This window comes from Hyperolius riggenbachi, chromosome 11 (genome assembly GCF_040937935.1).
Source record: "Hyperolius riggenbachi isolate aHypRig1 chromosome 11, aHypRig1.pri, whole genome shotgun sequence".
NCBI classification, from domain to species: domain Eukaryota; kingdom Metazoa; phylum Chordata; class Amphibia; order Anura; family Hyperoliidae; genus Hyperolius; species Hyperolius riggenbachi.
In genome coordinates, this window is record NC_090656.1 from 182,716,102 (window position 1) to 182,829,081 (window position 112,980).

At 44.5% G+C, this 112,980-nt stretch overlaps 1 protein-coding gene across 3 annotated transcripts; it reads right to left on the reverse strand.

The window, feature by feature from the left end:
- Positions 1-2,988: 2,988 nt before the first annotated feature.
- Positions 2,989-104,396, reverse strand: CYLD (CYLD lysine 63 deubiquitinase). Of its 3 annotated transcripts, none has more exons than XM_068260752.1 (19): positions 104,146-104,396; positions 77,251-77,404; positions 69,836-70,462; positions 61,528-61,830; positions 58,195-58,300; positions 55,487-55,585; positions 50,529-50,648; positions 46,528-46,587; positions 43,675-44,054; positions 40,521-40,686; positions 38,047-38,188; positions 37,841-37,963; positions 33,463-33,554; positions 31,012-31,078; positions 21,344-21,476; positions 19,425-19,533; positions 15,336-15,454; positions 11,373-11,589; positions 2,989-9,307 (listed from the first exon to the last, which is right to left on the reverse strand). In XM_068260752.1, the coding sequence occupies exons 3-19, from the start codon at positions 70,340-70,342 to the stop codon at positions 9,123-9,125; spliced, it is 2,928 nt and encodes a 975-aa protein (XP_068116853.1). In that variant the 5' UTR covers positions 70,343-70,462; positions 77,251-77,404; positions 104,146-104,396; the 3' UTR covers positions 2,989-9,122. The 3 variants fall into 3 exon arrangements, with proteins under 3 accessions (XP_068116853.1, XP_068116854.1, XP_068116855.1); XM_068260753.1 differs by having other exon boundaries at positions 104,331-104,394; XM_068260754.1 differs by lacking the exon at positions 77,251-77,404.
- Between the last annotated feature and the right edge of the window lie 8,584 nt (positions 104,397-112,980).

The window sequence follows — 112,980 nt, forward strand, 5'->3', positions numbered from 1 at the left end:
AGACACAAACTTGCGGACAGGTGAGTGTAAGGGTGCATACACACATCAGACCATAGTCTTTGGAAAATGAAAGATCACAGACCAATCTTACCACCCTTCATGTAGTATGAGAGCCATATCTACACAGTCTTTTCTATGGAGCTGAACTCCCCATCAGAAAAAAAATCTTTGCAAGATGCTGCACAGAAAGATGCTGCACACACTCAAAAGATCTGTAGCTGCAAAAGATCTGTTCCTGCCAAAAATCCATTCCTGCAAATTGCAATGATAGTCTATGAGATCTGCAGATCATCATACACACATGATTTAACTGACATTCATCTGCAGATCAGACAATTATCAACAGATCTGAAAATCCATCCTGGTGGATCTGATCTGCAGATGAATGTCAGTTTTTGCAGGAATGGATTTTTGGCAGGAACAGATATTTTGCAGCTACAGATCTTTTGAGTGTGTGCAGCATCTTGCAAAGATTTTTTTTCTGATGGGGAGTTCAGCTCCATAGAATAGACTGTGTAGGTATGGCTCTCATACTACATGAAGGGTGGTAAGTATAGTCTGTGATCTTTCATTTTCAAAAGACTAATGTCTCATGTGTGTATGAGCCTTAAGGTTCTGAGAGAGGATATACACACCGATAGGAAGACCAGGGGGTCCCACAGATTTTCATGCTGAGATCTATTGAAAATCTATAGTGTGCGGAAGGATTTGATCAAGGGCATTGCTAGCCCCAAAGCACTTGCCACAGATCTATCCTGGGGTGCTCGGGATGTCTCCGCACAGTCAGGCCTGGGGCACACCAAAACCCGCTAGCAGATCTGCAAAATGCTAGCAGATTTTGAACCGTTTTTTATTTTTATGAGGCGTTTTGCTAGCGTTTTGTGGATTGCTGCTGCGGATTTAATGTACCATATTTCAGATATTGTTACAGTAAAGCTGTTACTGAACAGCTTCTGTAACAACAACGCCTGCAAAACTGCTCTGAATTGCCGTTTTTCAGAGTGGTTTGCGTTTTTCCTATACTTTACATTGGAGGCAGAAACGCCTCCGCAATCCAAAAAATTACTCACCCCGGGAGTATGCGTTTCTGCAAAACGCCTCCCGCTCTGGTGTGAACCACCGCATTGTGATACATTAACCAAGCCGCAAGCGGCTGTAAAAACGCCAAAAAACCCGCTCGGTATGCACCAGCCCTCACATCCGGCAGCTTCGTGTCCAATTTCTGCCAATATTTGTACCCGGTTTCTTCCCCTAGTGTCTGAAAAGAGTTCCTAGTGTCTGCTTCTCAGATGCTAGAGGGTAAATTGCCAGCTACAAAGGATGTCTCCAGACTTGGAGAGTGGATGGAAGTGATGAGTAGTTCCACCTGCTGTGCTGGGGAGAGGAACAGTGTGGACACACACAACAATGCATAACCATGAACATGAAGGTTCCAAGCACTACAGCTTCCAACATAACACCTTAAAGGGAATCTAAACTGAGAGGGATATGGATGTTTCCTTTTAAACAATACCAGTTGCCTGGCAGCCCGGCTGATCTCTTTAGCTACAGGGGAGGCTGAATCACACAACTAATCCAGTCTGACTTCAGTCAGAGCACCTGATCTGCATGCTTGTTCAGGGACTGTGGCTGAAAGTATTAGAGACACAGGATCAGGAGGAGAGTCAGGCAACTGGTATTATTTTAAAAGGAAAAATCCATATCCTTCTCAGTTTAGGTTCCCTTTAAAGGGGAACTGAAGAGAGAGGTATATGGAGGCTGTCATGTTTATTTCCTTTTAGACAAAACCAGTTTCCTGGCAGCCCTGCTGATCCTCTGCCTCTAATACTATTAGCCATAGCCCCTGAACAAGCATGCAGCAGATCAGGTGTTTCAGTGGTTCAGACTTATAAGTCTGATCTGACAAGACTAGCTGCATGCTTGTTTCTGGTTTTAATCAGATACTACTGCAGATAAATAGACCAGCAGGGCTGCCAGGCAACTGGTATTGATTAAAAGGAAATAAACATAACAGCCTCCATATACCTCTCTCTTCAGTTCCCCTTTAACATCCAGCATGTTCCATAGAGGCACCACAGCAGCATGGTACCCAGCATGTGTATATGGTTATATGTATGGACAGTATATGTCTATATATGCTCCATAGAGGCACCCTGCATGGCTCCATTGATAAACCACAGCTCTCAGAATATCCCTATTGAGGCACCCAGCTCTCATCATACCCTCCTGGAGTTGTGGTGTGTCATTGGGAGGCCTATGGGTGGAGGTCCACTACAAGGACAGGGAATGCTATGGGGGCAGCAGGCCAGCCCATCAAGCAAAAGCCAGAAAATTGCGTAGTTATGTTTATGTAGGCTGCCATATTTTTTTTCCTTAAACAATACCAGTTGCTTGGTAATCCTGTTAAAAACTTCTGGCAGTATTAGTAGTGTGTGAGTCATAACACAAACAATCATGTAGCTTATCCAGCCAGACTTGTGTCAGAGCACCTGATATGCATGCTTGTTCAGGGTCTATGGCTAAAAGCATTAGACAGATCAGGGTAAAACCAGGCAACTTACATTATTTAAAAGTAAATAAATATTGCAGTGTCTGTAACACTTTGATCTCAGGGTCCCTTTAAAGGAAATGTCGGGCAAAACACCCGCACAGAACTACTGCTCCTGCGCAGTACTCTGGACAACGTGGACTTGATTGACAACCTTGAGGTTGGCCTCAGCCGATGGCCCAGGACTCTAGCCAGTGCAGAGTTGCAGCGTGGGATATATCAGTTGCAAGGGGCTGGAGGAAGCCCCGGGTAAGTGTGGGTGGGTGTGTGGATTGGATGACATTTCCTGTAACAGCCAAATACATGTGAATACTCCATAATCCAATAATATCTCCAGCATTTAGCTGCCAATCCAGGCCTAGTGGTCAAACGGACAAATGCTCAAGAATAAAGATACTCTACTGCTAGATTTGAAATAACAACAAAAACACGCTAAAATGAAAACTTAAATTTCATTTGTGCAGTTTAATATATTTATTTCAAACAAGTAAAGAACACATTAAAATTCAGTTAAGAGTTAAAGCTTCAGCAATTGTTCCTTCCTGTTACATACATTCAATATAACTTAAAAGACAAAAAAAAAACCTAGGACTAAATGAAGTGCAAAATAGGCTGCAGATGAACTGTACGGTAATTTGTTTATTCAGAACAGATATGTTAAGGAACACAGGTGATGAGTTTTGTGTAAGAAAGTTGCGTTGTGAGTTGCTGTTGTAGGCATAAATCTGTAACAAGCAACCCCCGTGGCGCTCCGGTCATAGTCTCAGTAGCAAAAGAACAGTTCTGGTGCCACATCGCCTTCAGAATCATCATCGTCCACAAACACAAATAAAAAAATAATCTTAGCTCCTCCCCCCTTATAATAGGCCTACAGCCTGTGCTGAGCAGACTGCTGTAAAAACTCATCAGACAGTAGTTTTTAATAAACCAGTCACACACCAATCTCTCAGTATTTCTGTATCACCATGTTAATATGCTTTATAGAGTCCTAGAATTATCGGATTCTTGCAATCCAAACGATTTTCCCCAATCCATGGGCTGAGTCTGGTTTTCTTATTGCTTGACCTTTACTGGTAACTTCTAAGTTCCATTTTTGTGAGGTAATTTCTCTTGAACTAGCCACATGCTATGCTGTTTGTAAGATATTGTTCATTTATTGTATCCATCACAGATATTTAGCTTTACACCATTTTGTGTAATTGATATTAAAGGATATCCAAGGTGATTAAAAAAAAAAAGTTAAGCTTTATTTACCTGGGGCTGCCCCCAGAAGTCAATGTGGTCCAGTGCAGCAGTTTCGCTGCCCTCCAGGGTGCAGTTGTTCCCTCCATAAGATTGCAGACCACAACTGTAGTCGCAGGCTTCTGTGCATTAAAGCGCAAATGTGAAAGACTATCTGTGATCAGCGATCTTACGAATCTTACAGAGACACCCTGGAGGGCTGGGTAGACAAACTGCTGCGCTGGACTACATAGGCATAGACATTTTTTCTTTAATTACCATACTGGCTAGTTCTGGCCCCATAAGGAATAGAACCATCCTTTTCCTATTTTGCAGTAAGATTACTGTGATTGGCTCACAATAATCACGGATTCAGGAATCCATTAAATGGCTCCTGAACGAGATATGATGTAAATGTGACAGCAGAGCAAGCGTTTTACAGGACACAAAAGGTGATTTCAATTAGCAAGATCTAGGAAAGTTTTACATCTTAAATACTACGTAACCTCCGGAGTTTGACAGCTCCACTGTCATATGTGTGGGGTTTTTTTTCCCAGTTTTTAGAGCCAGTCACGCAATAATTCTCAAAACTAGATTCCAACAAAAACTTAAAGGGGTTCTATGGATCATAAACAAACAAACTGACACTTACCTGGGGCTTCTATCAGCCTCCTGCAGCTGTCATGTTCCCTGCCGCTGGCACAAGTCTATTATTCATCCAACTAGACAAATAATGCTCACTCCCGCTCACGTCTCAAAGAGCTTATTGCGCAATATGAGGTTTTCTCATACTGCACCTGCGCAGTAAGCTCCCAATGACGCAGCGGGAGTGAGCATGCGCACGGCTACGGCCGGCCAGCCGCAGTTGATTGTCTGGATCAATTGGACTGGGACTGGCGGTGGGGAACGGAGGAGGACGGTGTGGGATATGACGTCTACAGGGGGCTGACAGAAGCCCTAGGTAAGTGTCAGTTTTCTTTTTTTTTTACAATCCACAGAACACCTTTAAGTCTTCAAATAAGCAGAGAAAGGTTACAATTTTAGTGATAAACTTTTAATTTAATCTCCCTTCACTTTCTGTGATATCATTAATGCAAATAAGTGAATCTGTTACACAATAAAGGAAGGTTCACACCTAATGCGTGATACTGAATGTTTTTTTGCATTTTTTATTTTATTTTTTTGCGTTAAAATGTGCGTTTGTATGCATGCATTTTTTTTCAGGAATAACTAATGAAAGTTGGTGTGAAATTGCATGCCTTGTGCGAATTTATGCTGCAAGAAGTATTTTTTTTCATGCACGCAAAAATGTGGATGTGAAAAAGCAATTTACAGCAAAAATGCAATTTTACATTGACTTTCTTTCATTAAATGTGTGGCAAATGCATTTTCACACTCACTAACTGCACGTGATTTTTAGTGAACCTTACACATAGTAGAGCCTTACACAAAGTCCTGTACACATAGTAGTAGATGAAACTGGGCAAAAGCTATTTGCTAACTACTACCCTCTGCTGAGAATAAAGTGTGTACAGTGGCCTTCGGTGTCTAAATCTGTGAGGTGAATTGAGTTGGCTGATTGCTGGCTATTGTTCTCTCCGCTCACCTTGTCACAGCGTGACATCACTCGTGCACCGATCCGTCATCCCTCTGCCACCCCCCTTCCACAACTTAGCAACAGAATGAGCTGCTAGCCTGCAGGCTAATTATGCATTTATGCAGTGTGTGCCCTGTACTGTCTCCGGTGGGATTATGTGTACGGGGCTTAACAAACAGAAATATACACCTGGTAAAGATGTAATTTTTCTGTTGGTAATGCAAACCTACGGTGCTAATTTATAGTGAATTGTATGTATGTAGTAGATAAGAATTCAACTGCACCAATTTCCGGATAAAAGTCCAATTTTTATTGAAGCAATTGTGGACAAACCACAATGCTCATGCATATCAGAGCAAATTTATGGCGCCTTAGTGATAGCTATGAATAAGGAGCTATGAGTTTGCTCTGATATGCTTCAGCTGTATTGCTGTTTCTCCACAACTGCTTTAATAAAACATTTGACTTCTGTTCTGATAATGATGCAGTGGAATTTGTAATGACTACTGGCGCTTTGCTCCCGATCACAGTAGGTGCAGTGGCTGCAGCGACCTGTTTCTTGGATTGCAAGTGTATGTATGTCAGTTTGCTCTGGTTTTTAATAGTTGTCAGATGTTGAGTATAGCTGCTGTTATCTCCACCATGAAATTTGAATAACACAAACATTTCTACAACACAAGGTAATAACATATAAAACAACTACACAATGCCACTCTCAGTGAAGTGTTCCACAGTATAATCTCCAACACTCACCAGATAATGACCACTTCAGACTTCAGGTGGGTTATGAGTTTTAAACAGGGAATATACCATTCTTGACTCCCCCATGATCATTCTGCAAACAAAGAATTTCCACTCTCCTCGGCTGTGATCTGATCCTTCCGTGTGGGAGACACAGAACCACTGTATGATTGGTGCTATTGCTCACAGTGACTTCACTTCCCAATCCCCACACAGTGGCTGCTCACCAGATGTAGGCCACCATATTATATAGGTGGATTATGATTTTTGGAGCAGCCACCCCAGGTAGTGAAGCAGGCTTTTTCACATCAGCTGCTTTTCAAACTTTAATTTCACACAAAACAGATTCTCAAAGCCAAAATACATAAACTATATTACATAGCATAAGACCTTCAGCAAAGTGCCTCTGTGCATATTGGAATGTGCACTTATGTAACCAGGCAGATTTTAAGCGTAGAATATCTACGCTACTCATCCAATGGAGGCTGACTGGGGCTCAGGTGATGTCCCGCTGTATGTTCCCGGCTCCCGGCAGAATGGATTTTGCGCTTGTGCAGTAGCACAGGGCAAAGTGGGCTTGGCATTCTCTTCTGAGGCGAAGTAGCTCTTTGCGGAGGCAGTCTGAAGCCTGCACAGTAGTAGTGTGGTTATGCTCATTATCATGCAGGAGCACATCGGCCAGCTTTCAGATGGTCCCAGGGTGCAGAAGGATGTGGGAAGCCTCTGGAGCAGTGGTCTTTAAACTGAGGCCCACGGACCGAATGCAGCCCCCGAGGCCACACACACTATTTCTTCTAGATGCGGTCAGCTACATCTTTAAATATTAGTTGTCTGCATATAGAATAGCAGTGCTGGCACCACCCATCAACATGGAAGCCAAAAATCTACTGGTCTCCAATCAAATTCCACATCAGGTGACACTGCTGCCCAATTGGACTGCAGGTTGTCACCTGGGTATGCTTCACTGTTTGGCCCGCAAAGACTTCTACATCATTTTATGTATACTAAGCCCCCCAGCAGTCTGAAGTATGTTGACCTGGCCCTCAACTCAAAACATTTGGGGACCTCTGCTCTGGAGGATCCAAAGATTTCCCTGTACCGAGGTAAGCATTTAACATTTCACTCCCAAAAAAAGAAGGGAAAAAAGCTATGAGGAAGGGGGAAACCCCGAAACATGTCATGTTTGCTACTATTCTGATAAACGCAAGTTTATACGCCAGTTGAGTGCCTCCTTCATTTCTATTTGTATATACCGTGGTGGAGTGGTGATCCGCAGAGGGATTGTGCACTGGCAGACCAGGTGTCATACCTGGAGTTGAAACAAAGCTCAGCAACCCCCTTGTTTACTGAAAAGCTATGAATGCTAATATCACACATATTCAAGTGACACACCAAAACAACAATTAAAATAAATTCCAAACTGTAAGTAAACCCAGGGGGTTGGGGGGGGGGAGGGGTTGGCAGAAGTCATGATGGCCTCTTCAGAAGTGTACAAAGTCCAAGTAGCCAAACAGCTATCAAATCGCTCTATCTCACCAACTGTTTATTTGCCTATAGAAGTATGTAAGGCAGGACAGATCTCTCTCTCCCCCCCCCCCCTCCCCCCCAGGCACTGTAGGCTTGTGCCTACAGGTACCTGGTGTGGGAGAGTCAGATCATATATAAAATATCACCTCTCAATCCCCACCTCCTATGACTCTGCTGTTTAGTGGAGAGGAGTACAGGAATCACTCTGCTCCAGCCATGCATGCATAGTTATGTCACATTAGTGGTTATGCATGATTGGCTGTAGCAGAGCAGGTGAGAACCCTTGAGAAGGACTGGAGCCAGCATACCCTAACAAAACCTGTGGAGTCCCAAAAGCCAGAATACCCTCTTAAACCATGGTGACATTCTTGCCAAAAAAAACAAAAACAAGCAAGCAGTTCACTTTTATAATGCAGCTTCTCAGTGTACAATGCAGCTTCTTGGTGCTCAATGCAGCTTCTCGGGGCACAATGTAGCCTTTCAGCCCTGCAGCCTCTCCCCAATGCAGGTTCTCAGTTTGATCGTACTAGGGATTAGTATTCTGCATCTAAATGCCTCGGAACACGAACTTGAAGCACACAGGCCACGGCGTGGGGGGGTTAAGCCACCATTGACACAGCCTCTGTGTATGGTTTCTGAATCATTTCTGAAACACTAATCTACATTGCCTATATCTAAATCCCCTTCTAATCACTATCCTAGAAACTTTATCTGTTAGTATGCAGATATTACCAATAATACGCACATTTAAGCAGCCCATACACTCAGCCGATTTTCTGGCTGACCGATCGATCGCGATCGATCGCAAATCGGTTGGCCAATCGACCGATCGACGGCCGATTTCGATCGATTTCGATGGATTTCCATCGAACTTGCAGGGTGGAAAATTTAGGTCGATCTGATGAGATTGCTTATCAGTTTGCATTGGCCTTAATGGAAAGCTGATGGCAAAAAAATGCCATCAGATTGAATTTCAACAGATTTCAAACTGAAATCTATTGGAATTCTATCCTGGTAAAAAATGTTCTAAAAACACATCAGATAGATCATCAGATGCATTTCTTATCTATCTTCTGCCAATCTGACGAGTGTATGGGCACCTTTAACCAAATTTTACTACTTGTGTTTGCTTACACAAGGTAACACAGCTTTTACCAAACAGTGGCCAAGGAATGCAGATACTGGTTGGATTGCCAAGAGGATTTGCTAACCTATGTGAAAGCTTGTAGTAACAACAACAGCAACATTTCCAGCTGAAATTTTAACAGTGTTATGCAAGGCGGCTGCTAATGTGCTAGCGTGATATGGCCATAAGGTGAAACGTAAGAACAACCAACGGGATACAGAAATATTGAGAGACTGGTATGTCTCAGTCCACTGAACAACATCTTTCAACATGGCAGGTTAAAAAAAAAAGCTACTGAGTTAAGGCCCATTCTCCTCGGCTGTGAAATAACATACTGCTGTGGAAAAGACAGATAAGTGTATTTACTTGTATAAACTCATGGTGGGGCTCTGGTACATGCACATGTAGGCATCGCACAGGAGCCGCCTTGCACAGCCCTGAATGTTTCGAGAGTCTAAGGCGTGGAGTTCCTCCAAGGACATTTTCAGGTATTCCCCAACCTCTGGACAAGGAGTGACTTGTGGAATGTTAAACCCATTTTGCCCACCTGGAGGAAAAGAAAAAAGGAATTAATATTAGACATGCTTGAACCTTTATTTCTTAAGTTTATTCTAGAACAGCTGCCTTTATGCCCCATGACAAAAGGACTCCACAGTTTACTCTCCCACTCACCATTAACTATGGATTCTTTTATTGTATTGTGTTCTATTCTTCAATACAAAACATTTCATGTTAAAAATACACCTACAGGCAGGGCAACCTTTAAATCTTGTACACAGTTCTAATTTGTGCTTGTATTAATTTCTCTGCCCTAAAGCTATGAACCAAGCTCTTTAGAACTCAGCTGCGGCGGATGATAAGACTTCCTTGAACAAGAATCTTGAAAGCTACCAGTGTGTGTACAGTAGCCACGTGACACCCGCTAAAAATCACCCACTTCTCAATCGCATTGTTCACCTTGCTCCCCTTCCCATGGGAAACTCCTCCGTCATGTGCCACTCGTTGTACCGCCACTCCTCTCCACAGCAAAATACTAGTCTTGGGGCTAGTGCCACATCTTTGCAGCATTGGCACTGCACTGTCACCCAAAAATCGTGTACCAATCCCTGCCAGTCGACAGAAATGCCCCAGTATGTATGGGATTATATATGAGGATTTAGGTGTACATTTATGTGAATGTTTGGAAAAATGTAAAGATTTGAAACCGAGAGCCCAATATAGTGCAGTACATCCAGATAAAATGGAATAAGACAAAACAACTACAAGTAATATACTCACAAGTCTGGGTTACCACTAAGGCAACCACTGGAAGTGCAGATGGGGAGAATTATAATCTGAACCCACTCAGGTATTAGAAAGTCGCTCTCTGTAGACAGAAGAAATGGGGATACACCCCTCCACTAAGGGTGGACTAGATCAATGGATGATGAGTGATAATAGAGGCGCCAAATTAGAGTAAAATGTTTAAAACCGGTTTAAAAGGAGGGGGGTTGGTGGTTACCACCCTCAGGTATTTAATGACCAGCCAATGAGTCGTTATATATAAACAATATAATTTATTTTAAAATCTCCAGGCAAGCTGGAGATTTTAAATTATATTGTTTATATATAACGACTCATTGGCTGGTCATTAAATACCTGAGGGTGGTAACCACTAACCCCCCTCCTTTTAAACTGTTTTTAAACATTTTACTCTAATTTGGCCCCTCTGTTATCACTCATCATCCATTTATGTGAATGTATTTATTTACTAGCCACTGGCCTTGAGTCTCTAGGATGGCATGGTTTCAGTGGGGATCACAGATGACCTCACCCCCATGGAATCATATTTCTTACAGTTGGGAGAATGGGTTTTCTCTGGCAGTAAGCGGGAGAAAATCTGCAGATGTGCACATAGAGCATTTAAAAAGTAGACCCCCCCCCCCCTTTGCAACAAAAGCAATATTTGTCCAATGGGCCAGAGAAACATAGAAAGTGCACTAAAAGCAATCTCGTTTTTGATTCAGATGGTGGGCAAGTCAACCATGACCATGCAGGAATAACAATAGAAGCCCAATTAAATTCCCAGCATCCCTGCATTGAAGCACATATCAAGCATCCTCTATGTGAGAAGCTCACAGGAAGTAGGCAAAGAGCCACTTATTCCTCAGTGTGCCAACTGGAAACTACGAAGGCACTACATGTCTCCAGTCTGTATGGATAGGTACAGAGCTGCAGGCAAACACAGCTACACAATGCGGTTTTTAAATAAAAAAAAAAAAAAGTTTAGCCCCAAAAGACAATACTTTTAACTTAACAGGACTCTTTTTTTTTTTAATTGGCATCGGTATTATGTATTGGAGTCTTTGCTATCGGTCTGGTCATTGGCTCTAGTAACATTACTATGTATTACTAGGAGTGCTGACCAGGATGCTGTTACAGGGTCATCACCATTTAAAAGGTAATGTATTTATTTCAATTACATTATATTAATAACCTTTACCTTTAGTATAGTAATTACCTATATAATATAATATAATATAACTGCCACAAAGCACCTTTAAAAAAAAAGTTGAAGTAACAGAAATAGAAGTGAATGATAAAGGTAAGTTGGAAGCCATCACAAAACCTACCATCACGATCAGCCATGCTGTCAAAAAACACCCAAGCAGAGTCATCTCTGCCATATTTCACAAATGCCACATAATGACTTGTCTCGATGCACAAAACTGCAAACAAGTCCATCTTCTGGTACGGTATACAACCGTGTCTCCAGTCCCAGTCTGGCAGTTCTTTGGGAAGGGACACAGGATTGAACTTGTGGTGCTGCCTTTTCGGGTGTAGGTGAACCTACAGGGAAAAGAAACAGGTCGAGTTTCAAAAAAAAAAAAAAAAACATAGCTGGCCAAAAACCCAAGGACATGCTCACAACTGCCCAGGCAGTACAGTGCAACACCATGAACAAAATACAGTATGGCTACGTACACTATCTAGCACTGGAGATGTATACATTGAATGAAGCTGTACTGCTCCACACTCAACACACCATCATGCACCCTGCTGTCTGTGGAATGAGCTCAGTGACGGCATATTAGATTTAGACTTTTATAAAATTGTTCAAAAATTAAAAGCAAGATTACTGTCCGGTTGGAAAGGTCTGTGTGTGATTCATGTCTCTAGTGTTTCAGACACCACAGATGACATTTCTATAAAAGAGTGATAATATGTCACTTGCAGCTACCTTATTTTTTCTTTGGTTATACCATCACCTGGATAAATGTAAGCGTTCACAAAAGCTATTGGATCTTCTGGTCTTTGGCCTGGTCTTCGGTTTTGTAATCTGAAGCTGTAGAGGTGAATTCAGGGACAGTAGGGATGGCCCTGCCTACGTGAACTCATGGAAAAGCATATGATCAGTTTGATCAACTGATTGATTTGTAAGATTCTGATTTGCTGTCATGGTTTAACGCATGATCACGACTAGCCTTACAAATCTATCAGCTGATCAAAGATCACATGCTACTCTGGGAGTTCTCCTAGGCAGGGCCATCTCTAGTTAACAGCAGGGCCAGTTTTGGATGCTGAGTGCATGGGACACAGACTGAACTCTGAGAGGTTTCCTGCCTATAGCTACGGATTGTTTCTGTTATGGTGCTGCAATCTTGCTTTCTCCAAATTCCGATAATGGCAACCCCTTCATTATGACTAATAATCTGTTAAAGCAAAACTGTGAGTTCAATGGAGGGCTGGTGCTTCCACAGGGGCAAAGTAGGCAATAGCCCCAGGGCCCCAGAAACTGTAGGGGCCCCCTAAGGTCCCCCCCCCAAGCTATGGTGAAATGCCAGCAGGGCAGGGAATCAGGAAGAGAGGCGGTGTGGGGAGAAAGCCTAGAGCATGGTGCTGCTTCCTGTGTCCTGCCTGGATTAGGCAAGACCCCACTGTGTATACACTCTGAATTTTTAAAGGAAAAGAGGAGGGGAATAATGGAGTCCCTAACAATGCTTTTGGGGACAATGATGGAAACCTAATTGATTTTGTGTGGCTGGAAGTGCAGTGGGATGGGTCCTGGGAGTTGGCTTCGGGGCTATGTGGGGGTGATTGCTAGGGCCCCCCCAAGTTACTTTTGCCCCGGGGCCCCATTGTAGCTCGAACCGGCCCTTTACCCATGTCTTCGTACAGACCACCACTTCTCGCTGGGACCCTTGGAAAGCTTGAGGCCACACCCCCAAGCATGAACAGCCGCACTGCACAGAGAGCTTGCCCCTGCACAGTAGCAAGTGCAGAGCTACTGCTGCCAACTGGAGGAGGGAACTGTAGATTTCTGAGGAATGGGCTATCTCAGAATGAAACAAACAGTGTACATGTTACGGCCAGAACCCGAAGTTTGGCCACTTCTAGTTCTGGCCGGCCACTTCGGGTTCTGGCCGGCCAATGCGCGAAGTGGCCGCTGCGCTGCGGCCAATGTTAGAAATGGAATGATTCCTCTGACATTAATGTATCTTCTGGCCGCAGCGCAGCGGCCAAACGTAGAACAATTTAGTTCATTTAATGCAATTCAGCCGGCGGCAATGTAACAATTCAAGCCGCCGGCTTTTTCTCTGCCTCTCTCTCCTCCTTCTCCCCCCCCCCCCCCCCCCCGCCCGCCTCTCTCGCTCTCTCCTATGGGCAGCCGGGCGGGGACACGAGTGTCCCCCCCGGAGTCGTTCGTTGCGGCAGGGAATCCTGCCATGTCTGCAGCCTCCCCGTTCTGCTTTCCTGGTGCGACGAACGACTCCCGGGGAGACACGCGTGTCCCCGCCGGCTGGCCATAAGAGGAGAGAGAGAGGCAGAGAAAAAGCCGGCGGCTTGAATTGTTACATTGCCGCCGGCTGAATTGCATTAAATGAACTAAGTTGTTCTACAGTTGGCCGCTGCGCTACGGGCAGAAGATACATTAATGTCAGAGGAATCATTCCATTTCTAACATTGGCCGCAGCGCAGCGGCCACTTCGCGCATTGGCCGGCCAGAACCCGAAGTGGCCGGCCAGAACTAGAAGTGGCCAAACTTCGGGTTCTGGCCGTAACATATACATAATCCTGCCTCAGAGAACATAGAAATAGTTTAAACTCACAAGAAGCCAGACAGATTTCAAGTACACTTTAAAGAGACTCCGTAACAAAAATTGCATCCTGTTTTTTATCATCCTACAAGTTCCAAAAGCTATTGTAATGTGTTCTGGCTTACTGCAGCACTTTCTACTATAACAGTCTCTGTAATAAATCAATGTATCTTTCCCCTGTCAGACTTGTCAGCCTGTGTCTGGAAGGCTGCCAAGTTCTTCAGTGTTGTGGTTCTGCTATGAACTCCCCCTTCCAGGCCACTCTCTGCACACTGCCTGTGTGATATTTAGATTAGTGCAGCTTCTCTCTTCTCTCTTATCTTTTACAAGCTGGATAAATCATCCTCTGAGCTGGCTGGGCTTTCACATACTGAGGATTACAGACAAGGGCAAAGCTGTTTGCAGGAAGAAACGAGCAGCCTGAAACTTCAGTGCATGAGAGCAGAAGGGGGAAAGAAACACACAATGATCTCTTGAGATACAAAAGGAAGGGTGTATACAGCCTGCTTGTGTATGGATGTATTTTCTATGTGTGGACATGCTGTACATCAACCTACTTCCTGTTTTGGTGGCCATTTTGTTTGTTTATAAACAAACTTTTTAAAACTGTTTTTAACCACTTTTAATGCGGCGGGGAGCGGCAAAATTGTGACAGAGGGTAATAGGAGATGTCCCCTAACGCACTGGTATGTTTACTTTTGTGCGATTTTAACAATACAGATTCTCTTTAAAGAATGTGTACTTGTAAATTGAAGTCCACCCTACCTTTTGCTGAACTCAGTACTGCCTCTCTGCTCTAAAAGATCAGCAACAGCATAATAACCTTCACAAAAAAAACATTTCCTTGTTACAGCTTATAGAGCTCCTTCAGAGAAGCTGCAGTGTAGTTATTTCCTGGTTTTCTGGGAGCACATAAATGGTTAAACCCCTGTGTTTATATATAATTCCACAGACAGCTGGGAGCTCAAATTACACTAGCTCATTACTTGCTGAGAATTAGGCAGGCTGTTCTTTACAAGCACATGCAGAGACGCAATGTGGATTTCTTTGTGTTCTCTCCTGTGCTAGAGTTCAGGTCCGCTTTCATGGATCTCAGTGCAGCACCTTTCTGGTTCCACCCACTCCCAGCCAATCTGTTACATTTTTACACACTGGATGCCATAAAACTCAAATCAATCAGTTGTCTACATGCTGTAAAGAAGATCACTTGGTGGAATTTCTGACATCATGGCCATAGAAAGTAACGGCCATGAAATTCAATACCCCACCCCTTGGTCAACCTCACAGACAATAGACACAAAATGAACCCAGATCTACTTCCATATGCACCTTGTGGATAGACTGAGAAACTGAAAAACACTTTTAAGGTATTGCTCTGGAAATGCACGACATATAACGATTGCAGTCCATGTATATTTTCTGAAACAATGACATCTTAGCTCTTCCTGCCAGTGAAAGAGTGGCGCCTGATCTTTGTATTTTATACATCGGACTTACTTGGGTGTTGCACGTTTTACAGAACTGCTTTATTTTGCCTGCAGAAATTTCACTGTCATCATAACACTCCCGGCACTCATACATGGCGAGACCTCCACAGATTCGGCACTGCCGAGGAGCTGCAAGGCAAGAGAGAGAACAAATGAGGAGCCGGAGAAAGGATCACATTTATAGACTGGTACCACAGGGTAGGTAAAGTTTCAGGAAAGCCCCACTAACATACTGAAAAGAAAAGCAGCAAAGTGTGCAGTGAGAGGTCTATCACCAGAACCTTGCTTTGCCGTTCCCCATTAGGGAGTACATATCACAGCACCACCACTTCAGTTGGGCGCCTTATGGCAACGCCAATAGTAAAATATTGGTAATTTAAATTACCAATATTTTACTATGCATTTCCTGCGCCCCCCCCCCCCATACCCTCCATAAGTGCCTAAAAAGAAGACCCACCCATGTCTAACCCTAGCCATCCCTGTAAGCGCCTAACCTTATAGCAGACCTAAACTCTTGCACAGGAGACAAGGTAATCACAGCAAAATCCACCCTGTGTGTATTAGGAGAGAACTGACTCATTCTCCCTTAAGTAATCACAAGTGTAATTTGAGCTGTCAGCTCTGTGCCATGGGTGTGCTGAGTTGTGTGAAACTATGTAAATACAGGAGGTTAAATGTTTCTATGCTCCCAAGAAACCAAGAAGTAGACCTGCACATTTATTGCAGGAGTTCTGAAAGCTTTACCAAATAAATGAAATTCTTTTTAAGGTTAGGGGGGGGGGGGGGGGGGGGACGACCATCAATGATTGCTCAGACATCTTCCCCACGGCTACTGCCACCACCCAGGGAGCCATCCTCACCCTATCCCCCCTCACCACCCAAGAAGGAAGGTATAACTGAATTGTTGTATGGGAGGAACACAAGAGGTGTGTACTCAACCAGGCAGCACCTGTTATAGAATGGCTGCAGAAATGTCTCTCAACAAATCTGCATGTGCAAATTGCATCGGCTTACCAGAATATGCAGGGACTAGACCAACTATACTGCTATGCCCTGAAAGAGTTCTCCCAGTAAATTATTCAGGATATCCAATTTGATGTTAAATATCCCAAGTTCAGCATCAGAAACACTTCATATATTATATTATGCCCTCCCAGTGATTCAAAGCCTAGGCTATGAGTTCACAAAGCCTTCTACCCCAAAGCACTCTGGGAAACCAGATGTTGTTTCTGCTCACTTTTGTACACACAACAAACATTCCACAGTAATGTGCTGTGCCAGAAGTAAGTACAGGTATGTTGCCACCTGTGATATATTTAAGAACGTAAATCGGGGTGAAAAAGATTTTACAATGGGGCAAACCCTGATTAAATAATTCAGAAATTAATTTTATGAAATATAAGCAATTTTATCCATTCTGCTATATTCAGTAAAGTTCCTCTTTAATACTGAAGACATTTCGAGGAAAAACAAACTATATAGATTTGCTCAGGAAATGCAATTATTCTGTAAAGGTGGTCACTGGTCAGCATCTGGTCCCCCTAATATGGGAACGCTTGGAATTCATTCATCTACAGGAGTTTTTTTTAAATTAAAATACGACAAATGCCTGCAACATGGAATTTTATATACTGATGTTTACCAGAAGTATTTGATAAGGATAGGACTGCATGTGGGAAATAGTTTTATCTGAGCTATCCTTAAGATAATTAAGGTAAATACAAATCATGTGTAGCACATACAAATTAACTACCTCTAGCTGTAGCATTTGATAATTCTGGCACAGTAAACATAATGGGTCTGTGTAGGGAAAATGTCTTGCAAGAATATAGAGTGCAAATTAACTGCAGCTAAGAAACTCCTACAAACTTCGAGTGCAGTAATCATCCTTAAACATCATAAAGGCGCCTTGGATGAAATTACCACTAGATGGCAGCATAATCCTTATAGACACAGGAGCATTAAAAAACTAGGAACACTGGATTTTTGTGTTTTTCAAATCATTTATTCTCAGACAGTGTGGTATACTGTACTCCGCTCAGCTAAGTAGGAGTTTAACGGTTTACAAGCCCTTTGGGATTGGTGAATATTAATAGATTGCACATATGAAGGAAAAAATGTATTAAAATCATTAGCAAAAAATGCTAGTATTGCACCACGCAGGCCCATACAACATCTGTAGAACTGAGTGGCCTGATTTATCACAACCAGTGCAAAGCAAGGTAAAGCACAACATATCAACATCCATCTGCTAAGGGACACATTGACTCTGGATTAAAAGTTGGCCAAATCTGTCAAGAATCTAGAGCAGTGGTTCCCAACCTGGGGGCGTTCGCCCCCAGGTGGGCGATTTGGGTTCTAATGGGGGCGGTAAATTTGTGGGGGGCAACAGGGGGGCGATCAGTATGAAAAGGCAGAAAAAATAAAGTGTTGCAGTGTCACTTGTTTTTAAAGAAAATTATGGGCAAAAAATATGATCTGTATAAAATATGCAAGTGTGCATGATAGAGTTGCGTAATTCCTCAGGGCTCGTTGGTCACGCGCCGGTGTAATGTCAGATATCGCAGCCCGGAAGCATCCTTCCTCACTGAGTATCGCGCATGCTCAGTGGGAAGTTAGATATTATTTATCTGAAATATCTCCGCTTCCGCACCACATACACTCCCGAAATTTTCAGGGGAGGGAGGGGACCCCAGATCTAGCTATGTGTCAAATTGCAGCCCCCGAGCACCGCTAGTTCCCGAGATAGGTTTGCTGCAATCAGTCTCGGGAACCAGTGGGGCTCGGGGGCTGCAATTCAGCACAGAGCTAGATCTGGGGGTCCCCTCCCTCCCCTGAAAATTTCAGGAGTGTACGTGGTGCGGAAGCGGAGATATTTAGGACGTTTTACGTGGCTGCACAATTTAATGGGACGCAGGCTCAGACTGCGTATGCGGGGCTGCACAACGTGCGGGGCTGCAATAGCTGACATTACACCGGTAAGGGAATTGACGCAAAGTAGTTGAGTCACCGGCTATTTTTAGCTGGCAAGGTCACAGCGCTACCCCCTCCACTGGCACCACCACCTGGCGTAAGGGTATACCGTACTAAGAGAAGGGGGGGCGACAGGGGTGAGTCGTCTTCCCCTAAGGGGCGATACCTCAAAAGGTTGGGAACCACTAATCTAGAGCGAGTACAACGCCCCTCAAATTATACCCGAAACACCTACGCTCTTCCACACCCAGCCCCCCCCCCCCCTTAACACCTAGGTCAACGATCCGCCTGGCATGTCTACTCAGCCCGGAGCACCCACTCACCCCACCTGCCATGTGACACCACCTCACATGCTGCTTGGTCAACCCTCCTTTCCCACATAGCAACAGAATATGTCCCTAGCCTGCCTTCTCCCCTCAACATAGCAACAGAATGCATCACTGATGAGCCCCCCCCCCCCCTCCACTCCATAGCAACAGAACGGGTCGCTGACTTGCCCTGGCATAGCAACAGAAGACATCACTCCTACTAACGCAGCAAAAGAATGCATCTGCATGTCTCCTCCTCCCAACATAGCAACAGACCTCATCACTAGACTGACTCCTCCCCCCAACATAGCAACAGAACATGTCACTATCCCCCAAATATGGCAACAGAAGGCGTTGCTAACCTGTCTCCTGCCCCCAACATAACAGCAGGCAAGCTAATGATGTGTCTGTACAGCCTTAGCCCTGCAATGTTTCCCAAGGTATCAAGTCTCAATCCCCGCCAGGCGACATGCTTCGTACTTGTGCAAACGGGGCCTTAGGGTCTAGTTTTCTTTGAATCCATCTTAATAAAAATGACAGTTTTTATACAAGTATAAAGATGACCTCCAGGCTAAGCACACCGATAACACCCTCTCTCATAAATGTAGCATTTAACGGGGGGTTGTCAAATAGCCAGAATGAAGTCCCTGTTATTTGAATATATGTACACCTGAGACCACCAAGCTCAAACATGGAGATCTGCATTACAGCTTCATCTGCTGGCTGGGTGTGAGCTGTATATTCCCATATTTCTACACCTGGACTTTCTCAAAAAGTATGCTACATGGTGAAAAAAAAATGTAACTGCTTCCACGTACTGTCTTCCAATAAATCGGTGATATTGAGATCCAAGGAAGGAAATATTTTGTTGAACATCTTGAAGTCTTTTCCAAACCGAGGCATCTGAATAATAAGGCATGACGGAGCCTATGAATAGCAGGAGAGAAAAAAGAAACATATAAAAAGAGCTAAAAGAAATGCACACCACAAGCATGACTAAAAGGCAGTGTTCTCCCCCGGCTGTCATCGGCTCACCTCCTCCTATGCTATAAGCAGAGTTGCGCAAAGAAGCACCAGCCCTGCCCTCCTCATACAAGAATCTGATTGAGATTCCAATATGAATACAGGTTAAAATTTGGAGTACGTGTTCATAAAATATGCTCCACTTACCTTACTGTAAAATTGCCTACACACTTGAATTTTTTAATGCTTTGTAATTTGCATTTCACCAATGTCAGAAAGCAAGCTGTGCAGTAGTCTGGGTCATAACAAAAAAAATCCCATTGCGTTCAGAGGATTATAGTCCAGTATTTCTATTCTCTTACTATGTGTTTGTGTGTATATGTTACGGCCACAACCAAGTTCGCCACTTCTAGATCTGGCCGACCAATACCCGAAGGCGGTTGATAAGGCTAGGTGCCAGATGGGGGGGGAGAGTTAAAGTTAGGCACCACAAAGGATGGTTGAGGTTGGAGTTAGGATTATATTCTAATAGCGGCTATGTCTGGTGCTCTTTTGTAAATGGAGTCATACTCATCGGCTACAAACAGGTGCCTTTTTATAAACAAAATTATGTTTAACGGCTACATCCGGTGCCTTTTTATAAAGAAAATCACTTTTATTGGCTACATCCGGAGCCCTCTTTTCCAGGTGCCTTTTCTACATGTACGCCTCATAAAGGGAGTATGAAACCTGCAACATTGGCCCCTAGTTAATTAACTTTTACTCCAGAGCTTTCTCCCAGGTTATATTTTTATACCTTATAAATAAAAGCCACAAGGAAGAAAATACTCGAAATACGTTTGATGCATGCCCACCTCTAAGAGCTGGCAGAGCAGGACTTCGCCCTGAGACGCACACGCGCTGCCTGCATCTCCCTTCCTGCTCTGCAGGACCCCCTGTGGTCATGCTGTTACCAGTGAGACGGGAACCCAATCTAGCTACCTACAGGAGCCCGCCTCTATTGCACTCCCCCCCCCCCTGCTAAAGGGGGGCTCTGGCTAAGGGAGGGGGGCTTTCAGGCTAAACGGATCCTTTCCCTGGCTACAAGAAGGGAGACACTAGGTAAACGGGGGGGGGATCTCCTTGACTACACGGGGCTATCTCTCCCTAAGAAAGCGGGGAAAAGGGATCGGGCTAAAGAGGTGGGCTCTCTGGCTATCTAAATGGGGGTAGGCTTTCTGGCTAAACAGGAGGTTATATGGGGTCTCTTTGGGTTGGAAGGCTCGCTGGCTAAAAGGGGGCTCTGGGGTATTCAGGGGTCTGACTACATAGTGGGGGGGCTCTTTAGCTATCTAAATGGAGACTCTCTAACATACAGAGGCTCTTTGACATACAGGGGCTCTCTGGCTGAACGGGGGGCATCTTATACTGGGGACTGCATCTGGCTGCCCATAGATGGTGGGGGGCTACCTCTGGCTAATACTGAGGGCTGCCTCTAGCTAGCTATAGTGCCACTAATACTGGGGGCAACTCTGGCTACCGCATTGCAATAGCTTGCCCAGTCTAATGGGGGAAGAGGAGAGAATTTATGCACCTCCGCCTTTGGAGCTCTATACACTAGAAACTGCCCAGGTTTGAGGTTATTTTTTCACCCTCTTTTTGGTATTTTTTTTTTCATTGCAAGGTACTGACTCGTAGGAGAAAACTTAGGAGAAAAGGGGAATTGAATGAGGACCATCATCTCTGGAAAGGAGGAGATGACCTGCAGAGAAGTTACAGAATCTGTGAGCTTCACCTCTGCAAACTTCAAGTTGCTGTTAATAAACGACCATTCCAGTAGCTGCTGTATAGTGGGAACACCGACATTCTCATTTTTCTCCATAAAGATCTGGTAGAAGTAGCAGTCTTGCACTTTCTGGCCTGCCGACCTGTAAAAATGTAAAATACAAATTACTCCTTACATACAAAACAAAAGGTAATACCTCTATAAAAAGGTCCACAGGATGTAAGTAAAAAAATAAACTGGACCTCTTGAATCATTCCAAGTCTGGAGACCATGGTTTACCGTTTCAGGTACATACAGTGGACCTCCAGTGTAAAATAAAGTTAGTGTCGGGACACGTTCTAATGAATTACAATAGCTGCAAGGGACCTCCACCACAGCCCAGCCTCCAGCTCTGTGGTCACAGCATAATTGCACAAGATTTCCTCTTCTCAAAGAGAGCGGTCATATGATTACACTGCGGACACAGACCCGAGGGGAGGTAACCCAGACTCTAGCAAAAAATGTGATATTGTATGATGTAGGTTGGGCCTTCTCCTTATATGGTGTAGCGTAGGCAGAGGAGGTGAGCAAAGTAAATTGTGGCGATCGTAATTTATTACTACATGTAAAGTTAAGTGTCCATGACATGGACTTTAATTTACTCAGGTTACAGTGGGATGCGAAAGTTTGGGCAACCTTGTTAATCATAGTGATTTTTCTGTATAAATCTTTGGTTGTTACAATAAAAAATGTCAGTTAATTATATCATATAGCAGACACACACAGTGATAGTTGAGAAGTGAAATGAAATGTATTAGATTTACAGAAAGCGCAAACTAATTGTTTAAATAAAATTTGGGCACTGTTATTTTATTGATTCCAAAACCTTTAGAACTAATTATTGGAACTCAAATTGGCTTGGTAAGCTCAGCGACCCCTGACCTACATACACAGGTGAATCAAATTATGAGAACGAGTATTTAAGGGGGTCAATTGTAAATTTCCCTCCTCTTTTAATATTCTCTGAAGAGTAGCAACATGGGGGTCTCAAAACAACTCTCAAATGACCTGAAAACAAAGATTGTTCACCATCATGGTTTAGGGGAAAGATACAGAAAGCTGAGATTTCAGCTCTCTGTTTCCACAGTTAGGAACATATTGAGGAAATGGAAGACCACAAGCTCAGTTCAAGTTAAGGCTCGAAGTGGCAGACCAAGAAAAATCTCAGAAAGACAGAAGCGACGAATGGTGAGAAAAGTCAGAGTCAACCCACAGACCAGCACCAAAGACCTACAACATCATTTTGCTGCAGATGGAGTCACTGTGCATCGTTCAACCATTCGGTGCACTTTACACAAGGAGATGCTGTATGCTAAAGCACATTTGGACAAGCCAGCTTCATTTTGGAATAAGGTGCTGTGGACTGATGAGTTATCTGGGCATAACAAGGGGTGTTATGCATGGAGAAAAAGAACACAGCTATCCAAGAATAACACCTGCTACCTACAGTAGCATATGGTGTTGGTTCCATCGTGCTGTGGGGCTGTGTGGCCAGTGCAGGGACTGGGAATCTTTTCAAAGTTGAGGGACGCATGGATTCCACTCAGTATCAGCAGATTCTGGAGACCAATGTCCAGGAATCAGTGACAAAGCTGAAGCTGCACCGAGGCTTGATCTTTCAACAAGACAACGACCCTAAACACTGCTCAAAATCCACTAAGGTATTTATGCAGAGGAACAAGTACACCGTTCTGGAATGGCCATCTCAGTCCCCAGACCTGAATATATTTGAACCTCTGTGGTGTGAGTTAAAAGAGAGCTGTCCATGCTTGGAAGCCATCAAACCTGAATGAACTAGAGATGTTTTGTAAAGAGGAATGGTCTAAAATACCTTCAACCAGAATCCAGACTCTCATTGGAACCTACAGGAAGCGTTTAGAGGCTGTAGTTTCTGCAAAAGGAGGATCTACTAAATATTTATTTTCGCAGGTATATTCTTCTTTTAAGATTTCTCCACTCCACCACCTGTGCGCACTCAAAGTGCAGATAAAGCAGACATGGATGCTCTCAGTGGAAATTATCAAATTCGATTTATTTCTGGATAAAAGGGCAAATACAGGCAAAATGAGGTGAGCACTTACTTCCAGAGGGCCCTAATGCACTCAGGACCCTCCCCAGGCATGTAGCGCTTCCCATTCCTTGTGGTACTATAACCTCAATAACCGATCCTGTCTCTGTGCTGCCCGCTTTTGTCCCGACTAGCCTGGGGAGGTTCCTGAGTGGATTAGGGCCCTTTGGAAGTAAGTGCTCATCTCATTTTGCCTGTATTTGCCCTTTTATCCAGAAATACATTGTATTTGATAATTTCCACTGAGAGCATCCCTGTCTGCTTTATCTGCACTTTGAGTGCGCACAGGTGGTGGAGTGGATAAATCTTAAAAGAAGAATATACCTGCGCTACTATACTGGTGACTACTTGGATATAAGGACATATCCCAACACAGCAGCAACTATTTTCTTCAGACCTAAGGCCCCGTTCACACTTGCGTTTTGGCAAATAAACGGACCGGATCCTGATCGGATCCTGACCTGATTCTGATCAGAACCGGACGGTTCCGATCCGGATCCGGTCCGTTTGTATCAGGCATGCATCAGGCTGCCATCCGGATCCGTGGGCAAAAAATAGCGAAATTTGAAAAAAAAAAATGTAGGGGTCAGCAGAAGGTGCACCTGGTGCACGTGTAGAATCAGGTTCCTCCGCTGTAGGCCTCACCTCCACCTCCGACATTCTGCCAAACAGCTCCAGCACGTCTGTCACTGCTGCTCCACTCCAGACATGCTTGGCCCATGCGTCCCCATCCGAAATGGCCGCTTGGATACGCATAGGAAGTGGGGTAGAACGTCAGGTTTTTGTAGGCAGTGTGTTCCGTGCCTTCCGTTCCCCATTGGTTTCTGTGTTCCTGATGGTGCTGTCAGGTTCAGGTCCGGCTCCGGTCCGGGTGCGTGGGCCGGAGATCCGGACCCAAAAAATAGCGCATGTTGGAAAAGACTCCGGAGTCCGGATCCGATCCGGCTCCGTACTGTACGGAACGGACGCGTGTGAACGTCTGCATAGACTTTACATTGCTATGCGGAACGTACGTTCCGTTTGTACAGTATGCGGTCCGGATCAGATCCGGAAAATCCGGATAGCGAACGTTAATGTGAACCGGGCCTAAGTGGGGCACCACAGTATTTAAGTTAAAAGTAAATATTAATTTCATTTCTTTTTTTGTGGTGCCCAAATGTATGCACCTGCCTAATTTTGTTCAAACAATTATTGCACACTTTCTGTAAATCCAATAAACATTTCACTTCTCAAATATCACTGTTTGTGTGTCCTATATGATATATTTAACTGACATTTTTTTATCATAACAACCAACAATTTATACAGGAAAATCATGACGATTAACAAGGTTGCACAAACTTTCGCATCCCACTGTATCTGCTTTTGGCCCCGTTCACATTGCCGTCTGTATTTCGACAACGCGTGCAGGAGGCAGACACACACCAACATCAGAAGTGCGTAGACTGCACTGTCTGATGTTCACACTGCATGCGTTTCGTACCAGTGCAGTGCGCAAACATACGCTGCATGCATTTTTTGCCAAAATACCTGTCTGACCCATTCACTTCAGTGAATGATATCAGCCACTCAACGCATGTAAACGCAGATGGCCTTTGATTGTACGCGTTGCGGTCTGATCACACGGCAATCTGTGTCTGATGATGTGAACGAGGCCTTAAAGCGGACCCAAACCAAACATTTTTTTAATTCAAAATATTTAGTTGCACCACTCTGACACATACAAAGATAAATAAACACTCCTTCAAGCCTATGAGCATTTCAGTGCATGCTTTTCACCCTTCTCTTTCCATAACTAGGGTTATATAGGTGGCAGCCATTAGCAATTCCTCCATTGCCAGATACCATCTACTCCACCAGTTTGCCAGATTCTGTCCCAGCAATATGAAAAAGGAAGGGAGGGGTTCCTCCAATAAATATAAAATATTTTACATTTGTCATCATGCAGCTGAAAAAAGGCTGCTATTTATTATTATTATAATTAAGAAAATATATTTTATTTCTGAAATCTTGTATTTTTAATTTGGGTCCACTTTAAAGGATACCTGAGACGAGAAGCATCTCAGGTACCATATTCACCTGGGGCTTCTTTATGGCCACTCATCCCTCCCCATCTCACTGGGTTGCTGCAGTCCTCTGTAATTAAGCCTGAAAGCTTGGCTATAAAGCACAAGTGCGGCCCCGGATGCTTCCCCGTCTCACTCCCGCAGCCCCCAGGGACAGAGGCGTGACGGGGAGCACACCTGGCCACACATGCACGATGAAGCGGGACTTGGCCAGGTTTCGGGCTGAATTATGGAGGACCAGAAACACCCGGGGAGACAGCGAGGGATGAGCAGCCTTAAGGAAGCCCCAGGTAAGTATGGAACCGCAGACGCTTCTCATCTCAGGTTCCCTTAAAGCACACCTGAAGTGAGAGGGATATGGAGGTTGATATATTTATTTCGTTTTAAGCAATGCACATTGTATGGTTGTCCTGCTGATCCTTTTCCTATAATGCCATAGACCCAAAACAAGCATGCAGATGTTTCTGACTGAAATCTGACTGCATTAGCCCCATGCTGGTTTCTGGTGTGTGGCACTACTAATGCAGGCAACTGGTATTTATTAAAAGGAAAGAAATATGTCAGCCTCCATATCCCTTTCACTTCAGGTGTCTGTTAACTGGACAATCTGATCTGCCTCAATCCTGGTGTACAGATTAACTTTATCTCCTGACTTTTCTCCTAGGAGATAATGTTATCTCTGCTCTTTAAAATACCTTTTCAGCAACTTGCAATTGAAAACGTACCAAAAAGTAGTATCAAAAGAAAAGTATTTCAAGTATTTTCTTGCTAGCCGGTGGTTTAAAAGGCATTTTATTGACAAGGTGTGAAAATATATGAAAATATGAGACTGACTGGTCCATTTCCAAGCTGTATACATTTTCATATATTCTGCATCAACTCCGATTTATCAGTATTTAAGGGACCATTCCTATACGCAACATCCATTATATATCGCCCATCTCCAACCTAATTGCCCAGCTCCATCCTTCTAACCCTAAGTCAGGGATAAAATTAAGCACCAAGCCCTTTGGCCTAAATGAAGAGATGGAGATGGAAGCTGCCATATTTATTTCCTTTTAAGCAATATCAGTTGCCTGGCAGCCCTGCTGGTCCTCTGCCTCTAACATTAGACATAGGCCTCAATTCACTAAGATCATGCTGGAGATAATACGGCAAGAGAAAACTTACCTCCACACAGTAAGAGAGTTATCTTATCTCTTCATTCCTTACGTTAGCTCTTCTGTAGTTAAGTTACCTCCTCTGTAGTTAAGTTACCTCCTCTGTAGTTATTTTTCCACGCAGTTAATGAACAGCCTGTCTTTAACTCTGGAGTTATTTTAAGGATTAAAGAGTTAAGTTAAAGACAGAAGAGTTAACTTTAGTTTTGCCTGAGGTAAAATGTTTCCTGAATACTACATGCCTTATCACCATGGTAACAACTCTAGAAGAGTTATTAAAGACAGGAGATAAGCTTAGTGAATTGAGGCCATAGTCTCAGAACAAGCATGTAGCAGAACAGATGTTTCTGACATTATTGTCAGAATAATTTATTATAGAAAATAAATGGCTTCAGCCAATCACTAACCATGAAAAATGAACCTGTAAGAAAAAAAAAAAGTGCCCCTAGTGATGGGGAAGCCTCTGGGTCCTGAATTCCTTCTCAGCACCTGTTACAGTACTGGCATCCTGAAAACTTGTCAGTGGTGCAAGCCGGCTCCAAAACCATAACAATCCTGTGATGCACTTCAAACTGAGCACCTACGAGTCTCACCTCTGCTATCCCTTAGCCAGGTAGCAACAGCCAGTGCTCCTCTCCTGCAGGTACACCACTCCTGAAAAGCAACAACGTAATCCAATGTGTAGAAAAAGGCACTCCACAGGCTCCAAACTTGCGTTTGACTTCTTTATTCGAGCAACAGCACACGCTACATGTTGCGGGTACTCTGACCCTTCATCAGGTGTGTACATCTGATGAAGGGTCAGATTACCCGCAACATGTAGTGTGTGCTGTTGCTCGAATAAAGAAGTCAAACGCAAGTTTGGAGCCTGTGGAGTGCCTTCTTCTACACATTGGATTACAATCCTGTGATGCGCCTCGTGTAGGCGCACTTTAGCTGAGCCCATTTGGATCCACTCTACTGCGCAAACGCAGACATCTTGCACCTGCACAGCATAGCGGATAGGATTGGGCTCGGCTATTTCCGCTGGAGTCCATCGGAAAGCTGCTAATACGCCTGGAGCATCACAGGCTGGATTGTGCAGGCTACGGAGGACAGGGGAAGCCTCTTTAGGATCCAGAGGCATCCCCCTCCTGAGGTAGGTACCCTCTAGGGGCACTTGTTTCTATACAGGTGTACTTTATGTAAACTTATGAGCACAACTATATAAGATGTTGGCTACATTTACCCCTTCTCTGGATTGCCCTTCCACAACACATTCTTCACTCTCCAACATTTGATAGCTTTAAACCTGCCCTCAAAACTCACTTTTTCTGACAAGCATACGCTCTACCTTAGGCCATTCCCCTTTTCACCTAGGGCAAAGTTGCACTCCTACTAGATATCCTAATAACACACTAATGTATACTACCCACCTCGCTGCTGCATTCACACAGGGATGAGCACGCATGATCCCCTGCAAAACTCCGCCCCAGGACTTGATGCCTTTTGGGTGTTAGGCTGTCCTGGGGCTGCCACCCTCCAGACGCCGGCAGCCACCCTGCCGAGAAAGTGTAAGGTTTTAAGGGCAGGGCTCTCTTACCCTTTTGTCTTGGAATTTGTTACACATTTTATTCATGATACTTTTGTCACTGTAATTATCAATTCTGTATTTGTATCGATGCTATATTTTGTAACAATTCTGTATGTTGTAACAATTTGGTATTTTGTATATTGGTTTACCATTTCCTGTATAATGTACCTTGTGTTTGTGTCTGTCTTTGTACAGCGAAACGGAATATGTTGGCACTTTATAAATCAATAATAATAAGCAAGCTTGGTAGAACTTTAGGGTTTTCTACGCATGGATTACAGAAACAAAAATGTTTAAAGAACAAGCGACACCCATGCTAACCTAAAAATAAAAAAAAACATATATAAGTAGATACATACTACTTCTACTTACATAACAGATGTATTGTGCTATCCACGTAATAATTCCTGTGAATTTTATAAAGGAAAAGCAGAAAAACCTATTCTAGGCAGTGACCATCTTGCCAAGTTAATGCGAACATCATATCCTCCTCACTCTTGTTTTCTCCCCCTTCCTTCTCTTGCTCATTGTGTATTCATTAGCTGCCCTCCTCCCAGAGTCTTCAGACACTCCCACTGCGGTGTATACTAACTACTTTTTATTTACACATCCAATCACTGAGTCACCTCAGCCTTGCTTGTAAACACAAGTAATCAGAGGGTTTTTCTGATAAGGAGCTAGGCAGGGAAATAAATGGAAGAGGAGGAATGTATTGTAGATAAAAAGAATTCCCAGCATTCAACTATTTGGCACTGTTTGGCACTAGGGCCAGTGCTCCTAAAGTATGTGATATCTACAAACCATAACAGCAGAAAAAGTTTTGCAAGTTTTGAATGCAGGATTAGCATCTTTATCACTTAATACACTCAGACCAGTTGCTGTTGAAATTTGAGTTTTATGGTGACAATACAGATTTAAAAGACTAACTCCAGCCAAAACCCCTCAATTCCAAACTGTAATTTTATTTAGTGTTTCACTATTGCCTTCTTTACAAAAAAAAGAGGGGGAGATACAAAGCCACAAAGACCAAATATTTTTGTAAGGAGCTAGAGAACAAGATTGTAAGGTTAGGTTTTCATCCATGCTGCCCAACAGATTCTTTGCTGAAGATGATTAGGATTTACAATGGAGATCTGGTGGTCACCAGGACAGTACCGAACATCTGTTCTAAACTGAGTCACCAATAATGGCTCGAATATTTTCCCTACTTATTTCCTTGTTCATTCTATGAAGTGCCACTAGGTGTCATGCTAATCACATTTTTTAGTTTAAAAAGATTCATGAATATGGGTCTGAGAAAATCTTTCTTCATTCACCAGCTAGGCCCAAAGCTACAATGTAAAATGTAGAATGACCTTGAAAGTGCACAAAACAGCATAATTAACAACCCAGACCAAATTGGCAAATTCTTCCACCATCTCAGCTGTCTAGACTTTAACCACTTCACAACGGAGGGGTTTTACCCCTGAAGCACCAGCGCTATTTGTGCCTTGCAGCGCTGCTTCCATTGATTGTTTTCAGTGATATGATTGGTTATTGGGGACTGGGGTCCCCATAACCAATCATTGCACTGCAGAGCGGGGGTGTGTGCGCGCGCGCGCGGGTCGCGGGGGCGCGCGATCGCGCGCTGCACATTTGTTTACATTTAATTGTTATCAATGGAGACTGCTTCTGTTTGAAGCAGTCTCCCATTGTGTCCGCAATCGGCGCGTCTAATTGGATTTAGGAACGCTTGTTCCTAACATCCAATTAGTCACCTGCTGTGCTGGCTGGCTGGAGTGTGCGCGCGAGGTCCCCGCCCACTCCCAGCCAGTAAACAAACAAGTGCGCCTTTCTCCGTCCCTGGGGGTGAAGCAGTGCGCAGAGGGACGGAGAAATTTAGCACTGGGGGGTAAAGTGGTTAAAGGGACCCTGAGCAGTGGCATAAATTCAGAATTTGGACTTACCTGGTGTGTCCTCTAGCCACCCTAGGATCATCTGGGTCCCTTCTATGGTCCCGCTGACGGCTCCGGTAATCCAGTGACTTCGCACCTAGTGTGTCATCATGCATCATGCTGGTTGCCGTAAGCGTCCTGCACATGTGCGGTTAAGTCTTTAGAGGACCGTGCATGCACAGGATGCTAATGGCGACCGGCGTGATGACACATGGGGTACTTGCACACGCAAATTCAGCTGAAGTCGCCGGATTGCAGGAGCCGCCAGTGGGGTCACAGAAGGGACCAAGAGGATGCCGTGGGACCTTGCGAGCTATGGAAGGGCTGAGGGAGCCCCAGGTAAATTCAGATTTTTAATGTATGCCTCTGCTTAGGGTCCCTTTAAAAGACTACTGAAGTGAGAGGTATATGGAGGCTGCCATATTAATTTCCTTTTAAAAACGATACCAGTTTCCAGGCTTTCCTGCTGGTCTATTTAGCTGCAGTAGTGTCTGAATAACACCAGAAACAAGCATTCAGCTAATCTTGTCAGATCTGACGATGTCAGAAACACCTGATCTGCTGCATGCTCGTTGAGGGTCTATGGCTAAAAGTATTACAGGCGGATCAGCAGGGTAGCCAGGCAACTGGCATTGCTTAATATGAAATAAATATGGCAGCCGCCATAGCCCTCTTGCTACAAAGGCCCAGTTCACACTGGCACGGATGGAAAACTGATCCATGAAAAAACTGATCCGTGGAATCGTCACAAATCAACCCATCAAACATAAGCCTTTATAGGCCTGCTGCTTATGACCATTTGACACAATATATAAAACTCCATTTTAAATGTGTTACCTTATTTTTAACAGTGGATCCACTCTTAATATATGATGGAACAAGATATTTAAAAATTCTTCTGGATCTGTTGGAAAAGAAAGAAGATCAAAGAAACACAATACAATTAAAAGATTTGTAATAAAGTCAAAGACACAATTTCTATAAAAAGTATTCACCCCTTTTAGGTTTTATTGTCTCAGTGGATTTAAACTGTGTTGTTTTACCCTAACCAACAGAAAGAGAATTTTTTTAAATGAATGAATGAATTAAATGAATGAATGAAAAACAAACACCACAAATGCCTGATAAAGTCAAGTATTAAAGCGGACCTGAACCCAGAATGTCCTCTCGGTTCTAAAAGATATGCAACAGCATACCTTTAAACAAAAAACAAAAAAGAAAACATTTCTTACAGCTTTCTTTCTGTTACAGCTGATACAAATCCTGAAATAAATCTGCACTGTTTCTACTTCCTGATTCATGGAAGCAGACATATTATTAACATCCTGTGCTTTCAAATGAGCTTATCTGCCATGGCAGTCATGTGACACAGCGGAGAGATCAAATTACAACTTGTGATTATACACAAATGAGGGGGCATTAGACAGGCTAAACTCTCTAAATACATACAGGGTGCATTTCTCTATGTTTTCCTTCTGTCCTCTGCAAGAGTTCAGGTCCACTAAGTAGACAAGACAAGACACAGGACATTTATAATTGCGCTATTCTCCTGACAGACTCAAAGTGCCAGAGCGTCAGACTCAAAGTGTCAGAACCGCAGCCACTAGGACATGCTCAGAAGGCAGTTGCAGTGAATAGGTGCTGGCTTACTGTAGATGCACCTTTGGCCTCAACCATATCCTCAAATGTTGTTAGGTTTCTATGAATAGAAACAACAGAAGAGTATAGGGGACACTTACATGAACACAGGTTTGAACCTCAGCTTAAGCCAGTACACTTAAACCAGTAAGGAGTCTTTCTTTGCACATGGCTCCCTAATGGTCCTGGTTGCCTGTGGAGCACACTCTTATGCTGCATACACACTTGAGATAAAAGTCTCTGGAAAAGGCAAGATCACAGACCAATTTTACCCCCTTCCATGTAGTATGAGAACCATACTCTACACAGTCTATTCTATGGAGCTGAACTCCCCATCAGATAAAATCTTTGCAAGATGCTGCACACAAAGATGCCCGTACACACTCAAAAGATCATTATCTGCAAAAGATCTCTTCCTGCAATAGATCCATTCCTGCAAATTGCATTCATAGTCTATGAGATCTGCAGATCATCATACACACCTTGTTTAACAGGCAATCATCTGCAGATCATCTGCAGATCAGATCCACCAGGATGGATTTTCAGATCTGCAGATGATTGCCAGATATGCAGATGAAGTCTGTTAAACAAGGTGTGTATGAGGATCTGCAGATCTCATAGACTATGAATGCATTTTGCAGGAATGGATCTATTGCAGGAAGAGATCTTTTGCAGATAATGATCTTTTGAGTGTGTACGGGCATCTTTGTGTGCAGCATCTTGCAAAGATTTTTTCTGATGGGGAGTGCAGCTCCATAGAATAGACTGTGTAGAGTATGGCTCTCATACTACATGGAACGGGGTATAATTGGTCTGTGATCTTGCCTTTTCCAAAGACTTTTATCTCAAGTGTGTATGCAGCATAAGGCCTTGTTCACATAAATTGCAAGCATGACCCCAGCATTTTGTGAGCATTTTTTTTACCTGCGCAATAGCGATTTTTTTGTAAAGCGCTTTTGCAGAGCGAATAGTTTTTTCCCTTCCTGGCGTTAGTCAGGAAATGAACGCTTTTACCCAGAAATGAATAAGCGCTGGGGAAATAGAGTAGCAATTGGAACTCATCTATTACAGCCACGCTATTAAAATTTTGTACAGTGCTGTAATTGCCCATGTAACCACTTTAGGACCGCCCTACTGGAAATCTACGCCATGCTTGTGGTAGTTAGTTTCGGACACAAAGATTTTCACAGCGGTGCGGGTGAGGGGCGGGAGAGCAGGGATAGCCGTTATGAAAAGCTATGTTGTGTCAGAAACGAACGTCCACAAACTTGACGTAAACAAAGCAATGATTTGAATATTCTTCAGTGATACATTGTGGGATACCTCAAATACTCACAAATGCCTTCTGTTTTAAGAAGGCAAACTTCTGCTTTACAAAGCATTTGGGTAAGGAGGCTTTTTTGGTCTCTTTCAGCCCCTTACACACTCCTCGGAATTCTGGTGCACCATGAGCTTGCTGGGTAATCTGTAACTGTGTGGTTCTGACCCAGACAAAATGTGTGCACATGGGTAGCTGGCGTGCACAGGTCGCAACTGTGGCCTAACGCCCATTTTTAAAAAGGGCAGGCCTTTTTACTCATACTCATTTTAATCATAAAAGTCTAAATTAAAAAAAAAGATATATACACAACAACAAAAGTATAGAAATACCTTTTTCCTCTGAAGTAAATCCAGATGCTGCTTCCACTTTCTCTAATATCTTCCTTAGTTTCATTATTTTTGTAGCACATACATATCCATATCTGAAATTTTTAAACCACATGCAAATCAAAGTTGGAAAAAGACAGCAAAAAAGCACATAGATAGAGTAAAATGGCTATTATTGTTATAATACTGTGTTTCCACAGGTTTTCTCTTCATTGCTCACCAAATGTTCAGGGCAATGGTAAAACTACTTTACAATAATAATATTACTTTTATTTTGGAATGAGACTAGTAAATAGTATGTATATTTGCCCACACAGTTTTTTTTTTTTCCCCCTGAATCATGACATGCCTCGCTGTGTGTCTCATGCCGCTCTCTCTCCCCCCCTCCCCCTCTGAAATTGGCTATTCCGGAGGGTAATGGGAGGAGAGGGATTCCCTGCTCAAAACGCCTACTAGGGGCGTTCTTGCAGGCTTTCCACAGCTGCCATTGGGCAACTGTCTCTCCCTGGCCGCTCCCCCGCCTCCCTGCACGCTGGGAGAGAATCTCTCTCCTTCCAGTGTTGTGACCTAAGAGGTCACGAAAGTGAAAGTGAGGTCTAGCAGGCCGTGGTGGAGACGGCGGCTACCTGATCCGCCCAGCCCCCTGGATCAGGTAGAATAGCATTTACTTAATTTTCTGACCCCACCTCGGGCTCGCTTTAAAAATTATTTCACTACAATTAAGCATAAAAAGTTTTGCAAATTAAATAAGGAATCTAATAGTTCAGTTAGCTCAGATATTTTCAAGGCCCGATGGCTGCTTACGCCCAAGTTACCTGAGCCATTCCCACTTTAGTCACATCGATATAAAGAGGGAGAGTTCTTGCTCTGTCATCTGAAGCCACACCCGATAAGTGCTGGTGCAGGTGGTGGTCTAGCGTGAGCCTGGTAAATGTTAGTGTAAAAGGTGGGCTAGTTAGAGCCCGATAAATGCTGGTGCAGGAGGTGGCCTTGTGAGCCCAATAAATGTTGGTGCAGGAGGTAGTCTAGTGTGAGCCTGATAAATGCTGGTGCAGGAGGTGGCCTGGTGTGAGTCCAATAAATGGTGGTGCACAAGATGGCCTGATAAATGCTGATGATGGTCTTGTTTATACATAACTTTTTTATTTTTGGTGCTTTGCATGGCAGCATCAGTCATTGACCAGGACTGTACAATCGCCAAGCCCCAGAGGTACTTTGCTTTTTGCTTATTGTGACAGTTCTATTTAGTCGAGCTATTTGGAATGCAGGAATGTCAGACCAAAGTCACGTGTCATGGCCTGTAATGCATTTAAATAAACTATGTCCCTCTGCATACTTCGTAGTGTGCCTGGAGCGCAGAATTCTTTTAACTGAAAAACGTTGAGTATTTGAAGGTACACTATTATTTGCATACAGGACTGATGTAGATTTCGGAATTCTTACTCTGTTTATCAGAGCAGTGTAATAAACACAAATATATGTAACCCGATGACACAAGTGAAATTCACAAAAAGTAAATCGTAATTTTACTTAGGCCCTGTTCAGACTATACGAGCTGCCGCGCGCACTCTGGCTGCGCGTAGAGTGTGCGACATGCAAGAACGATAGAAGGGCATAGACAACCCTTCTATAGTTCCCATCATATGCGCTGCGCAGCAGTGCGATGCGCTATCTCACTGCTGCATGCATTTTTTGGGAACAGCAGCGCAGGTCCATTCACTGTAGTGATTGGGATCTGCAGTGCATAGTAGCGCAGATGGCGTGCGATGGTACGCGTTGCCTTTCACTAAATGATCTGAATGAGGCCTAACTGCAAATAAAAAAAAAAGAAAAATGTATTCCAAAAAGTACTCAACCTTCTCTGTTGCTGTGAGTGTACTAAAATGGCTACAAACCTCGAACTCAGCTATACTAGTAATTTAATTTGGCATTTATGGAACAGTATCACACAACAGTAGACTTCTCACATTTTTGTACAGATTTTATAATTATATCTTTTCATGGGACAACACTGAAAGTATGACGCTTTGAAACAATGTAAAGTAGTCAGTGTACAGCTTGTATAACTTTGCTGTTCCACCAAAATAACTCAGCAAGCAAGACCATAATGTCTAAACCCCTGGCAACAAAAGTGAGTACACCTTCCACTAAGTGAAGAATGTTAAAATTCTACCCGTTTAAACCTCTCCCCTCCCTGGGGTCATGTTAGCCGTTAGTGTTACAAGGTCTCAAGTGTGAATGTGAAGTAGATGTGTTAACTATGGGGTTATTACCCTCACACGCTCTCTCTACTGGCCACGGGATGTCCAACGCCCCATAGCAGAGAACTCTCTAAGGGTCCTAAAAAATAATTGTTGCTCTACATAAAGATGGTAAAGGCTACAAGAAGATTTCAAACACCGTAAAATTGAGCTGCAGTATAGTGACCAAGACCATATCGTGGTTCAACAGGACAGGTTCTACTCAGAACAGACTCGCCAACCAAAGAAGTTCAGTGCACGTGCTCAGTTTCATATCCAGAGGTTGACTTTTGTAAATAGATGTATGAGTGCTGGCAGCATTGCGGCAGAGACTGAAGGGGTGGGGAATGGTAGCCAGTGCTCAGACCATAGGCCATACATTGCATCAAATTGGTCTGCATGGCTGTTGTCCCAGAAGGAAGCTTCTTCTAAGGAAGCAACTGGGCCATAAGGATGTATTCCAACAGCTAAATAACATGAGGGAAAAGGTGCTGAACTGGCCAAGCATGGCTCCAGACCTAAACCCTATTGAGCATTTGTGGGAAATCCTCAACCAGAAGGTGAGGTGAAAAAGGTCATTAAAGAGAACCCGAGGTGGGATTTAATTATGCTAGTGGGGCACAGAGGCTGGTTGTGCACACTAACACCAGCCTCTGTTGCCCCATGGTGTGCCTCCAAGACCCCCCTGCGTGCCGCTATACCCCCCGCAGTGCTGGCGACACGCAGCATGTTGCCAGCACAATGTTTACCTCTGCTTGTCTGTTAGCGCCGCTCCCCCGCCTCCTCCGTATCGGCGCTACCCACCCGCGTCCCTTCCCTCCCGCTGTCCTTTAGTTAAAAAGTTCTCAAAATGTAACAAAGCTATAAATGTTGCCAACTTCTAGGTTTGAAAAACAAATAGCAAAGGTCAGAGAACTCCTCAGATAACCCTATTTCATGTAGATGTGTTAAATGGAACTCTCCACCACCTTCAAAGCACAACCAGGAATCTGGCCACTTTCCTTTAGTGAAAAACTAGTGGGTCATCCCAAACACAACCTGCCCACCACCTACAGGGACCAGGCTCCCCTGACTGCGTGGCTGTCTCAGATGGGTGAACAGTATATACAGAGTAAGTGTGAGCCTGTTCTGCTAGTCTCTATATAATGCATATCAGCCGGCTTCTCTGCAAACTAGAGAAGGCTTATATGTGTAAAACCAGCGCTTTATTATAGATATAAAAGCAAATATACTCACAAACGGAGCTTAAAACCAGCATATAAAAACGAGGACGTCTCCTCCGCTATCCAAATGATCACTTCCTGTCCAGGCCATGCATTTTATTCTGTCACAAATTCTAGGTTTGCTTTCAAACAGCACAGTTACATCTACCGAAATATGACTTTTTCTGGGTTTCTAGATCCTCAAGTTGATACACATATCAGTATGTAACAAAAATCACAGACCGGGCATATCATCCCTCTACTAGCAAATTAGTAAAAAAAAAAAAAAGGGCGCAGGAGCCTTTACGGTAAAAAAGGGTGGCGCCATAAGCCGCGATTTGCAGCAAAGAGGGGTAATTTGGGCGCACGGGGCACCGCTAAAGGGTGCCAACATTTACCTTTTTTGCTGCAAATCATGGCTTTTGTAATCACGCCACTATGCAATACTGCAAATTTGTATACATGTATACCAAAATGTACATTTTTTTGCCACAAAACATGGCTTTGCAGTGGTGCCTCCAGTACTTTATTTGCTGCAAATTGTGACTCTGCAGTGGTGATGATGACCACCACCACAGGATGTAGGGTTAGGCACCAGGGTGGGGTTACAGGGTTAGGCACCACCTGGGGGGTGGGCAGGCACAAGCAGGGAAGAATAGGGATCGGTAGTGGAGGGCTCTGTGTGAGAGTAGAAGTAGGCTTAGCCATAGTTAAATACCGGAAAATATTACCAATATTTTACAGAATCCAGTAGCAGAATATTGCTGATCTTAGCAATATTGTACAAGCGGCAAACCCCTGCGCCCTTTTTTCCATGCTCCTTTTATTTTCCATGTGTGCCTGTGCATAGCAGACATACACATAGCTTGTATAATGGTAAGTTGGAATAAGGATCCCCTACATCTGTGTAAGCCATACTGAATACTGAATGTTACCTACATTCTCAAAGGATTCACAATCTCTGTCCTAAGCAGTGCTTGCGTTTCACTGTAATACTCCACATCGGTTTTATCTTTCGGCCTCAGGAGGACAGAATCCAGCACAGAACTGAAGGAAAATAAGCTGTGCGGGGAGATACAATCAGTTACTTAATGCTCTGAGATTCCTGGTAACATCAGGCCACTAAAGGGACTTCATCTACCTACCAAAACAAGGTTGAGTCAAGGTAGCAAGAATTATAGTGACCCTGGATGCCTCTTTTCTTCCCGATCATAACTTCTAAGCCTTCCTTTTCTGTCCGCGGCGGTGTGTTACCTTCCACAACTTCACTCAGGTATCCTCCGAAGGCTGAAAGTATTACAGCAAAGACCAGAGAATCGGTCATTAGAGGGGAACAGACACATTTTAGTATGTGTTTTATGTGCATTTAAAGTTATCTTGAAGTAAAAAAAACAAAAAAAAAAACACCTTACCTCATTATTAGGAAGGCTCTATATGGTCCAGGGGCTTTTAGCACCTTTGTACACCATACCATTTCAGCATTGGGTGCCTTTATGTTATCAGAATGCGAGAGTGGCCGTACTGTAAATGCAAGAATACGGCCACACAGGCCCAGTAGAACGAAGGCGCTCGTGCAGGGAGGAAAAAATCCTCATGCACTGAAGAAACCTTTTTGGCCTGCTGTGTCAAATATGTTTTAAAAGGCCCAACACTGGAACGCAGGGCCGGGCCGAGGCATAGGCTGGAGAGGCTCCAGCCTCAGGGCGCAGTGTAGGAGGGGGCGCAGAATTCATTCAGCTGTCATTCCTAATTGTGTTTGAAGCAGAAATAAATAAGAAAAGGGGATACATGGCAGTGACTGCAAGCCAGATAACCAGATATTAAGGTGTTGGGGAGGTTGTGGGCCCTGTGGCGCCTCTTAGTCTAATAGCAATCAGTGTGTGACGGCTGGGGGGGAGGGGCGCACTTTGGTGTCTCAGCCTTGGGTGCTGGAGGACCTTGTCCCTGCTCTGCTGGAACGGTGTGGTGTATGAAGATATACGATGCCTCTGGAATGTCCACTGGGCTTCCCACTACCAAGGAATCTGTTGGTTTTCAGGACTTCAGGATTGCTTGAAACTTGAAGCAAACCTGAAGACAGACATTTACTTCAGATTTGATACTTGGTCGAGTAGAGGGGAGGCTCTGGATACAACGGGTCATTCCTCCATGTGGCCCGTTGTTCCTCCACTGTCAGCCAGAAAGCCTGTTCCAACGAAGCCTTCAGAACTACATGTGTTCCCAAGTAGCTTTGAAGAGAAGTCTATCGCTACTGCACATCTAGACATGTACCGTATTTTCCGCTGAAGAAGACGCTCCGGAATATAAGACGCACCTAGGTTTAGAGGGCAAAAACCAGGGACAAAAAATATATATACTAAACCTGGTGTGTCTATTTTCCAGGAGCGTCTTGTAGATCTACTCTAATTGATGTCCTCTAGTGTCCCCCATGTGCCCTCAGGTGACCCCAGTGTGGTCCCCATGTGCAAGTGCCCTCAGGTGTCCCCCAAAGTGCCCTCAGCCCAAGTGCCCTCAGGTGTCCCCCCAAGTGCCCTCAGGTGTCCCCCCAAGTGCCCTGCTTCCATGTACGGTAATTTGTGTTGAGGCATGTATGCAACAGTGTGCCTCCCCATGTGGTCCACTTCCCCTTGCTCCCATCCCCACTTATGTGCACTCCCCTCCCTGCTTGGGTCCGTGCTCCCCCTCCCAAGTGTCAGTATAGTTGCAGTCTTACTACTCCAGCCGCTCTCCTGGAACACAAACCTGGTCTCCTCTCTCGTCACTCTTCTAGTGATGATGTGTATATTGCAGAAGCAATCACTAGAAAAGCAACAAGAGAGAGGAAACCTTGTCTGTGATCCTGGAGAGCGCTTGTAGTTTTGAGACTGCCGCTATGCTGACACTCTGGGGAGCGCACGTAAGCGGGGAGGGGAACGCACACAAGAGGGGAGGGGAGCAAGGGAAGGCGGAGCACACGGGGAGCCAGGGACACATATGGGCGGCACGCTGTTACATACATTGCTCTACACAAATTACCGTACACGGGGAGCGAACCACACAGGGAGCTAATGCAGGAAATGCCCAGCATCGCGGCGGTTCGTATTGGTGGGTGTTCGTAAGTCGGTGATTCCCTGCATTTGCCGTATAAGACGCAGGGATTTTTTCTTTTTTGGGGGAGAAAAAGTGCATCTTATATGGTAGTCTAGACTCGCACATGCGTAAAAGCAATATGCTCATCCTCGGAACTACTTGAGGACACGAGTCGTTACGAAGACAGAGGAGGAACGACGGACCGGGCAGAGGACTGGGAAATCAAGTAGCAAATTAGGTATTCCTTAAATAACCTATGAGTCCATGGCCGCTCCTGCCGGGACTTTTTCAGGAGCATGGTGAGCATTATTTCAGCTTTGCCCTGCACCCAAATTTCCAGGTGACCTTTTTGCATGTATGCCCTCAAAAAGCCTACTGATTCAGACAGCCAAAGACACAGAGGTTAGAAAGCAGGAGACAATAAATGCATAATGTTGACTCCAATGGACAATCTCTAAAGAACTGTCACTTTTATTTTTTAAAATAAGCATCCTTGATGGGGGATGAATGTTTTTTTTTTTTTAAAGTTAGCTCACATGAAATATATTACCTAAAGAATTACAGCGCTCGATCTGATTGGGGACCGGCTGAAGTGACGCAAACCTAGAGTCTGGCCTGCAGCTCTTCAGTTTTACGAATAGTGCTTTTTTAGGGGCACATGTAAAATATCTTGTACCCTTGAAAGTGCCATCTGTGCATCCTGCGCATTCGTCTTCCTGTAATAAAAACAAATAAAAAATTAATTTTAGGGGCACAGGGCTTGCCTGCAGAAAAAAAGTGTGGTAGGTAAATGTATCATCAGGAACACATATGTTCATGTTTTTAGCCACTGTTTGCAGACAGCCACTGATGTACTAGCTTGGTTACAACCCTTACAATCTAAAGAGGGCATTTAATAAATCCTGATCATTTCTTGTTTAAACTCCACCTGACAAGAAAGAATATGCACATCAAGCTCTGACATTGGGATACTGGTTTTTTTTTTAGAGTTTTTTTGTGGTTATTTTGTCTCACAGCTACAATAAACCTACCATTAGAATTATAGAATGGTAATAGTCGGAGGACAAATGAGCAAAATCAGTAGGGATCACTTTTTTTTTCACTCGCTGTATAAGGCATCTTTCCACATTTAAAATGAACCAGAGACGAAGCACCCTCATGTATTTTATCATATAGATCAGTGGGAACATTAGAGAAAACACCTACTATGCTTTCTGTTTCATTCTGCACTGCACAGCTTGTTTCTTAGCAGACCTGATAAAATCCCCGACTGAGCATTCAGTCTGGCTTTGCTATAATGACTCAGCTATAATGATTCCTAAGCAGAGCCAGCAGGGGGCAGGCTTGGGCTTGAAAAGACATGAGAGAACACAGACTGAGCTATAAATATTCCTGAACAAAGCCAGACTGAATGCTCAGTCGGGGATTTTATCAGGGCTGATTGGAAGCAAGCTGTGCAGTGCAGAATGAAACAGAAAGCAAGGTAGGTGTTTTCTCTAATGTTCCCACTGATATATATGGTAAAATACATGAGGGTGCTTCATCTCTGGTTCCCTTTAAGACTTCAGCTGTTGTGAATTGTCAACTGCACTGCTGTGTAAAATTGATGCAGGACAAAGCTATGCAGCAGTAGGTTACGTATTACACCCACCTTACCTGCTGCACTTGATTGTCCAAAGAACAGACATGTTAAAGGGAACCTTACATGGCATGTGACATGATGAGAGAGACGTGAATATACAGCGTCAAATATAAAAATACCTATGCTGTGTTATTTCTTCTTTCTCTGTCTGAAAAAAAATTACATTCAGCTATGCAACTGGCAGGTTCTCTCTAGTCAGGACCCAATCAGACAATATTATCCAGGGCTGTAGAGTCAACGCAATTTGGGTACCTGGAGACAGTGGTTTCATAAACTGAGAAGTCGGATGATTTTTGTACAGAGTCCACAGCCCTGATAGCATCCCTCACTGATAAAGAATTAAAGCCATAAAACACTTTTTGGGCAGAAAATGGGGCTTCTGAGAGCAGGGAATGGATTAAAAAAAAAAAATCAATAGTTCATATATTTTAGCTCTCAGAGACATGGGGCAGACTGTGTCATTGAGCCGAGATGCAACAATAAATCTATGTTTAAGTGTTAAGACATAACATAAAACTGTGGGATATCCAAGTCATTTTTAAGAGAATCCTTTCTGGTTGAACCAAATGTACGGATGTCTTTTTTCAACCAAACTAACTAGGTTACTATGTAACGGTTTATTTTATTTGTTTATTTTCACTTAGTGGGGGCATGTCCTGGTTTTTAACGGATTTCCATGAGGTGTAATATTGTTATCAAATCTACCATCTAATCTTTTAAAATGTCTATTAGTGTGTAACCAGCTTTAGCTTTGTTTTATAAAAATGAAGTCGCTAAGGTCTCTTTTCCAAGGGCAGTTGAACTGTGTGCTCAGCAAGCAGTTACCAGGCAGTAGTGAGCAGTTACCAGGCAGCCGTAAATAGTTGACAGGCAGCAACAAGCAGTTGTAAGAGTTTGAGAGGCATTTCAATGCCTATCAACTGTCCGTGGAAGAGGCCTTAGGCCCCTTTTACACTTAAAGGGACTCCGAGCAGTGCAGAAACTATGGAAAGATGCATATTATTTTAAAGCTCTTTTTCTCCTCTTTCCAATGTATATAAACTGCCGCCCTACGCCTTTTAGTTTTCGCTATTTTCGCGATTGAAATTGCCGCGGCCGCGATTTCAATCGCGAAAATAGAGAAAACTAAAAGGTGTATGGCGACGATTTAGGTGTCGCAAGAAAGAGGAGAAAAAGAGCTTTAAAATGATATCCATCTTGCCATAGTTATATTGTATTACACAGGACGACACTTTCCCCAGTGTCAGCAGCTCCATTTAGCAGAATGGAGCTGCTGACTTTAGGAAAAAGTCGCCCTGAGCTTGCTGGTTAGTCTGTGCCTCTCGGATTCACAAGCCCTACTCCATAGAGCCAAATTAATCCATGACATGCACCTGAATTATCGCAAATTCTTTCTGTTTTAGGAAAGCAAACTTTTGTTTTTCTTAACATCTTAGTAAGGGGGCTTTTAGGACCATTGTAGTCCATTACACACTCCAGTGAGTTCTGGGTCACCATGAGCTTGCTGGTTAGTCTGTGTAATACAAGTAACTATGGAAAGATGGATATTATTTTAAAGCTCTCTTTCTCCTCTTTCTGGCGACACCTAAATCGTCGCCCTACGCCTTTTAGTTTGCTCTATTTTCGCGATTGAAATCGCGGCCTCGGCAATTTCAATCGCAAAAATAGCGAAAACTAAAAGGCATAGGGCGGCGGTTTATATATCATTGGAAAGAGGAGAAAGAGAGCTTTAAAATGATATGCATCTTTCCATAGTTTATGCACTGCTCGGAGTCCCTTTAATCAGTTGGTATGAGTTAGTGTGCGTTAGTGCGCGTTGGTACGCGTTTTTTCCATAGCAGTGCATTGGGAAGAAGATTTCAGTTGAAACGTGTTAAGTGTGAAAGGTGCCATAGGAAAACATGGGCATTACTTTGAAAATCAGTTTTCTTTCCGTTTTAACTGAGAGCAACTGATTAAGTGTAAAAGGGCCCTTAGGCTTCCAGCATAAAAGTGGCACAATAGCTTCATGCAATGGAGTAATGATTATGCCGCAAGTAGAGAAACAACTGTTGCTACTTACTAGTTCCAGTCCAGCCAGTATTTCATTAACTCCTAAAGGCTGACCAATCCAGCGGATCACTCCATAGAAAGGTGGGTTCTCTTTCACCTCAGCCAGTGATCCCACCTCAAGACCGTGCAAATTAGTCAAGTGAGACTGCCCAGGCGGGCTGTCCTGCAGGGATGCGTGGTTTATCTCTCCGATCACTGACTGCACGGACAGCGAGAGGGGGGTGTGTCCCATTGTGCCATTGGTGCTAGACATCTTGGAGAGGCTGAACGGAAGAGAGTGAAATCTGTTCTCTCCAGGTGAACAGCTGCTTGCTGTAGGCTGAAGAGGGGGTGAACAGTGTCCGTAGGATGATGGGGACGTCTCAGTCATAGACTTCGATGAATCATCAACTAGAAGAAACACATTTCATTACTAATATGCTACATTAAATAATCACATAATGGCTACAACCTTAGCAAAACTTTTTCTGTCCATGCTTATGTTAAGCAAGACGCCATTGGGCAGAATACCAAAAAAATAAAACAAAATAAGAAAAATGGTGGCAACAGCTCTGCTGAACATTTTGATTGGTTTCTTAAAGCATACAAGAGCGGATATTAAAGGCTGTTCACTTACCTGAGTCCTTCCCCCCTAGGCTTGTATGCATGTCCCTCACTGTCCTCCCCTCGCTCAGCTGTTGGCCCTCTAGATGAGCAAAGTTGTGCAGTACTGGCCATGTGCTGGCCTGGTGATGCGTCCTTGATCGTGGTTAGTAGTGCGCACTACGGCAAGCTTTGTAGCTGTGCATGCGCAGATTGCTCCCAGCAACAGAAGTGCAATCAAGGCAGAGGGCAGGCAGGCCAGCACATGCGGAGTACTGCACGATTTGGCTGCTGTAGCGGGACAAACAGCTGAGCGAGGAGGAAAACAGCGAGAGACATACAAGCCTATGGGGGCTGGAAGGAGCCACAAATAAGTAAGGGCCCTTTTCCATAGGTTGCTGAACTGTGTGCTCAGTGAGCAGTTGCCAGGCAGCAGCAAGCAGTTGGGCAAGTTCGACAGTCTTTTCACTGCCTATCAACTGCTCATGGAAAAGACTCCTAAAAGAACGGTCTTTCATTTCAGCTCTGGTATCATTTAGTGTTACGTCCAGAACCCGAAGTTTGGCCACTTCGCGTTCAGGTCAGCCACTTCGGGTTCTGGCCGGCCAATGTGCGAAGTGGCCGCTGCGCTGCGTCCAATGTGAGAAATGGATTGATTCCTGTGACATTAAGGTATCTTCTGGCCGCAGCGCAGCGGCCAAACGTATAACAACTTAGTTAATTTAATGCAATTAAGTCGGCGGCAATGTAACAATTCAAGCCGCCGGCTTTTGGTCTGCCTCTCTCTCCTCCACCCCCCCCCCCCCCCCCCCGCGTCTCTCTTCTCCTCCTATGGGCAGCCGGCGGGGACATGCGTGTCCACGAGAGTCGTTCGTCGCACCAGGAAAGCAGAGCGGGGAGGCTGCAGACATTGCTTCTGCCAGCACCCGCTCTGCAAGAACGGCAGGGAAGCCTGCCGCGACGAACGACTCTGGAGGGGACACGCGTGTCCCCGCCGGCTGCCCATAGGAGAGCGAGAGGCGGGGGGAGGAGAGAGGCAGAGAAAAAGCCGGCGACTTGAATTGTTACATTGCCGCCGGCTTAATTGCATTAAATTAACTAAGTTGTTATACGTTTGGCCGTTGCGCTGCGGCCAGAAGATACCTTAATGTCACAGGAATCAATCCATTTCTCACATTGGCCGCAGCGCAGCGGCCACTTCGCACATTGGCCGGCCAGAACCCGAAGTGGCCGGCCAGAACTAGAAGTGGCCAAACTTCGGGTTCTGGACGTAACATATAGATATACAAAACTCCACGCTAACAGACCCCAGAACCACACAGTATTGGGGATATGCCGGTGCCAGGCCTCAACCGAATTGCTCCGATGGTCCCGGAACAACCAAAATTGAAAGAAAGAGGCGGTACCACACTGGCTGCAAACATATGCTTGCATTGTGTAACAGACACTGCATGTTACAAGCATCTGTTTGCAGCCAGTGGTGTACCGCCTCTTTCCTTCAATTCTGATATCATTTAGGCCTCTTTTCCACAGGCAGTTGATAGGCAGTGAAATGCTTCAACTTTCACAACTGTTTGCTGCTGCCTGGTAACTGTTTGCTGCTGCCTGGTAACTGTTTGCTGCTGCCTGGTAACTGTTTGCTGCTGCCTGGTAACTGTTTGCTGCTGCCTGGTAACTGTTTGCTGCTGCCTGGTAACTGTTCGCTGCTGGGCACACAGTTCAACTGCCTTTGGAAAAGCAGCCTTAAAAGAGACAGTTGAAGTCCTTGAAATCTGTGCAAAAAGTTTTTCACCTTTCACCAGAAAGTGGTGGTAAAATTATGTTAGAGCTAAAAGTCATACTGTCCAGGCCATACATGTATTGGTGACTGAAGACTTGGTTGGGTACACATTAGAAGGAATAGCTACTCTATATCTGAAATTGCAGTCCAACAGCTGTAACTTTCTAAAGGTGCCTATATGAGCAACAAAATCATTGTTCACAACTTTTGACAGCAAAAACCTGCAAATTTCACAGACAGTAAAATCATGTTAATATTTTAGCTTGAGCAACTAATATGGGAGCAACAGGACATCAACAGTAGCAGAAGCTATTTTTTTTTGTTTACAACTACAGTATTGCCCACTCCGCAGATTAACCAACTGCATATATGACCACATACTGCAATAAACTAAACTGAATAGTTACTCTGATATTCAAACATGTACACATGCGCTACCACCTCTGGGGATCATTCAGATTCCTACATTGAAGTGTGATAGGTTCATGAAAACCAGTGTACCTTCACAGCGGCTGCTCTCTTGCATGCTGGAACTTCCTCCTCGTGACAGTCTTTCTCGAGCTATGAAAAAAAGGAGATAGAAAATATAGTCTGTAGCAGTCTTTGTATTTCACCAACACCAGTACTTCATTAGTGTTGTACAGGCTATTTACACTATTTACAATACATGTAGAACAGGTAACTAAAACTGTGCCACTAAAATAGGAAACTAGCCACAACTTAAGATGAGAATCCTCTCTACTGTATGCAAACCTGGCGTTTGTTCCAAACCAAAAACAGAAAACACAAATAGGAGTTTAAAGAGACTCTGTAACAAAATGTTCAGCCTTATTTGTTCTATCCTATAAGTCCCTATACCTGTTCTAATGTGCTCTGGATTACTGCAGCCTTTTCTAGTTGCACTGTCTCTGTAATATATCTAATCTTCTTTTCTTTGTCAAGCTTTGTCGACCCAGGGAGGAAGTGGCCGCCTCTGCTGTGATAGGGAGAAGTTATGAACACTCGGTTGGTCACAGGAGCGCAGCGTGTCATTTGTACAGCTGAGCCGCGCATGCGCAGTAAGCCCCAACTTCCAAAGTTACCGGGAGCCATAGCGGAGGATCCAGGAGGCTGAGGACGGCAGCAATAGATCGATCACATGGAAGGGAGCTGAAGGAAGCCCCAGCTATGTATGAATTCTTCTTTTTATTTAAAGGGAAGGTTTAGGGAGGGTGGTTAAAAAATAAAAATCAATTTCCACTTACCTGGGGCTTCCTCCAGCCCGTGGCAGGCAGGAGGTGCCCTCGCCGCCGCTCCGCAGGCTCCCGGTGGCCGACCCGACCTGGCCAGGCCGGCTGCCAGGTCGGGCTCTTCTGCGCTCCAAGAACTACTGCGCCTGCGCAGTACAGCCCGGCGGACGTCCAATGACGTCAGCGCGCCGGCGTGGGACGCAGAAGTGCCGGGCCTTGGAGCGCAGAAGAGCCCAACCTGGCAGCCGGCCTGGCCAGGTCTGCCACCGGGAGCCTGCGGAGCGGCGGCGAGGGCACCTCCTGCCTGCCACGGGCTGGAGGAAGCCCCAGGTAAGTGGAAATTGATTTTTATATTTTAGCCACCCTCCCTGAACCTTCCCTTTAATCTCAGGTTTCCTTAAAAAAAAAAAAAATAATAATAGGGCGAATGCTACCTTCGTGCAAAGTTCATGTTAAATGCCAATTACCGGCATTTGCTACAACCTATCCACAGAACATACAGGGAGTGCAGAATTATTAGGCAAATGAGTATTTTGACCACATCATCCTCTTTATGCATGTTGTCTTACTCCAAGCTGTATAGGCTCGAAAGCCTACTACCAATTAAGCATATTAGGTGATGTGCATCTCTGTAATGAGAAAGGGTGTGGTCTAATGACATCAACACCCTAGATCAGGTGTGCATAATTATTAGGCAACTTCCTTTCCTTTGGCAAAATGGGTCAAAAGAAGGACTTGACAGGCTCAGAAAAGTCAAAAATAGTGAGATCTCTTGCAGAGGGATGCAGCACTCTTAAAATTGCAAAGCTTCTGAAGCGTGATCATCGAACAATCAAGCGTTTCATTCAAAATAGTCAACAAGAAGCGTGTGGAAAAACCAAGGCGCAAAATAACTGCCCATGAACTGAGAAAAGTCAAGCGTGCAGCTGCCAAGATGCCACTTGCCACCAGTTTGGCCATATTTCAGAGCTGCAACATCACTGGAGTACCCAAAAGCACAAGGTGTGCAATACTCAGAGACATGGCTAAGGTAAGAAAGGCTGAAAGGCGACCACCACTGAACAAGACACACAAGCTGAAACGTCAAGACTGGGCCAAGATATATCTCAAGACTGATTTTTCTAAGGTTTTATGGACTGATGAAATGAGAGTGAGTCTTGATGGGCCAGATGGATGGGCCCGTGGCTGGATTGGTAAAGGGCAGAGCTCCAACTCAGACTCCAGCAAGGTGAAGGTGGAGTACTGGTTTGGGCTGGTGGTATCAAAGATGAGCTTGTGGGGCCTTTTCGGGTTGAGGATGGAGCCAAGCTCAATTCCCAGTCCTACTGCCAGTTTCTGGAAGACACCTTCTTTAAGCAGTGGTACAGGAAGAAGTCTGCATCCTTCAAGAAAAACATGATTTTCATGCAGGACAATGCTCCATCACACGCATCCAAGTACTCCACAGCGTGGCTGGCAAGAAAGGGTATAAAAGAAAAACTAATGGCATGGCCTCCTTGTTCACCAGATCTGAACTCCATTGAGAACCTGTGGTCCATCATAAAATGTAAGATTTACAAGGAGGGAAAACAGTACACCTCTCTGAACAGTGTCTGGGAGGCTGTGGTTGCTGCTGCACGCATTTTTGATGGTGAATAAATCAAAACACTGACAGAATCCATGGATGGCAGGCTTTTGAGTGTCCTTGCAAAGAAGGGTGGCTATATTGGTCACTGATTTGTTTTTGTTTTGTTTTGTTTTTGAATGTCAGAAATGTATATTTGTGAATGTTGAGATGTTATATTGGTTTCACTGGTAAAAATAGATAATTGAAATGGGTATAGATTTGTTTTTTGTTAAGTTGCCTAATAATTATGCACAGTGATAGTCACCTGCACACACAGATATCCCCCTAAAATAGCTAAAACTAAAAACAAACTTAAAACCACTTTCAAAAAAATTCAGCTTTGATATTAATGAGTTTTTTGGGTTCATTGAGAACATGGTTGTTGTTCAATAATAAAATTATTCCTCAAAAATACAACTTGCCTAATAATTCTGCACTCTCTGTAAGTAAGAAACACTGAGAGCCCATATAGTGTAGTATGTATTGGAAACTGTGGATAATGAAAGTGTGAGATTAATATACTCACAAACATGGGTTACCTCTTAGGGAACCACTGTAGATGCAGGTGAGGAGATTAGACCTGTCCTCACTCAGGATTAAGATGTTGCTCTCTGTAGATCAGAAAAGTAAAGGTAGGTCACCCCTCCACCAGGGGTGCACACAGTATTCTTGTTAGAGAACAGAGGCGCCAGCAGGATAAAAAGTAATAAAAGCCTTAAAATGTGCTGGGAGGCAGTGGTGGACTATAAAGCAGACTCAATAAACTGTCTGAATTAAACAAATACATTTATTATTGGTACTTTCCAGAAGGGTAAGTCCACCACTGCCTCCCAGCAAATTTTAAGGCTTTTATTTATTTATCCTGCTGTTGCCTCTGTTCTCTAATAATAATATCAATAGAACATGTTCATCCATCACTATCTGACATCCCAGCAACACAAAGTAGCAATATGGGTTTTTGTTAATGCTTTAATTCAATGAACAAGTCTAGAGATTTTTTATTTTTTTGGGGGGTCTGTAATAAAGCAGCCCTAATTTTATGCAACTTAGCCATTTTGACTTTCTGGTAAAACTCTGCTCATCTCTAGTTTTAGAACTTGTCATAGCATTTTTTTGCCCAGAATTTCTGGTTTACAATTTGGGGTCTTTTTTGTTTTGTTTTTTTCCCTGCATGCAGAGGTGAAAGGAGGCAGCAAGGGGCAGGGAGTAGAATCACGGATTACAGCTTTCCTTGTGACTTGTTTCGAAAGCGCTGAACCTTGAATGTGACTTGTTATGCACATTGGCTGCAACAGGCCAGCCACTTCACCTATTGGCCGTCCAGAACCTGAAGAGGCCAGACTTCGGGTTCTACTTCACAACAAGCAGCTGGTTCAGGTGGACATCTTAACAAGCGTGAAGGAAACCATTAGTCGACTTTGGACAGTGTTAAACAACAAGCGCAGAGTCCGTCTTTTAAGGTAGAACTGTCCGTGTGCACAAGCCCTAAGGTCAATGTATGACATCACAAAAACAAAAAAGACTTTATAGTTATCAATAAAATATGTAGACAGGCATAAGGTGTGAATATGCTGCACCCATAAATAAAGGGCTTCTTTAGTCACTGCTTGCCTATAAAGGATTCGGTTTTTCCAGTGAAGAAAAGAAGTACTAGTTTTTCAACTTACCTTCTTCCATATACCAGTTTGATTTGCTTTTAGGTTGGTGTGGAGTTTCAACTGAGCTGCCATTTAAAGTATAAAAAAATTCTGAACGGTTCCTGCTTCCTGTTTCAGAGGTAGATCCCGCTGCAGAAAAGATAAAGGAATACATCAGGAAACAAAGTCTGAAGGGCTAAAACATTGGTGTATTTTATTTCCTCGCTCATAATGAAGTGAATCAAGAGCACGCCACGCTTCCCTCAGAGTGCGGACACGCAGACACTGCACAGGCATTAGGTCGAGTCCACATTATAAGCGCTTTTGTGAGCGCTTGCGTTTGATTAGCACTTGTGTAAAAAAAAAAAAAAAAAAAAAAAAAAAAAAAAAAAAATCGCTTCTAGGCACTTTCATAAAAATTCCGTAAATTTTACTGCGATTTTCATGAAAGTGAATGGGAGCAATTCTTTAGCAAGCGCTACTTAAACGCAAACGCTCATAAAAGCGCTTATAGAGTGGACCCGGCCTAAAGTAAGGCCTGCACCTACGCAGTAGCACAGAGCTGCTAGTACACAGCTTTATTCTCCTTGCACAAGCAACTTAATGCCACTGTGCAGGCAGAAACTCTACTGGCCCATGCGTAGTGCTGCCACACTCATACATGGAGGGGAGAGCAGCCACGAGAAAGAAGAAGAATGTCTGGGCTAAAAGAGATCAGGGTAGAGGAAGATTAGGAAAGCCTCTGAAACATCCACCGATTTAAAGAGAGTCTGAATTCAAATTAATTTTCTATTTTTAATGTCCTCATATGTTAAACATTAACACCAAAGCCCGAAAAATCCCCGGGGCAAAATTCTCCCCTCATTTGCTCCGCAGATCGCTACCTCTCCCCGTCCCTCTCAGTGAAAAGCAGACCGAGAGGGGCGGGGAGAGGCAGTGATCGGTGGAGACTGACTGCAGAGGAGGCAGAGCTACAGCGCAAAGCTCTGTCTCCCCCGGGCAGCAAAATTCACGACCTGGAAAGTCATGGAATTTTGCCCCAGGATTTTGGAGTGAAAAAAACTTGTTTTGCCGTGCTGTTGTGGCAAATCAGCTCTGGTGTTAATGCTTAACATATGTGGACATTAAAAATAGAAAATGAATTTGGCTTCAGAAGAAGAGGGAAGCCTCTGGGTCCTACAGAACTTTTCTGGTCTCCCAAAGGCTCCCCGGTTAGCAATCTAAGGCCACTTCGGAAGTCTTCGGGACCACTAGGGCTCCCAAAGAGGGGCCGATTCATACTGCACACGCGCTAGTGCCCTCTCCCGTGCACTTGTGTGTGCACAGTACAGAGCTGTCCATCTTTGGGATCCCAGGTGCTCCCAAAGACTTCTAAAGCCACCCGCGGCTGGAGATTTGAATGGAGAAGACTGCGGGGGAACGAGCAGATGTTGAGAGGAACGGGAGGGCACTATAGGACCAAGAGCCTTCCCCCTCCTTAGGCACGTTTATTTATTTTTTTCCATGTATCACTTCATTCAAGATTCGCTTCAAGCATTCAGTTTAGTTTTGTTTGTTTTTTTTTAGTTCGGGGGAGGCTTACTTTTGTCCCCAAGTAATGTCATCTGTGTAGAAAAGCTGGCGCTTCCTCCAGAGTCTTCTCTCCACCACTGGGGCTTCTCCCTGTCTCTTCACTCTCAGGGAGTTGTGTGTAAATCACTAAACAAATACTAGAGGCCTCTAGTGGTCACTTAAGGTACATGCCACAGAGCCCCTACTGTAGTATTGGGCCTCTAATGTTTTGTCTCGGTACACACAGCTCCCCAGAGTGATGAGATAGGGAGACGCCCCAGCGGTGGAGAGAAGACAAGGAAAGGGGCACTGGGAGACCTGTGGACCCAGCAGGCAGTGCACACAGGTTTTCAGTCAATGTTGTGCTGAAATCTATTGGACATCTGTGTACAGTGTGTGGAGCGATTGATTCATAGATCCCTCTCTGATCAGATAATGATCTGAGAGGGATCTATCTATCTGATGGCTACATCAACCAGTGTATGGCCGCCTTTAGTCAATTAGAATGTAATGTGTTTGTAATTTTGCTTGAGGGCTTTTTTCCCCACTACCAGTGTTTTGTGTTCAGGCCTGATTGCTAGTGGATCGCAAAACGCTAAGTACAGTAAAGAATAATGGAAACCGTGACCATTTCCATGAGCGCGATCCGTTTGCAGTGCGATTTTCTCCTGATCACTAGTGTCACCTTGCTGCGTTTTCTGTTCATTTATACTTTGTATAGGAGCACAGGAAAATCACAAAGGAATCGCACCGCTGTGAAATTTTCCCCGCGATTCAGCAATATCCATGGAGCAAAGTGAACCACAATTATGCCGCAAACACGGCGGATCGCAGCCCGGTCTGGCAGAATCACGGTGGTGGAAATTGGTAAGACACACCATCGCACTGCAGCGGGATTGAGGTTCTAAGTGGAGAAGAGCCCTGAAACATCATAGCTGGCATCTGATAATTGAGTGTTATTTCTGAAGCAGTCTCCTCAAGATCTTTGATTGACTCCAGGAAATGGACTGACTGACTCCTGAGTTTCATATTCATTTCTCCATCACTGGGTGTAGAGAAGTGTTGTACAAAGTCTTTAACATGACAAGTCCAACCAGGTCTATGTAGAACGTCAGCTACCTATAGAGCATATTTTGTTAAACGCCGTAACAGTATCTGCTTTATGGAGTGTGTAGGGTAAAGACACATTAACTTAGTAAAGATTAACCTTCATTCTGTTAAAGATGTGCATAACATTACGGCTTGCACAACCAGAAATAGCCACGCTAAACAATGATTAACCCCGTTACTCACTGAAAGATCTTGAAAGCAGGAATTATCCATTATTATACTAGAAAAACCCTCTAATTATCCTTTCTGTCTGGGCCTAAGCATGAACAAACGTATGTTATTATGCCAGATGCATAATTAGCGTTGCCACCTGATGCCTATACACATGCATTCCATACTACAACTACCATGGTGTGTGCATTTAAAGGACAACTGTAACAAGAGGGATATAGAGGCTGCTATATTTATTTCCTTTTAAAGAGACTCCGTAACAAAAATTGCATCCTGTTTTTTTTCATCCTACAAGTTCCAAAAGCTATTCTAATGTGTTCTGGCTTACTGCAGCACATTCTACTATCACCATCTCTGTAATAAATCAACTTATCTCTCTCTTGTCAGACTTGTCAGCCTGTGTCTGGAAGGCTGCCAAGTTCTTCAGTGTTGTGGTTCTGTGATGCATCTCCCCCCTCCAGGCCCCTCTCTGCACACTGCCTGTGTGTTATTTAGATTAGTGCAGCTTCTCTCTGCTCTATTATCTTTTACAAGCTGGATAAATCCTCCTCTGAGCTGGCTGGGCTTTCACATACTGAGGAATTACATACAGGCAGAGCTGTCTGCACTCTGCAGGAAGAAACAGCCTGACACTTCAGTGGAAGATAGCTGCAGGGGGAAAGAAACACACAAATGATCTTTTGAGATTCAAAAGGAAGGGTTTATACAGCCTGCTTGTGTATGGATGTATTTTCTATGTGTGGACATGCTGTACATCAACCTACTTCCTGTTTTGGTGGCCATTTTGTTTGTTTATAAACAAACTTTTTAAAACTGTTTTTAACCACTTTTAATGCGGCGAGGAGCGGCAAAATTGTGTCAGAGGGTAATAGGAGATGTCCCCTAACGCACTGGTATGTTTACTTTTGTGCGATTTTAACAATACAGATTCTCTTTAAGCAATGCCAGTTGCCTGGCATCCTTGCTGATCATCTGTCTATAATACCTTTAGCCATGGACCCTGAACAAGCATGCAACAGATCAGCTGTTTCTGACATTACTGTCAGATCTGACGAGATTAGCTGGATGCTTGTTTATGGTGTTATGCAGGCACTACTGCAGCCAAACAGATCAGAAGGAGTTGCCAGGCAACTGGGAAGGAAATAAATATGGCAACCTCCATATTCTTCTCACTCACTTTGCGCCGCTTTCGGTCCTCGGTGTATGCTGTTCCAGCTAGTAGCTTAAACCCTGCAACTAGGTGTTGGACTGTGTGACTGTCCCTTATTATAGTTGTCTAGCACAGTGATCTTCAAACTTGGCTCTCCAGCTGTTAAGGAACTACAAGTCCCACAATGCATTGCGGGAGTCTGACAGCCACCGTCATGATTCATAAAGGCAAATGCATTGTGGGACTTGTAGTGCCTTAACAGCTGGAGAACCAAGCTTGCAGATCACTGGTCTAGCCCAAATACACTTATATCCAATAAGTAATGTCTAAACCAAATCTATATAACCAGTTAGCATGCATATATTATTAGATCTGTACCTTTTCATATAGTCAAATCCACAGACATACATGAATCTATCCCACTTTATTTTCTTTCCCAAAACACTAAGGCCTCGTACACATTGGGTGCGTTAAAAAAAACGTGTAAAAGCACACTATAAAAAACGCATGTTTTGCTTATTGTAGCAGTTGTCAATAAAGCCTTGTTTTCATATGTAAATTTTTTTTTTCCCAAATAGGTATACAAAACGCATGTGCTTCTATGTGCTTGTATGCACTAAAAAAGCGCACCCATTCACTTGCACTGATGTGCGCTTTACAGCTCAATGCACAGAAATGCATGCAACACTACATTTTTGTAACAAAGCTCAGCGCAGCACATAGAGGTGAACGAGGCACATTTAAATGACATGGGAATATCAATACCTTGCAAAACGCATAGGGAAATGCGCTGTGAAAAGTGCACAAAAACGGCCCTGATGTGAACAAGGCCTAAAAGAACAGCTATACTTTCCTGGAGGATTACTGAGTAATAAATGATTTCAGAAAAATGAACTGAGGAATCTAACTGCAGAATACATAATAGTATATTTACAAAAGTATAATTGTCCATGTCAGTGAAACAAAGATTCCAAACACAGATTCCAGTGAAGAAAGGTTCCAATACCTGTAACCTTTGGTTTGCTATGATTGGATAAACTTTTTTCACTTCCACATCTTGAAGTAAAAGCGAGTTTCAAAGGCCTCCTTTCCTGGTTTACGGATTCTGCAATACAAAAAACAGGTGCATTAATATTACACCAGCAAAACTAATTGGACCATAATTTAAAGAGAACCTGAGTCAAAGCTTGAGTTCAGAAGCCTCTGGATCCTAATGAGGCTTCCCTTGTTGTCCTCTAGTTCCCCGATGCTCACCGGGACCCCCTTCAACATTGGGGCTGTGCTCCTTTTTCAGTCAGGAGCACGGCCGTGCTGCAGCCGCGCTTGCGCAGTAGCACGGTGCCGCTCCGACTTACTGTGCAGTGTGGTCGTACTGGCGCAGGTGCAGTGCTAGTGACAGAAAAGAAGCGCGCCAGCGATGTGATTGCCAACTAGCTATTGTCAGCAATTTTATGGGGGTCCGTGCTCGGCGGCAGGGAATGTCAACAAACATGACACAGAACATTTACGGTATATCGTGCCTGGCAAACTCAAAGAGCTGCAGCCACTAGGCTATGCTCAGTAGGGAGTAACAGTGTTAGGGAGTCTTGCCCAAGGTCTCCTTACTGAATAAGTGCTGGCTTACTGAACAGGAAGAACCGAGATTCAAACTTTGGTCTCCTGTGTCAGAGGCAGAGCCCTTAACCAGTACACTATCCCACCAATCGGATCCAGGGGCTTCCCTCTCCTTAAATATCGGGCTTTGTACCCGAGCTTCGGCTTGGGCACCCTTTCAACAACAAAATTTGATCATAATCTATAACACTGCTAAAACATCTCATGTAAAATGCTTAAACTGTGTGGCGGCGTGCCCAGACTTCTACCCCAGTGCCTCCAGGGGTACACAAGTCCAAAAATCGAAAGGTGGGTCGCCCCCTCCAGAAATTAGTTTGTAGATCTGATACTGTGAAAAGCAAAGCTGCAATATTGCAGCCTTGATTTTCACATTAAAAGAGCTGTAAACTCATTGCTGGCGGTGCCGACCCATCTTTCGATGACTGGATTGTTTTACCTAATTGTTCATCACTGGCAGAAGAAAGGGAGTGAGAACATGGAGGATTGAAGGAACTGACAAGGCATAGACTGGACCAATATAAGGTTAGCTAGAAGAAGACCTGAGAAGTGAAGGTGCAGAGGATGCCCCTCGGGAGGAGTGGCTGCAGCAAAAGAAGAAGGGAGTGCAGATCATTCAAATGAGATCTGGTAGAGACAATAAAAGGCAGCAGTGTAGGAAGTGATGAGATGAGTGGATAATAAAAATGAAGGAGTTTGGAGTCAGGAACATAAATGCATAGAACTGGATGTTAGAACTAAGCTGGAAATTGGGGAGACTGATATTTAAGACAGCAGCGACTTAGATGATGATTGAGCATCAGTAGGAGCTTGTTTGGCCAGAGGAGTTGCACAGCAAAGAAATGGTGATCTAGGAGATCAGAAATCGGTGAAATTCACAAATTAACTGAAAAGTGAGTATACAAGTTACAAAGATCATGATGGGGAGCATCATGATCAGGAGAAGAAGAGCTGAAAAGCTAAAAGAGGATGATCAAGCAGAGGAGGTGGAAGCCAAGTGAGCTGTTAGGAGGCAGAAGAGCTGGAACACTGGTGGATTCTGGGAGCAGAAGATTGATAGCAATCTGAGCAGCTGCAACAATAGAGGAAGGTGAGATGTTGCAGTGAAAATGCCTCAACACTTGTTACAGGACACCATCCTTCCTGGGAAAACATTTTTGTCATTAGGGCCCATTTCCACTGGGGTGATGTGTCAGTTTCCGCAGCATAATCACTATACCCGTGCCATGCACAGCTATAGGGATTCGGATGCATGCTGCACTAAACTGCAGCATGCTGTCCAAATTGCACTGGCATGTGATTTGGATAGGAAGCCTATTGACCGAACAGGTAGCGTTTCCCCCTCCGACTCAGATGCGGGGAAACCATGTGTAGTGTGCAGAAGGGGAAATGGGCCCTAACTGGGCTTTAGGTATTCGAACAAGAAAAAGCCACGCACAGCTAACACAGTGGTAAAACAGGTTTTGCAAAACATTGCTTACTTGACACCCCTGGCAAAATACGACACAAAAAATGTGTTTAAAACGGCTCTTAAAACAAAAAAAGTTGCATGCCTTCACCAATAGGGAGAAGCCAGAGGTGTACCCAATTCTTTCTCAACCCCTCTGCTGCTGGATGGTGTCCTCTTCAGCTTTGCAGGTGAGCTCCCCTCCATGTACAGGGGCAGCCACTCTGCATAGGCACCACTTGGTTAGTGATTGCATGTTGAAAAAAAGCCGTGCACAATGGCCTCAATTCACTAAGCTTTAGCAAACACTTTATCAAACGTTTGATAATTTACCTCATGAGTAAAGTCTAATTTTGAATTCACTAAGGTGTTATAGATTTATTGAATGTTTTATCGATAACACATTAGATAAATATATAACACCTTAGTGAATTCAAAATTAGATTTTACTCCTGAGGTAAATTATCAAACGTTTGATAAAGTGTTTGCTAAAGCTTAGTGAATTGAGGCCATTGTGTGCACCTGCGCGGCGCGGCTGTGCTCGTACACTGAGGGGAGCGTTGCCATGAACAATCTGCGACTTTAACGTTGAAGGCTGTTTGGAGGGTCCCAGCGCAGTGCAATAAACAAAAGGCAAGCATAAAACTAGATCTTACCTGGGATGATGTCATTAATGTGTAAAAGTAGAGTGCTTTCCACGCTAGCAAAGCTACACAGCTGTATTCCATTGTATCTTCCATCCCAATTTCCTATAGGATTGTCCTAAAAAATATTTTCAGTTACACTTTTTGAGAAAACAAATATCATTCTTTATGGCTGAAGGAGAAGCTGGCATTGCATTAGAGGATGGACCCTAGCGAACAACAGCTTCCAAATGAAACTTTATTTTACATGGACCTTCAGGGATAACAGTAAGTTAACATACAATAGTTTTGCTACTTCAGGAACCCAAGTACACCCATTTACCAATTCACCAGAGGTGAGCAGAAGATGCAGTGACAGCACCAGATTCTGTGACACAGGTGAAGCAATAGGATCCTACCTTCCAGTAATCATCTGCTTTAAAAGGGACCACTATTGCGAAAATTGTAAAATTTAAAATACATGTAAACACATTCAAATAAGAAGTACCCCATATTCCGGCATATAAGACGACTGGGCGTATAAGACGACCCCCTCAACTTTTCCAGATAAAATATAGAGTTTGGGATATACTCGCTGTATAAGACTACCCCTCTTCCAATGCACACCAAATAAAAATAAAGAACAAAATCATATACTGGTGCCATGTAAGAACAGATACTGGTGCTGTACTGTATGTGGTACTCAGTATATAGGCGACTGACTGGTTGGATTGGTAAACTCTCCCTAAGTGGATTGGTCAGCTCTCCTTGTTTACCTGTTTATCAGAGCGGTATGGAAGAATAGATGACGCTGTGCCCGTAAAACAAACCTCTTTCCCACTTCTGGCCACCCTTGTATCCTATTTATCTCCTCCTCTACCTCTCTGATCTCACACATGTGCGCCTGCGCCGCTTCACTACAGTCCTCAGCAGCGAGATCTAAGAGGTGGTAACAGGATAGGGCGTATCACCCAGCATCAATGACACCCGGCGTATAGGACGCCCCCTGACTTTTCAGATGATTATACACTAGAATATATAGTACATTTCTTACCGAGTAAAATGAGACAGAATTTATTTTTCCACTATGCTGCTGTCACTTACAGTAGGTAGTAGAAATCTGACAGAACTGACAGGTTTTGGGCTAGTCCATCTCTTGATGGGGGATTCTCAGCATGGCCTTTATTATTTAAAAAGACACTGCCTGAAAATTATTTTTACAGAGATGCAGGCCAACCTTTCTGCTGGCTTCACATTTTATTGGGCAGTTGGACGGAGCAACCGTTGTTCGCTAAGTGATTTTGAAAATAAAGAAAACCCTGAGAACAGTCATGAGGAGATGAGCTAGCCCAAAACCTGCCGGTTCTGTTAGATTTCTACTACTGACTGTAAGTAACAGCAACATAGGAGAAAAGTAATTTATAGCTCATTTTAATCTGGAAGAAATGTACTCGTTATTTGATTGTTTTACATGTATTTTAAATTTTACAGTTTTCACGATAGTGGTCCTTTAACAAAGAGAGGCACATGGATGCCTTTAACTACTAAAGAAAGTGGGACAGTAGGTCACTCTACCCCAATCTTTCCATGTGCATTCTGTACCTAGATGTTTTTATTGTAACTTCACTTCTTTAAAAAAAAGTGTTTCCCCCATGCAGGCTGGTATTGCCTACAGTTGTGGGGCTCCGTCCGCTGAGGAATACCGTCCCATATGGCAAAAAATGTAATACATTATCAAATTGTGAAGAGCCACAAAATAAGACAAAGAACAAGGCAACACTTCTGAAGTAGCTACACGTTCAAGGATTGATAGTTCTCAATCTTCAATTTCCAACGCCACTGACGTGCACTCCCCGCATGCGCGGTACGGAGCTGCTCGTCTTTGGGAGCACTCTGGCTCCCGAAGCCTTTCAAAGCCTCTCGTGATAGAAGATTTTAATGGGGATGTGCTGGAATGAGGGTACTGTGAGAGGAAAAGGAAGGCTCTATTAGATCCAGAGCTTTCTTTTTAAATAGATAACTACAGATAGTCCCTGGTTACCAAACGAAATAGGGACTGTTCTTAACCTGAATCTGTTCTTAAGTTGGAACATTGTGCCATCTCTGTCCCCTGTATCTCCTCTGTGCCCCCAGTGTCCCCCTCTGTGTCACCTCTGCTTTTTGTACCTGCTTATACAAGTTTAAAAGCCAATTTCTTTGATTTTTTTTTAAATCGATTTTCTCAAAACTACAAGTCTAATTTAAAAAAAAAAAAAATTTGACTTGTTCCCATGGAAACACAGAATCCATGTCATTTGTATCGGCGGGTCGTTCGTAAGTCGGGGACTACCTGTATCTGACTTTTTACTTTAATCTCATTTCACATTTGCTTTAAAGGAGGTGTACAATTTAAAGGACTTACGAGCCCAAATAGCGAAAAAAAGATAAGTACCTTAATCAGTTTTAAATGCACGGAGGACGCCGTCCGCGCCCTCCGTGCAGTTCCGCCGGGTCCCCGCAGTCTGATCGCCCCCGTGCCGCTTTCAGACCCCACGGACGGGGTCGGGCTCCCCTTCCTCTCCCAAGATGGCCGCCGGAGCCGGCCGCGCAGTCCGCATATGCGTTAGTGCGGCTGCGCAGCTCTAGGGCCTCCCCCCTCGATCCACGCTACTGTGCGTGGATCGGGGGGAGGGCCCTAGAGCTGCGCAGCCGCACTAACGCGTATGCGGACTGCGCAGCCGCGGCCGGCTCAGGCGGCCATCTTGGGAGAGGAAGGGGAGCCCGACCCCGTCCGTGGGGTCGGGAGCGGCACGGGGGGCGATCAGACTCCGGGGACCCGGCGGAACTGCACGGAGGGCGCGGACGGTGTCCTCCGTGCATTTAAAACTGATTAAGGTACTTATCTTTTTTTTGCTATTTGGGCTCGTAAGTCCTTTAAGAGAACTTCTTGGTCATCACTAAAAAAGGGTATATTGTCTAAAGTCATGAAACACTTTTACTAAGGTTATCATTTTGGTCAAGATTGTTATGCCAAGGAGAGAGGTTTTGACCACTCCCCTCCAAGCCTTGTAGCATAGTCCCCAAAGCTACAGATCATACAGAACGGTATTCCTCAGCAGACAGAGCCCCACAACAGTAGGGAATACCAGACTGCATGGGGAAAATGGAGGGAGGTCACTTTCAATGTGCAATCCTTCACCTTAGTAAAACTGACCCATCAATATAGTAGACTAGGCATCTCACAAACAAGGTTCAAAGATGAAATGGGAGCCGTCACATGTGGCATTGTTATTTAAGAGCTCCACATTTCCACAGTATACGGATGTCCATTGTAAAGAAGGAAAAAATGAAATTTCAAACACCAAAAGGTAAAATTAAAATGCATACCATATCTACTCCAACAAAATATCCAAGACTTTCCTTCCCAGGCAGGACATCACAGAAAATCACTGTCCCAAACTCCATTCCTTCCCCAATTTTCAAAGACACCCTGGAATTAATCTCAAGAGGAGGGATTTCCGCCTGGTTATTGTCCACTGGAGATGCGTAATCATTTTCCATTTCCTCGTCGTCTTCTTCACATAACTCCAATTTATCAAGTGCAACAAAGACTCCGCATTCATCGTCACATCGGAATAGCTGTTTTCCCTGGTATGAACCATCTGTAAATCCTTGACCGCGACCATCTTCCTGGTGGGTGGAGAAGGCAAGGCATCATTCAGGTAAAGATTTAATTAAAAACCTCTACCCCACTCAGATATTATAATCCACCTCTACTCCACTCAAATACTAAAATACACCTCTGTTCCAATGAAATGTTAAACAAAGATTAAAAAAAAAAAAAAAAACACTTTTACACACAAGAATTGTGCAATGCATAAAAGTGAAGTATCTGAAGAAATGCATTTTCATCATATGCTCAGATTTGGAATGTTTAGTTTTCAGAGGTGTACACACCTAACCACAGGAGAGGATCTCAAAATCTGTTTGAAGCCTCAAAAGCAGAAAACATTCATGAAAACAGTATATAATGTATCCCTTCTAGGTTGTTCATCATTAAAAAGGACCACTGTCACGAAAATCATAACATTTAAAATATATGTATGTATACATAGATATATACACCCATATATATATACATATACATACATACATACATACACACACATATACAGTTTTTGGACTAGCCCATCTTCTCATGGGGGAGTCTCAGGTTTTGTTTTGTTTTTTTAATTTTCACACCACTTAGTAAATGACAGTTGCTCCATCCAGCTGAAAAGTGTTGTGAGCAGGGCAGCTGGCCAGCATCTTTGTATAAAACTTTCTTGGGGAGTGTCTTTATAAAAAATAAAGGCCATGCTGAGAATCCCCTATGGAGAGATGGACTAGCCCAAATCCTGTCAGTTCTGTCAGATTTCTACTACCTACTGTAAGTGACAGCAACACAGGAGAAAAGTAATCTATTGCTCATTTTACTCAGGAATAATTGTACGTATGAGTTTACATTTATTTTAAATTTCAAGATTTTTTTGCGACAGTGGTCCTTTAATAACAGAATGGCAGACTATGACATTCCTTTCAATTTTCTGATGCAGCAGTCCCAGAGAAGTTTCTTTCAAAATAAGTCATTTAGTTAGTTTGCTGTATGATCCCAACACCCCATTTTGAATTCACAAACAAGAAAGCACAGTGAACAAGGAGGGAGAACCTAAAATATAGATTCAGCACCTCCCTTTCCCTAATAATTTATTTAATGTCCTAACTAGAGGCGATGTGCCTGGATATATGTATTTCTATTCTTACTACTGACCCCTGTGGCTAGGGTCTAATTCAGTGCACTCCCTCCTTCCCCTGTATGTGTTTGTCAGCATGCACACAGCTTATGCTGGTGTGTGCGCATGGTGCACATGGACACATAACGTTAGCTCCCTTGTGCGATTGGTAAGATGCACTGTCTTTCCCAGGAGAGGAAGTTAGGATGTGTGCTCCTAATCCACTGATAGGTTTGATGCAATGAATGTGTTTGCATGTCTGCACTATGCATGTTACAGGGCCAGAGTTAGGACACCTATGTTTACCTGGGTACTTCTGCGCAGTATAGGTGACTAAGCATAAGAATGCATTCTTCTGTGAACTAAAACCCTGGCTTTTAATTTAGCTGTAGGGATAACAGTTGTGCCTGGATGAGTGAATCTGTGAATGCATTTGTTTGAACATTTGCATGTGAGAGTGCGAAGGGTTAATTGATTTTTTCATGTATTTCTAAAATATAGATTGGGCCCACTCTTCTTTGCATACAGTAATCGCAACACTGGAGGGTTGTAGACTTTGAACTGCTCATTTTAAGTGAAGCCATGGTGAGAGTGATATGGAGGCTGCCATTTTTACTTCCTTTTAAGCAATATCAGTTTCCTGGTTGTCCTATTGATCCTCTGCCTCTAATACTTTCAGCCATAGACCATAAATGATCATATGCAGATCAGGCATTTCTGACAATATAGTCAGATCTGACAAGATTAGCTGCATGCTTACTGCCAGCAGGGTTGTCAGGCAACTGCCATTGTTTAAATTGAACTAAATTATGGCAGCCTCCATATCACGCTCACCTTGGGTTCACTTTAAATTCCAGCCACAATATTACACATCTTCTGAAAAGGCTCAAAGTGGCGAGACATCCCTCTACCATGTTTGACATGAGGTTTTTATTGTGGTAAGCGGTCTTGGCTTTACACTAGCTTACATCTCCCAAAACAACTCATCAGTCAACAAAACACAATCCCCAAAACATGTTTGAGTAATCAAGGTGTCTTTTTTTGGTACTGGTTAGGTAAGCCTTTTGTTGAGCAGTGGTTTCCCCCTTGCGGCTTTCCCATAGATCCCAAGTTTTAACCAATGTCATTCTAACAGTATTATCAGTAATCAAAAGTGATGCGTGTGCTTGCTCATAGAAAGCTCATATTTCTGTTCTGATGCAATGCGATTCCTGAAAGCACTGAGATCATTATACAGATCTAGTAGGCAAATTAAAGGCAGTCTCCCTGCACAGAGAAACCCAACACTCCATATAGAGTCCATGCCGTGTACTGGGCTACTGGTGTTTAAAATGCAAAGCACCATGATATGGATTGACTTGAAAGTGGAGGAGGTGGAAAGCTCATCTGTTACCTTAAGGAGTCCATCATTAGTGACAGGTTCACTGAAAGAGTATATGGGATGAAGTCGTAAAATGAAACACGAACCATCCAACTCCAGCATGTGAAATATTACACGGACCATAACAAAAAACAAAAAAACCTTCAATTTCATAACAAATTGCTCTCACCTCTGCCATTAGCGTACCTAGAGGGAAAAAAGTGCCCCAAATAGGTACTTATCCAAGTAAAGGGAAGTGTCTGGATAATCCCCCATTCCCTGATCCAGCACTGGGATGGCTGCACAGAGCAGAACAGGCTTAGCTTTTTCCTCTAAGCCTGAGCAGCGGCTCCTTGCTGCAGCGCATGCACAAGCTGTCTGAACTTCTGAAGGTCTTGGCACTGGATCAGTGGTCAGGAGGCCGTGGAGAGCCTCCAGAGTCTTCCCTACAGTGGGTAAGTAAATGTATGACCTGTGAATTTAACAGGTTTGCTTTAAGAATTTGCTGCAATAACGTGCTGCCAGTTTATCTATAGCTAGTTTTGTCCCACTATAGTGTTCTCACTGTTTACAGGACTGTGACAGTAAGCTTTATACACTTCCCTTGCATTTACTGTAATCATGTAAAGCTATTGCTCTTTAAAGTGACCCTGTGAGTGTGGGGGGGAAGAGAACAGACATTTACCCTGGAAGGACAAAACCTCTGGATGTTCCAGAGCCTTTCCCAGTCTTCCTCCACCGCGCTATTCAGGATCAAAGACCCCTGAGGCATGGTTACACTGCACCTGCACAGTAGCACGGACCCGCTCAGTCTTCAGCAGGTAAAGCCAAGCAGATTAAATCCACGCTACTATGCAGCCAACTGGCCCCTGAGCAGTAGCACGGACCTGATTGAGCTTGGCTTTTTCTGCTGGAGGCCGAGCGGGTCTGCGCTCCTGCGCATGTGAGAACCATCGACAAGGGTCAACAAGCAGTTTTGTAAAGGGAACAGCCCTAGTACAGCCTGGTGGAGAAGAACAAGATAAGCCTCTGGATTATGCAGAGGCTTCCCTCTATTGAGGCAACTACCCAAATCGGGCACATCTTTTTCCCTACAGATTTCCTTTTACAGGGAAGGTCCAAGCAAAATAAAAAAATGAGTTTCACTTACCTGGGGCTTCTACCAGCCCCATGCAGCCATCCCGTGCCCTCGTAGTCAGTCACTGCTGCTCCAGTCCCCCGCTGGCAGCTTGCCGACCTCGGAGGTCAGTGGGCCGCATTGCGTACATTTTTACGCATTCCCGCTAGTGCAGGAACATTAACATACATTTTTATGCATTACTGCTTCAATGCATACATTTTTACGCATTAAACCACTAACGCGTAAAAATGTATGTGTTAATGTTTCTGCACTAGCGGGAATGCGTAAAAATGTACGCAATGTGTCCCGCCGACCTCCGAGGTCGGCATGCTGCCAGCGGGGGACTGGAGCAGCAGTAAGTGACTACGAGGGCACGGGATGGCTGCATGGAGCTGGTAGAAGCCCCAGGTAAGTGAAAGTCATTTTTTTATTTTGCTTGGACCTTCCCTTTAAGGCAAACTTACTGTCAGCAATTAGGAAGAGTGCATATAAATAGTGTAAGAAGCAAAATGGTGGACAAAATATATTTTTCATGAGCTAAATGCAATTTCAAATAAACCTATTCCTCCTCTCCTCCTATTCTCTCTGGATGCAGCCACTGGTGTGACCAAGTGATACCCAAAGTAGGAAGAACAATAAATGCTAGACTACAATACCAGTCTCCAGACCTTACAGTAGAAAACATGGGGCCAGGGCGCTAGTAAAATGCAGCTATAACGGCGGTGACTGAGGTAATGCGCACATACATAGAACCTGCACAAACTGTTTGTCTTGTTGGTTATTTCTTGTTGGATCTTGCACATAGGGGAGTACAGGTGGCATGTACTGCTCCTGGTAATTCTCCTGTACCTGTAAGTAAGGAACTCCTACAGGTGGGATAACCATACAAGAGAGGTGAGATATAAAACAACAGAATCTATTACAAGAAGTGGGTGGAATGTTACAGGCATATTGGAAGACATGGCAGCAAGTACTTGGATTGGGTACTAAGAGGCAAGTCTCATCTCTATTACAGAGGAAATCAGTCTGACTAAATTAGCCTAATAATAATTGGCCCTAGACTATGATATATACACTACACGATACATGCATAGACATAGGACTATAGTAGGGATTAGAGGGCCAGTTAATTGACAAGACAATATACTCTATACAGCGCTGCAGAAGATGTCGGCACTATATAAATAATAAAAATTCATCAAAAAATAAAATAAATTTACCTGTGGCTGTTTAAAGTGTACCAAAAAAAAAAAAAAAAAAGTTTTATACATACCTGGGGCTTCCTCCAGCCCCATGCGCACGGATCGCTCCCATGCCACCATCCTCCGCTGCCTGCAGCTCCAGTATCGGGTTCGGTTAGTTCTGCCAGTCACGGCCATTCTGTGCAAGAGGAAGTGCGCTCTCTACGCATCTCTCCAGCGGCTGCCGGAGAGATACGTAGAGGGCGCACTTCTCTTGCGCAGACTGGTAGAACTAACAGGACCCATTACCAGAGTTCATGGATTCTTGCTATCTGATTAATGTACAAACATACACCTTGAACATTGTAACAAAATGTCATGACGCCATGATGTAATCTGCCCCCTCCGATATCGGCACCATGTCTGTCTGGGACTTGTTATCCTACCCCTCTCTCTTACTAACTTTCTAGTGTACCAAGCACCTCCTCTTTTCTCCCCCTTTTTCTTCCTTCACTGGCATCCTCTTTTCACCCACCTTGCCCTCTACCACCCTTTTGGTACACCTCACCCCCATCCCTATCTGTCCCCTCCCCAGTTTTTGCTCCATGCTCACTTTTCGCCACACCGCTGCATTATTCAACAGATTAAGCTAATAAGCCTCAGAGTGTGAGAATTACTCCCACTCTCCATGGCCATTAAAGCTGCCCATTCGTTCTCGGTTGCGGCCGCTGGTTTGGCCATCTGTTGTCCCACACTCGATATGGTCCTGCTGCGGTTCGCCACGCTTACCCTGCCTTTTTGTTTATATGGGCAGGTTGGCTTGATTCGCCGTAGCAACCGATCTTGTTACCAGGCCCTAGTGTAAGGCCCTAGTGCCAAGCTGATCGGCTATTGGCCGCTGCCCGCGGCGTCACTCTGACGTGCGCGCGCGGCCAGCCCTTGACAGCTGGCTGCACCTCAGCTCCATCTCTATTGGAGCTGGAGCATTGGACCAATCAAATGGGAGAGGGCGGATCCTTTTAGCGGCACGGAAGTACGCCCTGCACAGACGTATATCTAGTTCCGCCTTTGTTCCACACACTTAGTGCACACCTCAGAAGAAGCTCGGCAACCGCCTTGCGAAACGGTCGTAGGGACCGTGCACCCTCTGGCGCCCACACTAGCCACCTCCAACACATCCAGGTACAGCATAGACGGTTTAGTGACGTTCATGCCTTGTGATGTTAAGCATCTCACATGTTACCGCACTTGATGTTGTTACTGTCACAGCACGTCTCCTTTGTTTTGCTGCATGAATAAATCATGAACCATAGTGCCGGACATTTCCTGTCTTTTCAAGTTTTGTATATCTTATACCTGCTGTCCTGAGCACATAGTTCCACTGGATGTAACTTTTTATCTGCCAGTAATCCGCAGCCGTCCCCGAGTGCCTACCTACTCTCCCACAAGTACCATTACCAGAGTTGCAGGCAGCGGAGGATGGCGGCCTGGGAGAGAGCCATGCGCATGGGGCTGGAGGAAGACCCAGGTATGTATAAACCTTTTTTTTTTGTGTCCTTTAAGGATTTTTTTACTTTTATGAATAAAGTAAGTTTGATGGTCTGACTTAATTATACCAACACTAGGATGCCCTCTGGTAAAAGAAAATATGCTTTTCAAATCTCAGCTTCATTAGATGTGTGCAGTGTTTTTGGAGCAATGTACTTTTACTTAAATCAATCTCTGTTCTCTTCAACTCTATGCTATGTTTGGCATTATGGCAGGGATGTCAAACTCAAGGGCCATATCCATGCCAGTGTGTAAGATGGACTGAGAAATGGAGAAATGTGTGCTCCTTGATGAGCCACGCCTTTCCTGATTCAGTCCCATCAACTAATCTGAGCTGTGCCAAAAATGTGTGAGGACCTCGGCCCTTGAGATCTTCAGTTTGACATCCCTGCATTATGGTAAACAGTCGCTTCTCATCTTTGGATACGTACTTACTAGAGCTTAGGTCTTTTACCAGCAACCTAGGTATTTTAGGTTTCTGAGCAGTATCTTAGCTGATCCACACACTGAACTCTTCCGACCAGAGAGCTCTTAGTTGTCGTTCATGGGATCTGCTGAAGTCCCTGCCTAAGTGCTCTTACTACCACTGAAAGGCCACTTTGGCCTTCACTGTTCTACGTCCTCTGGCCCCTCTTTCATGCCCTGGTAGTTCTCTAGCTTCTCATAACCCTGGAACACACATCCAATTGTGATTGGCCAATTTTACCAAATCCATGTAGTATGAGAGTTTACTTACACAATCTGTTTATAGTATTCAAAACCTGTTGACCCTTATATTATGTGGATGTGGTAACGTTGACTAGTCATTGGTCAATCAAAATTGCATGTGAGCACCAATCTAGACTCCTGTCCCTGATACTGTATGAAGGAGAAGTATGAGAAGCTGGAAATATAACCAAGACAAACTTATGACAAGTGGGCTACTGGGCCAAACCATACATGGGCAATATTTAGATATCTAACTTTTAATTACTTGCCAACTTCAAATATCTAAAATTGTCCAGAAACGCCAACAGCAATTTTTCCCCAATCATGAAGTCCGTTCTCCTTACATCAAAGTATCTCCCATATGAGTAATTAGCTGCACATGTGAAGTCTTTCACCCATTTATTTACTTATGAGCAGAGTTTTAAAGGCCACCTGTAGGGAAAAAAGTGCACCAACTAGGTAGTCACCTCGGGAGAGAATAAGAGCATGCGCAGTAGCATCGACTTGCTCGACCTTAAGCGAAAAAAGCAGAGCCTGTTCTGGTCCATGCTATTGCACATGCATGAGACAGCTGCACCAACGCAGTAGCACAGACTCAATCGGGCTTGGCTTTTTCCACCAAAACTCAAGCGGATCTGTGCTACTGCACAGACACAGTGCGACCACATGCCTGAGAAGTTTAGGGGTCTCAGCACTGGAACGGCCTGGCAGTGGACGATGTGGAAGCCTCTGGAGGACCCAGAGGCGTCCCCCTCCCGAGGTAAGTATCTAAATTGTGGGATTGCAAACCTCACAGGTTTGCTTTAATAGAGTATTCTATGTAGAATCTAAGTGAGTGCATATGAAGGCATGACAATGTATTCCCATGGTATCAACATATAAAGGTTTGTATAATGGACAGGTGTACAGTATTACGAAAAACTCCAATGCTGATGTAATAATTACAACAGATGGATTGCAGCCAGTAACAAGAACTGAATACACTCAGAACCATAGCAAAACTTACCAATAATTCCACACCAAACCAAATGCCAGTGATAGACCTTTCCGGCAACAGTGGTCCTCTGTATCGTACAACACCTGGATAATGTCCATCTACCGGTCTCAGAAAAACCCTTACAGCAGAGCCAGTCTCAATCTGTAAAGCTTTAGAAAGCCTCAGTTTATTTTTGAATAAGCTGTATCTCTCCTCACAGTTTGTAATGGCCAAAAGAAGTTCTGCTAGTTTTTCCACAATCTCAATAACTTCCTTCTCGTCCACAAAAAGAAGAGTATGAGGCTGTTCTAAGATTTTTAGTGCAATCTGGACTTTTTTGTTCTTAGAAGGGATACTCCGGCTATGGGCTACTGCAGAACGCTCCTGAACAAACTGCCCAATGCTTCCTCTGGGAACCTTGACCTGCTTCTGGGTCTGTTTATCAATCAAGCTGCACTCCTGGACCAGCAGGTAAAATATGCGCTCTTCCCAATAGGTGGAGCTGCTTTTCTCTTGCCCCCAGAGATTTGAACTCATTGTGAGAAGGCAGATTTTCCACAGGCTTATTTTAACAAGTCCTTGAGACAGATGATCTTACATATCCCACAGTGTAAAACCGAGAGGTCCATGATGCATGGTGATTAACCAAATTATACTCTATGAGAAATAGAAAGACAAAACAGTGAGTTATGGAACAGCTTTTTACAAAATGTACACTTCATATGTGAAAAATAATCCTAATGACAGAATTCCTCCCTGGCACTATGGGAAACTTTTATCAAGTAACCTGGAACATATTTTGAAAGCAAAACCAGCAACAGCTAATTAATGAATCAATTTGCTATTAGTGACATTACATCAATGACCGATATCTTTCCAATATTGATAATATACCTGGTCCAACACCAAAAATAAGGTCTACTTACCTGGGGCTTCCTCCAGCACCTGGCAGCCGATCTGTCCCTCGCAGCAGCTCCGCTCCTAGCCAGTGGCCCAGGGTCCCCTCCGTTGCAGATGCCGACCTGGGCAGAACGCTTCAGACCACGTGAGCACAATTACAAGCGACGCGGCCGTGCACTTGCACAGGTGCAGAAGATGCTGACCTGCAGCGGAGGGGATCCCGGGACGCTAGAGCTGCGGCAAGGGACAGATGAAAGAAGCCCCAAGTTGTCACTTTTAAAGTGCATATTAGTTTGCGCGGGCAGTGCTGCTCGGATGCCCCCAATCACGAATTCGAGTAGATCCGGTCACAGCAAAATCGAAATACGGATATTCCATTATCGTGATCCGGATTTGAATCGGAGCTCCGGATTCAAATTGGATTTTAGCCGTGATTACATTTAGAATACGTGATCACAGCCGTGATTACGGATTCGACTCTAACATTAATAGCAAAGCCCCCCATACATGCTACAATCACCAAAAGTGCATGGATTATAAAAGGTGATCAGTGGCTACAACTTAAAAAACATTTTTTTCAAAAAGACCTAATCGTTTTTGAGAAAATTAATTTTAAAAACTCAAATGATAAGAGTATTCGTGATAAAAAAGAAAAAAAAAATTGCTTAAAACCGCCAATTTTAGCAGTTAATAGCAAAGCCCCCTTACATGATATAAGCACCAAATTTTCAGGATATGTTAAGTAGAACAGTGGAAACAAAAGGCACTTTTTTTTTTTTTTAAAAAAGACCTTATAGTTTTTGAGAAAAATCGATTTTAAACACTGGACGTTTTAAAACGTCCATTGGTCCATTAACAGGGAAAAACTGGACTTTTTATACTATTGGTGGTCCAGTAGTGGTTAAACATGCTCCCATTGACTTGGTAAAATCGCAGCAATCGCAATTTTTATGCAAGGTTTAAATGCAAGTCAATTAGTGTTTTTTTAAATAAAATGCAAACTCAGCACTAATGGATCAAAAAGCGATCTGCAGTGTGTCTCAGGACTAAGTGTATTTAGGAGGTTTTTTTACAACTTAAAGCCCAATCTACACGATACGATTCTTTATACGATTTGATTACGATTCTATTTACGATCCGATTAAATCCGATATGTCTGATCAGGATTCGATTCAATACGATTTGCCATTGTTTTGCAATGGCAAATCGAATTGAATCGAATACCGATCGGACATGTCGGATTTAATTGGATCGTAAATAGAATCTTAATTGAATCGTATAAAGAGTCGTATCGTGTAGATTGGGCTTTACACTTTTACGGAGTGTAGTGTGAGGAAAAAGAGAACATAGTATAAAAATACTGTCTGAACTTAGGTGTAAAACCACTCCAGGACCATAGGCCCTCCCCCTCGCCCCCCCCCCCCCCCACACACACACACACACACACGGCCGGGCTATTTTTTTTTACAATTAATGCTCTACAGCTTTAATGGCTCACAGCAGAGCCATACTACTTAGCATACACATGCCCTCCCCCTTTTCTGCCCACCAACAGAGATTTCTGTTGGTGGGCTATGATCGCTGCTGCAGGCAGTGTTGTTTTGGGGGGTTATTTAATTCCCCCCCCCCCCCCCCCACGGGCAGCCAATCAGGGCGATCCTCTTTCATAGGCTTCAGCGTATGAGAGGGGTTCACGATCGGAGCCTCTCCAGGGGACAGCCGAGTGACACGGCTGTCCCCAGTACAGTGCTGCTGTAGATCACAGCGCTGCACAATGTAAATAGACGGCGGTTTTGCTGTCGAACAGTCTCCCAGTGCGACCCCCACTGGAAGACTGATGATGGAGCTAAACTCCGTCACTCAAGCGGGGATGCATGTGCATCAGCGTGCGCTATCCTCACTAATCTCTGCCCACCGCTCTTGATGCCTTTCGGTGTTAGGCGGTCCTGGGGCTGCCACCTTCCTGGCGCCTTTTGGTACATTTTCAATTGCAGAGTGCTGAAAAGTTATTTTAAAATGGAAGATGAAAAAAAGAGTGAATTGGTTCAGGCCGCTGGACTGCAAAGTGCTTTTCAGTCTAAAGGTGACCATTAACGGTACAACCCCGCAGCCAATCGTTTCTGAGTGCTGTTTTAATCAATTGGAAGTGATTGGTCGTGACCATTAACAGCTGAATTCCTGCTAACCAATCCGATCAGTGCAATGGGATCGATCAGTAAATCAGACCGGTTCCATTAATCATAAATAATTGGTTAGCGGGAATTTGGCCGTTAATGGGCACGATCTATCGGTCGCAGAATTGCACAGTTATTGGTCACCATAACTGCGATGGCCCAAAGCCAATTTCCTCTGACTCAACACATTGCTAGGAGACAAACGCCAAAAAGCAGTTGCCTGACTGCCAGAGATCAATACATTACTACCAGCTGAGAGTGCCAGCATTTCAGCAAGCAACAACATTCTCTGCTGGTGACCATTCATTACTATGAGAGATGGATTTGCTCAGTTCTCCATGGGTGAAGTAATGCTTGTAAAGTAATAATGTGTGTGATAGAGGGTGAGCAATGTACACGGAATTCATTTGTGAATAGCAATAAGATGAGCTCACCCTTTATCCGATGTTCAGTCAGCAGGTTGAAGTTGTGCTTTGTCCACATAGCATTGCTCTGAATCACAGGACTGGCTGAACTGAATTAAAAAATGATATGACGCAACACAATGGACTCACCCTGTAAATTTCATATATATACAGTGCTGCCCATAATAATTCATACCCCTTGAAAATTCTGACTTAAAGTTACTTTTATTCAACCAGCAAGTAATTTTTTGATGGGGAATAACAAAGGTGTCTCCCAAAAGATAGTAAGACTATGTACAAGAGGCATTATTGTGAAAAAAAAAAAAAAAAAAAACATTTCTCAGCTTTTATTTACATTTGAGCAAAAAGTGTCCAGTCCAACATTATTCATACCCTTCACAAACTGTCACAGTCTATAGGAAAATACAAAGTTCCAAACCATTCCAAATAGTTCAAGCTGTTCTAAAGCATCCTTATTACCCTTATTAATTGGGAACAGCTGTTTTAATCAACTCAACAGGTAAAAAAACAGCAGCTCTCTGCAGTTGGTTTATGGACAGTGACGGCTAAGACAAAGGAGCTCAGTGAGGATCTGTGGCTGCACATTGTGGCTGCTCACAAGTCAGGATAGGGCTACAAGGCCATTTCTAAAGGTTTTCAAGTTCCAGTGGCTACAGTGCAAAGTATTATTTAAAAATACAAGATGATTTGCACTGTGGGAAATCTCAGAGGACATGGTCAGAAGCCAAAAGTGATACTTGTGCTGGCCAGGATAGTGAGAGAGGTGAAAAAGAATCCAAGGATCACCACCAAGGCCCTCCTGGTGAATCTGGGCTCTGTTGGTGGCAATGTCTCAAGGCAGACAATCCAATGAACTGTGCTGGGTTCCGTGGATGCACAACGAGGATGCCACTTCTCCAGATAAGGCACACAAAAGCTCGCTTGGCCTTTGCAAATGCTGATCTGGACAAAGAAGAAAACTTCTGGTCTTTGTGTTATGGTCAGATGAAACAGAAATTGAATTGTTTGGTCACAATGATGTTTCCTTCATTTGGCGTAAAAAAGAAGAAGTCTTCAACCTAAAGAACACCATCCCCACTGTCAAACATGGTGGCGGGAATCTAATATTTTGAGGGTGTTTTTCAGCCAATGGACCAGGGAACCTAATCACAGTAAACGGCACCATGAAAAAAGAGCAATACATGAGGATTGTCAATGACAACATCAGGCAGTCTGCAGCAAAACTTGTCCTTGGGCACTAGTGGACATTTCATCATGACAATGACCCAACACACAGCAAAAGTGGTGAAGAAATGGTTAGCAGACATTAACATTTTGGAGTGGCCCAGCCCTGACTTGAATCCAATTGAGAATCTGTGGAGGGAGCTTAAGATCAGGGTGACGGCAAGAAGACCCTCCAACCTGAGAGATTTGGAGCTCATTGCTAAAGATGAATGGGCAAAAATACCTGTGGACACATGCAAAAAGCTGTTCTGCAATTATAGGAAGTGTTTGATTGCTGTAATTGCCATTTTCAATTGATTATTGAGAAGGGTATGAATAATTTTAGACTGGACACTTTTTGCTCAAATGTAAATAAAAGTGGAGAAATGTTTTGTCCCACAATAGCCTCTTGTACATCGTCTTATCTTTATGACACCTATGTAATTTCCCATCAAAAAATTACGTGCTGGTTGAATAAACGGAACTAAGTCAGAATTTGCCAGGGGTACGAATTATGGGCAGCACTGTATACGGTTGTCTGTGTGGAGTTCAGTTTGAAAAGTTCTGCAGTAAATTGCATTAAAGTGGACCTTAAGTCTTGCACAGGACAAAAGGAAAACAGAGGAATGCACTCTGTATGTATTTAGAGAGTTCAGCCTAATTCCCCCTCATCTGTGACCCATCACCACTGTAATTTAATCTCTGCCACGGTGGAGCTGCTAGTTTGTAAAAATAGGATGTTAATAATGTCTGCTTCCATGAAAGCAGGAAGTAGACATTGCAGAATTTGTACCAGCTGTAACAAAGTAATGATTTTCTTAAAAGTGTACCTAAACTGTTTAAATTAAAATTATCTTTACTGGAAGAAAAACATATGGACTCTGGCACTCCAAAAGAATCTTCCCTTTATCGAAGCAACATAGTACAGGTACCTAGCCCCTCTGTCTACAGCTGTTTCACGTGAATGTCACGCCTCTTCAGGACACGTGGGGCCTGACGCCCTTTCCTCCTACCCCACCTATATACAGGTAACTCTCTCTCACAAGGGGGGGGGGGGGGGGGGGGAGTACACCCTTTCCTACTACCCCACCTAACCTCTCTCTCACAAGGGGGGGGGGGTACACATTAGATAAGGTGTATGGGCGACCGTGTAGTATATTCTAAATTCCTTCCTAGAACCTTCACTTAAAAGGCATTAACCTCATCCCTCTCATTAAAACCCAGATTCCCCAGAGCTTCAGTATGCGATATCATCCATGCTTCCCTTTTAGAGAGCTTATCATCCCTGCAACCTCCCCTGGGGTCACCTTGTACAACCTCCAAGCCAGCGAATTAAAATGAGATTCACTTACCTGGGGCTTCTCCCAGCCCCCTTGTAGCCATCCTGCGCCGGTGCTCAGCGATCCTCCATTACGCCGCTGTGGCTACGTTTTGTGGGCCACTGTGATTGCACAGCCCTGGCCATGCATTTCCATCTTCGCATTTCCCCTCCGCAATAGAAAGGGAATGTGAGGAAGGATATGCGTGGCCAGGTCTACTCAGGCGCAGTGGCCCGGCGACTTCGAGTCCGCGAAAACAAAACTTAGCATGGGAACGGAGGATCGTGGAGGACGGGACGGCTGCAAAGGGCTGAGAGAAGCCCCAGGTAAGTGAATCTCATTTTAATTCGAACAGTTTCTGTTCCCTTTGAAAGGTTATTATGCTGTTGTGTATCTTTTAAAACAGAAAGGAAGTTAAGGTCTGCTTTAAAGAGACACTGTAACATCAAAAAGTTCCCCTGGGGGGTACTCCCCTCGGGAGAAGGAAGCCTCAGGGTCCCAATGAGGCTTCCCACACCATCCTCTTTCCCACGGGGGTCTCGCTGCAGCCCTCCGAACAGCGGCCCGACAAATCCAGTGGGGGCGCTGTTGCGGCTTTCGGCTCTGAAGTAGACGGAAATGCCTGATCTCAGTCGGGTCCGCTATACTGCGCAGGCGCCGGAGACTTGCGCCTGCGCAGTAGAGCAGACCCAACGGCGATTGGGTATTTCCGCCTATTTCGGAGCCGAGAGCCGCCACAGCGCCTGCGCAGGAGCCAGGCAGGTAGATCTTTACATCGCCGCTGTTCGGAGGGCTGCAGCGAGACCCCCGAGGGACGGAGGACAGCGTGGGAAGCCTCATTGGGACCCTGAGGCTTTCCCCTCCCGAGGTGAGTACCCCCCAGGGGAACTTTTTGATGTTACAGGTTTTCTTTAAGGCCTGGGATCCATTGAAGTGATTTCAGCAGCGATTTTTGCTTTTTAGTAACTGTCAGCGATTCCAAAATCGATTTTGCTGTCGATAGTGACTGGCCATGATCTCACAGGAGAGACTGCGATTTGCTGAAATCGCAAAATCACTCTGCAGGCAGCATTTTCGTAGAAAATTCATAAGAGACTGCAGGGCCCAAAATCACTTTCCATTATGCTATTTACACTAGAGTTCCTCTAAGCACTGGGGCCGTGCATGCCCTCGGTTTTTTTGCTTGTTATAGAAAACCCTGCAGGAGCAGTGAAATAATCACGCACACAGCCCTTACATTTATTTACAGTACATACATATATAAATGGAGACATACAGGACAACTTCTTCGACTATGGACATTTGCAAAATGAAAACAATTGATCATGCACTAGTCCACAATCTACTCTTTACAATGTAATAATTCGCATGATAAACATCACAAGCTGCATAAATAGGGAATTTTAAATAAGAACTTTACATACCTAGTTGTCCTCCATTAGGAAAAGCTATCCATTGGTTCAATCAGCTCAGAAATGACTTAGCAAGGCTGACATGCTGGATTATTTGCTATCCAAGTCTTGCATTAGTTGGCTGCTAATGTACATACTCCCAGTGCAAATCACGAGTGGTCTGGTCCTAAAATAAAAACAAAATATATATATACACTGTAAGTGCGGGACTGACGTCACGTGGGGCAAGGTTAATTTCAGTGAATTTTATATAGTAAATTAAGAGAATTCTGTTCCTGATGGGAACCATGTCTTTTGCACACAGTTTGAGGCTTAATCCTGATGTCATTTCTTCCCTTAACTTCTTTTTATTTTCTCCTCCAATCACTGAGTCACCTCAGTCTTGCTTGTAAACATAAGTGAGCAGAGGATCATGTTTCAGCTAGGCAGCAGTCTGCTCAGTCAATCAGTGAGAAGCAGGAAGGTGGGAGGGTCATTTGCAATGGCACAGAAAGCCTGGGGGACTGAGAAAATATAATAACAGCAAGGAGATCCCCAAATAGACTGGAGAGCTTGTACTTGCAGGGAGAGATTTCTAGCAGCAATTTATAGAATTTGGTTTTGTGGCTGATAATCCGTCTTAAAAAAAAAAAAAAAAAAAAGGTCTCCTATTGTTTGGATCAGAGGGGGGGGGGGCAAAGCAAGTCTTTAACAGACTTTTTAGGCCTCTTTGAGATGGACAACTGACAGGAGGTGAAGTGAATGGACGGCCTGTCAGCTTCTCTCCTGCACCAGCCGGGCCCATGTTAGCACTTGGTACCGACACAGCACAGGCGCACCCCCTCATCCCATCTCTCTCCCCCCCCCCCCCCTTACATGTCGCAATCTTCTTGCACCAGGAATCAACACACACAACACGCTTGGTGTCACCCGCTGCAATTCAGTTACATTTAAAATTTCCCCAGAGTTGCACTGGCGGCTCACCTGTAACATTTTTTGTCCATTCTCTGTTCATCGCTAAACTGACCGTGAACAGCTCCTTTTTTATAAATATAAACACTTGCAATGGATCTGGAAGATCCATCGTGGTAAGCAGGCCGCACTTCTGTGCAGTCTGCGATAATCCCGGGCAGGCGGGTGCATTCCCACATATAGCCTATGGAGGTAACACATCTGCCCCGGGCTACAGCCGGACATTACACTGTCCACTCCCGCTGATCAGGCACAAGTGGGAACTGAGAACCACTATCTGACAAGTCATCTCCCTTCAAGAGCACCAAGATTGGAATTTGAGGAGTCCTTCATGAAAAAACAGTGAAATGATGAAAGGATCAGCCGGTATCAGGGTAAATATGGGCCGCAGAAACGCAAATGTGGTGGCCACAGAACTTCAGAGATACTTTGGGCAGCAGATGGGGCGGAAATTCTGAGCTATGATCATTTACAGGCGAGCGTGCGAGTTATTAACCCTGATCATCGCAGATTCTTTCAGCACTTTCACAAATGTTTACATTAAGGGCCCTCCTAAACACACATTTCTACAGCCTCAGACCTCTATCAAGACATCAATAAGAATGTGAACACACACACACACGCACAAATTCTGTTGCCTGCAGTCATCGGGATCCATAGGGCGACAGTTCAAAGTGGAGTTCTGTACAGATGCATTGTTAGCCTACATGCTAGTGATGCGTCCTGTTGCTAGGGTAGAAGGAGGAGGGATAATGGGTGTGGCATATGGAGAAGAACAATGGCCACGACCGACGCTTGGAAGAGATGACCTTGCAATCTGGATCTCTGTAATGACACCTCAGAGAGGGTCAGGGCCACTGTTCCCACACTAGATACTCAGCAGTGGTAACCCTGACCAGTCACCTTGGCAGAGAACCTTGTAGCCTGTATGCAGGGTAAAGGTTCATTATTTCCAATGTTTAAACCATTTGTTCAGTAAAGATACTGGCAATATAAAGGTTATATTCACTGTATGTAAAAAAAGAATATCGTTATAACTTGGAGTGACCATATGCATATCACTGCAATTAAGCGAGTAATGCTGCCAATTTAAATATGACTTGTGACAACCAGGCCATTTATTACACTGGTGGGGGGCGAACATGGGCTAACGATCATCTACACTTCTACAGCATACAAAAGCATTTTGCAGAGTCTACTGTCAGAACTATTACAATGGGAAAGTTCTTTTCTTCCTAGAAAGGGATGGTTATTACGCAGGCTTATAATTACCATCTCACGGTCCGCACACAAACCCACCCATGTTATATGGAAGATGATTAAAATAGACGATTGCTCAATTTTAACTCCTTCGCTTCAAGACAATTACCATCTAGAGAGGATTTCAGAGTAGTAATACATTAACAGCTAAAAAGAAATTCAGCAAGAGCTTTTTTTCAACTGCAAATTGTGATAATGCTTGCAAACTTCATGCAGGAGCAAAGCTATGCTGCACTCCGCCTTACTGCGCAGACACAGTACCGCCGCACTTGTGCATGAAGGAGGAGCATGGCCGCACAACAAGCTGTTTTCAGAGAAGTTATGAGGGTCTTTGCACGACAATGGTGGGGGCCAGGAGATACCTCTGTATGTAGTATCTGAATCACACCAGAAATAAGCATGCAGTTTATCTTGGATGTGACAGAAATGTCAGAAACACCTGATCTGCTGCATGCTTGTTCATGGTCTATGGGTAAAAGTATTATGCTGGGAATACACAGAGTTGTTTTTTTTTTGGCAGAAAGGCCCAGTGCACACCAAAAACCTCTAGCAGATCCGCAAAACGCTAGCGGTTTTTGGAGCAGATTTCAGAGCGATTCTAGGCATGTTTAGAGACGTTTTCTAAACGTGCCGAGCGTTTTTGTGTAGCAGATTACAAATATTGTTACAGTAAAAGCGGCTACTGAACAGCTTCTGTCACAAAAACATCTGGAAAACCGCTCTGATCTAGTGTTTTCCAGAGCGGTTTGAGCTTTTCCTATACTTTGCGGTTTGCAGAAGCGTTTCTGCCTCAATGTAAACGTGCAGCAGGAGGCACGGTTGCGGTTTGCTAAAAACCTCAAACCGGTGGTGTGCACCATCCCATTGAAATACATTAGCCAAGCGTTTTCACAGGTGGAAGTGGTTTGCGGATCGCTGCAAAAACCTCTCGGTGTGCACCAGGCCTTTCAGAGCAATTCTAAGCATGTTTAGAGAGATTTTCTAAACATGCCTAGCGTTTTTTTGCAGCTTTTTTTGTGTAGCAGATTTCATATATTGTTATAGTAAAGCTGTTACTGAACAGCTTCTGTAACAAAAACGCCTGGAAAACCGCTCTGATCTAGCGTTTTTCAGAGCAGTTTCCACTTTCCTATACTTTACATTGAGGCAGAAACACCTTAGAAATCTAAAAAATGCTGCAGCCCCATGAGTTTGCATTTGTGGAAAAAATGAACCGCTCTGGTGTGCACCATCCCATTGAAATACATTACCCAAGCAGTTTTCAAAACGCTCCAGAACCGCTCTGGTATGCACCAGCCCATAGATAGGTCGATAGATCATTTCCGACAGGTCTGATCTGATTTCTATCATTTTTCTGAAGGATTTTTTTCATAGAAGTGAATGGAAATTGATCAGAAAAATGATCGGTCAGTAAATCTGCAGAAAAAAAACATGTATTCCCAGCATTAGAAGCAGAGGCTCAGCAGGATAGCCAGGCAACTGGCATAGCTTAAAAAAGAATAAATATGGCAGCCGCCATATTTTTCTCACTTTGGGCTTGTTCACACTAGTATTAGCATATTTTTTTTTCAGTGCTGCCGATTTTGCAAATTGCTCTAAAAGCGCTTGTGTAACGATTTCCTATGACAGTGTTCACATTTTTTTTTATTTTTATTTAAATCGCAAACACGCTACCTGTGCCATTTTCTACTTGAAAAAGCGCTTTGTATTGCTTTTTCCCGAGTGCTTTAATGAATACGTAAATACATCGTATTTATTCATTTCCGTGTTCAAGTGTTCACTTCCTGACTGACGTCAAGTGAAAAATCAATCGTTCCGCAAAAGCGCTTATAAAAGCGCTTTTTTTTTTTTTTTAAGCCAAAATTTCTCTGAAAGACCAATACCAGTTGCCTGGAAGCCCTGCTGGTCTATTTGGCTGCAGTGGTGTCTGAACAACATATACAATAATGTATGAAACACCTGATCTGCTGCATGCGTGATCAGGGTCAATGGGTAAAAGTATTAGAGGCAGAGGATCAGCAGGATAACCAGGCAACTGGTATAGCTTAAAAGGAAATAAATATGGCAGCCTCCATAGACCTCTCATTACGGTTGTCCTTTAAGTGAAAGCAACGCACAGATGCCTGATATATCCAGTAGGATGCATAATGACCGACTAGCATCTCTGCTCCTGAGATACATTTAGCCACCATTTTCAGCAGTAAATTGCAAAAATTACGGTAGGTGAAGGAATATGAAGCAAAGTCTAAACAATCCTTCCGTATCGGAATTCCAGCGTTCAAATTTTTAAACCAAGTTGTGGGATATTAATGGAATCAAGAGTGAGAATGACTTGTTCTCAAATGACCAGAGAGCTAGAATCAGTACAAAAGTGTGCCCCATAAATGATTCATGCTCTATTTTCTTTTCTTCTTGATCTCCAGTTTCACTGAGTAATGAAATATAAATGGCAATGCTTGTGTTAAGATCTAAATATGACATCAGTGGCTTTATCGCAAGTCAGTGCTGGCTTCTGTATCATGCACTAGTACAGCCAATGACGGTGTGTACTTAACTGCCTCTCTTCTGTAAGTCTGTGTCTAGCATGTCTTAAAGGGACACTTAAGTCAAACAAAAAAAATGAGTTTTACTCACCTGGGGCTTCCAATTGCCCCCTGCAGCTGTCCGGTGCTCTCGCCGTCTCCCTCCGATCCTCCTGGCCTTGCCGGCAGCCACTTCCTGCTTCGGTGACAGGAGCTGACAGGCTGGGGACGCGAGTGATTCTTCGCGATCCTGGCCACAATAGCGCCATCTATGCTGCTATAGCATATATCATATAGCAGCATAGATGGTGCTAATGTGTCTGGGAACGCGAAGAATCACTTGCGTCCCCAGCCTGTCAGCTCCTGTCACCGAAACAGGAAGTGGCTGCTGGTGGGGCCAGGAGGATCGGAGGGAGACGGCGAGGGCACCGGACAGCTGCAGGGGGCTATTGGAAGCCCTAGGTGAGTAAAACACATTTTTTTTTGTTTGACTTAAGTGTCCCTTTAAAGTGGACCCAAATTAAAAATACAAGATTTCAGAAATAAAATCTATTTTCTAAATTATAATAATAAATAGCAGCCTTTTTTCAGCTGCATGATGACAAATCTAAAATATTTTACATTTATTGGAGGAACCCCTCCCTTCCTTTCAAATTGCCGGGATTTTTCCGGCAAACTGGTGGAGTAGATGGTGTCCGGCAATGGAAGAATTGCTAATGGCTGCCCCCAGTATAATCCTAGCTATGAAAAGAGAAGGGTGAAAAGCATGCACTGAAATGCTCATAGGTTTGAAGGAGTGTTTATTTATCTTTGTATGTGTCAGAGTGGTGCAACTAAATATTTTTAATTAAAAAAATGTTTAGTTTGGGTCCGCTTTAAGTGTAACCTCACACAGTACCTGCACTTACTCCACAGATCCAAGTGTTACAGATTACCCAGCAAGCTCAGGGTGAACTAGAACTCCTAGGAGTGTGTAAGGGGCTGAAAGAGACCAAAAAACCTCCTTACTAAAATGCTATGCAAAGCAAAGGTTTGCCTTCTTAAAACAGAAGGTATTTGCGATTATTCAGCTTGGCATGAGCATATGTTGTCACACAGTGCATCACTGCTAAATATGCAAATCATCGTTGTTGGCCAAGATAGCTAAACACACCTGAATCCCTGGAATACAATGATGTGTCAGCTTGTTAATATTACAGAGCCAGCTCATCAGAGCGCATTCCAACCTGAATAATAACAAATCCCATCACCATATTGCATTAGGAGCTCTGTGGGACAGTCATTTCTCAGCATTTTATAGCTAACTAAAAAACAAGAATAATCAGGAAAGCATTTAGTATTCTCACCTATTAATGATGTGGTGAAATAAGTACAGTTATCAGAAATAATTCTACCCTGCATGTTGCTCATCTGATAGATCTACAGCAGTACCAGCCACTCGCTATCCAATTGTGATAAATGCCATAACGCCAAAAAAATAAACTAAAATAAAAAAAGTATTATTTATGCAGGCTAGCTGACAGGGCCTCCCGGGAAGACGTTGATGGACGAGCGGCCTTAAGGGGTAAGTTTGGTACCTTAGACGCTTCTCGTCTCAGATACAGTTTCGGCCTTTTCACATGGAGGCGGTGCCGTAAATTCACTGCACCACACCCTAATGTTACTCTATGGGGGAGTTCACACTCCCCACGTTGTGGCATGCTGTGCCGGCAGTGCCCTATCCAATGCGCTTCAATACCTACATTACCACGCGGCTCCTGCAGCATCCTGAGCTGACTGGAAGTCATGTAAATCTATGGCAATGCACGTACTTTAGAAAAAAAAAAGGCCGCTGTTATCCGCGTTGCACAGAAGCTTGTTTTAGAAATACGCTTCCGCGCACGTAATGGATTGCCAAACAGGAAGTGAGCGTTACTTCCTGTTTGTCCAGATTCCAGACGGGGATTATCGCTTAATCCCCGAAGGCCTGAATTTGGCGGTGCAGTCACCGCACCACACATCTACAGTGTGAAGACGGCCTCAAGCTCCAAAGAAGAAAAAAAAAATAAAAAATGTTTAAAACATAAAGGGATACTTAAAGAGAACCCAAGGTGGGTTTGAAGAATATTATCTGCATACAGAGGCTGGATCTGCCTATACAGCCCAGCCTCTGTTGCTATCCCAAACCCCCCTAAGGTCCCCCTGCACTCTGCAATCCCTCATAAATCACAGCCACGCTGCTGACAAACAGCTTGTCAGAGCTGGCTGTGTTTATCGCTATAGTGTCTGCTGCTCTTCCCGCCTCTTGCAGAACTCCAGTCCCCGCCTGCATCCCTTCCCTCCCTGCTGATTGGAGGGAAGGGACGGGGGCAGGGACCGGAGCTATGCAGGAGGCGGGGGAGCAGCTGAGACTGACACTACAGATGTAAACAGCCTCACAGCACGGCTGTGATTTATGAGGGATTGCAGAGTGCAGGGGGACCTTAGTGGGGTTTGGGATAGCAACAGAGGCTGGGCTGTATAGGCAGATCCAGCCTCTGTATGCAGATAACATTCTTTAAACACACCTCGGGTTCTCTTTAAGCCTGTAACGAAAATCAGTTTTACTCACCTGGGGCTTCTACCAGCCCCCTGCAGCTGTCCCGTGCCCTCGCAGTCACTCAAGACAAGACAAGACAAATAACATTTATATCGTGCTTTTCTCCTGGCGGACTCAAAGCGCCAGAGCTGCAGCCACTAGGGCGTGCTCTATAGGCAGTAGCAGTGTTAGGGAGACTTGCCCAAGGTCTCCTACTGAATAGGTGCTGGCTTACTAAACAGGCAGAGCCGAGATTCGAACCCTGGTCTCCTGTGTCAGAGGCAGAGCCCTTAACCATTACACAATCCAGCTACTACTCAAGGATCCTCCTGTCCCCCACCGCCAGCTAGTTTAGTTTCACCGACAGGCCCAAAAGGCCTGGCCATGCATAGCCTTCTTCGCGTTCCTGCGCAGGACTCTATGGCAGACAAGAACGCGAAGGAGACGCGTGGCCAGGCCCGTGCAGGCACAGTAAGCCTGTCGGCCACAAATGAAACTAGCTGGCGTTGGAGGACAGTAGGATCCGTGAGTGACTGCGAGGGCACTGGACGACTGCAGGGGGCTGGTAGAAGCCCCAGGTGAGTAAAACTGATTTTTTATTACAGGCTAAAGTATTCCTTTAATAGTTATTATTATTATTTTGAGTATTGCTGAAAAAATAATACTTAGGGGCCCTTCGTGAAAGGTTTATCCGTTGACCAGCTTCCCCCAAATAAAAAAAAACTTCTGGCAGTAAGATTGACTGTATTCAGCATTGAATGAAAATTATGAATATGAGTGTAATAAAAGGAGAAAATCCAGCTGTTTGAATGCGTGAATCAGAGTACCATTTAAGGAACATAAATATTTTGAAAGACTTCTTAACAACCTTAAAAACAAAAAAAAAAAAAAAAAAAAAGGAGGGAGGTAGACAGAAACCAGACACATCTAAAAGTTGTCAAACTGAGTAAATTCCACAAGGATACAGATGACTGTGTCAGTGGAAATATATTTAAATTTCAATCATGAAAAATAGGCTACAGAGAGGGCAAACATTTGGAACCAAGCTGGCAGAGAGTCCAGCAAGTGTACAGGTGTCCCCAAAGGTCACAAAAAAATTCCTCTCTATGGTGTCTGCCAGATGCTGCTCCATCCTGGGCCATGCTGTTGTCCCTCCTCCTCTCCCCATAGCAACAGAACACGCTCAGCTGTAACCAAAAGATGTGGTGGTGGTGATTAGCCCTGTAAAGAGAACAGTCTCTTTTTTAATAGGTAAAATGGTTGGGGGGGGGGGGGGGGGGGGCAATGGGCAGATAGAAAAGCGGAGTACACTGGTAGGGACAATGCATCCAAAACGAAACATGAGGAGGCTGAGCACTAAAAACTTTAAAAGGCCAGGAACCCAAGAGACAGATGAGACAGAGTACCTAAGCTAGAACAGGCTATGTCTAAATGAAGAGGGGGGTGGGTTGCAGGGTTAAATACTTACCTGTTATAGCATCCTCCCTCCAGGAAGGTGATCGCTCCCCCTCAGAGAATGGGCCCTATCATTTAGTAGCAAACACTAATGAATAACCAATACTGCTGCACGTGCTAGAAGAAATACAAAATTTATTATGTGACGATTACCACAACATTCACTGGTCAAGACAAGGACAAAACTTAAAAACATGCCTAAAAACATGAATCAGCATGGTGAGCAGCCAAGTCTTGCTCACCATGCTGATTTATGTTTTTAGGCAGGTTTTTAAGTTTTGTCCTTGTCTTGACCAGTGAATGTTGTGGTAATCGTCACATAATAAATTTTGTATTTTTTCTAGCACGTGCAGCAATATTGGTTATTCATTAGTGTTTGCTACAGTATACCAGTATCTAACCAGTACAGCTCCTCTTGGCGAGTAGTGCAATTTTTCAATTGGGTTGGACGCTCATATTATACATATTTTTGTGGGCCCTATCATTTGTTTTGCAAAATCAAAGGCAGGGCTCTGGCCACGCCCATCTGCGTTTTCACGGCCCAACCCCAGCTCAGAGGCCGCTGGCTAACTGGTGGCTGACAATATGAGGGCAGGCCACGGCAACACGGGCAGAGGTATCCAAAGAGCTTCATCGGTCTTGGGAAACATGGCTGCGACGTCACAGTTGGAGGGAGGAGGAAGGGAGGAGCGTCACCTGTGACCTGAAGACATCAGGACAGGTGAATATTTAACCCTGCATCTCCCCTAAAAGAGACACAAGAGCCCACGTCACCACTGAGGATTTTTCCCGTTATGGACTAGAGCAATTTTCACATTTCAGCACTCCTCCCTTTCACTCGCCAATAACTTTATTACTACTTATCACAACAAAATGATCTTTCTCTTGTTTTTCCACCTAAGATTAAGCTTTCTTTGCGTGGTACATTTTGTTAAGAATTATTTTATTCTCAATGCATTTTAAGGAGAACAATAAAAATGTCAAAAATTCATTATTTCTCAGTTTTTGGTCATTATAGTTTTAAAATAAAACCCACACATTTGCCCTTTTGTCCCGGTTATTACAACAGTACAATGTAAGGCGACAATATTTTATTTGTAAAAAAAACAAAACAAAAAAACAAAAAAGGAGGCGTATTTTCTTCCATTTTGTATCAATCACCATTGCACTGTAACAGGAGGAAGAAACATGGAGAGGTGGCAAACAACAAGTCTGTTATAATAAACAGCCAAACCAACTTTTAGAGGGCATGTCTCTAGCAAAGTAAATCTCCCCCTCCAAATAATGCAGGGGTTTCTTGATATCCAAAAATGATTTGAAGGGTTCCTCCAGGGTAAAGAGTTTGAGAAAGGCTGAGCTAAAGGGTTATTATACACCAGCAGTTCTGGATGTAAATTTGTGCGATGCATGATGGGAAAAGACAGTTGCTCACTTAAAGGGGAACTGAAGAGAGAGGTATATGGAGGCTGTCATGTTTATTTCCGTTTAATCAATACCAGTTACCTGGCGGCCATGCTGGTCTATTTCTCTGCAGTAGTATCTGATTAAGACCAGAAACAAGCATGCAGCTAGTCTTGTCAGATCAGACTTATAAGTCTGAACCACTGAAACACCTAATCTGCTGCATGCTTGTTTAGGGGCTATGGCTAATAGTATTAGAGGCAGAGGATCAGCAGGGCTGTCAGGCAACTGGTATTGTCTAAAAGGAAATAAACATGACAGCCTCCATATACCTCTCTCTTCAGTTCCCCTTTAAAGTACTTTGAGAGATTTGAGGCTTAATCTCTGAGAGGACCAGGTTTTTCTCCTATTCAAAGAGAAACCAATTCCGAGGTGGTCTGCAATTGTTTCTTCATAATATCATGAAATGTAATGCATTGGAATAAATCCAGGCCACAAGTAGCCAAACAGATATATTTCTTGGCAAAAGGACCAGCCGTAAATTCCAAAACTTGTAGATTGCCCTCAACACTATCTTTTAAATGGAGTATAGCTTTTCTTTGAATACAGCCCAGAATTTGCAATCCTTAATATTTCCTTTTATTTAGCTGTCATGCAAAGCTGCCAAAATCATTTATATAGCACATCTTGGTCTTTGTATAATATACAGTCTCAATCTTCTTGAAAGCTATGCAAATCTGAAGCGCAATCACTTCAACAACAAAAGAGTCATCTTCAGGTGCCTTCTTGAAATACAACATAGGGAAAAATCATATGGAAAAAAAAATGCTTCTGGGAAAAGTGATTTATCCTAAAAATCTGAAAAATAATTGGAATCGACTTTTGAGTTAAAGAAATAGTGCAAGAAATTGTATGGACATCTTGGTATTTTGGAAGAAAAAAAAATAAGTATTTTTACAGGTTTGCTCTAAAGCTGTGCACAAACTTCTGATACAACCTGAACATTTATGGTCAGATCTACTGTGAGTTTATGTCCCGATTACTGGTACTAAGCTATTTGTGATTGCAAACTGTCATTCTGGACAATGCGCACATATGTATGTGACGTATGCATGCGACATGAGGGGGGGGGGGGGGGATTGTACTATGTTCCGCTAAGCGGGAAAGCATGTGTCATCTGAGAAAATGTTGAAAGCTTGATTTTTTTTTTCCCTCCGGCCACAAATATGCCCAATTTCCCACATTAGATGGAAAAAGCACAATGATCTGCAATGGCTGTTACACCTAGTGTAAATATCACCCACCTTCAGCATCTGGAAAATGGACAAGGGGGAAATGGGCCCTTAAAGCAGAACTGAAGTTGGTAAAAAAAAAAACATTCTGTCCTGCGCTGGTCCTCCGCGATCTTCTGTTCCCCCGTCGCCAGCTAGTTTCGGTTTTGCCAACGGGCTACTGCGCCTGCGCAGCTCTGGCCACGCGTAGCTTTCCTCGCGTTCCTGTCTGCAATAGCGCCCTGCGCAGGATGCTATTGCGGACAGGAACGCAAACAAGGCTGTGCGTGGCAAGGATGCGTAAGCGCAGTGGCCCATCGATTTACAAGTCAACCTAAGTGAAACTAGCTGGCGGCTGGAGAACGGAGTATCGTGGAGGAGCGGCGCAGAACAGGATGGTTGCAAGGTGCTGGCAGAAGCCCCAGGTAAGTGAAACTCTTTGTTTAGTTGTTTATTTTCAGTTCCGCTTTAAATTGGCCATACACTTATAGATGGCCCCAGATAGATCCCTGTCAGATAAAATCTGATCTGAGAGGGCTCTAGCGATGTATGGGCAGACCGACCATTAGACTGACTGTGGAAAAATCTGTTGCCTGCCCATACTGCAGAATGATTCCCGAGAGATTTCAGCATGAAATCTCTCAGGAATCTGCCCTGCCACCTCTGCCCCCCCCCCCCCCCCCCCCAGTGTAAAACGTCCCGTCCTCTGCCCCCGCATGACTGTTTAGTGTAAATTCTCACCTGTTTTGCTGTCATGACTCCTGGGGTCCTCAGCTGTGTAACCCCAGATACTGGGTGTGCTGTACCACATGATGTCACATGTGCCTGGTGCCACATGGCACAGGCACTCTAACAGGGGTGACGGTGGAGGACGCCAAGAGCCGCTGCAGCTGGACAAGTAAGAATATTTAGCCAAACAAACCAATGGGTAGCACCAGTACACAAATGATAATGTATTGAATAGCTCATGAATTGATTAATAATAAACTGATCATGTGTGTGCAGAAGGGGGATCAAAAAGCACCAAATTCTATCCCAAACAAAGCAAATCCCCTACCCCTCTTCTATCCCCACCAGAGGTGGGGATAGAAGAGGGGTCCACCCGGGTCCACACCGCCCTCTTCTATCCCCACCTCTGGTGGTAAGTTCCTCCTTCACTCCACACTTGGGGTTCACCCCCTTTTTCTTTCTCTTCACATCGGGAGTTCCTCAGTTCCCTATTACAGGGGACTTCTTTTCTCTGGCAGTTGGTTTCACTAATTCTTATCTGCCTGTCGGCAGCCTTTGCACATACACCTCCAGTACTCATATATGGTCACTTTATTGTATGCATCTGACACTTTACTTACCTCCGGGTCATTTACGGTCATTTTTGGATCTGAGGAGGGATTGGGCTATATTTTTGTCATTTATACAGTGATTGTTATGCATCATTGTGTGTATCCGGGCTTGCTGTTTTTAAATTGATTTTATCATTATTTGTGCAACTTATTGTTTAATAAAAGCTCATGTTTATATTTTCTATATTATAATCTGTGTGGTGCGGTTCTTTAGGGGATCTGCTTTGTTTGTGATAGAATTAAGTGAGGATATTTACACTTGGGCCGGGCGGGGGGAGATTTTACACTTAAGACAGCAGCCGGGGGTCCGTCACGTACGTCAATCTTCACTATATCGACCGCTGTGCATCCCAATGACCACTTCTGACCAAACTTTTCCAGCATTCTAGATTGATACATTTGACCAATTTCGACCCAAAGTCGATGGAGCAGGTTTCACAGATTTTCATTCAATTTGATAAAATTATCCAACTGGATGGTTGTTGGGGACGCAAAAATCGCTAGATGTATGTTCACCTTTCCTACTACACACTATGCATAGATTTTTAATAGCTTTCAGCATAAAATCTATTAAAAATCTATCTAAATGCAGTGATGCACAGTCTGATGCAGTGCAAATCCATGGGCCATTGTCCTGCTGCTGCTCCTGAACCGCCGCCGATTGATCAATATCTTCCATCCGGTGCAGCTGATTGGTTCTAGTTGAAAACTGATCAGACTACTACCCCAGCATCAATTTCAAAGTGGTTGAACCCGCCGGGTAGCGACAGTTATAAAAAATGGCCACCTTTAGGCTGTTTAATTTTTAACATGGTCACTGGCCACTGTGCTCATTACCATCCTTGTAATTCCCAGAGACCTGATGCTTTGATCCACAAATAGTAAGTAAACAAGTATAAATTGCCAGCCAACCATGTGCAGGAAAGTTCACAGAAATTGCATAACAGAATACCTAAGCAGCTCAGGGTGAACAAAAACTACTAGGAAATTAAAGAGGACTAAAATAGAGCTAAATTGCACGGTGAGGACTGGTGCACACCAGAAGAGCTTTTCTGAGTGCTTTGTTGTGATTTTAAAAGCTCCTGCTGTTATCTTATGTGTTTGTTCACACTGGAGCGATGTGATTTTATAAAAATCCCCCATAGAATTGCATTAGCAAGCTTTTAAAATCACTAGCGTTTAAAAAGCTCTTGTAGTATGCACCAGCCCTGAGCCTGACTGCTGAACAGTGACTGGAGCTTAAAAAGACAAACCTCAGCCAAATTACCAGCAATGCAGTGGTGAAACATTTTCACTGGCCAGGCAACAGTGCAATGGATGCACATGACAATATTTTCCACTGCAATACATAAAAGATGTACATTTGTTCCAGAGTAAAATGCACTGTAAATGGATTTATTTCTAAGTAGCTGTCACTTACAAAAAGCTGTTTTAATCTGATGGCTCTGATCTGTTATCAACAGGTTTTGGACCAGTCGCTCTCCTCAATTTTTTTGAAAAGCACTCCCTGGCAAAAGCTTTACAAAGATGCTTTTGAAAATAAAGTAACAGTTACCATGAGGAGATGGACCAGTTCAAAACCTGTCGGCAAGATGTCAGAATCATCAGAATAAAGTGATACCGAAGCCAATTAAAATAAAGTCACATACTCTGTGGAGAAGGAAGGCTCGGAATCCTATAGCGCCTTCCCTGCCTCACTTTGTCCCCTGGTTCCTGTGCTGTCACCCCATTGCAAGTATTTGATAAACTGGTTAAAAACGCCTTCAGGGATCCTTGGAAGCACTCAGGGACGCATCTCTGTACTGCGCATGCGCACTACGGAAACACCTGTCTTTGGAAGCACATGAGGAAGGGAGTGCTTCTGAACGTTCCCAGAGGTGACAGATTTGAACGGGGGACAATACTGGAAACAGGACACTGTGAGAGGACCAGAAAGGCTCTGTAGGATACGGAACCTCCCTTCTCCATAGGTGAGTATGTGACTTTTTTTTTGTCACAGCAGATTTGCTTTAAAAAAAGAACTCTTACTTTAGGTGGGAGCTACTTAAGACAGATAGGGCCATATTCTATTGCTGAACTCGCCAGCGCTAAGCACTGGCGAGTTCTTAACTTAGGCGATGGGGGCATCGCCTAATCTTATTAAACTTTAGACCTCCCTAGGTGGAAAAGAACTCGCTTGGGCGATATAATCGCCCAGCGAGTTCTTAACACGGTATCCAGTTACCCTTTGCATGCCTCCGGGAAGCGAGGCTTCCCGGCAGACATGAGCGTTAGCTTAGACCTGCATAGAGCAGGTCTAAACCAGTTAATGCACGTCGCCGCTGCAGCATCTGGGGGTCTCCTTTAAAGAGAATCTGTATTGTTAAAATCACACAAAAGTAAACATACCAGTGCGTTAGGGGACATCTATTACCCTCTGACACAATTTCGCCGCTCCTCGCCGCATTAAAAGTGGTTAAAAACAGTTTTAAAAAGTTTGTTTATAAACAAACAAAATGGCCACCAAAACAGGAAGTAGGTTGATGTACAGCATGTCCACACATAGAAAATACATTCATACACAAGCAGGCTGTATACAGCCTTCCTTTTGAATCTCAAGAGATCATTTGTGTGTTTCTTTCCCCCTGTTCTCATGCACTGAAGCTTCAGGCTGCTCGTTTCTTCCTGCAAACAGCTTTGCCCTTGTCTGTAATTCTTCAGTATGTGAAAGCCCAGCCAGCTCAGAGGATGATTTATCCAGCTTGTAAAAGATAAGAGAGAAGAAAGAAGCTGCTCTAATCCTAAATAACACACAGGCAGTGTGCATAGAGGGGCCTGGAAGGGGGAGTTCATAGCAGAACCACAACACTGAAGAACTTGGCAGCCTTCCAGACACAGGCCAACAAGTCTGACAGGGGAAAGATACATTGATTTATTACAGAGACACTGATAGTATAAAGTGCTGCAGTAAGCCAGAACACACTAGAATAGCTTTTTGAACTTGTAGGATGATAAAAAACAGGATGCAATTTTTGTTACGGAGTCTCTTTAATAAGGAGACTCCCAGAGCTCCCCATCGGGTCGCCGCTCACCTTAGAAGCCCCCCACGTAGCTCTGCTGAGCACCCGTTATTATACATACCGCCGCTGATCACCCGACGCCTCTCACTGCAAATTCCGTCACATATTTACAGTGCATTTAACACTGTAATTACTGTCCGCATAGGAGCCCGGGCAAAGAATCTTTGAATCTGCAGCCGGGGCTCCCCATTGGTCCGCTGTCTGAGCCATTTTATTGGTTCAGACAGCGGACCAATGGGGAGCCCCGGCTGCAGATTCAAAGATGCTTTGCCCGGGCTCCTATTTGGACAGTAATTACAGTGTTAGATACACTGTAAGGCCTCGTTCACATTAGGGCCGTTTCTGTGCGCTTTTTACAGCGCACTGCCCTGTGCGATCAGCAAGGTATTTACTTTCCCATGTAACTAAATGTAGCTGGTTCACATCTATGCACTGCGCTGAGCAGCGTTACAGAAACATAGTGTTGCATGCATTTCTGTCCGTTGAGCTGGAAAGCGCACATCAATGCAAGTGAATGGGTGCACTTTTTTAGCGCATAGAAGCGCGTACAAGCGCATAGAAGCGCATGCGTTTTTTACCCCTAATTGGAGAAAAAAAATACATTTACATACAAAAACAAAGTTTTATTGACAACTGCTGCTGGTACAACAAGCAAAACGTGCTTTAAAGATGCGCAGCGCAACGCACAGAAACGCGCACTAAAGCGCGCACAAGCGCATGCATTTTTACCACGTGCTTTCACACGTTTTTAAGCGCAGCAGATGTGAACGAGGCCTAATTACGCAACGGAATTTGCGGCTAGAGGCGTCAGGTGATCAGTGGCGGTATGTATGAGAACAGGGGTGCTCGGCAGAGCTACGTAGGGGGCTTCTAAGGTGTGCAGCAACCCAACGGGAGCTCTGGCGGTCTCTTTATTAAAGGAGACCCCCAGATGCTGCGGCGGAAGATGGCGGCACTGTTCGGCAGGCGAGTGCACATGTGTGGGGAGTGAGGCTGTGGTGCTGAAGGACAGCACCACAGCGTAAACCTCACTCCCCATCACCCGGTAATAGGAAGCATCGCTCATGCTTTCGCTTGAGAAATGCTCCATAACGATCGGCCATCGAGCAAAGGATATGGGCAATAGGATTTACCGGTAATCCTCGCGCGCTGGTAACCTACTTATCACCTTGAATAGGATATGGCCCAAAGTAATTTACAAACGAAATAAAAAAAAAAATACTACACTTTGTGTCTGGAAGACAGTCATGTGTACCATGACGCGAGTGGGTGAGAGGGTCTGGAAGAACCTGAGGAAAGATCGATAGTTTAAGGTCTCTTTCACACCAAGATGTTGCGTTTTAGGGGACGTTAAGGTCGCATGACGTGCCCCTAATGCAACGCATGGTGGTGCTAAAGTTGGACGCTATATAGAGACGCGTTATGAGTCTCTTGGTGCGCCGTTTTCGTTCGATACTGGTAGAACGATGCGTCAAAAGACTGTGGAGACCACGTGATCGGAACACTCCGCATCACATGGTCCCGCCAGCCAATCGTCGCACAAAGCGACCGCTCCAGGAAGTAAACACGTGACGTCACACAGTGCAGTGAATATTAATTAGCCATGTGGCTAGGCACAATAGCGGACTCTCCCCTTCTCCTCCAACATTACACACAGCATGCTGCACTTTCATTGAACGTGCAGCGTTACACTGTAACGCAACGTGGTCACTGTGACCAGCCCATTGATTTTTCATTACTGTGAGTTAGGCTGCGTTACAGGCTGCTCGTACGCCTGTAACGTCCGCCTGTAACGTCCTACTGTGACAGCAGCCTAACACTGTAAGGATTTCTTCGAATAATCTATTCAAGACATTTGCAATAAGCTTGCAAAAAAAAAAAAAAGTCAAAGATATTTAATCTGGAAACGAAAGTCAAGATGGGACACATGCTTCACTTTCTGCAACTATGAGGCTTGGTGTACACTCTGCAGAATTGCATGTGTTTGCAGAATTGCATGCATCTTTTGGGAATGCACTCCTGAAAAAGTGTAACCCAAGCCTCAGTCACATTATCTTCAATAAAAAAATGTAAACAGTGCTTGCCACCTTATACTAGGACAGTATAAATAAAGGGAGCAAAGCCCTCATCTCCATCAGAAGAAAATTCTGCTCAATCTGGCGTCCTCCAATTTGCATTGCCTCATGTAATTACTTCTACTGGCCTTTCATTGGTCATTAAACATCATGTGGTCTTTAGAGGAGAGCAGTGTAGATAGAATTCACCCTTAACCTCCCTGGCGGTAGGCCCGCCGGAAGGCACCGCTCAGGCCCCGCTGGGCCGATTTGCATAATTTTTTTTTTTTGCTACACGCAGCTAGCACTTTGCTAGCTGCGTGTGCAATGCGATCGCCGCCGCTACCCGCCAATCCGCCGCAATTCGTCGCGCCGCGGCCGCCGCCCCCCCCCCCCCCAGACCCCGTGCGCTGCCTGGCCAATCAGTGCCAGACAGCGCTGTGGGGTGGATGGGAGTCCCCTTTGACGTCACGACGTCGAAGTCATCCCGCCCGTCGCCATGGTGGGGGAAGCCGTTCTTTTAACGGGATCTCCTGATCTCCGATCGCCTTGTCTCGCTACATGAAAACATTTTGTAAAAAAAACGGATTTGCTGCCCCCTGGCGGATTTTTAGCAAACCGCCAGGAGGGTTAAAGGGGTTCTGTGGAGGGTTAAACAAAACAAAAACTGACAATTACCTGGGGGCTTCTATCGGCCCCTGTAGCTCGCATGTCCCGCCCCATCCTCCTACGATCATCCATTCCCCGCCGCCGGTCCCGGTCTAATGATTCCTCTAACAAGACTGTGGCTCCGCCTCCAGGAGCTTACTGCGCAGTAAGCTCCCAATGACGGGAGCGTGCACTATTCGTCTTGTTAGACGAATAATTGCCTGGTGACGGCAGCGGGGAACAGATGATCGTAGGAGGACGGCGCGGGACATGACAGCTACAAGAGGCCGATAGAAGCTCAAGGTACCGGTAAGTGTCAGGTTTTGTTTTGTTTTTCTTCAAACACTCCACAGTGTGCCCTTTAACCTGCTGAGCGGTCTGGACGAGCTCAGCTCGTCCAACACCGCCAGAGGCTGCCGCTCAGGCCCTGCTGGGCCGATTTCCACCAAATAAAAAGCAGCACACGCAGCCGGCACTTTGCCAGCCGCGTGTGCTGCCTGATCGCCGCTGCAGCGCGGCGATCCGCCGCGTGCAGCGGCGAAAGAGGGTCCCCCCAGCCGCCCGAGCCCAGCGTAGCCGGAACAAACAGTTCCGGCCAGCGCTAAGGGCTGGATCGGAGGCGGCTGACGTCAGGACGTCGGCTGACGTCCATGACGTCACTCCGCTCGTCGCCATGGCGACGAGGGAAGCGAAACACGGAGGGCCGCTCATTGCGGCCTTCCGTGTTATTTCTTGCCGCCGGAGGCGATCGGAAGATCGCCTCCGGAGCGCCCTCTAGTGGGCTTTCATGCAGCCAACCTTCAGTTGGCTGCATGAAATAGTTTTTTTTTAATTTAAAAAAAAACCCTCCCGCAGCCACCCTGGCGATTTAATCAGAACGCCAGGGTGGTTAAAGGACACAGCTACACACAGAAAGCCTGGGGTGGTTTAGTTTCCAATGTTTATTAGAATAACCCAATGTGGAAAGGGCATGATGAAGGAACGGGGAAGTAAAGTTGCATTGCACACTATACATGACCCTCTGCCTCTAATACTTTTAGCCGCAGATCCTGAACAATCATGCAGCAGATCAGGTGTTTTTTGACATTATTGTAAGATCTGTCAAGATTATCTGCATGCCTGTTTCTGGCGTTATTTAGACACTACTGCAGCCAAATACATCAGCTGGGCTGCCAGGCAACTGGTATGGTTGAAAATGAAATAAACATGGCAGCCTCCATATACTTCTCCCTTCAGTTGTTCTTTAAGAATATTCATAGGGCAGAGGTTATTTGTACATGTGAACTGTTCCATTATTCAAGACTGAAATGATTACTCATGTTAGTAGCGATTCCAAACATTTAGTTTACTCACTAGAAAATCATGAAACCTAAAACAGGAAGCAGATTATAGACCTTACTTAGAAAACATTATTAGAGGAACTTTGTTTGCTCCCATAGCAACAAATAACAGTGCAACATTTAAAGTGGAGTTGTAGTAAAAATAACAATGAATAAAATTGCTTTTGTTTTACAATATTTATTTATAGATTATTAGGTCAGTGTTTGCCCATTGTAAAATCTTCACCTTCTCTGAATTACATTCTGAAATTTATCACGGGTGGTGACATCTTTAGTCCTGCCAGGTGATCTGTGCAGAATGTTCATTACTGAGAGTTCTATGCACAGAGGAAGACACTGCTCGAGACAGGGCTTCTTGGCACACTGTATAGTGTCTGAGTTTGGCACAGCTATAGCAGTAATGCTATAGTAGTGCCCCGCAGGTGGGTCATTTGGGGGATCCGGGGGATTTCCAGACCCCTAATTCCATCTCCCTTCGAGCTGCTATGACTCAGACAGGGAATAGTAATTCATGTCGCCCAAAATTGGTGCAGCAGCAGGGTGAGCCATCATCCGGCTCACTCTGCAACTAAATGCCGGGTGCTGATGTGCCATGTATGCGATACTGATGGAAAAATATGTTGTTATTTCCCACAATGCAACAAAGTTAACAGACAGCAAACTGTCGGGACCAAGCTCACACTGTGGGTGGGGTTTCACCAAAGTATCAGCTATACAGCCCCCCCCCCCCCCACCCACAATGATGATCTAGAAAAGGTAAAGATTTCTCTTGGGGGAAGGGGGGGGGGTATCTCTTGGTGCGCCGTTTTCATCGTACACTGATGGAACGAAAACGGCGTATGCGTAAAAAAAAAAAAAAAAACACAACGCAGCAAATGTATTGCTAAACGCACAGCATGCAGCACTTTATAAATATTGCTACACGTTACACACAACGCAACGTGTGCACTGTAAATGTCGCACAGACTTTGTATTGCTGTGCATTAGTCTGCGTTATAATTTTTTATAACGTCCGACTTTAACGTCCCACTGTGAAAGTGGCCTTAAAGTAAAACTGAAGCATTTTTTTTTTTAAGTCAGGTATGGAGAGGGAAAGCTCTAGATCCTATAGAGCCTTCCTGTTCCTCTCACGGTCCCCTCGTGTCAGCGCTCTCGCCCCCACTGCATGTATTTGACCAACTAGTCAAATAAGTCTTCCGCAATCCTCGGAAGCTTTTGGAAACACTTGGGTCCTTGAGTGCTCCCGCAGATGGGCTACTCCGTACTGCGCATGGGTGAGAGCACTCTCATGTGCAGTATGGGGCCATTCATCTTCCGAAACACTTGGGGACATGAATGCCTCCAAAGTTTTCCAAGGGCTCCCGGAAGTGGAAAATTTGAACCATGAACACCCCTGGAATGCAGGGACAGAGAGAAGAGGGAAGGCTCTATAGGACCCAGAACCTTCCCTCTCCTTAGGCAAGTATCTGACTTTTTTCATTCCGCTACAAGTTAGGAGCACACCAGGTAGAATAGATATTGTTGCGGGGGGGAAAAAAACATGAGTTTTGAAACATAATCAAAGTTTATGGGCTACATAAAAATAAAATGCACATATCTGCGTTTCATAATGAGCTTTTTTAAAAATGCACAACTTACTGTAGAATTCTCAAAAACGCCTGAAAAATGCACATAATCTATTTCAATGGAAACACAGAGGCTGTGTGTTTAAATGCATTTTTAGATGTGTTTCAGATTTTTTTTTTTCCTATTAAATATGAACTGTATTTACTTAATTTTACAAAAATGTAAAAAAGCTAAAATTCTGAAAACGCATGGTTTTCTGCACTGCCTAAGGCGCTCCTAGGCTTTCTTCTGGCCGTGCATATCGTTACTAAGGCTGGCCAGCAAGAAAAGGTCACACCGCCAGCAAGAGGAGAACAGGATGGAAGGACATGTACGAAACGTGGCCAAACATGGTGTAGTCTAGCTCTCCACGGCCGTCACTGCTGCAGGCATCCGCCAGGCTGAGGTGAGGAGGTGTAAAGTTGTCTTTTGTACCCTTTCAACCAGGGCTGTGGAGTTGGAGTCTAAGACGGAGCAATTTTGTGTACATGGAGTCAGAACCTGAGGATTCAATAAACAGAGGAGTCAGAGTCGTATGATTTTTGTACTGACTCCACAGCCCTGCTTTCAACTAGCACAGCAGTACCAAGCAGTATTTCTCCATGGCTATAAAAAAAAAAAAGTTCTGGTGGCACTTGTGTGGAGATCATGGATGTCTGTGGTTTTGCAGCAGGAGCAGCATTAGTGAGGCAAAGGATGGGCAGATGTGATTCAGTGGGCGACAGACGTGCCAAGCCTACTGTCTTAGCTGCAGATAGTTCAGATATTCTATGTGTCTTATTGCACACAAACCACTATGGTTGTCCACTGGCAGCATCTAGTGCAGTGGTTATCAAACCTATTTTCAACTAGCCATGCATGGTTTGCGGACTTCCTCTGCATAAGACCTGCAAATGATTTCTAGTCAGCATTCTTACTTTCATTTTAGATAATGGAAAAAAAAAAAAAACCTTGGACTTTATCCAAAACTAACAAAACTTGTTTTACAGACACGGACATGTAATCATTCATCAAACTAAAGGCCAGAACATATTAGATATTTGTGGCAGTTGATAACAACCGACTCTGGAGATAATCCGAGGTATGTCTAGCAGCCCCTGACTCACAGCGGCTGCCCAGACAGCAATCCACCAGGCAGATCAATTTAGCCAATAGCTTTGATTTCTCCGCTAACCCCACCAGTCGCGTTACATCACACCTCTGCCGCTCCCCCTGCATTGGAAACACAACACGTCGTTTGCTTGCAGTCTAACAGTGTGTCTGTACAGCTTCGGCCTAGCAATGTTGCCCAAGGGAACAGGTCCTGACCCATGTTGGGTGACCGGTGACGTACATCTAGCGGGTGTACGGAAACTTTAACCCAGAATTGAACTTCATTCCAATCGATAGCCGATACCCTCATCCCACAAGGAATGTCTGTATGGCTGACATTGTGGCAAACAGGGCTGTGGAGTCCGAGTTGGAGTCGGCGCAATTTTGGGTACCCGGAGTACCGCCTCCACAGCCCTGGTTGTGAAACCCATCCCATGGTGTGATGTCAGAGCCATGGGACACAACCTATTACAGAGCATCTCACACAACCTATCACATTGCTAGTGGGTGAGTTATCAGGGCTGTGAAGTCGGAGTCGGGAGTAATTTTGGGTACCTGGAGTCAGAGTTGGTTGTTTCAATAAACTGAAGTCTCAGATGATTTTTTTGTAACCAAATCCATAGCCTTTGTAAAATTAGACTAAGGAGTCGGAGCCATTTTGGGTACCTGAAGTCTGAGTCGGTGGTTTCATAAACTGGGAAGTCGAATGATTTTTGTAACGACAACAGCCCTGTGTGTTACAGATAACGGCAGTTGTTGGTGTCTGTATTTTTCTTGTCTGACTACAGGAAAGATAAGGACCTCTTAGCTCATGGTGGGCAAAACATGAATAAATCCTACAGCAAATACCGTATAAACTCGCAAGCAAGCCGAATTTTTGACCCCCAAAAAGTGGGTCAAAAGTTGGGGGGGGGGGGGTCGGCTTGCTTGCGAGTCATGTGATAATAAGGGCCCCTCTGCTTCCCCCGCTGCTATTACCTTAGCTCGGCGCCGCTTCTATTCCCCTGTCCTGCTCGTATAATTCACAGCAGCGCGCCCCACGTAGGCTGCTGTGATGAGGGAGGAAACCATAGAGAGCGGTTCCCATAGTAACGGCGATACACATCGCCGTTACAGGAAGCCGCTCTCTCTACGGCTCCCTCCGTCATCACAGCAGCCTACGCGGGGCGCGCTGCTGTGAATTATACGAGCAGGACAGGGGAATAGAAGCGGCGCCGAGCTAAGGTAATAGCAACGGCCGTGGGGGGAGCAGGGAGGGGCACTATACTAGCTATACTGGGGCACTATACTAGGTATACTGGGGCACTATACTAGCTATACTGGGGCACTATACTAGGGCACTATACTAGCTATACTGGGGCACTATACTAGCTATACTGGGGCACTATACTAGCTATACTGGGGCACTATACTAGCTATACTGGGGCACTATACTAGCTATACTGGGGCACTATACTAGCTATACTGAGGCACTATACTAGCTATACTGAGGCACTATACTAGCTATACTGAGGCACTATACTAGCTATACTGGGGCACTATACTAGCTATACTGGGGCACTATACTAGCTATACTGAGGCACTATACTAGCTATACTGAGGCACTATACTAGCTATACTGGGGCACTATACTAGCTATACTGGGGCACTATACTAGCTATACTGGGGCACTATACTAGCTATACTGGGGCACTATACTAGCTATACTGGGGCACTATACTAGCTATACTGGGGCACTATACTAGCTATACTGGGGCACTATACTAGCTATACTGGGGCACTATACTAGCTATACTGGGGCACTATACTAGCTATACTGGGGCACTATACTAGCTATACTGGGGCACTATACTAGCTATACTGGGGCACTATACTAGCTATACTGGGGCACTATACTAACTATACTGGGGCATTATGTTAGCTATACAGGGACACGATACTAGCTATACTGGGGCATGATACTAGCTATACTGGGGCACTACCTACCCATAGTGGGCACTATACTAACTATACCGAGACACACTGGGGGGATCACACGGGCAGCATTTCCTACCCCCGGCTTATATGAGGGTCAATAGTTTTTTCCTGTTTTTTTCCAGGTAAAATTTGGGGGTGGCGGGGGCGTTCGGGAGGGTTTGGGCTCGGCTTATATGCGGGTCGGCTTGCTTGCGAGTATATACGGTATTCATTATTTCTTGATTTTTTTTTTTTTTTTTCTGCTTAGTAGTCTTCATTCCCCCCCCCATATTTCGGTAAAGTTCCTCTTATGGTAGCTTGGTGTCCTACACTTTTTTGTGGAGAACCACGAAACATATTGTTGGTGGCGCCACAATCCAGATTTACAAATTCACGCTCCTACGCAGTACAAGCTTCCCCTCGGGCTCCATCGGAAATAGCTGGCCCTGTCTGGTCCGCTCTAAAATGGAACCAATCGGGCTCAGCTATTTTCTCCAGGACTCGACGGGAAGCTTGTACTGCACCCACGCAGGAACGCGGATTGGTAAATATTGCCTAGCGCTGAAGCCACTACTGCGCTAGCGGAAGGACCGCATATGCTCAGAAGAGCCTGACTGGCGCGGCTGAGCCAGTTACCAGGACCAATATCAGGTGAATAAAGGCATTCAGATCCATCAGTCCTCATGGGGTGGAGGAAACCCTGGGTAAGTATAAAATCTTTTTATTCGCCCATGTCAGGTTTCTTTTGAGAATAGGCATAGACCGTCACAATAACAAGCTGCAAACAATGACTGTTAAACATGCATGCAATCCATAATTATATTCATCTCATTGACCATCACTGCTGTGCTTGTCCACAGCACAGGAAGTGAAGATGTTCAAAATCTTTAGCACTCTGCAAAAACAGGTTATATTCCCTAATGTCAAGGAGCCTTAGGACAGGAAGTGTAGCAAACTCTCCAAAATAAAAACACCAACTCCTGCATAAGCCTCCAAACTAGATACAGTACAGACTATCTAGAGGTGCCCATACACTTTCTCGATTTCATCAGATCATTATGATAGACTATGCCAGAGACTGATGCCTCAATGTGGCTACCCAATCAAAGCTATCAGTCGCTCAGGCTGCAAAGATCTCGCTTGAAAGGTCGCAGTTAGGTGCGCGGTGGAGGCAGTGTTCGATTTTCGGGTCAACCGACAGCCCCTAGGTTAGTTTCCTCCATAAAAAAATGTTCGGCACTAGTCTACTTTAGGGGACCCAGTAGGAAACCTCATAGGGAACAGTTCTGCAATCACAGCACAAAGTGTTGTGATTGGCTGAATAGTGTGGGCATAGTTTACTACAACCTATTGGTAACCTAGCAGTTTGAGAGGGTGCTGTCCACCCAATCATGTTAGCTAGATTTCCCTATGAGGTTTTCTACTGGGCCCCCTAAACTAGGCTAGCACCAAATGTGCTACCCCTGGACTGTGTAGTAGAGTGTTGTAGCAGAACAAACACTCACATTTTCATCTCTTCCTGGGTCTCTTCTCCTGCCACTTATACCCCATAAACCAACAGTATGTAGTGCTGCTGCATCACTGAATACAGGCACCTCGATGGCAACAGACAGAAGACATGGGTGCATGAGTGAAGGCACACCGGCGGATAGGTAAGGGCCCGTTCTCACTTAAGCGATTAGCAATCATTTACCGCTAATCACTGAACAGTCAGCACTTTTTTTTTTTTAAGACTAAAACCGTTAGCACTTTTTAAAGTGCTAGCTCAACATTAACTATACAGCAGTGATCTCACCAATCTCCCAATCGCAGGCGATTCGCGATTAGCAGAAATCACAAAATGCAGTGTTCTCCCACACCTGAAGAGCAATCGCGATTAGCATGATGTAAAAACACTAATCGTTATCGCAAAAAAAAAGCAAAGTGTACAGTGATTTTACCACGATAATCGCAGTAAAATCACACACACAAAACACGTTTACAAGTGTGAATGGGCCCTAAAAATGTGTGCGGATACATCACTGCACAACCGTAAGGGAGCACATCAGAAGAACACCTGGGGGGCATGACAGGCGCCTGCACATGCTGACATCTATTGGAAATCTGTGTACAGTGTAGGGCAGTAACAGATACTGATGAGAAGGATCTATAAGATGGTGGAATCTGGTGGCCATCGACAGGTGTATGGACACCTGAAGTATACATTCCAGGACTTGGCACACATAATAACAACAGTGCCAAGTCCTCTCCAACACAAGCTGAAGTGTCAGAGCAGCCTGCTGTGCCATAAGGTATATCCATCACACAGGACACGCCCCCTTCCGCAATAACGTCCACAGCCTTGACCTGCGGTCCCTATGCCACAACCCCACAACCAAGCACCGGCAGCCTCTCACCTCACACGTCACGTCACGTCACCGAGGCATCGCTACGAGAAGTCCTCCGAGAAATGCAGCGACCGTCCTTCACTCCCTGAGGCTGACAGTCCGCGGGGCCCCCCGGAGCACCTCCCCCACCGCTCACCCCTCGGCTCTCCGCGGCCCAATTACTAATTAACCAGTTACTATAAATAAACAACTACCTCATCTTCACAACACTACAGCCCGTTCTCATTCACGCAACCTAACCCGATAGTCAGGCAATCCCCGCCCCCCTTCCCCTGATGAAAAGTGAAGCATGCAGAAAAGTCTCCCGCCCTCAAGCAGCATTCTCTCTTTCCTATTGGCTGATGGTGACGTTTGCCGGAAGGCACGCCTCCTTTAAGGGAATTTCCAGACTTGCTTAGTGTTTGGTAGCGTCGCGCCGTGGGGCGGGGCGAGGCGCTGAAAGGACTCTATTTTGCTGAGCGCTGATTGGCTTTCCCTGCCTTTTCTGCTGCGTGTTAATTGGCAGTGGGAGCTGTCTGTCAGGTGCCGCTTGTCAGCACATTCAGGTTGCGAACAGTTTGATGAACGGTCTTGTTCATCATAGTAGAAGTTGTGTGTGATGCCTGTGAGCATGCGCTGAACGTCACCCATAACATGCATCAGTTTTAAAGGGAACCTAAAATGTTACCTGGGCCATTACCAGCCCCCTACAAAAGCCCTGTGCCCGTGCTGCGCCAAACTGATCCTCAGGTTTTGCCACCGCAGCTCAATTTATTTTCCTGCAACTAAGCCAGTTAATTGCCACTAGTCTGCGCCTGCGCGGCCCTTGCCGTGCGCATCCTTGTTCACTCTCCCATTGCTGGGAGTGGCCTGCACAGGCACAGTAGAGATTTTCTGTGCAGGTGCAGTGGCCATCCACTGGCTCTGTCACAGGAAACTAAAACAGCCACGGCGGGAGACCGGAGGATCGGTTTGGCACAGGCAGGCACAGGATGGCTACAGGGGGCCAGTAGAAGCTCCAGGTAAGATAAACTTGCTTGTTGTTAAAAGCTTTAGGTTCCCTTTAAAGGACTGTCTGAAGTGAAAGGGATATGGGAGCTGCAATATTTATTTCCTTTCAACCATTGCCATTAGCCTGGCTGGCCTGCAGATCTTGCCGCTAAAGATAGCAATCCATCTAGCGATTTGGTGGCCAATCAACCATCCAATTCGATAATAATTAATTAATTAATTGGATGAAACTTGGTGCTGCTACAAGCATGCCCGATCAACGCTTTGACTTATTTTGGACCAAAATTGGTTGAATGTTTTGATCTAATATGCTGGGTAATCTTGGGCTGATTGGGCAGCAGAAGAGTGTGAAGTTGTCTCTTGTTACATGCTGTTTCATGCAGTGACGGCATTACAATAGTAAAAGGCACCCCAGACATCCCTTTAGAATGTACATGTTTGTTATACTGCCTCTACTCCCAATCTGACCATTAATCTTTCTTAACATTTTATTTTATTGCCACAGTTTAGGTAAACTTTTAAGAAACATTAAACATGCCATGCTTAAGTGATTTCCCCACTTGCTCCTCTGCATCTTCAAACAGGAAAAAAATACTGCCCAATAAAATTGCGTGCTGGACACGGGGTAAGCCGCTGCGGAGGATTCCTCAGGCCCTGCTGGGCCGATTTCCATAATTTTTTTTTCAAACACGCAGCTAGCACTTTGCTAGCTGCGTGTTTAGTCTGATCGCCGCCGATGCGCCGCTACCCGCCACGATACACCCCCCATACCCCTTGCGCAGCCTGGCCAATCACCGCCAGGCTGCGCTATGGGGTGGATCGGAACTCCCTGTGATGTCACAACGTCGATGACGTCACTCCGTTCGTCACCATGGCGACGGGGGAAGCCCTCAAGGAAATCCCGTTCAGAACGGGATTTCCTTATGGGCCAGTGGCGATCAGTGAGTACGGGGGGAAGCGTGTAGCTAGTGCTAGGCTAGCTACATGCTAAAACAAAAAAAACAAAAAAAGGGTGAAAAAAAAACCCTCCCACGGCCGCGCAGCCGCACAAATCATACCGCCAAGGAGGTTAAAGTGTACCAGAGATCACAGTATCTAAAGAATCGATACTTACCCAGGGCTTCCTCCAGTCCCATAAGCACGTGTGAGTCCCTCGCCGCAATCAGCCCCGGTAACTGGCCCAGTTGGATCCAGTCTGGGTCTTTTGCGCATATGCAGATTTCACGCGCTTGAGCAGTAGACCCGGACTGACGTGACTGAGCCAGTTACTGGGGCTGATCGCGGCTGAACAGCAGATCGTGGGAGGATGGAGTGGGACTCACGTGCCTATGGGGCTGGAGGAAGCCCTGGGTAAGTATTGATTCTTTAGATATTGTGATCAGAGCGCTTTGAGTCCGACAGGAGAAAAGCGCTATACAAATGTTCGGATTATTATCGGATTATTATATTATCTCTGGTTTACTTAAAAAAAAAAAAAAAACACACACACTATTCCTGTGTAATTTAGGCAGCTTTCATACTTATCCCTGGGCTTCCTGGTCGCCACTGTTTGAGTTTTGTGATTCTGCGTTTTGATATTTTTCAGTACCGCATCTTTTGTTTGTGCATGTTTCTATGTGATTTTTCGAGTGTTATTTTTCCATGTATACCATAGAAGGTAATTTACATGAGAATGTATCTAATTAAAGCGAACCCAAATAAAAAAAAAAAATATCTTTCCTTACAAGAGCAGCAAATTTTAATATGAAATACAGATTTATTCTTTTTTTAAGTGTAAATATTTTTTTAACAACTTTTAAGCAGAAGCCTCTACCCTCAGGACATACCACCAAGATGGTGCATGCTAGAACAATTACTACACAGGTGCCCAGAATTGCAATCACAGAAAAATCACATGCATTTGTGTTTTTAAAGATGGTAGTAGCCTGAGTTTGATGAAGCAACCCACTTGTAGTCCCTTCAGTTCAGCACATACACATCCAGTTTTGATTGGCCAATAACTAACCACTTCCATGTAGTATGAGGGCCAACAGATTTTGAATACTATAAAAAAATGTGTAAGTAATGTAAGCTCTCATACTACATTGACGTGATAAAATTGGCCAAACAAAATTGAATGTGTGTGTATAGACCATAAAGCCTGGTACACACCTTCAATTTTGATTGACCAATCCCTGACCAATTTCACTATCTCCATGTAGTATGAGAATTTACCTATTATTAATTTTTTATTTATATAGCGGCAACATCTTCCGTAGCGCTGTACATTGTACAAAACAAATAATGGGGAACAAATATACCGGTACATAGAAAATACAAGACACTGTACAGTCATGACATTGAATTGTAGAAATACAAATACATTCATAGTTGATGTGTAGTTGTTAAATGGGCATATGTTAAAATTACAGCAGTATGAGAAACACTAGGAGGAGGTCCCTGCCCTTGCGAGCTTACGATCTAGAGGGTAGTGGGGAGGAAACAATAGGGAAGGAAACACCAGGGTTAGTAGGTAAGGCAGTGTGCCTTCAATACTGCCTATAGCAAACTATAGGCTTGTCTGAACAGGTGTGTTTTTAGGGCTCGTTTCCACTGTAGCGGTGCGGAATCGCCTGGATTCCACCGCTGAAGAAATCGCATGCGACTGCGTTTCCCCATGCGGATTTACCTGCGATTCCGCATGGCAAGGAGCCAGGCGAATTTAACCATGTCACTGCCTGTGTAAAGTTCCATTGCCTTTCATGCGAAATCGCATGCGAAATCGCGGGGAAATCCGCATGACAAAGCCACATGCGATTTCCCTATTGAATGCATTAGCGGCGATTCGCCCGCATTCCTGCCGCACGCGAAATCTGACGACCCTGTGGTGCAGATTTTTCCCGCACCGAAAAACGCCGCCGCCGCCGCACACGTGGAAACAGCCCCATCCACTTACATTGAGTATGCGAATCCGCATGCAGTGCCCGCATGCGGATTCGCTATAGTGGAAACGAGCCTATAGGCCTAGTGCACACCGGAGCGTTTCCGCTGCGGTTTGCGATCTGCTTGCGAGTGCGGATCCGCTAGGGTAATGTATTTCAATGGGCTGGTGCACACCAGAGCGGGAGGCGTTTTGCAGAAACGCATACTCCCGGGCTGCTGCAGATTTTGGATTGCGGATGCGTTTCTGCCTCAATGTTAAGTATAGGAAAACCGCAAACCGCTCTGAAAAACGGCACTTCAGAGCGGTTTGCCAGGCGTTTTTTGTTACAGTAGCTGTTCAGTAACAGCTTTACTGTAACAATACATGAAATCTACTATACCAAAACCGCTACACAAAACCGCAAAACGCTAGCTGAAACGCTGCAGAAAAATAAGAAAAAGCGTTTCAAAATCTGCTAGCGTTTTGCGGATCTGCTAGCGGTTTTTGGTGTGCACTAGGCCTTAGAGTATGTTTGAAGGTTTACAGACTCGGGGCATGATGAACCGGCTAAAGGAGAGAGTTCAAGGAAAGGGACAGCCCGTGAGAAGTCCTGGATGCGAGAGTAAGAGGAGGTGACTAGGCTAGAGGACAAAAGGGTCTCTTGTGAGGAATGGAGGATCAGGGCGGGGAGGTATCTGGATATTAAAGAGGAAATGTATGGAGGCGATAGCTTGTGTAGAGCTTTGTATGCAAGCGTGAGAAGTTTAAACTGGATCCTTTGGGTAACTGGTAACCAATGGAGAGATTGGCAGAGAGGAGCTGCCTCAAAGGATTAGAGATGGCCCGAACGGTTCGACCGCGAACCGATTCGCGTGAACCGCGAACTATATGCGAGTTCGACCCGCCCCCTATACTACATCATTAGGGTCAACTTTGACCGTCTACATCACAGTCAGCAGACAAATGGTAGCCAACCAGGCTACACTCCCTCCTGGAGCCCCCCCCCCCCTTATAAAAGGCAGGAACCTGCTGTAGACATAGAGAAAGCTTAGTTAGGCTCTTGTTAGGCTTGCTCCTTGCTGATACTTTTTTGAGAGCTCTTGTGAGATACTTGCTGATACTCTTTTGAGAGCTAATGTTGTTCTTGTGATTTATTTTTTATTTTATTTTGTTTGTGTGTGTCCCACAGACACTTGCATATACAGCCCTGTCAGTCAGTCTCAGCTGATCCTTGGCCCCTTGGTAATTCCTACTGTGCCACTGCCAGGCCCAGCACATTCAGTGACTACCTGTTCAGGGTACCTGTGTGTGTGACAGCTGCACATTTGTAATACCAGTCACTGCATACCTGTTCACTGCACCTGTGTAACCGCATATTGTAGTAGTCAAGTCAGTGCATACCTTTCACTTCACAACCCCCCCCCCCCCCCCCCCCAATATGGACAAAACAAGAGGAAGAGCCAGAGGCAGGCCACCTGGCAGGTCTGTTCGAGGTCACGCTGTTGTGATTTTGTGCGGCCCACGACCAAAGTACAGTGTTCAGGAGAAGGCACGCGCCATCAAACCCCAATATTGTCAGGACATAGTTGACTATTTAACACAGAACACCTCATCTTCCTCAGCTTCCGAAGCATGACATATCTTCCTCCTCCTGTTCTGATTCTGGCACCCCACTTAATACTCCTTCGGCAGCCATCACCCAAGTGCCATCATCCCAGGGCTCAGCAGTGTGGAAATTTTTTTGTGTGTCTGCCTCAGATGAGAGCAATGCCATCTGTACTTTCTGCCACTGAAAATTGAGCAGTGGAAAGATTAAGACCCGCGTAGGGACAACTACCTTACGAAGGCACATGATTACAAAGCACAAACTGCAATGGGATGACCACCTGAGGAAAAGCAGCACACAAAAGCAAAGCGACACACTGCAGTGTAAGATACCATCACGCAATTATTTCTCAAATAAGGCGATACCCAAACTGTACCGTGATCTTGAAAGGCAAGTGGTGTCATCTCTGGCACACAGCGTTGCATCAAGGGTCCATCTGACCACAGATGCCTAGTCTGCAAAACACGGTCAGGCCTGCTCGAAGACTAAGTCGGTCCCCACACAGCATCTCTGCCTGCAGGCCGCTTGACTGCCTTCTCCGCCACCACCAACATGGTCCAGGACTCCAGGCAGATTCCTGAATTTTTAAAGGGGAACTTCAGCCTAAACTAAATTACTGTCATTAAGTTACATTAGTTATGTTAGAAAAGATAGGTAATATAATCTCTTACACATCCTGTTTTAAAAGAACAGGCAAATGTTTGTGATTCATGGGGGCAGCCATCTTTTTGGTTGAAAGAAGGTGACAGGGAGCAGGAGACACAGTTCCAACTATCCTGTGTCCTGATCACCCCTCCCAGCTGTGCACCCTGGGGTTCAAATGTCAAATAAAAAATGTAAAAAAAAAAAATTGCACCAAAACAGCAGAACAATAACAACATCAGAAATCCCATCATGCTTTGCACAGCATCAGGGAAAAAATGCCCGGGCAGTTTTCTTCTGTGCAGCTAAAAATGAGGCTTGTATAAGAGAAGCAAAGTTCTGATGCTGTGAAACTGTTAAAGAAACACCAGGCCTTTTCAGTGCAGCTGAGTCGATTTTTAGTCTGGAGGTTCACTTTAAGGCCGCTGCTAGCAGCGGCCGCTATAATGATTTTTCTGGTGCGTGTACATGCCTGCCTAATTTTTCTGGCTGCAACAACAAAACAAAAGGCATGTACATGTGTTAATTCCCCTTCGTGATTGTTACCTTGCCGCGGTGAAGGGGCTTGCGTATCACAATGAAGCAATGACCGGCTAAATTAGTGTGTTGGGGTTGGGGGGCACACCTGGCCCAAGAAGACAGATAATAAGGTTGTTGCTTCATTGTGGACAGACCAAATGCGATCAGCTGGAAACACAGTCACTGTTGTTCTGTCATTCAACTACCTCAGCCCGACCATATGGGTTTGAAAACCGCCATCACCTGCACTCTCACCATGGTTTGGACCAGTCCAGCACAGCCATCACTACACAAATAGCTGTTTGCGGTGTGTTACACAGTGAGTTTAGTCTGTCAGTGTGAAGCAGTACACTAATTACACTACTTGATGGATGTATACACATGCAAGATGTTTAAAGCACTTTAGGCCTTCAATTTAGCATGCAATGTGATTGCTGCCCTTAAAACGCTGTGCGTCAAATCCTGATTTTCCCAGGGACTTTTGGCGTGTATCCCACTCCGCCATGCCCCCCTCCAGGTGTTAGACCCTTTGAAACATATTTTCCATCCCTTTTGTGGCCAGCATAAATGTTTCTAGTTTTCAAAGTTCACCTCCCAATTGAAGTCTATTGCGGTTCGCAAAAGTTCACGCGAACCGAACTTTTGTGGAAGTTCGCGTTCGAGGTTCGCGAACCGAAAATTGGAGGTTCGAGCCATCTCTACAGAGGATCTGGAAGAGAGGTGGATAAGACGGGCAGCAGAGTTTAATAGGGACTGGAGCCTGCTTTTTGGTAGACCACGGAGTAGGGTATTACAGTAGTCAAGATGGGAGATGATTAGGGCATGCACAAGCATTTTAGCTGCTTCTTGTGAGAGGAAGGGACGGATTCTGCAAATGTTTTTGAGATGGAAGTAGCAGGAGGTAGTTTATGTGTTGATATGTGGTATAAAGGAGAGCTCCAGAGTTACCCCCAAACAACGAGCTTTGGGAGTTGATGATATTGCGTTGTTATCTACATTGATTGTGACTATGGGAGGTGGAACAGAGAGCGAAGGGGGAAATATCACAATCTCGGTTTTGCTCATGTTGAGTTTCAGGAAGCGGGATGACATGAATGTAGATATAGAGGATAGTCGGGGACTTTAGATAGTAGCGTGGAGAGGTCTGGGGCAGAACAATAAATTTGGGTGTCATCAGCATAGAGGTGAGATTGAAAACCAAAATAGCTTATTATTTGTCCCAGGCCATGAGTGTTAATGGAAAAGAGGAGGGGTCCAAGGATGGAGCCTTGTGGTACTCCCACAGAGAGTGGGTGCGGAGAGGAGTTGGTATTGGCGTAGACCATAAAATGAACGTCCAGGCAGGTAAGAGTCGATCTAGGAATGTGCTAGGCCCTTGATTCCCAGTGTCGAGATGGTCTGGAGAAGTAGGGCATGATCAGCAGTGTCAAACGCGGAGGACAGATCTAGGAGTATTAGTACAGAAAATCTGCCTTTGGCTTTAGCAACTAGGAGGTCATTAACAACCTTAGTAAGAACTGTTTCCATAGAGTGTTGAGGGCAGAAGCCGGACTGGAAGGAGTCCAACGTGGAATAAGCAGAGAGAAAGTCAAACAGCTCTGAGTAAATGTGGCGTTCCAGCAGTTTGGAGACAAAGAAAAGGAGATAGACTGGGCGGTAATTAGAAAGGGCAGTAAGGTCTAAGGAGGGTTTTTTTTTTTTTTTTATTAGGGGTGTTATGATAGCTTGTTTAAATGAAGAAGAGAAAATGCCAGTAGAGACGGAGAGGTTAAAAAGTGTTGTTGAAGCAGGAATGAGGGGGGAAGACACCTGGGGATAAGATGAGAGGTATTAGGGTCCAGGGCACATGTAGTGAGATGAGCTTTAGAGACTAGTGAAAAAGACGCTGTTCGATCAAGGCAAAGAAGGTTGTTAGTAGGGAGGACGTTTGAGTGAGTGAGTGGTTATGTAGAGAGGGATTACCTACACAATCTGTTCATAGTATTCAAGATCTGTTGACCTTCATGTTACATGGAGGTGGTCAAAGTTAAAGGTGTGTACCTACCTGGTACACAGTTTCAATTATGGTTGGCCACTCACTGACTGATTTTACCACCTCCATGTAGTATAAGGGTCAGCAGATATAGAATACTATGAGCAGATTGTGTAGGCCAGGGGTGCCCATTAGGTAGATCGCGAAGGACTT

Excerpts from the sequence above, each read along its gene's own strand:
- CYLD (XM_068260754.1), bottom strand. The coding sequence starts at position 70,342 with ATGAGTTCAAATCTCTGGGGGCAAGAGAAAAGCAGCTCCACCTATTGG. Across the intron at positions 38,189-40,520 it reads CGAGCGCTGTAATTCTTTAG|CCTTCGGAGGATACCTGAGT; the intron begins GTAATATATTTC and ends TAATACTTTCAG. Across the intron at positions 11,590-15,335 it reads GTAAAACGTGCAACACCCAA|GTTCACCTACACCCGAAAAG; the intron begins GTAAGTCCGATG and ends TTTTCCCTGTAG.